Source organism: Amia ocellicauda, chromosome 14 (assembly GCF_036373705.1).
Source record: "Amia ocellicauda isolate fAmiCal2 chromosome 14, fAmiCal2.hap1, whole genome shotgun sequence".
Classification (NCBI taxonomy): Eukaryota; Metazoa; Chordata; class Actinopteri; order Amiiformes; family Amiidae; genus Amia; species Amia ocellicauda.
The window spans coordinates 9,386,775-9,510,058 of NC_089863.1; the positions used below are offsets into that span (position 1 = coordinate 9,386,775).

Genomic DNA, 123,284 nt, shown 5'->3' on the forward strand with positions numbered 1-123,284 from the left:
GTTGTGCGTGAAAATCCCAGTAACTGAGCAGATTGTGAAATACTCAGACCGGCCCGTCTGGCACCAACAACCATGCCACGCTCAAAATTGCTTAAATCACCTTTCTTTCCCATTCAGACATTCAGTTTGGAGTTCAGGAGATTGTCTTGACCAGGACCACACCCCTAAATGCATTGAAGCAACTGCCATGTGATTGGTTGGTTAGATAATTGCATTAATGAGAAATTGAACAGGTGTTCCTAATAATCCTTTAGGTGAGTGTATATGTACAGTATGTATGTATATTGAATTAATAATGAATTTACTTAATTAAAACCAACATATCAGTAGTCCTATAAAAATGAGAATCATAAAAACAAAGCAGAAAATAATAATAATGCTATATTTGTCATGGTCCCCTAGCGCTCCCCCTCTATCCCCACTAGGGGCCACCATTTCCCTGCCTTCTCCCTGCTCTCGTCACTCTGTCAATTAACATTCTGGTCACCCATGTGCACTCCTATTCTATCCCACTGTTCCTATTCATCCTGCACCTCCCAAGCCTGGTTCCTGCTTCCCTTTAATATCCCCTCACTTCCCTCAGTCGGTGCGAAGTTTCGCCTGTGACCACGACCACGTCTCTGCGTAGCCTCCATTGTACTGATCCGCCGGTACCCAACCCACGCCTGTGCGACCATCCTGCGATCCAGCACTGCACTTGGGTCCCCTGTTCCTGAGCCCCCGAGGTTATACGTGACAATATTGGTTATTAACCATATTTAATTATATTCTGTGCATATTGCACTGTTATAATGAAATTACTGTTTTTGATAAAAGCGTATTTCATATAATTTCAGCAGGTAATGAAATTATTATTTAAAAATTGTTTTAAAAAGAAAAATACACTAACACTTGCATGTGTGTTGTATATTGTGATTAGAGATGCTCGGGAAAAAACAATGCCTCTTTCACAATTTGCTAAAGTTACCTTGGCTCACAAGCTGGGAATCCCAAATACCGAGGAAGACTGGGCGAGCTCTTCAGTCAAGATTCAAGTACGCACAGATCGACTATTATCAATAATAATAATAATAATAATAATAATAATAATAATAATAATAATAATAACAGGACATCCAAATATGCACAGAATGTAATAGCAATGGTTCAGTAAAACTAAATAAAAACTACATAAATGATCCATTAGCTTTGTCAGAAGGAGGAGCTGTTTCAAATTAATGTTACTTATTGTTCTTAGATGTTGTCTATCATTACCCTGTCTTCTTCTCTTCTGTTTATGAACTGTATCATATAAGATTATTTTGTATAATGTTTTTCATGTAGCCTATATAAATTTGATTGAATAGCTTACTCACATAGATCGTATAAATCAATGCAAAATCGACCAATCAGCACATAATATGTGAAAGCTTGCAATTTTCTCCAATCCCCAGAGTTTTAGGTAATAAATGTGTCCAATCAAAAGCGGGCCCCTAATTTTGACCAATTACCGTGTTTTAAAATCACTGTAAAACATAATAGGGATCATAAAAGCAATGGTAATACTGTTTTCATGGGTCTCAAGTTTTCAAAATGTCAATGCATGAAATTTTGTCACATTAAATAAATGTGGTGGCAGATATCGCCCCCGCTAGCAAAAGCAGGGGCCTGAGGGGGTGCGCATGTATTTGTTGAGCACATGTTCAGAAAAAGAACTTTGTTTGTTAAAATAAACTGCCCAAAAAGAGCACTTTGTCTCTATTTGTTTATATGGAAGATTTTGTATCATGCCACCGCACTGTAAGGGTAATTATGTGTATGTGTTTATGTAACTGTGTTTGGTTATTTCTGGGGGTCAGGCGTTGGCCCCGTGCGAGAACATGGGGCGCGACATGATTGGGGGAGACAGTCATGGGGTGCGAACTAATAAAGAGGGGTGCCCGGTTCCCGCGTGGCTGAAGTGGTAGTGAGAGTTGTAGTAGTGTGATGGTGTGTGCAGGGCGCATTAACTGTGATAATTTATTAAAATAAAAGGGACTTGTGTTGCATCCTGAGATATGAGTCGGGCTCATCTCTGGCAAACCCCCCCGAGTGCTACAATATGCTTTAGTTGAAGATTGGACACCAGAGGGCTGTACTCTACGAAGCAAGGTAACTGGCTTATCCAGGTAAGTTCAGGAGTAACTTCGCGAGGTCGGGTGTAACTTCCCGGTTAACCCGCACTACGAAGGTGGATAAGTTTTACCCGAGGTATGTTGTCATGGCAATATATGCGACATCTCTACACTGCTCAAAGCAGGGTATCTGCTACTTAACTCGGTGTTACCCTATATAGTGATGCCCTCACTGTTGAGCAGACAGTGTGTCTTGCTGTGCGGTATTTTGCCAGCAGACACTTCATGTGTCCCATCAGTGATGCTGCACCTCTGAGCAGGAATACAGTCTGCCGTGCAGCTCGCAAGGTGGCACTTGCTCTCACTAAACTGCTGGATGCATGTGTTGTGTCCCTGGCCGTTTAAGCCTTCTAACGATCAGAGAGGCTTTTTATGTGATCGCAAGTAATTCGCAATATAAAAATACGGTAACACTTTATAATAAGGTGCTGCTTATCAATGTGTTATTAATGATTTATAAATGTTTAATGTATGAGTAATATATACTTTATACAGCATTGGTAATATATTATAAATTAGTTATAACTCAGTTATAGTAATACATGGAATGGCCACAGTCTAACAGGTAGCTAAAAAGTGTCTCTCCTATAAAAAAGTATGATCCAAAACTGAAAAACTATTGATTACGAATGTGTCAAAGCAGTAGTGAAAAGGGTCACTTTTAGCTACCTATTAAACATTGTGACCATTCCATAGAGTGCTATAACTGCAGTATAACTAATTCATAGTGCATTATTCATGCTATCTGTTAATCATTTAATAATATTTTATAAATAACGAATAACACATTAATAAGCAGCACCTTAATCTAAAGTGTAACCAAAAATACTAGGAATCCCGAGGGTGATTGGTGTGATTGACTGTACGCACATCCCCATTAGAGCACCCCTGGGAGAACATGAGGGGGATTATGTGACTAGGAAGTAATTTCACAGCATTAGTGTTCAGGTATTTGATCATATCATATTTGATCTGACATGTAGGCTAGCCTACATTATTTTGTCCTTAAAACATCTACTTATATTCAAGACAATTAAAGACACATTAGGTTGTGAGCCACGACGAAGAGTGGATTCCGGAAATATGCGTGAATCATGCCCTCCTCCAGTTTTCACTATCTCTACCTTTTTCTGTTTGCTGTGAACACATGAATAGGGTATTATAAGTGTAGGCTACACACCACATCTGTACTGTGTATTAATAATGAGTATTATTAATACACAACACTTTATAGAATATTTTTATATTTCATCCAGACTTGTTGCAGGTGCTCTTTCCACTGGGGCTGCAGCTGAAATGATTGTTAGAATTAAGTTATTAACACAATAGCATTGAATTCATACAGGCAGCCCCACAGCCCAGGTGCTTTAGGAAGTATCTCTTAATTAATTAACTTAGATATTAATGAATACCAAACAAGCACGATGGGTCGAATGGCCTCCTCTCGTTTGTAAACTTTCTTATGTTCTTATGTTCTTAAATAACAGTGAGTAATGGGTCAATTTCAGAGATGTTGCCCATGTATAGGCTATAATTGAAGTATCCTAATTGTTTTCACATATTTTACGTGTCCTTACATCTCAATCATATTATAAATAAAAGAAGAATCCGTGAGACAAAATGGAGAACATATGACAAGAATACTGCTCTTACAAATTTACTCTATACCCTCCCTGGCTTTGTTGGCGTCACGGTGTTACATTTATCCGCTAACCTTTCTTTAAACCCTCATATCTGACATTATCAGCTGCATTATTCCGGGGACAGTCCGGAGCACAGACACTGCGCACAAACTGAGCCTGCGCTGCTCAACATGCCCCTTTTACATGAACGCGCACTAACTCCAGTTAAGTTAACACCAAGCCAACTCACCGACATATTAACCACCGTCGTAGTACCGGTTAACACCAGTTTAGGGAATCAGAGTGTGTCAACCCTGACTATCCTTCATAACCCCGAGTTAAATCTGAGTAGGTTAAACACCCTTCGTAGTACACCCCTCAGGTGTTTTTCTTTTGTTTTTATGAATATATTGTCCTAGTTTAATCTTTTTCTAGTACCTACAGATTATGAGTGCATGCATTTTTTATGTTGGAACTCTGAGCTAGTCTTAGTGTTCAGAAAAAGAAAATAACCCAAATTGAGCACTTTAAATGTTTCTAATTGTTCTGTATTGTGTATTCTACTTCAGATCAGCCTAGAACTGAGCATATACTACTTTTTATTGCAAATTTTATTGCAGAATTTCAAAAATAGTGTTGAAATTTAAAATGTTTTGAATATTTAATACTTGTAAGCCTACTGCTATATATTAAAATAATTAGTTTATTCATTTAATCGTTTATGTATGTTTGTAGCCTGTGTATGTATGTAGGCTACATATGTATACTAAATAAACTGGTATGGTTAGAGATGTAAATAATAGTAATTTAACTGTAATACACATTTATTTGTGTGGTCTTCCCCCACAGTGTTCACTCTTATTTCTTATTTAATATACAATGCCATTACTGCTTAACACATGTAAAATAACTAACAGCTCGATTCAGATATCTCAAGTTATATAGGTATATTTCCCCTGTTTCTACACTGCAAAGAAATATCTCTTGCAGCTACACTTCTTCTTCCTGTGTTTACTGCTGTATGGGTTTGTGGGGAAAAAAGCGTATTCCATCTATCTTTCTAGTAATGTAATATTTATTTTGTCTGTATTTCATTTGCAGTGATCAATATACACTCACCTAAAGGATTATTAGGAACACCATACTAATACTGTGTTTGACCCCCTTTCGCCTTCAGAACTGCCTTAATTCTACGTGGCATTGATTCAACAAGGTGCTGAAAGCATTCTTTAGAAATGTTGGCCTATATTGATAGCATAGCATCTTGCAGTTGATGGAGATTTGTGGGATGCACATCCAGGGCACGAAGCTCCCGTTCCACCACATCCCAAAGATGCTCTATTGGGTTGAGATCTGGTGACTGTGGGGGCCAGTTTAGTACAGTGAACGCATTGTCATGTTCAAGAAACCAATTTGAAATGATTCGACCTTTGTGACATGGTGCATTATCCTGCTGGAAGTAGCCATCAGAGGATGGGTACATGGTGGTCATAAAGGGATGGACATGGTCAGAAACAATGCTCAGGTAGGCCGTGGCATTTAAACGATGCCCAATTGGCACTATAAGGGGCCTAAAGTGTGCCAAGAAAACATCCCCCACACCATTACACCACCACCACCAGCCTGCACAGTGGTAACAAGGCATGATGGATCCATGTTCTCATTCTGTTTACGCCAAATTCTGACTTGGGTCCTTTTCTCTAACAGCTTTACGGTCCTCCCATGAGGTAACTGTGACACATTTGATGTGTTCCATGTAAACGGTGAAGTGATTTTTGAAGTCATAGAGATTGTAATCGTTTCTTTAAAACATCATTGTTTTAGAGTTGTGCTGCTTCCTCGTTGGCTGTACTGTAGGAGTCCGAGAACAAGCAGCTGCAATCAAAGCTGCCTGTTAGACATCGCTGTCAATGAAGCTGCTACTCGTGTTATAAACACACTGATACAATGTTGCATCACTGACCAATTCTATGACATTTTCAAAACTATAGTGTATTATTTGTGACCTATTGATCGTGAAGCCAAGGTAAGGCAATGTAACGAGCTCATCAGGTACATATATCGTATTGGGCTTATCGCTCTGCTGGGGGCCGCTGGGGGGAATGCACCAGCTACAGCAACATAGCCTATACTTTGCCATATCTAAATGCATCTAATATGTTTGAAAACCTATAAGAAGCTATAGCCTAAAATTTAGAGAGATGTTTTACTCTAACAATGCAGTGTTTTTTACCAATGCTTCATCATGACACCTCCCTGTGTGCGCTGACTTTATTGATATTTCTGTATGTTGATTTGTCTCTTAGTGAGTTTGTTCACTTCTACAATAGAAACACAAGCAGGAAGCAACAATGAAAAACCGACCAAAAGAATTATGATTTTCTCATTGCATTTTTCTCACTTTCTGAAGTTCAGCCTCGTATCATTTCTAAATATTTAAAAACGTCTCTGGCAACGCTGCTGTTAGCACAAACTGGATCACTAGAAACTCATTCCATAACTCACTCAGCAGTGTTTAATATCAGCCCCTTATGGGCTCTGCTTTCTCTCAGTCATTGTCCAGGTCTCTGCAGCAGAGCAGACAAACACCAGGCAACACCAGACTGACCATGAACAACTCAAACAGCATAGGACACAGACAATCAGGACAATTTAGAATACTCACACAATACATTTATAGCTATAATAGTAGTAGAAAGTTTAATCGTGCTCATCGGGCTTCCTGCCAACTGCCTGGCCATCTGCAGCCTGTACCGTATGATCAGAGCTGACATGGTGGTGCCCATCTACATCATCAACCTGCTCATCTCCGACCTCCTGCAGATCAGCGTGAGAGTTATCATGTTAATCATAATATTTATACTTACACACAGAGAGGGATTATTGATTGCTTGGGCTATTTTGGAAAGTATCTTTTTCATGAGCCTGAGTGCCAGCATTGGGTTGATGCTGTGCATCGCCCTGGAGAGATACCTGGTGGTCGCCCATCCTCTGTGGTACCGGTACCACCGCAATGTCAGGCATGCCACACTGGTCTCTGTGGGAGTGTGGGTGTCGGTTGAGATACTTACTGCAGTTGTGAAGCCACTATATTTTATCCTTCACCTGCACAAACAAATAATGATAACAATCTTTGTACTCAGCCTCCTGCTGTTCCCTCTTCTCTTGTTCTTCTTCTTCTTTGATACATGGAGAGCCATCGCCGGCGCCATCTCTGTACGAGACGCAGAGAAGAGTAGGATTGTGTGCATGCTGGCCCTCGTCCTGGGCACCTACACTGTGCTCTTCCTCCCATACTGCATAGTGAATTTAATGATATGCTATAATAAAAATAGAAGTATTGACATTGCTGAAACCATTAAAATTGCAATGGTGAATCTCAGTGTCCTTGTGGACCCAGTGCTGTACATCCTCCTCAGGTCTGATGTCAGGAGCACACTGGTCTTTATCCCCTGCTGTCAGAGGCTGTTCACGCTGACCAACTGCTGGACACCCAGAGCTGAGCAGGAGACAGAGGATACAGCCACTGTGTCCTCTACTGTCACCAGTGTCTGAGAGACACAGAGGTTTGGCAATGTGTTATAATCCCTGGTGTCCATCTCAGACAGACAGACAGACAGACAGACCCACAATGCAACACATCCAGTATATATTAATCCAGACAGCTGAGGGTGACTCTCTCTGTCCCAGAGTGTCTCCTCAAACATCACCCTCCCAGTCTAACCTGACTAACAGAAACCTGTATTGCAGTTTCCTGCTGTCTGAAGAATGAGAAAGAAGCACCAAATTACGAGTAACTCTGATTGATACTGTTACTGAAGGATCTTTCCTTCTGCATCATAAAGGGTTCAAAAGAATAAAGGGAATGTCATATTTCTATTAATTTAATAACTTGTATTGTCTGTGGTACATTATTATTGATCTGAGACGAGTGCTGGAATGTTTCAGAAACAGAGAAAACAAAAATATTTTGTTTTGGAAATTAAGATTTCTGTATACTGTTTAAAGTTATAAATGCTTAAATGATTGAGTCAACACCTCCGCTCATCAGCCAATCACAGACTCCGACACTGACACATCCTGTGGCCAGAGTCTCCTCCAGCTGTCCAATGGAAGAACAGCATGGCGTACTGGGAGTGTGTGATTGGCCGATGGAGGGGGAGGGTTTACAGTGTTGATTCAGTCTGGCTCTGGGTTTATTCTGCGTCAGTCTTGTTCACCTCCTCTCATTGTGAGGTTCAGTGACTGATGAAGGGGCTCCAACTCCCTGTGAGAAGGAGCCCCACTGTCTGGAGAAGCACAAATCAGTTTCCCTTGAACATATTAAAAGAACTGTGCTCTGCTCTGTGCTGAAATGACACGCACGTGTATAACACTGTAAATAAACTGAGAACGCTCTGATCTGCTGGTCTGTCCTGCTCATCTGTCCTCCGACTCAGACACACATCCCAGGTGCCAATAGAGTCAGACCAGCTACCCAGAGGATATCACATCTTAGGCTCTGCCCTCCTCAACCTGGGTGAGATCCTGCTGAGGACCAGAACCTCAGCTCTTGTGGGCAGTCTCCTGATGGCTTCAGAGATAGTAAGGGTGCAGTGTGACCAGCTGGCTCAGTTTAATTGGCTGTCTGTCCCAGGTCAAATAATCACAGTCAGTGTGTGGGTGATGCACACCCGTTTAGTAACAACAACTCAATATAAGGAATATGCAGCCACAGCGGATTTTAACAGAAGAAATGATCTCAAACTTCTGCCTTTAATCACCCTGGGTCATTATTGGGTCAACAATTCTCACAAAGCACATGGGGAGGCGATTCTTAACAAGAAGTGTTGGTTTATGCTGTCATGAGTCATCTATTAATCTCCATGAAAGATCTATTCCAAAGAATGCAGGACTGTGACCCAGCAATTGTGTCTCGCAAGAGTACATCGTGTGTGTGTGTGTGTGTGTGTGTGTGTGATTAAGTGAGTGATTGAGTAAGTGTTGTAGCATTGCTGTGAGCTGGTCGAGGCGGAGCTGATGTATTTATCTAATGATCAGGTGAAGCTCTGGCTCTGAGGATGTTGCTGATCACAACATACACACTGACAGTTCACTGGCTGATTGTGGTAATTTGAACTGGGACAGACAGCCAATGAAAGTGAGCCAGCTGGTCACACTGGACCCTTATACCCCATTTCCACTGTCTACACTTAGGTGCACTAAAGTGACGTTATGCACCTGGGTATGCAAGTTATTAAAATATAATACAAATACATAGTCTATGCACATGTGTACACATCGGCACAGTGGGCTGACATGTGGGGTGTTATTGTGTTGGGCTCGGGAGGGATCAGGGATGTTCGTGGGTTAATTGTGTGTTGTGTAGCTCCCCCCGTCTCCGGGTGGTATAGCCAGAGAGCGGTGGTTGCGCGGGTGGGTGTCACCTGAGAGGGGGATATATAAGGGCGTGGTGATGCGCCACTCGGAGAGTCCAGTGGATGAGAATCTGAAGCGGGAAAGTGGAAGGTCCTCTGAGAAAGACTAATAAACAACAGCTTTGTTTTGGAAAACTCGGTCGCTACAGTATTTTATTGCAGGTAAAACAATAATGCAACCTGGGATACAGTACAGAATAATATAATTGCTTCTCTGCAGTACAAAAGAAAATACAGGCTTCCAACAATAGCTTAGCCAACTTCACAAAACAAATAGGATTTTCTCTAAATTGTTTTAATTGCACTCTTTGTCATATCTAGCTAGCCATATGTTCTCAAATTTATTAATGGATTTCACTAGCTCAGTTATAATGAAAACAGTTCAAACTACTCTGTGGTTAATGAAAATAAAGTGCATAGCTGGTAAACTTTATTTATCTTTATTTTCTTTGACTCAGAACTCATACTACGGACTACGCACTTAAAAGTGGATAGTATACTAATCGTCAAAGTCAACTGTTTGCATAGTATAGTATGGAAAAATATATATACTTAACTGTTTTGCACGTACAGCAAATTATTCATAGCACTGTGACCAACACATGTTTTTTGATTGAAGTTTGAACTTTACTGTAGTGGACAGGACTATCAGCAGACCTGCCAACCTGTACGCATTTTGAAGTACGCTGAATAGGGCTGAAGTTCTGCACACTTGCGGTTATTAACAAGATTGATAAAACATTGAGCAGAGCCAATGCAGGCTATAAATGTGGAAGAATGACAACATCACACGTCACTTTCCCTGAAGTCACGACGAGTCCGGCGATACGCATCCATGGCACGTAAATCGAGACGCGCGTTGAAGCAGAAGCGTCTCTACTCGAAACCTGTCAGAGCGCATGCGCTTTTTCCATAAGACTTCCCGGGCACCTGCCCCCCGGGCTGCACCTCGGCGGCTCACCCCCCCGGAGACCGCAAAACGACGGCTAACACGCCCCCCACCTCGGAACGCAGAATTAAGCTCTGGGGCTGATTATGCTAAAAATGCCTGGCCCCCAGGAGGCAACACCCCCTTGAAACACCCACCTGGGTTTCCCCCGTGCACCCCAAGGGGGCCTTGGTGGTCCCCATACCCCTGGCATAGGTTGTAGCGAGTTGGGCGCTCTTCAGACTTTCAGATTTATTTATCTTCACCCACTCTCATATCTGAGTGTTGGAAACAAAACTAACGCGTGTGATGCCTTCTTGCAGCCATGCATGACGTATTTATTAATTAGCAGATGCCCTTATCCAAGGCGATTTACAAAATATAAGCTCAATACAAAGTGCAAACATAATACAAAGTGCTTAAAAGTCCATTTTTCAATAAATAATTACATTTAATCTTTTATAACTTTAATTACCAAAAAATAAAACTTACTTTACAAAACAAGTATATTTTAATTGGCAGATTTGTGTTGTTTTTTTCTGAAACATTCAAGCATATAAAGATGTAAACAAATGGTCTTGGATCAATAATTATGCACCACAAGCAACACAAGGTATTACATTTCTAGAAATACACATGATTTTAACAATAATTGAATTAAGGCTGGAAGAGTTTTTAATGATAATAAAAATAATAATATTAATAACCATAATAATTATAATAATAATAATAAATAATATTTTAATAACTTATGTACACACATATAAGCCTTGATTTCCAAGATTTCCCTTTATTCTTCATAAGGGAAGATCACTCAATAACAGTCTTCATTTTATTTAATCTGTGATACAGGAAGTTAGAGACGTTAGAGATGGACAGCGCTGCACCGGGGAGCACAGTGGGGTTTGTGCCGCAGGTTAGACTGGGAGGCTGATGTGTGAGGAGACACTCTGGGACAGAGAGAATTGCCCTCAGCTGTGTGGGTTAATATATACAGGATGTGATGCATTGTGGGTCTATCTGTCTGTCTGTCTGAGATAGACATCAGGGATTATAACTCATTGCCAAACCCCTGTGTCTCTCAAACAATGTTGACAGTAGAGGACACAGTGGCCGTATCCTCTGTCTCCTGCTCAGCTCTGGGTATCCAGCAGTTGGTCAGTCTGAACAGCAGGAGCGAAAGCCCAGTGTGTTCCTGACATCAGACCTGAGGAGGATGTACAGCACTGGGTCCACAAGGGCACTGAGATTCACCATTTCAATTGTAATGATTTCGGCAATGCCAATACTATATGTGTCATTTCTCATAATGAAAGTCACTATGCAGAATGGGAGGAAGAGCACAGTGTAGGTGCCCAGGACGAGGGCCAGCATGCACACAATCCTCCTCTTCTCTGCGTCTCGTACAGAGGTGGTGCCGGCGATGGCTCTCCATGTGCCGAAGAAGAAGAACAAGAGAAGAGGGAACGGCAGGAGGCAGAGCACAGAAAAAGTTATCATTATTTTTTGTTTAAAGTATGGCAAAATATATAGTGGCATCACCACTACAGTAAGTATCACAGTCAGCACCCACACTCCCACAGAGACCAGTGTGGCGTGCCGAACACTGCGTCGGTACCGGTACCACAGAGGATGGGTGACCACCAGGTATCTCTCCAGGGCGATGCACAGCATGAACTCAATGCTGGCACTCAGGCCAAAGATAAAGAGACTCAGAGAAATATCAATCCATAACCCCTCACTGTGTAGTTGGGTATGTCTGGTCAACAGGCTGAAAAGTTAAAGGAGAAAAAAGTGAAGTCCCTTGAGTCAGATCCAGCAACATGTAGGAAGCTAACAGACGTATTGGTAGTAGTGCTGCTATGCCAGCAAAGAAGAGGAGCCACAGCCCCGGGTGGTTCAGACTAGAGAATTAGTAGCAGAAGAAGGAGAAGTGACAGAAAAGTCAGTGCTGTGGCTGCAGGTGTAGTGATGGGCAATGGGGAGCCAGGGCAGCTAATATAGTGATGTTAATATTTTACAGTTTAAATGTTACCGAATTTATAAATCTTTACTTTCTATTAAATGTTTTTTTTTCTTAATTTACATATATATAAAACTGTTGGGTAAAAAAATGTTTATTATTAATAATTAATCAATTGGAGAGGGAAGCAATTAATAATTCAGCAAATATTTAAAAGCAACAGCAACAGGATAACATCAATCTATTGAAATTGCTTATAGCGCCCCATATATATCGTTTCAGGGTATAATTTCTGTACTAAGTCAATGTACTGTTGATGTAACCAATGTCATATTGTTAAGTAAGTAAAGTAAGTAAGTTAAATCCAGGGCCGTTTTTTAGTCCCAGTTCGTCCCTGTTATACACTAACTATGAACTCTACATTATTAAGGCATGCTTTTCTCTCTGCAGTCAGCACTGAGGAGCAGGGTGGCCAATGGGCTGAGGCCTTGTCCAGCACACTGCGGTCCCAGGTGCGATAACGCGGCCTGCTCTGGCCTGTTGTTCACAGGAAGTGCTAGTTCATGTTTTCATCAGTCATATATTTATCTCCCTGAAAGATCTATTGCAAGGAAGAAAGGCCTGTGAATGAGCATTTCTGTCTCGCAAAAGAGTACAGCTCAGCAGGCCTCAGCTCCAAGTGTGCAGGGGGGGTTGTGGGACCTGTATATGAGCAGGTGTCCTTCAGTGTCTGTAAGCGCTGCAGCAGGAGCACATGCTTCAGAAAGGTGTTCCTATAGCCTGTGGGATACTGGGTTTGTACTCGATCACTTTGGCAACATCTTCTTATTAAAGATGAAAGGTTTATGGTTGTGAGTGTATGAGGGTGTGTGTGTGTGAGAGTGAGTGTTGTAGGATCTTTGTGAGCTGGTTTGCTGAAAATAAGAGCAGTTGAAACTGAGAGGACGTTTCTTTTTTTGCTGAGCTGAGTATATATACACTGATCAGCCATAACATTATGACCTCTGAATAACACTGACAATCTCATTATCATGGCACCTGTCAGTGGGTGGGATATATTAGGCAGCAAGTGAACATCAAAGTTGATGTGTTAGAAGCAGGAAAAATGGGCAAGTGTAAGGATCTGAGGGACTCTGACAAGGGCCAAATTGTGATGGCTAGACGACTGGGTCAGAGCATCTCCAAAACTGCAGCTCTTGTGGGGTGTTCCCAGTCTGCAGTGGTCAGTACCTATCAAAAGTGGTCCAAGGAAGGAGAAGCGGTGAACTAGCGACGGGGTCATGGGCGGCCAAGGCTCATTGATGCACGTGGGGTTCGATCCAACAGACGAGCTGCTGTAGCTCAAATTGCTGAAAAAGTTCATGCTGGTTGTGACAGAAAGGTGTCAGAACACATAGTGCATCGCAGTTTGTTGCATATGGGGCTGCGTAGTCAGGGTGCCCATGCTGACCCCTGTTCACTGCCGAAAGCACCTACAATGGGCACGTGAGCATCAGAACTGGACCACAGAGCAATGGAAGAAGGTGGCCTGGTCTGATGAATCACGAGTTCAAGGTGTTGACTTGGCCTCCAAATTCCCCAGATCTCAATTACATTACATTTTTTGTCATTTAGCAGACGCTCTTATCCAGGGCGACTTATAATTGAACCCATTTATACAGCTGGGCATTTTACTGGAGCAATCTAAGTGAAGTACCTTGCTCCAATTGAGCATCTGTGGTATGTGCTGGACAAGCAAGTCCGATCCATGGAGGCCCCACCTCGCAACTTACAGGACTTAAAGGATCTGCTGCTAACGTCTTGCTGCCAGATACCACAGCACACCTTCAGAGGTCTAGTGGAGTCCATGCCTTGACAGGTCAGGGCTGTTTTGGTGGCAAAAGGGGGACCTACACAATATTAGGTAGGTGGTCATAATGTCATGGCTGATCGGTGTATATGTTTGTGAAGAATGCTTTGAACCCTTTGTTTACCGTTGTTTACAATTGTTTTGAGACATGCTTACAAGCACTTTCTATAATGTTGTAAATGTTTGAGTACATTACTTTCAGTGTTGCATTTACTCACACATGATGAAGTTATCGATATTGTCAAAAGTTTCAAGGGAAAATGGCCAAAGTTACTGTATTTGTTGTAGATCATATAAATGTAGATGCAGAAATACAGTTTGTGAAGAACCCTTATATGCTGTCCCTGAGAAATGTCTGAGTAGAAATCACTAAATGTACTCCCTGCTAAAAGCCTATGTAGTGTAATTTTGTATCTTGCTGGTCCATGTCAATGTTTGTAGTATTGGATTGAAACACTACCTAGTTAGTGTAGTACTGAATACATGTTTTCTGGTATTAACTGTGACTTTTTATTAAGCTTATAAAAATAAAAACATCAAACATCTTGGCTACCAGCTCATTTCATTTTCAGACACATCTGATTTACAGTTTCTGTGTCACTCCCCGGCATTCAGAACCCAGGGGTAACCGTGCAGTCTGCTCTGGGGGGGTTTCATTTAGATGGTCACAGATCACTCAGTTTCGATCACATTTCTTTGCAAATGGGCTTGTTTTGTTTAGAGCAATCTAAGATTAATCCAATTATTTGATGTTCTATCAAACAAAGAAGTTCAGCTCCAATTATGTATCATCGTTGAACAGTTTTCCAACTTGACATTTTGAGCTCTATGCATGTGTGATGGTCCCATCTAGCACTTCCCCTGTTCCCCGCTAGATGTCGCCATCAGCCGTTCATTCTCAGTCACTTCTCCCAGCTTCCGTCAATCAGTGAATTAACATTCCAGAGGTTTCCTGTCCCCTTTATAATCCCCTCAGTTGCCTCAGTCTGGGTGAAGTTTTGCCAGTCTTATCTGCAATCCTGAGCATTCTCCTTGAGCCCTGTATAGCCTTAGCATCTACGAACCCTTGCCTGACTTCCTGACCACGACTCTGTCTCTCCCTTGTTGCTTTGTTTACCTGATCCCACGACCCTCGCCTGTGACCACGACCACATCTTCGTCTAGCCTTTATTGCCCTGTCTGCCGATATCCGACCCATGCCTGTCTGACCATCCCTCGATCACGCACCGCAACTGGGTCCCCATTTCTCGTGCCTCGAGGTATTTGTGACAGGGTGTGTGTTGTTTCTACCAAAACATGGATGGTCTTGTTTTGATCAATAGACTGTCTGGTTCCAGAATATGTCATAATTGTTAATATTTTTTGAGATTTTTTATTCTTGCTCAGACCAAGTATTTGCTGAGGGGGGGGGTTTCACATCAGAGGAAACTTCACATCGTTAGAAAGCTGAGAGTCTCAGCTTTCATGGGATACCAAAAAAACAACAACTTTTGACCAGTAGTGTATTTTTCTAATTAGATGTAATATATTAATATACAGCTCTGTCAGACCCGCAGAATGAATTCCCCAGATCACCGCTAGACATCACCCCTGTCTCAAGTTTTGCAGTTTCCCTTCTGATCGTTGAATAATCATCTTCACCTGTCTCCTGTCTCTCTGCTCATCAGCCCAGTGTATTTATACTCAGTCCAGCCATTTCTCCAACTGAAAGTCTTGTTTGCCTCCTGTGCTGCAATTCCGAGCATTATTCCCACGACTAGTCTTTTGTGTACCTGACCTCAGATTTTCCCTTTCTGTGACAACTGCCTTTCAGATTTCCCTCCTTGTTCTGCACGCCTGATCGATCGACCTTCTGCCTGTTCCCTGACAACGATTGATACGGGCGGGGCGTGACGGGCAATTTAACACTTAATTGATTTATTATAATTTATTTCACTTATTTAATTTAGATGTGTGTACTTCCGTACATTGTTGTTTACTTTTCTTTTGGTTTATTGGTTTTATTGCCAAGTGCACAGCGCTGGCTACATTCTCACCTCACATCTTCTCTTGATTGCCTTCACCTTCTGCTTTTTTCTTGACGAAGGAAATTTAAAAGAAAAGAAGTATACACGGAGTATATATCAGAGGAGGCTGGTCCATAGAGGCAGAGGCAGTTGCTCCTCCTATATTTTTGAGAGTCAAGAGGGGGATCAAAATATATAAAAAACAGTAATTGGTTGAAATAAACCATTACCAAATCTCAGTATCATTTATACAATTTCTCTCTTTGGAAAAAATCCATTATTGAAATTCTGATTAAAATGCTTCAGGCAGATGGGATGGGCAGGCTGTGTGAAGTTGTGGTGGGGGGCAGAGGAGGACGGGCTCCTGCTGTCCTCCTTAGGGCGGGATCTCTTATCAATTTAATGTACTTCATTTTTTCATGCTAATCTGTTATTGGCCGAAACACATAAAATTATGCTCCAAGGGAGGACGTCCACCCTAACCAATCAACAACCAGAATACAATATTGACATTGCGTTCTTCCAATGATAATTTCCAAATTTCATCTTCAATTCTCTACCACTGTATTGTACGTGAGTGTGATTAACTGGTGGTGAAGCGATAGATACAGTACCATATTAGAAAAGAGAAATCAGAAGTGCAAATTGCGAACCACTTTCAAATTATTCAGATTTATGTTTCCCTTTTTTTATTGAGAAGTAGCTTTTTTGTTTTTCCTTTTTAAATCCGAGGGTGTTGTGTAAAAACCCACTGTGACGTACTGGATGCTGCGTCATCCCTATTGGACTGACAGGCTTCTAGTGACGCATTACACACACGAGGCTCATTCCCATCCCCATCTTTCCCTCTCGTTCACCTGGACCCTTTTTTATATTAATCCTTTGTGTTGTAATATGATATGATAATATTGGTTCCTTATGGAAGATGGGGATAAACTTCGGATGCATTATCTTACCTTAGTTGTATAGTAAGTTTGCATTAGGTTGCTAGTTGGATTATTGCTACATTTGAACATAAGAACATAATATAACTTGAACATAAGAAAGTAGAGATAAGTAGCCAACAAGTGTAAAATAACGACACAGTGGGTTGGTTTTCCTCCTGTCCTCCCCAATTTTTTGAGTCACCAGCTGCCACTGGTATATTAAATCTTCTTTATTGAGACTTTTTGGACATTTATCCCCTCTTGCTCTTTACCTGGACGGAGAAGGGTACCTGTCCTGGGTTATGGAAACTGTTGCCGGCTTTCCCTCTCCATAGTCCCTGTGGTGTGGATCCGTGCCTGTAAATAAAAAGGAGAAAGACAGTGAACAATTACATTTGGGCCTGTGCAATCTGAGACTTAATACTTGTTTCTTACCTGCAGTCTGGTTGGGGTCCCAGTTGGCTGACGGGGTCCCAGCACGGCCGAAAGAGACTTGTTCAACATCCTCTAAGAAGAAGGGGGAATGCACTTTCCTATGAATGAATTAAGAGACTGTAAATGATTGGCAATTTTAGACTAGGTTTTATAGATTTAGCTTCCCAATTCCTTATGTATTGTGTTCCCTGCTATGGTACAGTCTTCGTGCCCTGTCCTAGCTGTATAAATAATACATTATACTGTAATTGTTGGACACTAACCTTTCTGTGTGGTGGTGTTCTGGGGTTCGGTCGAGCCTGCCCGGGGAGAGAATTAGAGTGGGTGAACAAAGTCCTCTCTCGTCAACAAAAGAGGTGTTGTGGTCGTGCAACATGTCACCCCTAATCACCCAGTAGGCGGTGACACCCTTCCTGGTTTTCTCCTCTCAACCTTGTTCTCCAGTTGCTGATTCCTCTCTCCTTCCCTCTACCTACAAAGTCCCTAACCTGGGTCCATCAGTCTCAGCATGACAGACCCAACAGGTAATAAGTAAAATATAGTTACATATTGGATTTCAAATAGAAGTTATACACCGATCAGCCATAACATTATGACCACCTGCCTAATATTGTGTAGGTCCCCCTTTTGCCGCCAAAACAGCCCTGACCCGTCGAGGCATGGACTCCACTAGACCTCTGAAGGTGTGCTGTGGTATCTGGCAGCAAGACGTCAGCAGCAGATCCTTTAAGTCCTGTAAGTTGCGAGGTGGGGCCTCCATGGATCGGACTTGCTTGTCCAGCACATCCCACAGATGCTCAATTGGAGCAAGGTACTTCACTTAGATTGCTCCAGTAAAATGCCCAGCTGTATAAATGGGTTCAATTATAAGTCGCCCTGGATAAGAGCGTCTGCTAAATGACAAAAAATGTAATGTAATTGAGATCTGGGGAATTTGGAGGCCAAGTCAACACCTTGAACTCGTGATTCATCAGACCAGGCCACCTTCTTCCATTGCTCTGTGGTCCAGTTCTGATGCTCACGTGCCCATTGTAGGTGCTTTCGGCAGTGGACAGAGGTCAGCATGGGCACCCTGACTGGTCTGCGGCTACGCAGCCCCATACGCAACAAACTGCGATGCACTGTGTGTTCTGACACCTTTCTATCTGAACCAGCATGAACTTTTTCAGCAATTTGAGCTACAGTAGCTCGTCTGTTGGATCGGACCACACGGGCCAGCCTTCGCTCCCCACGTGCATCAATGAGCCTTGGCCGCCCATGACCCTGTCACTGGTTTACCGCTTCTCCTTCCTTGGACCACTTTTGATAGGTACTGACCACTGCAGACTGGGAACACCCCATAAGAGCTGCAGTTTTGGAGATGATCTGACCCAGTCGTCTAGCCATCACAATTTGGCCCTTGTCAAAGTCACTCAGATGTTATTCATTTCACCTGTCACCTGGGTAGCTGGTCAGGATCCACTGGCATCTGGGATGTGTGTTTGTGTTGGAGGACAGATGATCAGGACAGACCTGCAAATCAGTGTGTTATGAGTTTATTAATGACGTTATACACATACGTGTCATTTTAGCACAGAGCAGAGCACAGTTGAATCAATATATTCAAAGGAAACTGATTTCGATTCAACAGGACCTGGAACTTCTCCAAACAGTGGGGCTCCTTCTCACAGTGAGCTGGAGCCCCTTCATCAGTCACTGAAGCTCACAATGAGAGGAGGTGAACAGGGCTGACCCAGAATAAACCCAGAGCCAGACTGAGTCATCACTGTAAACCAGTGGTCTCAAACTCAGTTCCTGGAAGGCCGTGTGTTTGCTGGTTTTCATTCCAACCGAATCCTCAATTACTTAATTTGTCCAATTCATTTTTCAATTTGACATATTTAAAAAAATATATTATGAGGTAGTTTACAGTTGATGATCTAAAAGTGCATTTGATTCAAGGTACAGTTGCTTATAAAATATCCCGGGGCCTGGATAGGTGTTTAAATGTATCTAGCTAATTAAACAATTTGACCATTTAATTAATTGAAGAGGCTGTTGGAATGAAAACCAGCATACACACTTAGTTTGAGAGCCCTGCTGTAAACCCTCCCCCTCCATTGGCCAACCACACAGACCCAGTACACCATGCTGTTCTTCCATTGGGCAGCTGCAGGAGACTGGCCACAGGACGTGCCAGTGTCGGAGTCTGTAATTGGCTAGTGAGCGGATGTGTTGACTCAATCTGACATCTTGGAAGTGTTTAAAATTCATTAATTTACATTTAAGCAATTATAAGTTTAAACAGCATAAAGAAACCTTACTTTCCAAAACAAGAAAATCTTAATATGTTCCAGTGTTTTGCTTTTTTCTGAAACATTAAAGTATAGAAAGATGTAAACAAATAATCTCATTATTAAAATCATTAATAATTAAACACAGGCAACACAATTTATTATATTCATAGAAATACAAATGATTATAACAATAATTTAATTTATTTTAAATTATAATAATAGTAATAATATAATAGTAATAATAATTTTAATAAGACCAATAATAATAATTAGAGGAAGAAAAGTATGAATATTATTATTATTATTATTATTATTATTATTATTATTATTAATAACTTCTGTACACATATATAAGCCTTGATTTCCAAGATGATATTTCCTTTATTCTTTCGAACCCTTTTTGATTGTTACGCCTGGGCAGGCATGGGACAGCGGAGAGGAAGACAAGGTCAGAAAACAGGCAGAGGGTCTGGGGCCAGCAAACACTATTTTAGAGGTAAGCCGTCACTCAAGGTCAAGAGACTAGCAGGAGGTCGGGTGATCAAGCAAACTAGACAAGAAAGGTAATCCAAAAAACAAGGTCAAAGATGGAAAAGCAATGGTCAAAACTAGAAGGTAAACACTGGGACTAAGGCTCAGAAATGTTGCTAAATTAGGCAGACAAGACTTTGCAAAGAAGTTGACAAACTATGGAAGGGGATGGGTACCTGGGGAAAGGTGTGAGTGAAATGATTAGGACAGATTGGGAAATTATTCAATGATGAGTTGCAGGGGAAAATTCAAAACCAGAGCAGGTGATATTAGAGTTGGAGTGTTGGAGACCCCTGGTGGTTATTTGAGGAACCGTCACGTGGACCTGACAATGATGCAGAAGGAGAGTACTGAGTAACAGTATAAATTAGAGTTACTCTGGATTCAGTGCATATGTCCCATTCTTCAGACAGCAGGAAACTGCAATATGGGTTTCTGTTAGTCAGGAGTCGTTTGAATGCAGCTTCAGTTTGTTTACTTAATCTGCCAAACAGGAAGTTAGAGACTTGGAGGGTGATGTGTGAGGAGACACTCTGGGACAGAGGGAGTCGGCCTCAGCTGTGTGGGTTAATATATACAGGATGTGTTGCATTGTGGGTCTGTCTGTCTGTCTGACTGAGAAAGACATCAGGGATTATAATGCATTTGCAACACCTGTGTCTCTCAAACAATGGTGACAGTAGAGTACACAGTGGTCGTATCCTTTGTCTCCTGCTCAGCTCTGGGTGTCCAGCAGAGCAGAGCTGCAGTTTTGGAGATGTTCTGACCCAGTAGTCTAGCCATCACAATGTGGCCCTTGTCAAAGTCGCTCAGATCCTTACGCTTGCCCATTTTTCCTGCTTCTAACACATCAACTTTGAGGACAAAATGTTCACTTGCTGCTTAATATATCCCACCCACTGACAGGTGCCATGATAACGAGATTATCAGTGTTATTCACTTCACCGGTCAGTGGTCATAATGTTATGGCTGATCAGTGTATTTTGCACCTGTATTGTAGTAAGAGCAGTGACTGTTTGTTAGTTAATTTACAGGTGAAGTATTTAACAGCCACCTGGACCTCTGCACCAGCAGTCAGTCCCAGCAGCCTTCAGTGCCCCCCTTCCAAAAGGCCCCATCTCCAAAGGGCAGGGACTCAAGCTGTGGGAGTCCAGCGAGGAGAGGACTGTGAGGAGAAGCAGCACAGCAACAGCAAGAAGCCATGACGATCTCTTCGATTCCCGTCCTGCTCTCTCCGTCTTTTCCGCGTGCACACCTTGCTTCCCTAATCCCTCTAACCTCATCTCCCTGCCTCTCCCCTTCTCCTGCCATTCCGCTTCCAACAAAGACGACTTCATCTCCACCTTCGCCTCCCACCACTCCCTGGATTTCCTCACTCTCCCCGGACAACTCAACCACCCCTGCTGCCTTATCCTCTCTCTTTGTCCTGTCCCCCTCGTCTTAACGGGCAGGGAGAAGGAACAGGGCTCCTGCTCTCCCCTTCTCTCTTCTCTGTCCCCCCTTTCTCTTCTCCATGCAGTGGAACTCACCTCTCCCTCTCACCTCTTCTGGTTCTCTACTAACCACCTGGTCCACTCACCTCCTTCCTGGATGAAATTGACTTTCTTCTATCCTCCCTCCCCTCACTGTCCTCACCTACCATCCTCCTGGGAGACTTCAACATCCACCTCTCCAACCCCTACCACTGTGCTGGATTTCTTCCTCTCCTTCACTTCTTTAACTTCTCTCTCTCCCCATCTCCCCCCACCCACAGGGCAGGCCGCCAGCTCGACCTCATCTTCTCGAGAGGCTGCTCCCCTTCAACACTCTCTGTGACACCCATGGACTTCTCAGACCACCACTTCATCTCCTTCTCCCTTTCCCTCCCCTCCCTCCCCACTCCACCTACTCCCTCTGTCACCTTGCACTGTAATCTCCGCTCTGTCTACCCATCCACCCTTGCCTCCACTGCCCTCACCCTCTTACCTTCCATTGACTGTTTTTCCCATCTATCTGTTAACTGTGCTACCTCCTCTTTGTTCTCCTCACTCACCTCCTCCCTCACTCTCTCTGTCCTCTCATGTCTCATCCTGTCTGTCCCTTCCCTCCTCAGCCTTGGATCTCTGCTGTTCTCCGCTCAATACTGAACAACTGAACAGTATTCTTGCATTTGTATTGCACTTATGTTGTAAATCACCCTGGATAAGGGCGTCTGCCAAGAAATAAAAATATTAATAATAATAATAATAATAATAATAATAATAATAATAATAATAATAATAATAATAATAAAAGTGATCCAGTTCGTACTAACAGCAGTGTTTCCAGAGACACATTTGTAAATTTAGAAAAGATACGAGACATTGATGCTTTTCTACGTATGATTTTTACTTTTCAAGTGAGCAAACTCACAGAGACAAATGAATACATTACATGATCATAATAAATGATAAATTAGTTAAAACAGTGATACTGATTCAATTGTGTCTGTTTAATTTTAATTTATTCCGTCAATATATCAAATGAGTCACACTAAGTTACAACTAAGGAGCAAATTACTTTTTTTGTATGTATTAATTAATAGCAGAGGCTAATAGAATTTCCGGTAACATTTCAAAACATGGTTACATGACAAAGCCTTATTAAAAGGTTAATAAGCTGTTAATACATGTATAGCAGTTTATATAAACATTATCAGTGCATTTATAAATTAAAGGGGAACTCAACCGCAAATCCATATTTTCTCCGGTTATTCTATAAGTAGAAACACATTCTATGTAGTGAGTTTTTCATGCACGTTTGGTATGGTGATGGGGCCATCAAACGTGCACAAAATATATATATTTTCTGATTTTCGTGACTTTTCTGATTTTCTCCATTGACTCCCGGCAAAGCAGCTCCAGAGTTAAAACCCTTGTGACGTCACGGCATATTTCTCAATCTCTGGTACATAGAATGAGCGGGACATGGAAAACTCACTCCACAGAATATGTTTCTACTTATAAAACAACCTGAGAAAATATGGATTTTCGGTGGAGTTTCCCTTTAATGTATAAAGGGGTTAATTGGCACTAAATAATTAATATACACATCCAAAAACTGCTTAGACATGTTTAATAACATATTAGCTGTGTAGTTATAACATATTAATTTAAAATGATCATTTTACCTTTATTTTGTCTACCTATCAGATATTGTGAGGAATTTCTTTTTAAAACATTCGTAATTGAATATACTGCCCAGTAATCCTATAATATCCAGAGCTGATTCATTTTGAAACATTATATGCAGGATATTTGTGGGTATGAATGCATGCTGCTGGGGTAGCAAGGTGGCATGATGCTGGGGTGGTAAGCAGTGTCTGTGAGGAACATTTTGAATAGTCCTATTACACAAGTAATTATGGTATGTTCTAAGTTCAGTTTTCTAATACTCCATTTATACGTGTAATTACAGTATGTTCAGTTTCCTATGCTATACACTTGCGCAGTGTTGTTGTTGTGGTTGTTTTGAGGGAGAGACAAAGCGGTTACTGTGTTGAGAACGAGTAATATGTGGAAACAATTAATTGCGACTCGCAAGGAAGGACTTTGGCTCCGTCACCTTTTTTTATCGCCAGTATGCGCCCCTACGATAGATGGCGCCCAAGGTGACCGCCTTATCCGCCTGTGCCAGGAGCATGCGCTGTGTGCAAGTTTCCCTTCTTAGCGGATCATTTATGTATTTAATCCACCCACTGTGCAGTGTACAAACCCCATACACTGGATGCGTTGCTTTGCAAGTTAGGCAACCATATATGCCTGTAACAACATTCCATAAATATAATCCAGACCTCGAAATATACTTTATCCATTCGTGTAAATATGTATAATTGCAATATGTTTACGCTACAGCCGCTTTGACAGCAGTGTCATTCTATGCAGTGTTCGTCTCTTAAAAGTCGCCTTCACTCCATATAGAGAGATATGCATGAATTATTGAAAACCTGAACTTCGGTTACAAAATGCAAAAAACAAAATACACATGAAATCCGTGGTGAGTGTGTGACATTACGTGCTTCTGGGGAACAGATACACTGTAAGAAGGTACACTTACATGGATTTCTAGGCGGCATCTGGATGTGAGTGGCAACAGTAAATGCTCAACTCGAGAGCTGCTGTTACACTGATATATTTTAACAACAATATGTATGTTAACCTAATATAAACAGATACTGGCCGGCATTACATTTGTCCTTCTGTTGGATATACCTGTTTGGAATAAGCTGTTTCTCATTTTAAAATTGAAAGGAACACGGACCACTTTTTCTGTTACGTGTACAATTTTAAACTATTGCCAATAGAAACATCTCCCTTATACAGGATATAGGCTGAATACACATAATGTTGTGAGTACGAGTGAGGTCTAATATTTACTCCATGACCACTACTGTCTCGAAAGAGCTGGTAGAAGGAAACATGTTTAAGACATAAAACAGTTTTCAGAGCAACGAGCAAAAGCAAAGCCGAAAACAACTAAGTAGTGAATTAAACAAATCATGAACAAATACGTAAAACACATGATCTTAGCGAACCCTGACACATTGCTTAACAAAACATAATATAAAATTACATTCAATATAAACATTTTCTCTCTGTGCACGAATAGGCAACATTTTTTTTTCTCTCCTCCGTGCCTAAATGGTTTATTTACTGAAATGTTCACTCACTTTATTATAGATCATGTCAAATGTATACAGGTCTATATTTGATTTTGTTGTATTTATGTTTTTTTATTTTGCTGTATGTTTGTTGTATGTTTACCAGTCTGTAAAGCTCTCTGTGGCTACCCTGCGAAGGGCGCTATACAAATAAAAATTGATTGATTGATTGATTGATTGATTGATGTAATTTGTTGCCCGCACTGCGCACCTGTACTGTAGTTACTGCAGCAATGAGCAGTTATTTCCACTGAACACAGAGCCGCGGAGACTGTGAATAAACCCGGAGCTGCGCCTGCGCAAACCTGTGCTGAACCGGCTTTCTTTACACGTTCTAGCGCCAAAATGAAAAACAATGCATTTGTTGAAATCGACAAATTACCGGCATTTTGCCTCTTAAGATGTTGCGAATTGTCGTGCCATAATGAAAAGCAATACACACGTTATTAATCAATACCAGCTAATTGTTGTGTCTTATCCCTGCGTCACTGTTGTGTTTTACACTCAAGAGTGCCTGCTACTTCAGACAATGACATATTCTACTTTTCAGTGCATTTCAACAGTACATTTAAGGGGAACCTCCTTGCAGCGCTTTCAAATGAAGCTGTGAACATTGTTGACAGCATCAAACATGTTTATAATGATTATTATTCATACTTATGACAGTTTAAAGCTGTATAGGTCAATGTAAACAAGTTGCATTGATATCGTATCTGTCGGCATTTAGTCGGACATGATCCACCTCGCCGACCATACTGGTGTCCAACCATGCCAACCATATGCCGACGTCGACGTCATGTGCTATCTGGGTCTAACAAAACATGTCCAGTGGCGTAGTGTTGTAGTAGCATATTACGTGCATATTTCTTCTTATGAAAACTTTGTTTGAAATACATGTACAAAGATTACAGCACCAGACCAAACTTACACATGAGTATGCCATGCACTTCATCTGATTTCTGATGTTGAGCATGTGAACCCTAACTCTACTGTGTTATACATGTGAGTAACAGCAGAACTCAGCTGAAGTGCATGGCATATCCATGTGTTCATCCTGTGGTATTCATATAGTAATTCCTGAGGAATCACACCACCTTAAAGTTTTACCATTAAATTATACATGTTTTCATGTTAAGAAATGGATGTGTGTTACGTTTGTATTAGCTTTCAAGCCACTTCTGCCACATTAGGTCCCCTATATTTTTCAGAACAAATATCAATGCCAATATCAATCTCCAGTCTAACCATTGTGAACATTAAGAGCCTGATTTTCCACTAAGGACAAATTGCCCACATACATGTACTATTTGCACACAGTAGAAAATACAGGCCTAGATGTTTACAATGTTAAGGCTGATATTGAAATCCTAGTAAACTTTCAGTTTACCATTAACTACAGGTGACTAGACATGTGATTACTTAAGGTTTACACACTACACTGTACCCAAACATAAAGTTTACATTTTGTAAACCTGATTACCTGTAAACCTGATTTACAAACGAGAGGAGGCCATTCGACCCATCGTGCTTGTTAAAATGTTTACAACTCGCCAAAGGTGATGTATACATTTGTGAACCTGAAGTTTACACCTTACATTACTCTGTAAACTTTGTGCGAAACATAACATTTACAGAATGTAAACCTGCTGTACAAATAGTGAGCTGTTAGGTAAGCAGATCTTTGTTAACACAGTGTAAACTTAATGAACTTAATTTACAAAGCAGTTTACACACTGTGTACATTTAGCAACCTTGTAGGTCAGTGAGTTTACAAAGAGTTTGCAGGTTTTGTATATCTTTAATTTCATGCTGTGCTGGACACCAAGACTGGACAGACTCCATAAGAGCAACAATATGATCCTTTACACAGCGTACATGAGAACTGTACTGACCTGGAGATCACTGCTGTCAGCTGGAGAGAGAGAGAGAGAGAGAGAGCGAGAGAGAGAGAGAGAGAGAGAGAGAGAGGGTCAGTGCAGTCACTCTGGTCAGTGACACACAGAGACAGTGGCAGAGCTGACAGTGTTTTATAACTAATAATAATAATAATAATAATAATAATAATAATAATAATAATAATAATAATAATAATAATAATAATGCCCCATGTCTCTCAGTTTCAACACTTTAGCACATGGGGTGGTGGGTGTTTCTTAAAAGGAATCACTGGTTTGTGTTGTTATCAGTCATCTATTAATCTCCATGAAAGATCTGTTCCAAGGAAGGCAGGCCTGTGACCGAGCACTTTCGCAAGAGTTCAGCCCAGCAGGCCTCAGCTCTCTGCTGCCCCTCGAGCGCTGGGGGCTCCCAATGTACAGAGGGGGTTTGGGGACCTGTATACGAGCAGGTGTCATTCAGTGTCTTTAAGCTGTGTATCAGGAGCATGTGATGCTGGAGCTCCAGTCCAGGTGCAGCTGTTTCACATGGCGGTCGAGCAGCATGGCCGTCTCTGTGTCTCATTTGAATCAGCAGAGACTAGATCCAGCTCGCATGGTATTTTACAGGTGTTATTCTGGTTCTTCCTGGTCTCATGACACAGTTACAGCTGCGCACGCAACAGCTGTGATATTAGAGCCGAGCTGTCTGTGCCGAGGGAGAGATGGGCAGCTTCTCTGCGTCTGAAACCATTTTGTTTAGCTGATTCTTCAGCCACACCATCCTAGACTCTGCTCGGCAAGTTTGTCTTGACTGTGCTTCAGAAGGCCACTCCTCTAGCCTGGGGGACACTGGCATTGTACTCGATCACTTAGGCAGCATCTTCTTATTAAAGATGAAAGGTTTGCGGTCGTGAGTTTGATACTGACCAGGACAGGCCTGTAGGGCCACAACCTCTCTGCATATTCTGTACATTTCATAAATGTTTCATTGTTTGACATTAGTCCTTGAGCCTGTGGTTAGAATACCTTCTAATCTTCTAATTTAGTTTACTCTCACACACACTTTCACACACACTCAGATACATACACACACACAGTCGGTTTTGTCTTTAAAATGTTTCCTCTTTATTCAAATTTACAAAAAAATAAAATAAATTCATTTTGTGAATCGATTGCCAGGTGAGAAATTACAGTTCAGCATCCAGACACAAGCTGAACAAACAGGCCAAGACACAGCCCAGTCCAGCACAGTCATTTCAGACATTGCAGAGACACAGTCCAGTCCAGCTTAGTCCAGCTCAGTCCAGTCCAGTGCAGTCCAAGCCAGCCCAGTCCAGTCACATTGTGGAGAAACACAGACCAGTCCAGTCCAGTCTGGGCCAGTCACACAGTGCTGAGAAACAGTCCCGTCCAGTCCAGTCTAGTCCAGTCCAGTCTGAGCCAGTCACACAGTGCTGAGACACAGTCCAGTCCAGCCCAGTCCAGTCACACAGTGATAAGAAATGGGTGAATAATTGTGATAATATTTGTATTTTTAAATTATACTGAATGAGATTCACATTGATAAGCAGTCAATTAAACATTATTATTATTAGTATCATTATTATTATTTTTATTTATAATATAAAACTTTCCTCCTAGCGAAAGGAGGTTGACCCATTAACGGCTGATGGGTAATGTTCACACGTCACGATCAAAAAAAAAGTGCTGCCAGTTATCGATGCAGTGTATGTACAGTGAACCGGCAAGGTCTCTGACTCTTTAACTAACTGCAGTGGGGTGACGCCGCTGGGGGGGCACAGTTCATTAACAAGCCTCTTACTAGGGCTAAGGACTCTCCCTTTCTCTCTTTTTCCCCTCCCTTTTTTTCTCTCTACCTCCCTCCTTCTCTTTCTCTCTCTCTCGCTCTCCCTCCCTTGTTCTCTCTCTCTCCCTTGTTTTCTCTGTCACTCTCGCTCTCTCCCTCCCTTTCTCTCTCTCTCTGCCTCCATCCCTTGCTCTCTTTCCCTCCCTCCCTACCTTTCTCTCCCTCTCCCTCTCTCTGTCTCTTCCCCTCTCTCAATCTCTCTGTGTGTCTGTCTGTCAGTACACTTATTGCTTTAAAGTAGGTCAGTAATTCTCTCACTTCCGCTTTTGACTCACTCCCTCTATTATTCTCTTTCATTGTCTCTCACTCCATCTGTCTCCATCTCTTACCCTCCCTCCCTCTCTCTCTCCTACTCCTTTTTCACTCCTTCTCTTTTTTCTCCTCTGCTGTCCTGACCTCCTTCTCCTCCCCGTCCTCTCCCCCCTTCCCCTGGTCCCCCTCGGCCTCACCCTCTTTCTCCTTTTCTCTCTCCGTCTGCCCCCTGCCCTCCCTTTCTCCCTCTGCCACCCCCTCTCCCTTCCTCTCTGCCTCCCCCTCCCCCTCTCCTTCTCTCTTTCTCTCCCTCTCTCCCTCCATCCCTGTCAGCAGCTCAACCAGTCTCTGAAACTTGTGCCCCCAGTCCTCCAGCTCCCCGCCTTCTCCTCCTCCTCTCTCTCCTCCCTCTCTCTCCCCTTCCTGCTCCCCCTCGCTGCCCAGGGAGCTGAGAGACCCCGCCCTCGAGCCCTGACCTTCGAACCCGTAGATCTGCACCGAGTCATATGGTGGCTGGGAGGGGTCAGCGGTCACCTGGGCCAGCCGCAGCCTCAGGAACTCGCCCACCCTGAATGAGAGAGAGACGCCGCCCTCTCTCTCTGCATCCCTGCCCCCTCCTCCTCTGTCCCACCCCCAGGCCACCGCCCCCTGCGGCCCCAGGGTGGCGGTCCTGCTCTGCCCTGGGTGGGGTAAGAGCTGGGGCAGAATGTCCCTTCGCCCCCATCCGTAGCCCCGGTCCAGAGCCTCCCGCCAGTCCGCCAGGAAAGTAGTCCCCTCAGGAAACAGGCAAGGTGTCCCGGTCAGAGAGATCCCTCCGCCCCCGGCTCCGCAACAGCCCACTGCCGTCGTCACGGCGACCTCCCCCACGCCCCCCCACTCCGGCTCGGGGAACGGCCCGTGACAGGGGCGGGGGGGCAGGGGGGAGGAGGAGGAGGAGGAAGAGGAGAGGAGGAGGAGAGCGGGGTTGGGGTGCCAGGGAGGGGGCCGGGAGGGCAGCGTCGCGGAAGGGTCGCCCCCCGAGAGGAGGTCAGGGTGAGGAGGTGGAGGCGGAGGTGGAGGTGGGGGAGCGGCGCTGGTGCTGGGCTGGGAGGTTCCAGATTGAGATCTGGAGGGACTGGACCCAGATTGGACCTGACTGTAGTTCTGGTTCTGAGAGAGAGAGAGAGAGAGAGAGAGAGAGAGAGAGGTGTGGGGGGTTAATATAGACACAGTCATTGTTCTCTGTGGCTTACTGAGTGTGGGGAGAGGGACAGACAGGCACTGTGTCTCACCCAGTTCTGACCCGGCTCAGAGGCTCTGGCCCGGCTCTGGCTCTGGTCATGGTTCCAGTCCCACTCTGCCTTCCCGGCTGCTGCAGTGCCGTGGGGCTGATTCTGGTCGGTCACCTTCCCCTGTGGTTCTGGACCGCCGTCATTGCAGGCCCGGACTGGTTCTGCACCGGACGGATTCTGGAAGACCAGGCAGGAGTCCATCTGCAGGGGGTACAGGTGCCCTGGCGGGGGGGGGCCGCGGGCCAGTCTCGGTGCCGGCAAGGTGTGGCTGCTGTAGGGAAGGAAGCGACCATACACAGATCCGGGCCGGGCCCAGAGCGCCGGGCTCTGCTTCAGGGTCTGGCTGTGCTGCGGGTATCGACCGTCCACTGTGCGGTACCTGAGACACAGAGCAAGTCAGTCAGTCAGTGTGTCAGTCAGTCAGTCAGTGTGTCAGTCAGTCAGTCAGTGTGTCAGTCAGTCAGTCAGTGTGTCAGTCAGTCAGTGTATCAGTCAGTCAGTCAGTCAGTGTATCAGTCAGTCAGTCAGTGTGTCAGTCAGTCAGTCAGTCAGTCAGTGTGTCAGTCAGTCAGTCGGTGTGTCAGTCAGTCAGTGTGTCAGTCAGTCAGTCAGTGTATCAGTCAGTCAGTGTGTCAGTCAGTCAGTCAGTCAGTCAGTCAGTCAGTGTGTCAGTCAGTCAGTCAGTGTATCAGTCAGTCAGTGTATCAGTCAGTCAGTCAGTGTGTCAGTCAGTCAGTCAGTCAGTCAGTGTGTCAGTGTGTCAGTCAGTCAGTCAGTCAGTGTGTCAGTCAGTCAGTCAGTCAGTGTATCAGTCAGTCAGTCAGTGTGTCAGTCAGTCAGTCAGTCAGTCAGTGTGTCAGTCAGTCAGTCGGTGTGTCAGTCAGTCAGTCAGTCAGTCAGTCAGTGTGTCAGTCAGTCAGTCAGTCAGTCAGTCAGTGTGTCAGTCAGTCAGTCAGTGTATCAGTCAGTCAGTCAGTCAGTGTATCAGTCAGTCAGTGTGTCAGTCAGTCAGTCGGTGTGTCAGTCAGTCAGTCAGTCAGTCAGTCAGTCAGTGTGTCAGTCAGTCAGTCAGTCAGTGTGTCAGTCAGTCAGTCGGTGTGTCAGTCAGTCAGTGTGTCAGTCAGTCAGTGTGTCAGTCAGTCAGTCGGTGTGTCAGTCAGTCAGTCAGTCAGTCAGTCAGTCAGTCAGTGTGTCAGTCAGTCAGTCAGTCAGTCAGTCAGTGTGTCAGTCAGTCAGTCAGTGTATCAGTCAGTCAGTCAGTCAGTGTATCAGTCAGTCAGTGTGTCAGTCAGTCAGTCGGTGTGTCAGTCAGTCAGTCAGTGTGTCAGTCAGTCAGTCAGTGTATCAGTCAGTCAGTCAGTCAGTGTATCAGTCAGTCAGTGTGTCAGTCAGTCAGTCGGTGTGTCAGTCAGTCAGTCAGTCAGTCAGTCAGTCAGTGTGTCAGTCAGTCAGTCAGTCAGTGTGTCAGTCAGTCAGTCGGTGTGTCAGTCAGTCAGTCAGTCAGTCAGTCAGTCAGTCAGTGTGTCAGTCAGTCAGTCAGTCAGTCAGTCAGTGTATCAGTCAGTCAGTGTGTCAGTCAGTCAGTCGGTGTGTCAGTCAGTCAGTCAGTCAGTCAGTCAGTCAGTGTGTCAGTCAGTGTGTCAGTCAGTGTGTCAGTCAGTCAGTCAGTCAGTCAGTCAGTCAGTCAGTCAGTCGGTGTGTCAGTCAGTCAGTCAGTCAGTCAGTGTGTCAGTCAGTGTGTCAGTCAGTGTGTCAGTCAGTCAGTCAGTCAGTCAGTCAGTCAGTCAGTCAGTCAGTGTGTCAGTCAGTCAGTCAGTCAGTGTATCAGTCAGTCAGTCAGTCAGTCAGTGTGTCAGTCAGTCAGTCAGTCAGTCAGTCAGTCGTGTGTCAGTCAGTCAGTCAGTCGTGTGTCAGTCAGTGTGTCAGTCAGTCAGTCAGTCACTCAGTGTGTCAGTGTCTCACCAGCCAGTGTGTGGGTGTGTGTTGGTGTGGGGGCCGGCGTGTGCATGGGGGCGGGGGGGGTGCTGCAGGGCGGCCATGTCGAAGGCAGCGGTGTCCTCCTCGCCCCCCCCCTCATCGTCATAGCTGATGATGTTCTCGCGCACGTCCTCCTCCTCCCCCCCAGACAGGCCATCACGCTTCTGCCCCCGCAGGGACACAGACAGAGCGCACACTGCTGAGAGAAGGTGGGGGGCAATGGAGGTTAATACAATTATTCTATAACACTACAATACAATACTGACTGACTGACTCCCCCCCCCCCCTCTCTCCCTCTCTCTCTCTCCCTCTCCTGTCCCCCAGGGTCATACCCAGCAGCGTGGCGATGCAGGCCAGTATAGCCAGCAGGGCGGCGGTACTGAGTCCAGCAGAGGGGGAGGAGGAGGGCAGGGGCAGGCAGGCCGTCTGTCCGTCCAGCTGTCCCCCACGGCTCCGCCCCCGGCCCCGCCCTACGCCCCCAATGCAGGGACACACAGACACAGTGACCGTCCCGGTGGTGGCCAGCTCGGGGGTCCCCTTGTCTCGCAGCACCACGGGGACACGCAAGGACTGGGAGGGGGGCAGTGAGGACAGCGGGGACAGCAGCACCAGAGTGGCCATTGCACCTGAGGGAGAGAGGGGGAGGAGAGAGAGAGAGAGAGGAAGATTAGCATTAGTAGCAGTAGTAGCAGTAGTAATTGCAGTAGAGTGCAGTAGAGTGCAGTACAGTGCAATACCTCCAGTCTCTCTCACACTGAAGTTCAGGGCCATGCTGGACTCGGCTGCAATGCTGAACTGCACCTGAGAGCCATTCCACCCGGAGTCCCTGTCTACTGCCCTCAGCATCTGGACAACCTGAGAGAGAGGGAGAGAGGGAGAGGGGGATTAATACAGAGCCTAAAATAGACCACAGAGAGAGTGTCAGTGTCTTAGTCGATGTGTCAATGTCTCTGTCAGTGTGTCAATGTCTCAGTCAGTGTCTCAGTCAGTGTCTCTGTGTCTTAGTCGATGTGTCAATGTCTCAGTAAGTGTCTCAGTAAATGTCTCAGTCAGTGTGTCAGTGTCTCAGTCAGTGTGTCAATGTCTCAGTCAGTGTCTCAGTCAGTGTCTCAGTAAATGTCTCAGTCAGTGTGTCAGTGTCTCAGTCAGTGTCTCAGTGTCTCAGTCAGTGTCTCAGTGTCTCAGTCAGTGTCTCAGTCAGTGTCTCAGTAAATGTCTCAGTCAGTGTGTCAGTGTCTCAGTCAGTGTCTCAGTGTCTCAGTCAGTGTCTCAGTCAGTGTCTCAGTAAATGTCTCAGTCAGTGTGTCAGTGTCTCAGTCAGTGTGTCAATGTCTCAGTCAGTGTCTCAGTGTCTCAGTCAGTGTGTCAATGTCTCAGTAAGTGTCTCAGTCAGTGTCTCAGTAAATGTCTCAGTCAGTGTGTCAGTGTCTCAGTCAGTGTGTCAATGTCTCAGTCAGTGTGTCAGTGTCTCAGTCAGTGTGTCAATGTCTCAGTCAGTGTCTCAGTCAGTGTCTCAGTAAATGTCTCAGTCAGTGTGTCAGTGTCTCAGTCAGTGTCTCAGTGTCTCAGTCAGTGTCTCAGTCAGTGTCTCAGTAAATGTCTCAGTCAGTGTGTCAGTGTCTCAGTCAGTGTCTCAGTGTCTCAGTCAGTGTGTCAGTGTCTCAGTCAGTGTGTCAATGTCTCAGTCAGTGTCTCAGTCAGTGTCTCAGTAAGTGTCTCAGTCAGTGTGTCAGTGTCTCAGTCAGTGTCTCAGTGTCTCAGTCAGTGTGTCAGTGTGTGATGCTGACCTCCCCAGGCTGGGCAGAGTCACAGAGGGCGGTGCTGTACTCAGTCTCCAGCTCGGGGGGATTGTCGTTGACGTCCAGTGTCTCTATGGCAACCAGGACACGGGACATCTGAGAGGGGCTGTCTGTCACCGAGACAACACCACGACATAAATGACAACAATAAGAATAAGAACAATAACAATGATGATGATGATAATAATAATACTGTACTGTAACTGCTATTCCTCTCAGCAGCTATAACGATATTTCTCTCGGTTGCCATGGCAGCATCTTTTTACCGGTTGCTATGAACAATACTCTCCATCACTTTCTAATGGTTGCTATAACGACAGTGCCATACCTCTCTCAGTTGCTATGACAGTGATGTTGTGCCACTCCTCCGCCTCGCGGTCCAGCTCGGCTGCAGTGGTGATGACCCCGCTGTCAGCGTCGATCCGGAACAGAATCTCGGGGTCAGACTGGGGGTCAATGGAGTACCTGAGAGAAATAGGGGGAGAGGGCGAGTCGGTTATTGATTACAGCAGGGCACTGATTGGGGTGCATGTAATGACGAGTGATTGATTACTGATTATTGGTAACTGCTCCTTGATTCATTATTACTGATGACTGATTATTCCTCATTGATTACGAATTGTTGATTGTTGATTACTGTTTATGCTTTATATTTTATACAGATTATTGATTATTGATGACTGCCGAGTGATTGTTGATCACTGATGATCGGTGCCTAGAGTCTGCAGTACCTTATCCGACTGGGTCTGGCAGAGTCGGGGTCAGTGGCGCTGACCCGGCCAGGAGAGGCAGGCGGGGGCGTGTTCTCGGGCAGCGCCAGGCGGTACCGGGCCCGGGAGAAGCGGGGCGGCTCGGGGGCGTCCAGAACCAGCACTCGCACGCTGGCCCGGTCCTTGAAGGGCCCACGGCGCAGGTACAGAGGGTCAACCCAGGAGTTCAGAACTTCGACCCAGAAGGAGTACGAGCTGCGAGACTCATAATCCAGCTCCTAGAGAAAGAGAGAGAGAGAGAGAGAGAGAGAGAGAGAGAGAGAGAGAGACAGAGATTAATGTGTATCTCAGTGTTAGTGACAGACACTCCCTCCCTCTCTCCCTCCCTCCCTCTCTCTCTCTCTCTCTCTCTCTCTCTCTCTCTCTCTCAATGTGATGGGAACAGCTGATCGCATCACTGGAACACACGGCACACCTCCGTCTCGCTCCCTCGCTCTGCCTCTCTGTGTTGCTCTGTCACTCTGTCATTTCCACTGAGATCAAACACACATCAACACCACCACCCCCCCTCACAGCACAGTGTTATAATACAGCTGGCCCTCCTCCAAGGAATTTAATACTTTGTGGGATTAATAGGGATACGCGAAATCTCCCGTAATTACTTAGATATATCGATTTCTTGATCCACTCATGAATAGAAAATCCCACCTATATTCTACATGAATTAAACATGTGAAATCATAAACATAATGACATTCACATACAATACCCTGCACCTGCATTATGATGTGACTGCGTTTTACTGTATCACTCAAAGTGACAAGAATACAGAGACTGTACAGCACCGCGAGTAACACGGTCACAGCGTCCGCAAGACTGAGGGAGAGGAAGATCAGAGGGGGAGAAAGGGAGTGAAAGATGAGAGGGGGAGACGTGGCAGAGCTGCAGAGATGGAGATTGCTTGTGAGGTTCGAGAGCGAACATGCGGCAGCATGTTGGGTGAGCCGCGCATATTTGAATTTTCCGCTCCCGGAATTGGATAATTTGGTCGCATTTCATCTTGAGCGTATAACCGAATCTGCGCTGGAAGATCACAGATTGGAGGAGAGTTTACTGTAATGTATATAATTCAGTGTGTCAGTCAGTCAGTCAGTGTGTCAGTCAGCTAGTCAGCTAACTCCAAAATCTCTCTCTCTCTCTCTCTCACTCGGGTCAGGGTGATGACAGCCTCCTCTTGGTTCAGTCCGGTGATGTTGAACGGGCCGCCCCCCTCGCCCTCGGCGATGACGTATTCCAGGCGGGCGTTGTCCCCAATGTCAGCATCAGTTGCCGAGAGACGGCCAATCTCTGCCCCCGGCCTGGCCAGCTCTGATACTGAGAATGACCACACACCTGAGAGAGAGAGACAGAGAGGAAAAGAGAGAGAGAGAGTGTTATTATGGAGTTAATATAGAGAGACTAACTGACTGTCTGCCTGGACACTATGGCATTTGACCACTGCACTGAGAGAGAGAGACAGAGACAGAGAGGGAGACAGAGAGAGGGAGAGACAGACAAGGGGGAGACAGAGAGAGGTAGGAAAGGAGAGGGAGACAGAGAGGGAGGGACAGAGACAGAGAGAGGTAGGTACAGAGAGGGAGACAGAGCGGGAGGGACAGAAAGGGAGACAGCAAGAGGAAGGGACAGAGACAGAGAGAGAGGGACAGAGAGAGGGAGACAGAGAGAGGTAGGGCCAGAGGGAGACAGAGAGAGGGAGGGACAGAGAGAGAGGTTGACAGAGAAAGGTAGGGACAGAGAGGGAGGGACAGAGAGGGAGGGAGAGAGGGGTGCAGGGAGATGCCTGGTGTAGCTGAGAGCGATTTCTCCAGCACTGATTTTACTGCCTATCCAAGCAGAAAGGACTGAACTTTAGATGAAATATTAATAAAGAGAGAGAGGGGGAGAGAGAGAGAGAGAGAGAGAGAAATAGGAAAGTATTAAACGCTAGTATGTCCAGTGTTCCATGAATAATAATAATAATAGTTATTAACATTATAATTATAATTATAATTATTATTATAATAACAGCCATGGTATATGTTATTTACAGTTGTTTATTACTGGTCAGAGACGTGGAGGGAGGGAGGGAGGGGTAAACAGCCACAGGGCTTTACGGAGAGAGAGAGAGAGCGAGGGAAGGAACAAGGGATAAACAGAGAGACGGAGAAAAAAATAAGTGACAGAGAGAGAGAGATTCAGTTGAGCCTCAGGACAATATTAGAGACAGGGAGGACAGGAGAGAGGAAGGAAGGAAGGAAGAGAGAGAGGGGGAGAAGAGAGGGAGAAGAGAGGGAGGGATGGGCACCAAGGGGAAGCAAGAAAGGCAGCAGGGAGGGAGGAAGACAGTGGGGAATACTGCTGTCACTTCTTTCTGAGACACTCGTTTAACAGCATATTTTGCTCTCCCTCGCTTCCTCTTGCACACTCTCTCTGATTCTCTCCCCATTCTGTTATCTCTCTCTCTCTCAGGGCAGATTAAGCATCCTCTATCAGTCCCCTTCTCTCCTCTCTCTGTTTCTCTCAGAGGACACGATGCCCCCCTCCCTCTGTTTCTCCCTCTATATTCCCTGTACCTCTCTGACAGGCACTTTTTCTCTCACACACACGTGCACGTAGACACACTAACACACTCTCACTCACGAACACACAACACACAACACACACACCCACACCACTGCACTGACTCTGAGTGAAGCGTGGGGGATTGTCGTTGACGTCACTCAGGGACACTGTGACCGTGGTTGTCCCTGACAGCCCCCCCAGGTGCCCCCCCATGTCCTTGGCCTGCAGAACGAGCAGATAGCGGTCCTGTGTCTCCCGATCCATGCTGGGCACTGCAGTCCGCACCACTCCTGTGGGAGAAAGAGAGAGAGAGGGAGAGGGAGAGAGGTTAGAATAGACAGACAAGGAGGGAAGGACAGACACACAGTCAGTCAGTGTGTCAGTCAGTCAGTGTCTCAGTGTGCCAGTCAGTCAGTCAGTGTGCCTGTCAGTGTCTCAGTGTGCCAGTCAGTCAGTCAGTGTGCCTGTCAGTGTGCCTGTCAGTCAGTGTGGCAGTCAGTCAGTGTGTCTGTCAGTGTCTCAGTGTGCCAGTCAGTCAGTGTGTCAGTCAGTCAGTGTCTCAGTGTGCCAGTCAGTCAGTCAGTCAGTGTGTCATCAGTGTGTCAGTCAATCAGTGTCTCAGTGTGCCAGTCAGTCAGTCAGTGTGTCATCAGTGTGTCAGTCAGTCAGTCAGTGTGCCTGTCAGTGTCTCAGTGTGCCAGTCAGTCAGTCAGTGTGCCTGTCAGTGTGCCTGTCAGTCAGTGTGGCAGTCAGTCAGTGTGTCTGTCAGTGTCTCAGTCAATCAGTGTCTCAGTGTGCCAGTCAGTCAGTCAGTGTGCCTGTCAGTCAGTCTGTCTGTCAGTGTGGCAGTCAGTGTGCCTGTCAGTCAGTGTGCCAGTCAGTCAGTCAGTCAGTGTGCCTGTCAGTCAGTCTGTCTGTCAGTGTGGCAGTCAGTGTGCCTGTCAGTCAGTGTGCCAGTCAGTCAGTCAGTCAGTGTGTCATCAGTGTGTCAGTCAATCAGTGTCTCAGTGTGCCAGTCAGTCAGTCAGTGTTCCTGTCAGTCAGTCTGTCTGTCAGTGTGGCAGTCAGTGTGCCTGTCAGTCAGTGTGCCAGTCAGTCAGTCAGTCAGTGTGTCATCAGTGTGTCAGTCAATCAGTGTCTCAGTGTGCCAGTCAGTCAGTCTGTCTGTCAGTGTGGCAGTCAGTGTGCCTGTCAGTCAGTGTGGCAGTCAGTCAGTGTGTCTGTCAGTGTGTCAGTCAGTGCATCAGTGAGGCTAAACAGGGATGGAGGGATGGACAAACCGGTCTGCGGGTCAACAGAGAAGTATGGCTGGCCCTGCAGCAGGGTGTAGACGAGCCGTGCGCTGTTCCCATAAGCCGGGTCATCAGCGTCCGTTGCAGTCACCTGGATTATAGATGTACCTGAGAGAGAGAGAGGAGAGAGAGGGAGAGAGAGTTATTATGGATTTTATCGACGGAAATACTGACTGACTGACTGTCTCTCTCTCACTCTTCTGTCCGCATCTCATTTCTTCCTCCCTCTCTCTACCTCCCTCCCTCCCTCTCTCTCTCTGTCAGCTTTGTCTGCGGTATCACAGCCCTAGTCTAGAGGAAGATGTTTATCTGATTACTCTCATGAATTAGTCAGAACGGCAACATTTAGCCTAAAAACACAGGAATTCCAGGAACCAAAGGGAAAATGTTGAGGTTAAAAAATAAATGAAAAAAAACTACATTTCCCATGGGGCACTGCCTGTCAGCTCGGCTGGGCAGGGGATTGTGGGAGCAGCTGTTGCGGCTTCTGACATCAAAGTGTTGACGAAGAGAGGCAAAGAGGGACATGGGGAGGGAGGGAGGGAGGGAGCGAGAAAGAGGGACACCAAACGAAATATTTAGATACACAGTGATTCATATTTATAATCTCTTTTTTTGCAGTACCCACAGTTGCCACCATGCAGGATGGTGGTGCTGGAGAGCCCAGTTTTAGATACAGAGAGAGAGGAGCACAGACAGACAGACAGACACAGGCAGACAGACACACAGACACACAGGCAGGCAGACACACAGACAGACAGAGGGCTCAGCATGAGCAGCAGCATTCTCAATAGCAGTGCTGATCTTCCACAAAGAGCACAACGCAGCACCAGAGCCAGAGCGGCCTCCTGCCCAGCCACAGCCACACCCCACTGGACAGGGACTGACCACTGAACCCTGACACACCCTACTGGACAGGCACTGACCACTGACCACTGAACCCAACCACACCTTGCTGGACAGGCACTGACCACTGACTACAGCCACACTGTGCTGGACAGGCACTGACCACTGACACAGCCATACTGTGCTGGACAGGTACTGACCACTGACACAGCCACACCTTGCTGGACAGGTACTGACCACTGACACAGCCACACTGTGCTGGACAGGTACTGACCACTGACACAGCCACACCTTGCTGGACAGGCACTGACCACTGACCACTGACCCCAACCACACCCTACTGGACAGGCACTGACCACTGACCCGAACCACACCTTGCTGGACAGGCACTGACCACTGACACAGCCACACTGTGCTGGACAGGTACTGACCACTGACCACTGAACCCAACCACACCTTGCTGGACAGGCACTGACCACTGACTACAGCCACACTGTGCTGGACAGGTACTGACCACTGACCCGAACCACACCTTGCTGGACAGGCACTGACCACTGACACAGCCACACTGTGCTGGACAGGTACTGACCACTGACCACTGAACCCAACCACACCTTGCTGGACAGGCACTGACCACTGACTACAGCCACATTGTGCTGGACAGGTACTGACCACTGACCACTGAACCCAACCACACCTTGCTGGACAGGCACTGACCACTGACTACAGCCACACTGTGCTGGACAGGCACTGACCACTGACACAGCCACACTGTGCTGGACAGGTACTGACCACTGACACAGCCACACCTTGCTGGACAGGTACTGACCACTGACACAGCCACACTGTGCTGGACAGGTACTGACCACTGACACAGCCACACCTTGCTGGACAGGCACTGACCACTGACCACTGACCCCAACCACACCCTACTGGACAGGCACTGACCACTGACCCGAACCACACCTTGCTGGACAAGCACTGACCACTGACACAGCCACACTGTGCTGGACAGGTACTGACCACTGACACAGCCACACCTTGCTGGACAGGCACTGACCACTGACACAGCCACACCTTGCTGGACAGGCACTGACCGCTGACTACAGCCACACCTTGCCTGACAGGCACTAAGCACAGACACCTTGCTGGACAGGCACGGACCACTGAGCACTGAGCACAGACCAGAGACAGACCCTGCTGTAAAGACACTGACCACTGACCACAGATACATCTTGCTGGACAGGAACTAACCACTGACAAAGCCACACCTTGCTGGACATGACACTATGTCTACTGTGCGTACAATAATGTTAGCACTGGACGGGCCTGGCAATGCTTTGGCAACACTGATACCAATAAAGCTTTTGGAAATTTGAATCTGACACAGACAGACACAGACACAGACACAGGTACAGACACACACACAGACACAGACACAGACACATAAAGATAGACAGGGACAGAGACAAGCCTAAAGAGATAGCCCTTTCCCTGCATTACCAATGTTGGCCATCTCGGGGACGGTGGCGCTGTAGGGCCCATCGGGGAAGACCGGCGCGTTGTCGTTGATGTCCTGCACGCGCACAACGAAGGTCGAGGCGGGCTCCAGGGCACGGCCGGTCTGCCTGTCCGTGGCTGTGGCAACCAACCGGTACTCCCCTTTCTCCTCGCGGTCCAGCGGCTTGGTCAGGTGGATGTTGCCCGAGCGCTCGTCAATCACAAACACAGAGCCCGCCCCCTCCCCACCCAGCACGTAGCGCGTCCGCCCGTCCCCCCGGTCCATGTCGGTGTGCAGCTGAGAGAGAGAGAGGGGGAGAGGAAGAGAGGGAGAGAGACAGAGTTTTGACGACTTATTGACACTCAGTATCTGTTATACAGTGCAATATGTAGTAACTCTGTAGCACTGAGAAGCATTTGTCTCAATGAATACAGCACCTCCGCCCCCCCATAATTCTGTGCGGAGACGTGTTTGAATTTCATCTCCATAGGGGACTGATAGTGAAATGGTATTTAATCACTCTCTCGCTCTTTCTCTCGCTCTCCTTCTCCAGCTATCTCTCCTTGTCTCTCTCTCTCTCTCTCTCTCTCTCTCTCTCTATCTCTATTACGGGAGCATTAAGGGAATTTCATTTTCCAGCAGTAAAATAATGACATCTTTTTCTCTCTCCCCCTCTCTTTTCCTCCCTCTCCCTCACTCTCTCGCTCGCTCTCTCCAGCTCAACGATTTTTGGTGAGAGAAAAAAGGGAGCAAAATCCATAAAAACAACATGAATGGAAAAATGATTATAAATTATTACAGATGATTCTCCCAGTTCCCTCATTCCCTCATCTCTTTCTCCCCCGCTCCCACTCCTCCGTCTCCTGCGCTCTGGGCCAGTGTGCTGGTGCTTCATCCTGTCAGTGCCTCTTACCCTGCCGATGAGGACGGGTTCTGGGCCGGTGTATTCCTCAATCACAAAGAACTGGTTCCAGATCCAGCTCCTTCGGTTCCTGGAGCGCGACGGGCCCCGTCCCCCCACTGAGATAGGCTCCGCCTCCTGGAACAGCAGACCCGGTCCACCCCCCGGCCTGGACTCCAGCGTGACCCCAGTACTGTGCTGGTGGGCCAATGTCTGGGCAGGCAGCTTGGGAAGGGGCTGGGGGCGAAGCCTAATGAAGTGGCCTGGGCTGCTGTCGAACTGGACTTGGCTGTCCCCGGAATCCGGAATCACTGCGCTTCTGTTCCCTGGCACAGTGTGAACGGCCCCGTCAGGACCTGGTGCGAGATTCTCAAAGCTGTCGGTCTGAACACTCACAGGGAAATCCAGAGTCAGACCTGTGCGGCCCAACGTGGTAGGCACGCGACGGTATGGGTGAGGGTCCGGCCTCACCGTGACACCCTCCCCTCCGCCACGGCCCCCCTCAGGATGGATAGTCCTGGACTGCAGAGTGGCCGTACTGCCTCCCTGCTGGCCTGCGCTTGGCTCTGCCTGCGTCTGCCTGAGTCCTGAACCCACAGCAACCTCTGCCCGGTGTGGCGCTGCACGGTGGCCTGAGGATGCGGACCGGCTGGCATTGGCCTCAGTGTTGGTAACAAGGGAATCTGGAGTCACTCCATTTCCCTGGGCTGCCACAGTGGGAATGGTTCCCTCTGGCCTCAGTCTGTTTCCCCTCCTCCTCCCCCCCTTTCCATCCCTCTCTATCTCCTTCACTCTCTCTTTCTCCCTCTCCCCTTCACTCTCCTTCTCTTCCTCACCCTCTCTCTCCATCTCTGTCAGACCCAGTTCTGTCAGTGCTGTCAGTGTGTGTGGTTCAGGGTCCACTGGTCCTGGTGTGACTGAACCCACCCATCCGATTCCACTGCTCTGTCCAGAACCAGAACCAGGATCAGGACTGGCCCCAGGACTTGAATCTCTGTGATGCCCTTTCCTGGGCTGTCTGTCGGACTCTGCGCTTTTCTGGCCTAGGCCAGCATCCCATTGGCTGAGCAGGCTCCCCTTCCCTCCTGCGATTGGTGCATCGGATCCCGCTCCTCCTGTAGGTCCCACCCACCAGCAGCAGCACAGGACCAACGAGTGCAGAGTTGCGGCCTTCATGACTCCACGATTGGCTGCAGCCCGGGCAATTGTTTATGATTGGCGTGTGGGCGGGGCTGGGGTTGCGAGTGCTCTCCTGTCTGTGTTGCTCCCTCCTTCATTCTCTCCCCTCTTTGTTCCATTCCATCTCCTCTTACTGCTCTCTCTCTTTCTCTCTGTCCTTCCTTCACTGTGTGGCAGGACCTGTTTCCATGCCTCTCTCTTATTCTCTTTCTCTAGCTCTCTCTCAGTTATATTTTTCCATGTTGAAGAATCTGTAAGAAAAAATAGAGAGTTTAAGTGAGTGTAGGGAGAGGGGGAGCAAGAAAAAAGAGAGGAAAGGAGCAGAGGAAAGGAGGAATAGAGGAGAGGAGGCAAGGAGGCGAGGAGGGGAGGAAGGGAGAGGAGGAGAGGCAGGAAGGAGGAGAGGAGTAGTGAGCCAGTTAGGAATGTTGAGCAGGGCTGCGAGTCACCAGATGTGGAAAATCGTTAATTCATTAAATAAAATATAAAGGTATTAATTAGGGAATGTCACAGTGGAATGACTTAATTAGGGCTGCGAACGTGTCGTCTGCTGCCTCCTGTACCGGCTCTAACGACCCGCGCACTCGTTAGGGCTGCCAGCGAGCACTAATTACCCATCCCCACCAGAGAGAGGGAGAGAGCTGTGGAGTATCACTCTCTCTCTCTCTCTCTCTCTCTCTCTCTCGTTCCCTTGCTCCTCCTCACTATCTTTCTAATCTTTTCTAATCTTATCCGCCCAGGGAAAAGTGAGAATTAGTTTCTCGCTCTCCCATCAATCTTGCTCCTTCTCTCCTTCTCTCTCTCTCTCAGTGCAGTGTTCATGTCAGTCACTCAGCCAGTCAGTGTATCAGTCAATCAGTTAGTGTATCAGTCAATCAGTTAGTGTATCAGTCACTCAGTATATCAGTCACTCAGTCAGTCAGTCAGTGTGGCAGTCAGTCAGTGTGTCAGTCAGTCACTCAGTCAGTCAGTCAGTGTGTCAGTCAGTGTGTCAGTCACTCAGTCAGTCAGTCAGTCAGTCAGTCAGTCCGTGTGTCCTTCAGTCAGTTAGTCATTCAGTCTGCCAACCAGTTAGTCAGTGTGTCAGTCAGTCAGTCAATGTATTGTGTCTGTATTTACCCCCCTGTCTGTCGGTCTCTCTCTCTCTCACTGTGTCTCTTTATGCTTACACTAAATCTGTTAAAAAGAGACAGAGCGAAAGGGGGGGTGATGGGCAGAGTGAGGGGGGGAGAGGGAGAAAGAGAGAGTGAGAAACAGATTAAGATAAAAGCAAGAAATTACATTAATGCAGAGATAGATAGAGAGGGGGAGATGTAGAGATTAAGAGCAGAGGGAACTGAGGGAGGGAGGGTGAGAGAGGGAGCCCACCAAGACACAGCCAGTTAAATGGAGAGAGGGATGAGTGGAGAGATTGCTGGGGGATAAGAGATAATCCTCCCATCAGAGAATAGGAGGAGGGATAGGGAGAGTGGGGTGGAAAGAGAGAGAGGGAGGGAGAGGGGGCAGAAGAGGTAGAGGAAGAGGGAGAGTTAGTAGAGACAAACTCACTGCACACTACAGTACATTAGCACTGCACTGAAAGAGAGAGAGAGAGAGGTGGGGGTCAATACACAGTGCTGTCGTTCTCGGTGACCCATTTCTCTCCTGAACACAGAGTATAAACTGTGAATGTAATCTCAATACAGTGTGATCACAATATTGACACTGAGACACCAACTGAGTGACACACTGTGCTGAATGTAAGAGGGTGAGAGAGAGAGGAAAATGGAGAGTGAGAAAGTGAGAGATGGAAAGAGAGACAGACAGAGGAGGAGAGAGGGTCTCAGAGCGATGGGAGTTTGCAGAAGTTTTCTTTCTTCTTCTAAAAACCAATTTAAAGACAAAAACCAGAAGCTCCTCTTCAGTGCTCTGTGTAAATAGTTTAGCTTTTGTTGAAATCACTCCAGTAATTAACCAGGGTCGCTAGGGGACTGACGAGGCGTCGCCGGGGAGCACAGGCAGAGGCGGGGGGGGGGGGGCTGTCTTAATTACAGTTTATTGTTCATTTCCCATTGCGTTTTAATTAAAGTGTAACGGAAGTAAATGTAATAGTTCATGTGACAGACTCCCTGTGTATTAATAATGGAGGAGAGAGGGCTGCAGCTTAAAGTATAATTTAAATTACAAACATAAAATAACATGAAATGGAATGAGAGAAGAGAGGGAGCGAGAGGGAGAGGAAGAGATGAATTTTCTGTACCCCATGTCTCTCTCCCTCTCTGCCTTTCTCTCCATCTCCAGCAGTGCAAACTCTCCATCTCCCTCTCCCTCTCACTCACTCACACACTTTCTCTCCCTCCGCCTCTCTCCACCCTTTCTCTCTCCTTGTCCAACACTTCACACACTTTCTTTCCTTCCGTCTCCAGCACACTCTCTCTCTATCTGTCAGCCTTCTTCACACACTTCTGTTTTCATTTATTATTCATCCCTTGTTCAGATAGTGCATTACTATTTAATTATTGTTAGTTTCCATTATTACTGCTATATTATTATTATTATTATTATTATTATTATTATTATTATTAATTCATTACTGAGGGGAGGGAGAGAGGGAGGGGGAGGGAGAGGGGGACAGAGAGGGAGAGTGAGGGAAAGTAAGACAGGGAGAGGGCGAAGGAGAGGGAGAAGGGAGGGAAGGACTGAGAATGAGGGAGCGGAGAACGGAGGTTGGAAGAGGGTACAGAGACAGAGGGACAGAGAGATAGATAGGGAGGAAGCACAGGATTGCAGTGAGAGACACAATCTGTAATTGGAAATCTCTGTGGTTATCACATTGATGCACTGATAATAACACACACACTCAAATACACACACACATCACATACACACACACACGCACTCACACACACACTCACTGACACACACACACACACACACACACTCACACGCAGACTCACTCACACACACACACTCGCCCACTCAAATACACAAACACACACACTCATGCAGTCATACACACACACCCATTCACTTATAAAAGCCTGTGAACTAACAGTGTTTGAAGAGACAACCAAAGAGAGCGAGACACAGAGACAGAAAGAGAGCAGGAAAGAGGGACGGAGAGATGAAGAAGATGTAGAGAGGGAGAGAGGGAGAAAGAGAGGGAGTTATGTAAGAGACAGGAGTCATGGTTGCAGTCTGAGCTTTAATGATTGAGTTTACGAAGAAGTTAATAACACATCATTGGAGAAAGAGAGAGAGGGATGAGGGGAGAGAGGGAGAAAGAGAGAGAGTGAAAACTGTGTGTGTAAAGTACGCACACTCTGCGACTGACACACAGTGTAGTCAGACAGCCAGGCTGTGTGCTGCCGTGCGCAGTGTAGGGGCATGGTGTCGCCCTCGCTGCCCCCCCAGCTCCAGTCAGCCCAATCATCTGGAATCCCCACATCCTTCTCCTTACACTGAATCAGTGTTCAACAAACACTATAAATACATCTCTCTCTCTCTCTCTCTCTCTCTCACACACACACACACACACACTCAATTACCGGACTGGACTGCTGCAGACTCACTGACCAGACTGGACTGGACTGGACTGCTGCAGAGTCACTGACTGGACTGGACTGGGAAACTGCTGGAGAGTCATGGACTGGACTGGATTGCTGTAGAGTCACTGACTGGACTGGATTAATGCAGACTAACTGACTGGACTGGACTGGACTAATGCAGAGCTACTGACTGGGCTTTACTTGACTGCACCACTGCAGAATAATGGACCAGACTGAACTGGACTGCTGAAGAGTCACTGACTGGACTGGACTAAGTGCGCTGACATCTGCATTAAAAACTCCCATATTAAGAGGTAGTTTATTGCATATATGAATCAGTATTATTGCCCCAGAATGATTTACAGAATACAGAACTGGAGCTGAACACAGCAAACAAGAATAGAGTACTGACAGATTATTAATTCTAAATAATAATAATAATAATAATAATAATAATAATAATAATTAAAAAATATATATTATTATTATTATTATTATTATTATTATTATTATTATTATTATTATTCACACACAGACACACAGACAGACACAGAAACAGGCAGACAGATTGACAGGCAGACAGACATGTTGTAAACAGGCGCTCTCCAAGTACTGGAACTCCGGCGCTTCCCCGACAGCAACAAACCATCTAATTCCTATAGCAACGAGCGATTGCTACAAGTAGAGAAAAACTAAGACATAGTCACACACTGACACACACGGCTGCACAGACACTGAGACACACACAGTGATACACACGGCTGCACAGACACTGACACACACACACACACACACACACCCACAAACATCGATACACACTGATGCACAGACAATGACACACACTGATGCTCAGACACCGAGACACACACACACGTAGACATACACAGATTGGCAAACCTTCTCAAATAAACCTTCTCTTGCACTCTCTCTCTCTCTCTCTCTCTCTCTCTCTCTCTCTCTCTCTCTCTCTCTCTCTCTCTCTCACACACACACACACACACACACACACACACACAATCGCAAGTCTACGCGCCGCCGTCTCTGCATCGGTATTTCATTTCTCCTGCCACCGTCGCCCCCCGACCGTTATCCGACGCGCAGCCCACAAACCCCCCAGAGCGCCGCCGAAAATTCGTGCTGAAGAAACATCTTACCTCGGGCTGCTGAGGGAGAGGACGCTGGCAGCCCCTGTCGCCCTCGGTCTGTCTGCTGCCTGCCTATCTGTGTGTCAGTGTCTCTTTCTTCCCCCTTTCTACCGTATCTCTCTATTTGTCTTCTCTCTTTGTGGCTCTCCCCTTTTCTGGCTGGCTTTGTCTTTGTCTATTTCTCTCTCATGCTTTCTTTCTCTCTCTCTGGCTGAGACTGAACGGAACACTGACAGCGGAGACGATGTTATATCTGTCTACTCTCTCTCTCTCTCTCTCTCTCTCTCTCTCTCTCTCTCTCTCCAATAAACCGAGACTGTCTTCAAATCTCACATCACGTACAACTAACATTCTCCCCTCTCTCTCTCTCTCTCTCTCTATCTCTCTCTCTCTCTCTCTTTGTAAGTGCATTTCTTTAATGTGTCACTGGCTAACCGACACACACCCGTATCTCCGCAGCTGTACTTACTAAAATGATTATTATAATTATTATTGTTGTTGTTGATGATGATGTTTTAGACCATTCTCTTATAATTGTGTGTACTGGAAATCCACCTGTCTGTGTGTAAATTGTTACCATTGTTGTAAATTTCTGTACACACTCTCTCTCTCTCTCTCTCTCTCTCTCTCTCTCTCTCTCTCTCTCTCTCTCTCTCTCTCACACACACACACACATTCACTCACGCAGTCACTCTCTCACACACTCACACATTCTCTTTCATACATACATACAAACACACATTCACAGAAACTCTCTCTCTTCTTTTGCGTGACTAAATTAGGAGAATTGACAGACTGATCACACACTGAGCACAATAACACACCACATTACCCCCTTCATCCTCTCCATCTCTCTATCTATCTCTATTCTTCCATCCCCCCTTTCCCATAGCTCTCTGTGTATCCCTCCCTCCCTCTCACCATCCTTCTCTTTCTCCTTCCCTTTGGACTTTTCCTGTAGCTCCCTCTCTCTCTCTCCCTCCAGCTCCCTCTCTCTATCCCTGTCTCAGTGTATTAGCAGTGTGCTGGTCAGTAACAGAGCCAGTCTTGTGCCCCTGGCAATGTCATTCTGACTCTGCGTGTGTGTGTGTGAGGGTGTGTGAGTGTGTGAGTATGTGTGTGTTGGGTGCATTGGGGGGAGCCCTGTGTGGGAGTGACTGTATGTTGTGTGAGAACTTGTGTGTGTGAGGGTGCGTGAGTGAGTGTGTGTGTATGCGTGTTTGTGACTGTGAGTTTGTGTAAGTGTGTGTGTGTGTGTGTGTGTCTGTGTGTGTGTGTGTGTGTCTTCGTCAGAGTGTGTAAGTGAGTGAGGTGTGTTGGGGGGAGTGCTGTACAGACACATACTGTTTACTGTTGTGTATCTTATGACAGTATCTATATACACCTGGAGTACACACACTGTACTGTAGATATACACCTGGAGTACACACTGTACTGTATATATACACCTGTACTACACACACTGTACTGTATATATACACCTGGAGTCCACACACTGTACTGTATATATACACACCTGGGGTACACACACTGTACTGTATATATACACCTGGAGTACACACACTGTACTGTAAATATACACCTGGAGTACACACTGTACTGTACATATGCACCTGGAGTCCACACACTGTACTGTATATATACACCTGTACTACACACACTGTACTGTATATATACACCTGGAGTCCACACACTGTACTGCATATATACACCTGGAGTCCACACACTGTACTGTACATATACACCTGGAGTACACACTGTACTGTATATATACACCTGGAGTACACACACTGTACTGTATATATACACCTGGAGTACACACACTGTACTGTATATATACACCTGGAGTACACACACTGTACTGTATATATACACCTGGAGTCCACACACTGTACTGTACATATACACCTGGAGTCCACACACTGTACTGTATATATACACCTGGAGTCCACACACTGTACTGTATATATACACCTGGAGAACACACACTGTACTGTAGATATACACCTGGAGTCCACACACTGTACTGTATATATACACCTGGAGTACACACACTGTACTGTATATATACACCTGGACTACACACACTGTACTGTATATATACACCTGGAGTACACACACTGTACTGTACATATACACCTGGAGTACACACTGTACTGTATATATACACCTGGAGTACACACACCATACTGTATATATAAACCTGGAGAACACACTGTACTGTATATATACACCTGGAGTCCACACACTGTACTGTATATATACACCTGGAGTACACACACTGTACTGTACATATACACCTGTACTACACACACTGTACTGTATATATAAACCTGGAGAACACACTGTATTGTATATATACACCTGGAGTCCACACACTGTACTGTAGATATACACCTGGAGTACACACACTGTACTGTATATATACACCTGGAGTACACACACCATACTGTATATATAAACCTGGAGAACACACTGTACTGTACATATACACCTGGAGTACACATACCGTACTGTATATATACACCTGGAGTACACACTGTACTGTATATATACACCTGGAGTACACACACCATACTGTATATATAAACCTGGAGAACACACTGTACTGTATATATACACCTGGAGTACACACACTGTACTGTATATATACACCTGGAGTACACACACTGTACTGTACATATACACCTGTACTACACACACTGTACTGTATATATAAACCTGGAGAACACACTGTATTGTATATATACACCTGGAGTACACACACTGTACTGTATATATACACCTGGAGTACACACTGTACTGTACATATACACCTGTACTACACACACTGTACTGTATGTATACACCTGGAGTACACACACTATACTGTATATATACACCTGGAGAACACACTGTACTGTATATATACACCTGGAGTATACACTAGACTATACAGTGTGTGTATAGACCCACACATCGCAACAAGTGCACTCCATCCTCTTCTCTCTCTCTTCCTCACAGTACCCAGTACCAGATGGCTGACCCATCTGTTCTTTCTTTTCCTCCCTCTCGCTCTGTCTCACTCCATCCTTCTGTCTCAGTTCTTGAAAGCACTCATCTAAATCCTTCTAAAATTATCTTTTCTCTCTCGCTCCCTCTCTCTCTCAGGGCAGTGTTAATGTACTGTAATGTCCAGTCAGTCAACGCTCAGATCAACTCCCTGGCCTCGCTCTCCTTCTCACTCTTGGATTGTCTCTCCATCCCTCTCAGGGCAATATTAATGCACTATACTGTCAGGTCAGTCAATCACTCACTCTTTTTTATTCACAACCCCTTCCCCTTCAGTGCAGTGTTAATGTGCTTTAGTGTTCAGTCAGTGTGTCTGTATTAACCCTCTCTCTCAGTGCAGTGTTAATGTGCTGTAGTGTTCAGTCAGTGTCTGTATTAACCCTCTCTCTCTCAGTGCAGTGTTAATGTGCTGTAGTGTTCAGTCAGTCAGTGTCTGTATTAACCCTCTCTCTCTCAGTGCAGTGTTAATGTGCTGTAGTGTCCAGTCAGTGTCTGTATTAACCCTCTCTCTCTCAGTGCAGTGTTAATGTGCTGTAGTGTTCAGTCAGTCAGTGTGTCTGTATTAACCCTCTCTCTCTCAGTGCAGTGTTAATGTGCTGTAGTGTTCAGTGTGTCTGTATTAACCCTCTCTCTCTCAGTGCAGTGTTAATGTGCTGTAGTGTTCAGTCAGTGTGTCTGTATTAACCCTCTCTCTCTCAGTGCAGTGTTAATGTGCTGTAGTGTTCAGTGTGTCTGTATTAACCCTCTCTCTCAGTGCAGTGTTAATGTGCTGTAGTGTCCAGTCAGTGTGTCTGTATTAACCCTCTCTCTCTCAGTGCAGTGTTAATGTGCTGTAGTGTTCAGTCAGTCAGTGTCTGTATTAACCCTCTCTCTCAGTGCAGTATTAATGTGCTGTAGTGTTCAGTCAGTGTGTCTGTATTAACCCTCTCTCTCAGTGCAGTGTTAATGTGCTGTAGTGTTCAGTCAGTGTGTCTGTATTAACCCTCTCTCTCTCAGTGCAGTGTTAATGTGCTGTAGTGTTCAGTCAGTGTGTCTGTATTAACCCTCTCTCTCTCAGTGCAGTGTTAATGTGCTGTAGTGTTCAGTCAGTCAGTGTGTCTGTATTAACCCTCTCTCTCAGTGCAGTGTTAATGTGCTGTAGTGTTCAGTCAGTGTGTCTGTATTAACCCTCTCTCTCTCAGTGCAGTGTTAATGTGCTGTAGTGTTCAGTCAGTCAGTGTCTGTATTAACCCTCTCTCTCTCAGTGCAGTGTTAATGTGCTGTAGTGTCCAGTCAGTCAGTGTGTCTGTATTAACCCTCTCTCTCTCAGTGCAGTGTTAATGTGCTGTAGTGTTCAGTCAGTGTCTGTATTAACCCTCTCTCTCTCAGTGCAGTGTTAATGTGCTGTAGTGTTCAGTGTGTCTGTATTAACCCTCTCTCTCTCAGTGCAGTGTTAATGTGCTGTAGTGTTCAGTCAGTGTGTCTGTATTAACCCTCTCTCTCTCAGTGCAGTGTTAATGTGCTGTAGTGTTCAGTCAGTGTGTCTGTATTAACCCTCTCTCTCTCAGTGCAGTGTTAATGTGCTGTAGTGTTCAGTGTCTGTATTAACCCTCTCTCTCTCAGTGCAGTGTTAATGTGCTGTAGTGTCCAGTCAGTGTGTCTGTATTAACCCTCTCTCTCTCAGTGCAGTGTTAATGTGCTGTAGTGTTCAGTCAGTGTGTCTGTATTAACCCTCTCTCTCAGTGCAGTGTTAATGTGCTGTAGTGTTCAGTCAGTGTGTCTGTATTAACCCTCTCTCTCTCAGTGCAGTGTTAATGTGCTGTAGTGTTCAGTCAGCGTGTCTGTATTAACCCTCTCTCTCTCAGTGCAGTGTTAATGTGCTGTAGTGTTCAGTCAGTCAGTGTCTGTATTAACCCTCTCTCTCTCAGTGCAGTGTTAATGTGCTGTAGTGTTCAGTCAGTCAGTGTGTCTGTATTAACCCTCTCTCTCTCAGTGCAGTGTTAATGTGCTGTAGTGTTCAGTCAGTGTGTCTGTATTAACCCTCTCTCTCTCAGTGCAGTGTTAATGTGCTGTAGTGTTCAGTCAGTGTGTCTGTATTAACCCTCTCTCTCTCAGTGCAGTGTTAATGTGCTGTAGTGTTCAGTCAGTCAGTGTCTGTATTAACCCTCTCTCTCTCAGTGCAGTGTTAATGTGCTGTAGTGTTCAGTCAGTCAGTGTCTGTATTAACCCTCACTCTCAGTGCAGTGTTAATGTGCTGTAGTGTTCAGTCAGTCAGTGTCTGTATTAACCCTCTCTCTCTCAGTGCAGTGTTAATGTGCTGTAGTGTTCAGTCAGTCAGTGTCTGTATTAACCCTCACTCTCAGTGCAGTGTTAATGTGCTGTAGTGTTCAGTCAGTCAGTGTCTGTATTAACCCTCTCTCTCTCAGTGCAGTGTTAATGTGCTGTAGTGTTCAGTCAGTGTGTCTGTATTAACCCTCTCTCTCTCAGTGCAGTGTTAATGTGCTGTAGTGTTCAGTCAGCGTGTCTGTATTAACCCTCTCTCTCAGTGCAGTGTTAATGTGCTGTAGTGTTCAGTCAGTGTGTCTGTATTAACCCTCTCTCTCTCAGTGCAGTGTTAATGTGCTGTAGTGTTCAGTCAGTCAGTGTCTGTATTAACCCTCTCTCTCTCAGTGCAGTGTTAATGTGCTGTAGTGTTCAGTCAGTGTGTCTGTATTAACCCTCTCTCTCTCAGTGCAGTGTTAATGTGCTGTAGTGTTCAGTGTGTCTGTATTAACCCTCTCTCTCTCAGTGCAGTGTTAATGTGCTGTAGTGTTCAGTCAGTCAGTGTGTCTGTATTAACCCTCTCTCTCTCAGTGCAGTGTTAATGTGCTGTAGTGTTCAGTCAGTGTGTCTGTATTAACCCTCTCTCTCTCAGTGCAGTGTTAATGTGCTGTAGTGTCCAGTCAGTCAGTGTGTCTGTATTAACCCTCTCTCTCTCAGTGCAGTGTTAATGTGCTGTAGTGTTCAGTCAGCGTGTCTGTATTAACCCTCTCTCTCAGTGCAGTGTTAATGTGCTGTAGTGTTCAGTCAGTGTCTGTATTAACCCTCTCTCTCAGTGCAGTGTTAATGTGCTGTAGTGTTCAGTGTGTCTGTATTAACCCTCTCTCTCTCAGTGCAGTGTTAATGTGCTGTAGTGTTCAGTCAGTGTGTCTGTATTAACCCTCTCTCTCTCAGTGCAGTGTTAATGTGCTGTAGTGTTCAGTCAGTCAGTGTCTGTATTAACCCTCTCTCTCTCAGTGCAGTGTTAATGTGCTGTAGTGTTCAGTCAGTGTGTCTGTATTAACCCTCTCTCTCTCAGTGCAGTGTTAATGTGCTGTAGTGTTCAGTGTGTCTGTATTAACCCTCTCTCTCTCAGTGCAGTGTTAATGTGCTGTAGTGTTCAGTCAGTCAGTGTCTGTATTAACCCTCTCTCTCAGTGCAGTGTTAATGTGCTGTAGTGTTCAGTGTGTCTGTATTAACCCTCTCTCTCTCAGTGCAGTGTTAATGTGCTGTAGTGTTCAGTCAGTGTGTCTGTATTAACCCTCTCTCTCTCAGTGCAGTGTTAATGTGCTGTAGTGTTCAGTCAGTCAGTGTCTGTATTAACCCTCTCTCTCTCAGTGCAGTGTTAATGTGCTGTAGTGTTCAGTCAGTCAGTGTCTGTATTAACCCTCACTCTCAGTGCAACCTGAAGCCCAACCTCAGGCAGCACCACAGGGTCAATTGCAACAAACTTGCAGAGTTAGTACGAAGCTCTGTACTAAGTACCTTCTAGTACGGTACTACCTCGGGATCATCCCCAGCTGCGTACTAAAGTTAGTGCCCATTGCAACGACAAAAGAGGCGGAGCAAAGTAGGATTAAATTTGTCATTATGCTACCAAACTGGAAGTGAAGTCAGTGAAGAGGCCGGGCACAGATCTAGAATGACTAGATCCTATATGTATGGGGCATATAGAACATATAGAACATTAAAGTGATTGTTTGCAGCGTTTTTACAGAATGCCAGCAGTGACATGCTAATACGCATTGGCAAAGCAAATGGGTTTAAAATGCAAATGCAATTTAACAATAACAGTTGTTGCATTTCAATTCCTGCTGAGTAATAATTCCTGTAAAGCTCTCAATACTCTATATTCCTCAGCGATTTCATAATATGTAATAAAACCTTTCAACCAACAATTTGTGTACTGGTTATTTTTATTTAGGTGTGGTGTCAAATGTATCCATGTACACCAGAGCATTTTCTGTTATTCATAAATTACATATACATTGTCAATGTCAAACACAATGTATTTTTTTTGTATTTCCTCCCCACATTTTGTTCCCCTTTGTACGGTACTACACATAGTTAGTCCGTAGCTGGAGTAGGACTAAGTTAGTACCGTACTTAGTCTCCTCTAGAGGGCAGCAGCAGTGATTTGGGGTTCACTGCAATGGAGATCTTTCTTAGTCCAGAGCTGCGTACTAACTACGCAGCTTTCAGTTCGTTGCAAGTGACCCACAGTGTCCAACCAGGCTCACACCCTCATCGACAACAACACACACTCTCAAATGACAAAGCACACACACTCTCTTCAAGGCAAAAATCAAACATCTTTTTATTGGTTTTGGAAAAAAGAAATCCCCACTGGTGCTGCAGGTCAGTGTCCGGCACGGATGGGGGCCGCGCTCACGGGGGGACAGAGACACAGAAGAAAACTGTGGCAATAAGAATAATGTTTAAAATAATAATAATGAAAATATTATAATGCAGTGTGAAAGAGCACCCGCCACCAATAACAGCAGGGGAACTGCAGCTCACTGGAATGAACAGCACAACATCAGTGTCTGATCATTCTGAGATAGTGCAAACTGTAACAGGTGTGTAAGTGTGTGTGTGTGTGAGAGAGAGAGAGAGAGAGAGAGAGAGAGAGAGAGAGACAGACAGACAGACAGACAGACGAAGGGGACAAAGTCACCGTGTGTGTACATGCTGCCCCCCATCCCTCTCCCTCTCCATCCCTCTCTTCCTGGTCGGTGTCTAAATGCTCTTCTCACCCCCGAATTTGTAGTGAAAAATGATCTCTCTCCTCCTCCCTACCCCCTTTCTCTCTCTGCCTCAGTCTACCCCTCTCCCCTCGCCGGCTTTCTACTCCTTGTCTCTGTAGGTGTGGTGCAGGGTGAGCACGTCGTCCTGGGACACCCGCTCCCAGCCCTCGCTGTGCACCCGGTACAGGTTGACGGTGCCACCGCTGTAGGCGTCGCGGTAGGTGGCCTGGTAGATGGCACGCCGGCCCAGCTCGCAGGCCTCCTCCACGCTCAGGTCGGGCCGCAGCCCCCGGTCCAGCACGCCGTACGCATACATGGAGCCTGAGCCCACGGCGAAGCAGTCCCCGCACACGCGGTTGCCCTCCGAGTCCACGTAGTACAGCCCTGAGAGAGAGGGAAAGGGGGGTTAGCGTCACAACTGAATCGAGGCTTGCCATTGCGTGGGATATTTCCTCCTCTCCTATAACAATTTACCCATCATGCAAACGTGCCCCTGTATCTCCGCCATAACAGAGAAATTTGTTAATAGGAAAATTGGTTTAAATCGAGAGGATTATGGGAGAACAACGATATTGGTTTTCGGTTATCAGTACTACTCATGTATTGGAGCTACAAATACAATGAATTCGACTCATTGAGCATTCATATAATCGTCTCATGTTTTTAATCTCCGCTGATGTTCATTTTATTAACAATTGTGTGTGGAATAATAATAATAATAATAAAAAAAAAAAAAAAGTCTTGTTCATTTTAAAAGTTAAGCACATATTGGTGGAAGAGATTAATCTGTGTTCCTGAACTCAAACCTGTACATTAATATTTCCAAATACTTTGTGCAAGAGCGTGACTGTTTTCCCGTGTTTCCGAGTGGCTCTCGGCTGTATTATGATTTTGCTGTACTGTAGTCTAAACACACACACACTGCACTGCACTAGTCTAAACACACACTGCACTGCACTATAGCCTAAATACACACACACACTGCCCTATAGTCTAAACACACACTGCACTGCACTATAGCCTAAATACACACACACACTGCCCTATAGTCTAAACACACACTGCACTGCACTATAGCCTAAATACACACACACACTGCCCTATAGTCTAAACACACACTGCACTGCACTATAGCCTAAATACACACACACACTGCCCTATAGTCTAAACACACACTGCACTGCACTATAGCCTAAATACACACACACACTGCCCTATAGTCTAAACACACACTGCACTGCACTATAGCCTAAATACACACACACACTGCCCTATAGTCTAAACACACACTGCACTGCACTATAGCCTAAATACACACACACACTGCCCTATAGTCTAAACACACACTGCACTGTACTATAGCCTAAATACACACACACACTGCCCTATAGTCTAAACACACACTGCACTGCACTATAGCCTAAATACACACACACACTGCCCTATAGTCTAAACACACACTGCACTGTACTATAGTCTAAACACACACACACTGCATGGCACTAGTCTAAACACACACAGCACTGCACTATAGTCTAAACACACACTGCACTGCACTGTACTGTAGTCTAAACACACACACTGTACTGTAGTCTAAACACACACACACTGTACTGTACCTGGCCCCCTCTTGTCCCAGCCGCACACCATCGTGCCCATGGACAGGCCCATGCCCTTGTACTGGTACACCATGTTGGCCAGCAGCTTGGAGGCGGCCGCCACAGAGATGCGCTCCTTGTTGCGGAGCTGGTAGATGCGACACTGCCGCGCCAGCAGACGCTCCCAGAAGCTGCAGTCGGCCGCCCCGCCCGCCATGGTGCCCAGCAGGTAGGGGTTGATCTCGATCACCTTCTTAACTGTCTGGGACGCGATGTAGGAGCCCGCCGTCGCCCGAGAGTCCACGGCCACGATCACGCCATGGTCAAACTGTTGGGGCGGGGGGGGAGAGAGAAAGACTTAGTACAGACAGTGACTGAATTACTCGATTGTGCACTGGTCCTACTGGGGGGGGGGGTGGGGGGAAGAGAGAGAGTCTCTATTAAGAAGGGGGTGTTGGTGTTTGTATTATGAAAGTTACATGAGGTTATGTGTCATTGTATAGATTAAACAGCAGAGTCCTTGACCTCCTTCCGGCGCTTACTCAAGACACATCTTTTCAGACAGTACTTGTAATATTAATCCTTTTAATCCCTGTTAGACAGCACTTCACAGATTGTTATTATGCTTCTTGCGTTTTTGATTGTTTTCCTCCTTGCTCCCTTTCCCGTAGCCCTTGACTGTGAACCTACATCTTGACAGCACTTAGCTTTGACTGTCCAGGATGTATGACCGCACTTACTGTACTTGCCTGTGTAAATTGGAAGTTGTAAAATGTATTATATTTTTGAATTGCTATGTTTTATGTAAATTGAATTTGTAATGTTTGAAGCCTTACTTAACTGTATTTTTGCACTTTGTTTTGCACTTATGTTGTAAGTCGCCCTGGATAAGGGCATCTGCCAAGAAATAAAAATAATAATAATTGATGTTGTCTGTTATTGACAGTTGCTTACATGCTTTGGCAACACTCGATCACTCCTGTCACAGCAATAAAGCAATAATGAATTGGAATTTTGCACACACACAGACAGAGGGGGGACACCCACAGACACACACAGACAGAGATGTAAACTGTACACATGTACAATCTGTAAAGCTATTGAACTTGTTTACTTTATTGTTGCATGTATTCTGGTCCATTTGCTGTATGTGCAAATGCTTTTGGAAACACTTGTGTAAACATGTCAAGCCAATAAAGCTCGTTTTGAACTTGACAGAGATTGAAAATAGACACTGGCAATATCTGGACACTCAAGTGTATGAACGGTGCACTGAGACAGCGATATTTGTACCGGTTACTACATAATAATAGTTCCCAGCATCACACTGGGTTACACCACCAATCAAACAGTCACTCGCAGTCCACAATCTACATGTACACTGTCTGCACTGCAGTAATACGCGGATTATTCATTCAATTACTGCACATTAATTGCAAGTTAAATCTAGTGTACGACACTTACGTAGGACAGCCAGTAGTATGTATGGATACATGCATGTATGTACCACAGCTATGACAATGCAAGTTCGCACACATTGCCTGACAGTGGGACACAAGGACCGATCATCCGTCACTCTTACATCCGGACCACTGTCGCAGGGACTAATTAATATCTTGAACTGGGTTCGCTTCCTTTTAAATATTAACCATGCCGATGTAAATAAACAATACAACGCTTACCTTGAAAGCCAGGGTGGTAGTTCCGTGAAGAAACTCGATCTTCTCCTCAGGCCCGATCGCATCCCCGGGGTAGAGTGGAGCCTTCACGGAGAAACTGAGTCCGTCTCCCGAGGTGGACCCGAAGCCCAGCTCGGTCTGGTCCATGCCCGAGCCGAAAGTAAAGGGCCGTTCGGCAAAGTTGCAGAAATCCGCCGACTCACCGCGTAACACACTAGCCAGCGCCATCTTTCAGTGAACCTTTCTACTTCCGCCGCTTTTAAAATCTCCCGAACAACAGCGAGGCCTCACCGCTGCCAGGAGGCGGGGCATTGACAGGAAATGCGTCATTGGCGTTGTGTTGAGGGCAAGGTGTGATCATTCCCTTATCACTACAGGGATCTATCATCTTTACTGAGGGCAACGTCATTGTCCGGCCTGAACTGACAGTTCGGCTTCACCCGCATGTATAAAAAGGGAAATCCTCCGCCATCTTGGTTGAGGGTAAGGGCAAGGGAATGACAAGTTAAAAAGCTAGAGCACTTGGAAGTATATGTAAAAAGTCCGAGATTATTATTATTATTATTATTATTATTATTATTATTATTATTATTAAACAGTGAAGATTATTGAAATCTATAGAATATAACATCAGTCTAGTTAGTCTATCAGTCAGGCAGTCTGTGTATCAGTCACTCCCTCTCTCTCCCTCTTCCTCTCTTTCTCTCTCTTTTTCTCTCTTCCTCTCTCTCCCCCAGCCCCACAGCCTCTCTCTCTCCCTGTAGTACTCCTCCCTCAGGTTCTCTCTTTCCCTGTGTCTCCAGCCCCGGGGGGTCAGCAGGTACAGGTCGACGTTGTTGCCCGAGTAGGCATCCCTGTGGGAGGAGTGGTACACTGCCCTCCGGGCCAGGCTGACCGCATCACCAGGCCCCCTGATGGCCCCCTCCGGCCCCCCGAGGGTCCTGTCCAGTATGGAGAGGGCGTAGGGGGAGCCGGAGCCCACGGAGAAGAGCTCCCCCTTGAGGAGGTTGCCATCACTGCACACGTAGCACAGCGCCGGCCCTCCCCTCTTGCGTCTCCCTGTCTCTGTGGGTGGGGGGCTTCCTCTCTCCTCCTCCTCTGCCTCTCCACTAGTCCTCCTCATCTCCACCTTCCTTCCCTGCTCCTGCTCCCCCTCTTCCTCCTCTTCCTCCTCCTCCTCTTCGTCCCCCTGGTCCCAGCCGCACAGAGTGAGCGCCACACACAGCTCAGTGCCCTTGAATGGCTGCAGCATGCGGCTCAGCATGCGAGCAGCAGCCCCTACTGGCAGCCTCTGACGCTGCACCAGCCGGAACAGCGCCGCCTCGCGGGCCAGGATGCGCTTCCACAGCTGGCAGTCTGCCCCCGTTCCCGAGCCCGATGCCACCATGTGGGAGTGGATCGGTGCCATCTTCTGGGTCTCGGGGCAGGCCACCAGCCCCCCACAGCTGGAGCGCGTGTCCGCCGCCATCACCGCCCCCCCGGGGAAGGAGAAGGCCAGGGTGGTGGTGCCGTGGGAGAGGGAGAAGGGGAGAGGGAGGGAAGGGGAGGAAGGGAGGCAGTTGGGGAGGTAGTGGGGGCGGTGGGGAGCAGGGAAGGGAGGAGAGGAGGTGGAGGAGGAGGAGGGAGAGAGAGAATGATGCAGAGCTGTGCCCTGGCACACGGCCCTCAGAGCAGAAGGCTGCAGGAATTCAGGACAGGGCACGTAGAGAAAGAGAGGACAGCCGCCCCCACCCCCTCCCACACCACCGCCGCCACCACCGCCACGACCGCCACGACCGAATCCCCCGTCTCCACCACCCAGCCACAGCGTGGTATGCTCCGTGGCCAAGGAGAGGGAGGCCGGGGTATTCCACCGTGGGTAGGTGGGGGTGTCCTTGAACCCACACACCTCTTGCAAAGCCATTCCAGGTCTAGGATATAATAATAATAATAATAATAATAATAATAATAATAATAATAATAATAATAATACAGCAATTGGTTTAATTAATGCAGCATAACCTCGTTCAGTCACCAGTCAGGGTCCGAGCCAGAGCAGGTCCACAAGATCCCTCAATGACGACCACTTGGATTCCATGCCAACTAATTAATTGATTCAAGAAATTGAGATATTGATCCCAAGACTATCTGAGAGGACAGGGCACCGGCTGGGGTGTGCGGCTCTCCCTTTCTCTCTGTCTCCGTCTCTCTCCCTCTCTCTGTCTCTCCCTCTGTGTCTCTGTCTCTCTCTCCCTCTCGCTGTATGTGTATGTCTGTGGTTGAGGGTGAGTGGGAGCTTATATACAGCCAGGACAGCGTGAGCTTCACATTACCTCAGAATAGCCCTTCTCTCTCGGCGTCGGTACTCAGATACTGTTCAGTGAAGCGCCGCTGTAATTCTCTGACTCTGCGACATTCAATCCTTTGCTTTGTTTTCCACTCCCTTTTCCTCCCTTCAATTCTCTTTCACCCTGTCTGTAATTTCTCAGTTCCAATGTGGGCTAGTCAATGTGTCAGTCAGTCAGTCAGTGTATCAGTCAGTCAGAGTGTCAGTCAGTCAGTGTGTCAGACAGTCAGTGTATTTCCTCTCTTTCTCGTTTCTTGATTTTTCTCATCGTTTCTCTCTGTACCTCACGTCTCTCTGTTTCTGTCACCCCCCCTAACAGTCTCTTGATTACATCTGATCTGATAAACATACAGCACAACTCAATAATATTCATGAGTGCTTCATCAATATTTATAACCATGAAATATGCATATTCATAAGGGAATGGGGGGGCCTGTACAGGGCAGACCGGACCTTATCTTACATAATAAAGTGCATAGTATATACATGATACATATATAAAACATACATAGGACACATACACAACACAGACACACACAACACAAACTACACACACACGACACAGGGGACAGAGAGAAAGAGAGAACAGACAACATACACACAGACTACACACACACACACACAACACAGATTACATGCCATGACAGACTACACACACAAAAATCACAGACTAAACACACACAACACAGATTACACACACCCAACACAGACTCCACACATACACAACAGACTGCACACACACAAAACACAGACCCCCCCCTTCCTCTCCCTCTGTTTTCTCTCGGGCTGTCCTTTGTTCAGCGGCTCGTTTGAAGTGTGAAATTAAATCTTCATCAGGATCCTAATTAACCTCCGCTCAGCTCACAGCACAGCCCCACCTCCCTGCATCCCTCTTTCTTCTTCTCTCTTGCTCCCTCTCTCCCTCTATCTGTATCTCTCACCCCGTCAGTCTCCCTGTCCCCCTTTCTCTCTGTACCCTGAGAGAGATGGAGAGATATGTGCTAAAATGAGAGGGAATGAATCCGACAGAATGATGATGAGAGAGAAAGAGAGAAAGAGAGAAAGAGAGAGAGAGAGAGAGAGAGAGAGAGAGAGAGAGAGATCATGGAGAGGTAAGGTGAAAAGTGTGCCACTGAAACTCCCTGGGGAGGGGATTTGCAGCCTCTAGTGGAAGCTCATAGTACTGCACTCTAAACAAGTGTCAGACCATTCCTAGCTTCATCTAGTTAGAGCTCATCTGGATAATGTGTACAGTTCTGGAGAGGAATGGGAATGTCCTACTGAGAGACTGAGGAACTGAACCTTTTCACCCTGGAACAGAGGAGACTACGTGGGGACTTGATCCAAGTCTTCAAAATCATGAAGGACATCGACCACATCAAACCAGAGGAGCTTTTCCAGATCAGCAGGGACACACGCACCTGGGGACACAAATGGAAATTGGGCTTCAAGGCATTCGAGACAGAAAACAGGAGACACTTCTTCACACAGAGAGTCGTCACAATCTGGAACAAACTCCCCAGCGATGTGATAGAAGCTGAAAATTTGGGGACATTTAATAAAAGACTGGATAGGATCCTTGGATCACTCAGTTATTAATGGACACCAAACGAGCACGATAGGTCGAATGGCCTCCTCTCGTCTGTAAACTTTCTTATGTTTTTATCTGTCTCTCTAATTAAAATTAACCATTGACAATTTTTCTAGGTGTGAGGTTTTTAAATTTCCCAACACCAATTTGTTCACACGCTTTATTCTGTACTGTGAGGGTCACAGGCACACGCACACCAGACTGACTTGGGGTTTAACCCAGTCTCTGTCTCCCATGTGTGGCGGGAAAGCAAAACTGCAGCATTCAACATCCCAGCACTCAGCCACCAACCACCAGCCACTCTGTCCTCTGACCACAGAAACCGGTGGATAGGTAGAGAGAGGCAATAAGAGACACATCCACATCACATTGGATACAAATATATACAGTACTTATTTTATTTATAATGCTGACAATTATTTAGAGTGAGAGAGAGAGAGAAGAGAGACAGCACCCCCACAGGCACAGCAGGGGAACTGCAGTGCACTGACATCCTAATAATAATTATAATAATAATAATAATGATGATGATGATGATGGCAGTGGTGATGATGATGATGGAGTAGGAGTGAACGACTCCTCTGGTCACCTTGGACGACGGTGAGAGAATTTAACGAGCTCCTCGTTAACTATCTTCCTTGTTAATCCACGAGGAACCAGAACACAGTGCACACCTGAGAGAGAGAGAGAGAGAGAAACACTAAGAAACAGTCAGCCAGTCAGTCAGTGTGTCAGTGTGTCCATCAGTGTGTCAGTCAGTGTGTCAGTGTCAGTCAGTGTATCAGTCAGTCTGTCACTGTGTCCTTCAGTGTGTCAGTCCGTCACTGTGTCACTGTGTCCATCAGTGTGTCAGTCAGTGTATCAGTCAGTCTGTCAGTGTCCTTCAGTGTGTCAGTCCGTCACTGTGTCACTGTGTCCATCAGTGTGTCAGTGTCAGTCAGTGTATCAGTCAGTCTGTCACTGTGTCCTTCAGTGTGTCAGTCCGTCACTGTGTCACTGTGTCCATCAGTGTGTCAGTCAGTGTGTCAGTGTCAGTCAGTGTATCAGTCAGTGTGTCACTGTGTCCTTCAGTGTGTCAGTCCGTCACTGTGTCACTGTGTCCATCAGTGTGTCAGTCAGTGTATCAGTCAGTCTGTCAGTGTCCTTCAGTGTGTCAGTCCGTCACTGTGTCACTGTGTCCATCAGTGTGTCAGTGTCAGTCAGTGTATCAGTCAGTCTGTCACTGTGTCCTTCAGTGTGTCAGTCCGTCACTGTGTCACTGTGTCCATCAGTGTGTCAGTCAGTCTGTCAGTGTGTCAGTCAGTGTATCAGTCAGTCTGTCAGTGTCCTTCAGTGTGTCAGTCCGTCACTGTGTCACTGTGTCCATCAGTGTGTCATTCAGTCTGTCAGTGTGTCAGTCAGTGTATCAGTCAGTCTGTCACTGTGTCCTTCAGTGTGTCAGTCCGTCACTGTGTCACTGTGTCCATCAGTGTGTCAGTCAGTCTGTCAGTTTGTCAGTCAGTGTATCAGTCAGTCTGTCACTGTGTCCTTCAGTGTGTCAGTCCGTCACTGTGTCACTGTGTCCATCAGTGTGTCAGTCAGTCAGTCAGTGTGTCCATCAGTCAGTGTATATTAATATACTTGTTACCCAGTCTGCTGACATCGGTGATGTTTCTTTGCTCATCGTCGAAGAACATCATCTCACTGTACTGAGCCCCACTGCACTGCTGCAGCCTGAACAACAACAATGGGTATAATAATAAGAACAATTACCAACAACTATAATAATGATGATGATGATGAAGAAAGTGTGTGACACAGTGCAGCTGCCGTCTGTTTCCCAAGTTGATTAAACAGATTAAAAATCGGCGTCGCTACCTTTTGAAGTGCGTGACCTTCGACCCTGGGTAGATCTCCTTGAAGGACAGGTATTGGTCGAGGTCAAAGAGAGAGAGAAGCTGATTGGCTCCTGCGACCTCCCCAGTGCTGAGAGAGAGAGAGAGAGAGAGTTAACACAGACAGACACAACTACGTCCACTGCTGCCAGTAAGAACAACAGTGAAGAGCAGGACACACAGACAGACAAAGTAACAATGGCACTATGAGAGAGACACCAGTCACAGTGGCGATCAAAACAGCAACCCCCGGCCCCCCGTGCCCCCCAGCACACCCTCACCGTGAGGCTGCGGCCAGTGTGTGCCCCCCCTCGTGCAGAGAGCGCAGAGTGTCCACCGTGTCGGGGTACAGAGACACCGGCTGACCAAACTTGTCCACCACACCCCGTCTGAGAATGAAGGTGAGAGAGAGATAATACAGGCACTGACTGACTGCTTCAGGACATCAACACTGCACTGAGAGAGAGAGAGAGAGAGAGAGAGAGAGAGACCTTAATTGGTTTATAAATGAGTTAATTACCTCTCTTTACGGAAGGGGGGGTCAACGTGAGTGTCGACCCAGAACGGCCACAGAGTGTAATCTGGGAGGGAGAGAGAGAGCAATCTAAGGTCTTACTCAGAGCCCTGATACACACAGTCACACTGAAACACATGCATTCACACACGATCATTATGAGACACAGACAGACACTTTCACTCTCTCTCTCTCTCTCTCTCTCTCTCTCTCTCTCTCTCTCAACAACAATGATCATATAAAAATAAAGACGGCGCTCTCACCGAGGTCAAAGACGATGAGCTTCGGCCTGGGCATTGTGGCAACACACAGAGCTCGGTTCTGTCGTGCAGGTCCCGGTCCGTCTCTGTGTGTGAGTGACTGTCCGGCGCTGCACAGTGCGTTAGAGAACAGGAAGCTCCGCCCCCTTCGGCTGTCCCCCGGCTGCATGACGTCACCATTGCAACAGATGGGTGGATTTAAAGTCTCTCTCTCTCTCTGTAATTATTTTCTTTCTGTCCTGCTGTCTCTGCCCTCTTTCTTCCTGTCCCTCAATTCAATTCAATATGCAGAGGTATTCAATATTAAAAAAAGCGGTTGTGATGTACACCCAGCTGTATGATCAGTTTAATGAGGTTATATTAAAGTATGAGTGTATTATAGTAAATCCTTGTTTAAATGCACGCACACAGGGAGTCTCCGACGGGACAGGCCCCCAAGGCCCGGACGTGACGCAGGGTGTCTTTAAAAAGCACAGCGAGGGCTTCAGGCGTTTGTGCTCAAAGCATTGAAACATGAGCCAGTAATACACTGCAAACGAGTGCTGCAAACCTGTAGGGTTGAATTAAATATGCGAGAAAAGCCCGGGGAAAAGCAGCGTGTTTTGCATGTGGAGCACAGATTTGACAGGGATTTAAAGAGTCGCAATATCTAGTCTGCGTTTGAAACGGGCGCATGCGTACAAGAATAAACGGGGTCAGGTGCAAAATCTGTCCTCCCTCTAATTGATATCTGTAGGTCTCCTATTGAAACCGGTGCTGATGCCCTTCAGTTTAGTTTATATATTGATTATGGTTTATTTACTTATTTAGTTGTCTGTTTATCAATCTGTAAAGCGCTCTGTGGCTACCCTGCAAAGGGCGCTATACAAATTAAAATTGATTGATTAATTCATTAATTATACCCCCTTGCCAGTTGTAAATACACATAAGTAGGTCACTTGCAGTCTAATAAGTTAATTTGTGACACGGACATGGCATGTGCTGTGCTGTCACCATCTGTTACGAGATGTTGACACCGTGTAAAATTAATATTAACAGCCGTCTATACAGTTACACGCCGGCCCTGTGTTGTAGTCACTTCCCTCCCTCCCCTACCAGACACGATATTAATAAAGTCCAATATTCTCTCCCTGTGTTTCTACTAATGTCCAGAGCTTATCCCTTTATGTAATAGCTGACAGACATGTGTCCTCCTTCTCTCACTCTGTCCATCTCTCTCTCTCTCTCTCTCTCCCCCACTCTCTGCAGCTCCCATTCCTGCCCCCCCATCTCTCTCTGTCTCCCTTGTCTGTCAGAAAGACCTGTAGTTTGTCCTCCTCCTCCATCTCTTGCTCTCTCACACACTCTCTCTGATGGTATAGAAATATGTGTAGGTTGTTGTTCCCCCTCTCCTCGACTCCCCTCCTGCCCTCCTCCTCTGCTCCTCTTCCTCCTGTCACCAATACCTCTGTTTCTCAGTCTCTCTCGTTTCCATAGTAATAGACACACTTCCCACTCAGTCTTGTTACTACCCCCCGCCCCCCCCCCCACACACACACCGACTCTCGCACACGCACTCGCACAGGCACACAAACGAACACATACACACTTACATACACATACAGACACACAATCTCTCTCTCACACACACACACAGAAACACACATGCATCAAACATGCATCAAACACACACTGACATGTGCACATATATACACACACATTGACACTACCAACTAGGTGGGAGAGAGAGAGGGAGCGAGGGAGAGAGGGAGAAGGAGTGGGAAAAAGAGAGAAGGAGAAGGAGTGGGAGAGAGAGAGAGAGAGAGAGAGAGAGAGGGAGAGAGAGAGAGAGGGAGACTGTGAGAAATAAGTGACAAATAACTTCTCAGCTTCGCCAAAGCATATTTCTCTGAAACTTGTGAAAATAGCATGTTGCTCTCACTGTATATCAATCAGTCAGTCAGTGTCTCAGTCAGTCAGACAGTCAGTCAGTGTGTCAGTCAGTCAGTCAGTGTGTCAGTCAGTCAGTGTGTCAGTCAGTCAGTCAGTGTGTCAGTCAGTCTGTCAGTCAGTCTGTCAGTCAATGTGTGTGTCATTCAGTCAGTCAATCAGTCAGTCAGTCTCTGCAGATCTCCCCTCACCCCCCTTTTCTCTCTCTCTCTCTCTCTCTCTCTCTCTCTCTCTCTCTCTCTCTCGGGGGGTGGTGTCAGCACAATGAGTCACCCTGTTTGTGTCTGAGAGTCACGACTTGAGAAAGACACATTTCAGCACAGACCGAGGCAAACAGACAGACAGACTCACACAATGAGGAGAGACAGACAGACCGGATTCTCTTAGCTTCTCTCTAATCTCCTCTGTCTCTGTCTGTCTGTTGCCCTCTCTCTCAATTCAATTAAATTCAATTAAATAAAGCTTTATTGGCCTGACTAATTGAAAGCAGTGCTGCCAAAACATTGACAGACATGTCCAGTGTTCAGGACCAGGGTGATGGGGACAATAAATACAGAAAATGTGCTTTTAGCATTCACAGACATCTCTCTCTCTCTCTCTCTCTCTCTCTCTCTCTCTCTGAGTGCCTGTCACTTCCTCTCTCTCTGTCCCTCTGTCTCTCTGTCTCTGTCCCTCTCTCCCTCCCTCTTTTTCTCTCCCCCTCACTTTCTCTCTCTCTCTCTCCCCCTCTTTATTTTTCTGAGAATCGTGGGAGATAAAATCCCAGTGTCATAGGAATCCATAATCTTATCTCCTTGACAACAGTCACCAGGCAACTGTCACCCTACTGCTTCGGCATTCCACCTGTCCTCATTTTCCTGTCCTCCTTTTCTTCCCTCCTTCCCTCTGCTTCTCTCCTCTTTCTGTGTTGGAATGTTAAGTTCACTGACTGGCTGACTGACACACTGACTGACTATCTGATTGACTGACACATTGACTGACACACTGACTGACTGACTGACACACTGACTATCTGATTGACTGACACATTGACTGACACATTGACTGACACACTGACTGACTGACTGACACACTGACTGACTATCTGATTGACTGACACACTGACTGACTGACTGACACATTAACTGACTGACTGATTGACTGACTGATTGACTCACACACTGACTGACTGACACACTGACTGACTGAATGACTGATTGACTGACTGACACACTGACTGACTGACTGATTGACTGACACACTGACTGACTGACTGATTGACTGACACTCTGACTGACTGACTGACATACTGGTAACAATTTTTACAATATGTCTCTCTAGTCACAGTGTACTAACATAGTAGGTAATCAGTAACTACATCCTAGTTACTCATAAGAACAGTGTAATTATGCATTTCTTAATACACAATAACAACACAGACACAATAAACTGAGGGAGTCCGAGTTTTTCAGAATTTCAGAAGCAGTTTAATGAGCTGACAGGTGAGTGACAGAGCGCAGCACTGGAGGACTGGACCGCACTGTGGCCAGGATGCTGTGTCCACCACTGGCCGATACCTCCTCTCGCCCTCTCTCTCCCCTCTCTGTCTCTCTTTTTCTCTCCCCTCTCTCCCTCTCTCTCTCCCCTCTCTCCCTCACTCCCCTCTCTCCCTCCTTGTCATCTCTCTCTCTCCTTATTTACATAAAAAAAACACAAATGAGAGCGAGAGACAGAGAGGGAGAGATGGAGAAGAATGGAGGAGCACTGGCGAGTCTCAGATGGACAGCAGCGTCCCGTCCTGCAGGCGTCCAGTAAAGTGCATCAAATACAAAACCATCTGATTCTCAAAGTCAGACGACACACACTCAGGGATATATACAGTAGGAGTGCCATAAATTAGGGTAGATTGTCTGTGTGGACCTCAAAGTGTCAGAAGGGTCTCTGGGTCTGTGTGAGACTCTGTGTGGATCTCTCGTCCCTCTCCCTTCCTCCCTCTCTTCCCCCTCTCCCTCTCTCCTCCCCTTTCTCAAACAGAGCTCAGGTCGTGGCAGGAGCGAGACTTCTGTCGGCAGAAGCGGCCAGAGGAGGCGCTGTGGTGCCGCGGCAGCAGGCTGGACAGGAAGCGCCTGGCCCTGCTGGTCAGGCTCTTCCTCCGGCCCCCCAGCCCGGGCCCCGTACCCCCCTCCACCCCGCCACCGGCCGTGCCCCCTGCCCCGCCCCCGGCCCCAGGTCGCCGTGGAGTCCAGCCCCGGGCGCAGCGCACGGCCCCCTGCAGGAGCTCGGTGACGCGGTGGTCCAGCGAGGCAGAGAGCTCCACGTACTGACAGTCAAAGAGCGCGGCACTGGACTGGGCCTCTGAGGGAGAGAGGGAGAGAGGGGTGTTAAAATACTGACTGACTGACTGACTGACTGACTGGGAGACACACTGATTGACTGACTGACTGACTGACACATTGATTGACACACTGTTGGACACTAACTGACTGACTGACTGACACACTGTTTGACCGCCTGACTGTGTGTCTCACCGTGGCCGCTGACTTCTCGTGACCTGACGAGGTCGCTCTTGTTGCCAGCGAGGATGATGGGTGTGTTGGGGTGTGACTCGCGGAGCTGCAGGCGGAGCTGGGCCGTGCGGTGGAAGCTTCGGCGATCTGTGACCGAGAACACGAGAACACACACGTCCACACGCAACAGAGACAGGTCCTACATGCAAAAGGGAAAGAGAGAGAAGTTAGTACACACTGACTGACACACACTGACTGACTGACTGACTGAGAGATGAAGAGGGATAATATGAGTGAGAAAATGCAGTGACAGGGAGAGAGAGGGATAGATTGACAGAGTGATAGAGAGAGTGTGAGAGGGGCAGAGCTCAGTGTGTCTACCTGTCTCCAGTTGTCATAGATGATGACGGTAACCTCCTCCTCGTCCATCATCACTGTGCTGACCATGCCATCCTCTGCAATTAAGCAATTAATCAATTAAGCAATTAAACAATCAACTAATAAAAGTATATTTAGTCCCATTCAATATAGTACACACATACACACAAAGACACATACAGACATACAGACACACACACTCAGACACAATCAGTACCTGCAATGTTATCTGAGTCCACAGACGCAGTTCTGTCGTTTCCCCCGCAGAGGGCGGTAGTGAGAGACGATTTTCCCACCCCGTTCTGCCCCAGCAGGGCGATCCGGACCGGCCCATCTGTGTTCCGGTCCAGGGTGGGCTGACAGTCTTCTCCTGCCGCCCCCTCTTGCTTCTCCTTTTCCTGCTCTCTCTCCCCCACTTTGGCCTCAGATGCCGGGGGAGTGATGGTGTCTTCCAAGGCAGGGCTGACGCTGATTGGTGGTGGGGAGGGACCAGCGACATCCAGCGTCCAATCGCTGTCTTCAGACACAGCCTCCTCCCGCCTCAGCTGGTGCTTGATTGGCAGGGGAGTGCTACCTCGGCGTAGAGGGGGGGCGCTCGAGAGAGTCATTGTGCACTGAGACAGAGTGAGATAGAGAGAGAGAAAGAGGAAGGGGGTCAATACACAAACACTGACTTAACTCATTCATTGACATGGTACAGAGACAGGGTGAACAAGTGAGTGAGATATAGGGTGAGAGAGAGGGGTAGGGTTGAGAGAGAGAGAGAGAGAGAGAGACACAGGGACCAGTACAGGCTCATTGACCACAGCCCGGCCCTTCCACTTGAGAGAGGCGGACACAGAGCTGCATTTCCTGCTGTCCTGCCCTCAATACAAACCCATCAGGGAGACCTGCTTCCCACAGTTTACAAATTAAATCCCAACATTCAGTCTCCTGCCCAATTCCTGCTGGGAGAGGAGGGTACTGCTACCATATCAACTCAGAATGTGTCCACCTGCCACAGTGTGAGGACACCGGCCTGAGGGACAATGTGTGATACCAGCCTGAGGGACAGTGTGTGGACACCAACCTGAGGGACAGTGTGTGATACCAACCTGAGGGACAATGCATGGACACTGACCTGAGGGACAGTGTGTGGACACCGACCTGAGGGACAGTGTGTGGACACTGTGATTTGGGGAGGGAGGGAAGGAACTACTGTTTGTGTTCAATTATTCAATTGTCAGATTGTATTAATTGTTAGCATAATAACACTATGATTACTATCAAATCAATGTAAAAGCTTTGGGAAAACACACCTGGTCCTGCCATTAAAGCACATTAGAGTTAAACTGAACTGAATTGAAAGAGAGAGAGGGAGGGAGAGAAGCTGGGGATGAGGGTGAGTGGGAGAGAGGGTGAAAGAGGGAGAGAGAGAGAAAAAGAGAGAGAGAAAGAGAAGGGGGTGTGGATGAAGGGAGGGAGGCATGTTGTTACATACAGACACCGTGACTGTGACAGTAAGGCAGCCCTGAGACAGATGGAGGGAGTTCAATTACACTGATTAGAAGCACATTATTAATTAATTATAGCTCCCATTGTGTGTGTTAGAGACAGAGAGAGGGAGAGAGAGAGAGAGAGAGAGAGAGTCTGTACTTTAATACATTTTATAAAGCATTGTGATTTATTTGTATGCATTTATTTTCCATACATATATGTAATATCCAATCGCTTTGACAGCACAAATTTGTTTGTCTTACCAATAAAGATCAATGGAAAAATTGAACTGAGAGATAGATAGATAGATAGATAGATAGATAGATAGATAGATAAATAGATAGATAGATATAGAGAGAGATTTTTTGATCTTTTGAGTTTGATTTTCGGATGTCTAATACAGACGTACAGTAACACATTATTATTATTATTATTATTATTATTATTATTATTATTATTATTATTACTACTACTCCAGTGAGTTGCAGTTCCACACAGAGTGAGGGGGTGGGGTCACTAGTAATAATAATACAAATAATTATATTGATTATAATAATCAACATTATAACAACATCAATAACAACAACAACAACAATAATAATAATAATAATAATAATAATAATAATAATAATAATAATAAAAATAATAATAATAATACTGCTATTGACATATTTAAAGAGACTCAGAGAGAGAGACAGAGAGAGGAGAGCCCTGTGTTGTTGACATCGGCACTTCACTGGTTTTCATCAGCCCACTTAATGACAATTAGAATCAATTAACCACTAAATTAATTACACTCTCACTGCACATTCACACACTCACACACTCTCACACAAACTCACACTCACAGATCACTTACCGCTCTGTCGCTGCAGCCGACGCGTCACGATGTAATTGTGTAATAGAAATTGACTGAAATAAACGGCTTCGTCTTCGATCACCCGCTGTGTACTGAATTCCCTCTCTCCCTCTCTCTCTCTCCCTCTCCCTCTCTCTCTCCGTCTCTCACTCCTCCTCTCTCCCTGTCTACTTCTCTCCCTGTCTGTCTGTCAGTCAGTATCTGTGTGGGTGTCTGTCAGTGCTGGAGTGTTGAGCGATGAGTCGTTTTGTAGTAACTGGAAATATGCTTTACTCTCTCTCTCTCTCTCTCTCTCTCTCTCTCTCTCTCTCTCTCTCTCTCTCTCTCTCTCTCTAGCCAATCCAATCCTAATTTAAATCTCCTTTACTGGCATGACGAGAGTACCTCCTGAGCAGTGCCAGCTACATAATATACCAGATACCCCCCGCCCCCTCTCTCTCTCTCTCTCTCTCTCTCTCTCTCTCTCTCTCTCTCTCTCTCTCTCTCTCTCTCTCTCTCTTAAGTAACATAATTCTCTCGACTCACCTGATACACGACAGAGAGCTTATATCCACTTCTGGTTCTCTCACCCTCCCTACCTCCCCCTCGTTCTCTCCTTCCCTCTCTCTCCCTCTCTCTCTCTGCATTATGAGTCATACAATGCGGACACCCAACCCAACAATATGCCACTACTTCTACCTCTAATATTATTATGACTTTTAATATTATTATTATTATTAATTATTACTATCGAACAACATGGTTATATTGTTGCGTTTCAGAGGAATCGAGCGAGCGCCGCCAAATGAATAATCAATAGTAGCTATCGGTCAATCAAGGTGTCGGGCACTTGCAGTTGCCGGTCGCCGCCAGTGGGGGGAGCCAGCAGGATGTCATAGCGATGCAGTGGCTACACAGTTTCTGGGCAACATCCGGGTCCTGCCGCCACTGACTTTATCAGCTGGAGTGGATTCAGCCCTGTTCATGGAGAACTACAGTGTGTGTGTGTGTGTGTGTGTGTGCTCATGAGTGTGTGGGTCACTCTGTGTCTCTCTGACCAGCTGACAACTAGGGGTTATTATGACCCTAATCTCCCCTTTATACTGCCAGAGAGGGAGAGGGGGGCAGGGAGCCAGAGAGAGCGAGAGCAGGAGGGGGGGGGCAGAGAGAGAGTGAGGTCATACTGGCCTGGATTCGCTGAAAGAGAGAGAGAAAGAGAAAGAGCGCTGGGGTCAAATAGCATTTCTATAGAGAGAGAAAGAAAGAGAGGGTTAAAACAGACACACTGACTGGACACTACAGCACATGAACACTGCACTGAGAGAGAGAGGGAGAAAGAGGGGGGGGGAGAGAGAGAGAGATGCACTTCAGCTTTGCAAAATATTTTTTTATTCTGTTTCTGAACCCACTACAACTATACAAAAACATCAACAACAAAAACATAATAGTAATAATAATGATAAGTATCCAGGCTACAAAACCAATGCAGGAATAAACACACCATTTAAATAAATAAATAAATAATGATAAACAGACAGACAGACAGACTGAGGGTGGGTTGGGGACAGACAGACAGACAGCCACCTGGGCTGTGTAGGAAGGGCTGTTTCCTCTGCGTTTTCACAGTGATGTCACAATTATGTCACGCTGATGTCACGCTGATGTCACGCTGATCAGCCGCCCTGGCTCCCCTTCACACGCTCCTTCACTGATTCTGTCATCGTCTTTCTGTCCTGATTGCAAGACGATCTCACGATCCCCCGCCCCCCCCATCCCTGATTCTGTGCTGATTCCAGTCTTCTGATATATCAGTTTCTCTCTTTGTGTCTCTTGTACCCCTGCTGCCGTCACACACTCCAGCTCCCACTATTCCTCATAGGAAGTAGTCCGGGGGGGAAGGGGCGCGGTTGCTGTGGGTGACGGGGCGCTCGTTAGTGGAGATCAGTTTGTCGTAACGAGCCTTGTAGGCGTCTCTCTCCCTCAGCACCCGCGACAGCTCACACTGCAACTGCTCCAGCTGAGAGAGAGATGGGTTAGTACACACTGGCTGACTAACACACTCACTGACTGACGGACACACTGACTGACTGACACACTCACTGACTGATTGACACACTGACTGTTACACTGACTGACTGACACACTGACTGATTGACACACTGACTGACTGTCCCTGTGTTTCTCAAATGCAGTGTTAGTATAGCAATACTGTCATGTTAAGTTGAGTTGATGTTGTGTTGATGTTGTTTGCTGTGTTAATATTGTGTTGTTGTATTGTTGTGTTGATGTTGCGCCGATGTTGTCTTGATGTTGTGTTGTGTACCTGTTGTGCCAGCAGGCTCTTCTCGGACTCCAGGACGTGTCTCTGCTGGACGCGCTTGTGGCGGCAGGACTGCGCGTAGCCTCGGTTCTTCAGGGTGCGTCGGCGCTGTTTGAGGCGCAGCACCTCCTCCCGGCCCACCCCCCGCAGTACCCGGTTCAGCTCCCGCACTGACAGAGCCACCAGCTGCTCGTCAGAGAACTCCCCCTGCACCCCCCCACACTGTGAGAGAGAGAGGGAGGGAGGAAGAGAGAGAGAGAGAGGGAGGGAGAAGGAGAGAGGAGGATTAATACAGACACAATGTTGTGATTGCTCTCTGTGACCCATTTCTCTCCTGAACACAGATTATAATCTGGGAGTTTAATATCAATACAGTGTGATCAAAATATTAACACTGACTGAGTGACTGTGTGTGTGAGTGTGTGAGTGTGCAGTTGTGCGTGCCCCTGGCACGTGAGTGTGTGTGTGTGTGTGTCTCATCGTTGTGCAGCTCTGACTGAGTGACAGTGACAGTGAGAGGGATTATGCTCTGCAATAATAGAAATTATAATCTCTCTCTCTCTCTCTCTCCGTCCCTGACTGACTGTGTCCCAAACTGCCGCAGTACAGCTCAGCAGACCCTCTACTCTCTCTTTCTCTCTTTCCATCTCTCAGTCTCTCTGCCCTCCCTTCTTTCTCCCCCTCTCCTGTCTCTCCCTCTGTACCTGGCTGTAGCAGAGCTGCTGTTGATGATGATGGTGGTGATGATGAAGATGATGAAGGTGATGATGATGATTACTGAGGGGGCTGGGGGGGCCCTCGGCGGTCGCCCCGAGGGACAGTAGGCTGCTGCTGTTGCTGTGGTGATGCAGAGGCAGGGGGGAGGAGAGCAGGAAAGGGGTGGAGGAGGTGGAGGAGGAGGAGGAGGAAGAGGAGGAGGAAGAGGAGGCAGAGGGAGGCTGCTGCAGCGGGGGCGAGGTGAGGAAGAGGAGGGGCCGATGACACTGCTCCGATCTGTCCAGCCCCCCTCCCGCGCTGGACACTGGACCCCCCCCAGCACCAACGCAGCTGGAGTCTGGGGTCAACAGAGAGAACTGAGGGAGAGAGAGAGAGAGAAAGAGAGAGAGAGGGTTAATACAAACATAGAGACACACAGACAGGCACACACTATCACTGTCACTCTCTCTCTCTCTCTCTCTCTCTCTCTCTCTCTCTCACTCTGTACCTGGGAGGTGACTGCAGCCACAGAGGCGGCCGAATTCAAGATGGCCTCCACCGCGTCCTCACACCCCACACATGCTCCTCCCCCTGTACCCCCGGCTCCTCCCCCTCCCGTCTCTGCCCCCAGCTGCTGCTGCAGAGCGGCCAACCACAGCAGCTCCTCCAGGGTGGGCGTGGCCGGAGCTGGGGTGCTGGTGTTGTAGTGAGTATGAGAGAGAGGGAGCGAGAGAGAGGAGGAAGAGCAGGAGGATTGAGGGAGAGTAGAGGGATAGGGAATGTGGTTGGGGCTGGGGGAGGAAGGGAGGGAGGAGGGAGGGCTGGAGTCGAGGCTGGAGGGCGGGACGGGGGTGGGGCGGCGGGCGCAGGGTGGCGGAGGGGAGGAGGCGGGTGGGACGGAGGGCGGTACGGCGATGCTGGTCATCCCGGTGTTGGGCTCAGGTTTGACCTCGAACTTGAGCAGGTCGAAGTCGTTGAGGTACTCCAGTGCCAGGGGGCTGGGCGGGAGGGGGAGGGAGGGCAGGGAAGGGTCTGACATCATCGAGGGAGGGGGAGGGGAGTGTGATTGCGTCTGTCTCTCTCACTCTGTGTTTCTCTGTGTCCCTCCCTGTCCCTCCTGTATCTGTGTCTCTCTCCCTTTCTGTGTCACTGTGTCTGTGTCTCTCTTTTTCTCTCTCTCTCTTTCTCTCTCTCTCTCTCTCTCTCTCTCTCTCTCTCTCTGTCTCTCTCTCTGTCTGTGATAAAGTCTACTCCTGAGTCTGGGAATTGCTCAGTAAATCCAATAGGTTTTCTTAGGTGTCAGTGACAGTGGGGATGGCTGAATAGCAGGGATGGAAAAATAATAAAACGACAAAAAGTCCCCTCAAATAAAGAAAACAATGAATTCCCCAAACTGGGAATGTTTCCTATGTGTGGTGTTTTCTAGTCAGGAAACAGAGGGATTATCTCTGAGCATAGTCACTAGCAACAGGGAGAAACAAAGAGAGGGAGAGAAAGAGAGAGAGAGAGGAAAGCAAAAAAAGGAAGAGAAGGAGAGAGGGAGGGAGAAAGAGGGTTAGAGAGAGAGGAGAGAGAGTTAATATACCCTTGCCAATCTGTATCAATTTACACATCGTTATAATATTATTACAACAAAAACAACAACAATAATAATATGAATTTAAATAATAATATACACAAGCCCAGGGTCAAATACACTGATACACAGTTTAACGCTGCTAAAACTACATTATCAGCCTCTCTATCTTTATTGTGCGACACTGACACGTGATGACTAAATCCACAGGATCTGCTTCGCGGAATGTATTTGAACAAGAAATAAATCACCAGTCATTTACCGGCCCGTCTGTCTGCGCTGTAGCCAGGCGTGCCGTACAGGTGTGCCGTACCTGTTGTCCCGTTGTCCTTGGCACTCTCTGTGTCCCGGGTCGGTCAGGTGCTGCACAACTCGGAGGTCCGGACGGTCACTCTCTCTGACCCTGTATAACTTCTCTCTCTCTCTCTCTCTCTCTCTCTCTCTCTCTCTGTCCGTGCAGCACTCTTCTCCGCTGTCTGCCCCTCTCGCTGCACCTCTCACTGCTGTCACTCACTGCCCGTATCTCTCTCACCATCTATCCCCCTGTCTCTCCCCCTCTCTGTCTCTCACTCACGCACACTGGATAGCACTGAGCTCCGGGGTGTCAGTCAGTCAGTCAGACAGACAGTCAGGCAGTAGAGATAGTTTCACATTCAGCTCAACTTCAGTCCCTCCATCCCAGTTTCGCACACTCCTGGTGCATGCATATTTCTCCTTGAACCTGTCTGTCTGTCTGTCTGTCAGTCCGCCCTGCAGCCTGTCTGTGTCTGTCTGCCTGTCTGTCTCTCCCAGGTATCGGCCGACTATCGCCTCGGTATCGCACACTGACCTGACCGCACACTCCTGCACTGCCTCTAATCTAGGGGGCTCCCACAGTGACGTCACCCGACGGCTCTTTAACTGCGCCGACCAATCACGGCGCGGTGGGGGGGCGTGTCTCACCTGGCTGCCGTCACACGGATGATGGCAACAACTTTGAACTGAAACTGAGATTTATTATTATTATTATTATTATTATTATTATTATTATTATTATTATTATTGTTGTAATAGTAGAAATAGCAATTCATATTAATAATTATTCATATTATTATTAGTAGTAGTGGAATTATAATTAGTATTCGTAATAGAAGTATTGGTATTATTGTGACAAGAAGCATTTTTTGATGATTTGAGACCGTGGTGCTCTCCTGACCTCTGCTGGCTATTTGTTGTTACTGCAGGCTGAATACCACAGTCTCATTGTCTTTGTGTGTCTCTCTGTGTCTGTGTGTGTCTCAGTGTGTCTGTGTTGGTCTCTCTGTGTCTGTCTCGGTGTGTCTGTGTTTGTCTCTGTGTCTGTCTCAGTGTGTCTGTGTTTGTCTCTGCGTGTGTCTCAGTGTGTCTGTGTTTGTCTCTGCGTGTGTCTCAGTGTGTCTGTGTTGGTCTCTCTGTGTCTGTCTCGGTGTGTCTGTGTTTGTCTCTGTGTCTGTCTCAGTGTGTCTGTGTTTGTCTCTGCGTGTGTCTCAGTGTGTCTGTGTTGGTCTCTCTGTCTGTCTCGGTGTGTCTGTGTTTGTCTCTGCGTGTGTCTCGGTGTGTCTGTGTTTGTCTCTGCGTGTGTCTCAGTGTGTCTGTGTTGGTCTCTCTGTGTCTGTCTCGGTGTGTCTGTGTTTGTCTCTGTGTCTGTGTTTGTCTCTGCGTGTGTCTCAGTGTGTCTGTGTTGGTCTCTCTGTCTGTCTCGGTGTGTCTGTGTTTGTCTCTGTGTCTGTCTCAGTGTGTCTGTGTTTGTCTCTGCGTGTGTCTCAGTGTGTCTGTGTTGGTCTCTCTGTGTCTGTCTCGGTGTGTCTGTGTTTGTCTCTGTGTCTGTCTCGGTGTGTCTGTGTTTGTCTCTGCGTGTGTCTCAGTGTGTCTGTGTTGGTCTCTCTGTCTGTCTCGGTGTGTCTGTGTTTGTCTCTGTGTCTGTCTCAGTGTGTCTGTGTTTGTCTCTGCGTGTGTCTCAGTGTGTCTGTGTTGGTCTCTCTGTCTGTCTCGGTGTGTCTGTGTTTGTCTCTGCGTGTGTCTCAGTGTGTCTGTGTTTGTCTCTGCGTGTGTCTCAGTGTGTCTGTGTTTGTCTCTGCGTGTGTCTCAGTGTGTCTGTGTTGGTCTCTGTGTCTGTCTCGGTGTGTCTGTGTTTGTCTCTGCGTGTGTCTCAGTGTGTCTGTGTTGGTCTCTCTGTGTCTGTCTCGGTGTGTCTGTGTTTGTCTCTGTGTCTGTCTCGGTGTGTCTGTGTTGGTCTCTCTGTGTCTCAGTGTGTCTCAGCGTGTCTGTGTTTGTCTCTGAGTGTGACTCAGTGTGTCTGTGTTGGTCTCTCTGTGTCTCAGTGTGTCTCAGTGTGTCTGTGTTTGTCTCTGCGTGTGTCTCAGTGTGTCTGTGTTGGTCTCTCTGTGTCTCAGTGTGTCTCAGTGTGTCTGTGTTTGTCTCTGCGTGTGTCTCAATGTCTGTATGTTTGTCTATGTGTGTGTGTCTGTGTTTGTCTCAGCGTGTCTGTGTTTGTCTCTGAGTGTGACTCAGTGTGTCTGTGTTGGTCTCTCTGTGTCTCAGTGTGTCTCAGTGTGTCTGTGTTTGTCTCTGCGTGTGTCTCAATGTCTGTATGTTTGTCTATGTGTGTGTGTCTGTGTTTGTCTCAGCGTGTCTGTGTTTGTCTCTGAGTGTGACTCAGTGTGTCTGTGTTGGTCTCTCTGTGTCTCAGTGTGTCTCAGTGTGTCTGTGTTTGTCTCTGCGTGTGTCTCAATGTCTGTATGTTTGTCTATGTGTGTGTGTCTGTGTTTGTCTCAGCGTGTCTGTGTTTGTCTCTGAGTGTGACTCAGTGTGTCTGTGTTGGTCTCTCTGTGTCTCAGTGTGTCTCAGTGTGTCTGTGTTTGTCTCTGCGTGTGTCTCAGTGTGTCTGTGTTGGTCTCTCTGTGTCTCAGTGTGTCTCAGTGTGTCTGTGTTTGTCTCTGCGTGTGTCTCAATGTCTGTATGTTTGTCTATGTGTGTGTGTCTGTGTTTGTCTCAGCGTGTCTGTGTTTGTCTCTGAGTGTGACTCAGTGTGTGTGTGTGTGTGGGTCGGTGTTTGTCTCAGTGTGTCTGTATTTGTCTCTATGTCTGTCTGTGTTTGTCTGTGTTTGGCTGCATTAATCAGTATTAATCAGATTTAGCCTCAGTTTCGGTATAATTGAGGGCTTAATTGCTGTTTTAATTGGCTTAAGTTGAGGAATGCGGAGTGGGCAGTATTTGTGTGTGTGTGAGGCGGGGCAGTGACTCCTTCTTTAAGCCCTTGTCTCTCTCTCTGCTAATTATGTCTTTTCAGTGTTAATTACATTGTCTCAGAGCGGATCAGAGAGATAATGTACTGTGTCTAAACTCTTAAATGTTCACAGATTAGATTTTAAATACACAGACTTACTAACTGACTGACTAACTGACCGATACACTGACTGACTGACATACTGACTGACACAGTGACTGATACACTGACTGACACACTGACTGATACACTGACTGACACAGTGACTGATACACTGACTGACACAGTGACTGATACACTGACTGACACACTGACTGATACACTGACTGATACACTGACTGACATACCGACTGACTGACTAACTGACAGACTGATTGACTGACTGAAAGACTGACTGGCTGATTGACTGACTGACTGACTGACACACTGACTGATACACTGACTGACTGACTGACACACTGACTGATACACTGACTGACTGACTAACTGACAGACTGATTGACTGACTGATTGACTGACACACTGACTGACAGACACACTGACTGACTGACTAACTGACAGACTGACAGACAGACTGACAGGATAACTAGCTGACAGACTGACTGACTGACTGACTGACAGACTGACTAACTAACTTACTGACAGACAGACTGACTAACTGACAGACTGATTGACTGACTGATTGACTGACACACTGACTGACAGACTGAGTGGCTGACTGACTGACAGACTGACTAACTAACTAACTGACAGACAGACTGACCGATAGACTAATTGATTGACTGATACACTGACTGATTGACTGACAGACTAACTAGCTGACAGACTGACTGTCTGACTGACAGACTAACTAGCTGACTGACTAACTAACTAACTGACAGACAGACTGACTAACTGACAGACTGATTGACTGACTGATTGACTGACACACTGACTGACAGACTGAGTGGCTGACTGACTGACAGACTGACTAACTAACTAACTGACAGACAGACTGACCGATAGACTAATTGATTGACTGATACACTGACTGATTGACTGACAGACTAACTAGCTGACAGACTGACTGTCTGACTGACAGACTAACTAGCTGACTGACTAACTAACTAACTGACAGACAGACTGACTAACTGACAGACTGATTGACTGACTGATTGACTGACACACTGACTGACAGACTGAGTGGCTGACTGACTGACAGACTGACTAACTAACTAACTGACAGACAGACTGACTGATAGACTAATTGATTGACTGATACACTGACTGATTGACTGACAGACTAACTAGCTGACAGACTGACTGTCTGACTGACAGACTAACTAGCTGACAGACTGACTGTCTGACTGACAGACTGACTGACTGACTGACCGATACACTAATTGATTGAATGATACACTGACTGACTGATACACTGTACAAACTTGAAAAGAGAGAGAAAGATGAAGGGAGAAGGAGATGGAGAGGCAGAGAAAGAGAGGGAGGAGAGAGGGAGGGAGGTAGAGCTGGACAGTGGGGATTTAATATGACAGTTTAAGTGACAGATTACTTCAATTATATCAGTAAGAAGGGATTAGACCCACACACGGGGGGGCAGTGTGTTGTTTGTTCAGGGCTCAGGGTTCAGGTATGTGACAGGATGGGGTGGGGGGGCAGTCTGTGGCTGTCTGGACAGACTGACACTCACACTAACCCCTGGACTGATATAGACACAGAAATGTAATAAAGTGAAGTACAGTGCAGTATAGTATAGTATATTACAGTATAGTATAGGATAGTATATAATAGTACAGTGCAGTATAACACATTGAAGTACAGTATAATACAGTGCAGTATAACGCAGTATGGTTTAATACAGTGCAGTATAGTATAGTATGATACAGTGCAGTGTATTATATTTTAGGGCTGTATTTGATTTTAAACAGTCCAATCAGATGATCAGTGTGATTAGAATGAAGGAACCAGGGCCACTTGAGCAACAAGAGGAGAGGAGAGGAAGAGAAGGGGAGGAGAGAGGAGAGTGAAGAGGAGAGGAGAGGAGAGGAAGAGGGAAGAGATACAAATCAGTAATCGTTATCCAGACATCATGCAGCCAACTATTCGCCAACGCTCAGCCGACCCCTAGCCCCTGGCTGCCCCCACAGTGAGTGCGTGGGTCGGGGGGGGGATCTCCAGGCTGGCTGTGATTAGAGTTCAGAGCGGCTGATCTGGGCTCAGATTATCACACAGCCTGGGTGACACCCCATCTGTAATATAGACTGCAGCATTAACCCAGGGGGGGACATTACCCCATTAGGGACACAGAGAGAGTCTAAGGAGTGTAGTGAGGCTGGGTGACAGGGAGACAGAAGATAGAGGGATGGAGGGATGGGGGACAGAGGGATAGAGGGATGGGGGGATTAGAGGGTCGATATTTTGGCTCAACTCCCAGACTGAAAGATGACACTAAACCTGTTAAATCCCTCCCCACACACCCCCCCCAGGAATAATCCACACCAGCACCACACTCCTCTTTAATCTCATCCCTCCATCATTAGCACACTGCCGTGCACAACAACACAACACACAGCTGAATGTTGAACACACTGTCGCGCGCACACACACACACTGACTCACACACACACACACACACACTGACGTGCACACTGACGCACACACACTGATTCACACACACGCACACTGACACACTGACTGGTGCTGCACTCCTTAAAGTTGCCAGTTGGTGGCAGCATTGCCCAGTTTGTTTGGTATTGTGGTTAACACAGACAGACACTCTGGATCAGAGTGCGTTTCAGTGGTCAGGGAGTGTTCTGTGTTGTGCAGAAGAACGTGCATCTCTGTGTCCACCTCTCCTGTCTCACAGTGACCACAGAGCCGGTCCTCTCTGGGCAGCCAGGTCTGCCTGTGTCGTCCTGTTTCTCTGCCCAGGCTGTGGTCACTGAGCCTGTAATTGGTCAGGATCTGTCTCTGCTTTTTGTCTCTGACAGTGAAGACATACTCGGCAGGTGGACTCTGTTTAGGGCCCGATGGCAATCCAGTTTGATTTGGGATTTAGTTTCTTTGTCCCAGTCTTCCAGAGAGGAGCTCTTGGTTTGCTTTATAGTTTGGTTGACTGATCTGTGGCCAGAGAGCAGTGCTGGCCTGAAGCTGGTTAGTCCTGTAGGCCTAATTCAGCTCTGCATGCAGTATTAGCAACTGCACCTGCACCCCACTCTCTCTCCCCCTGTCTCTCTCTCTTTCTCTATCTCTCTCTCGCTCCTTTGTTAATGGTGTCTATTTGCCTGCAGTGTGCTGATGAAGTGCTCCCATTACTAACTAACTGCTGATCAATTAAAGAACAATTAAGAACAGGATTCTTTTTCATCCGTTAAGAACTCTAATTGAATACCAGATGCAGGCAGCAGGCAGGGAAGGAGGGAGAGCGAGAGAGAGAGAGAAGACAAAGGAAGGGAAGAGAGTTAGGGAGAGAGAGAGAAGGAGGGAGGGCAGGACACTGTGTAGGTTTGTGTAAAGATATCAATACATCCCCTGCCCCCCTCCCTCTCAGTCTTCTATTATTAGTGTTTTCGTTACTTAGCAACACAACCAGATTGGAACCACAACATTCTATTAGATTTCCTGGAAGATACAGATATGTACAGAGAGATACATATTCAATACCGAGCCAGAGTGTGTATGTATACAGCAAAATATGGTATAGTGTGTGTCCTGCAGGTGTATGTACAGTACAGTGTGTGTAATCCAGGTGTATATATACAGTACAGTGTGTGTAGTACAGATGTATATATACAGTACAGTGTGTTCTCCAGGTGTATATATACAGTACAGTGTGTGTACTCCAGGTGTATATATACAATACAGTGTACTCCAGGTGTATATATACAGTACAGTGTGTGTAGTACAGGTGTATATATACAGTACAGTGTGTGTACTCCAGGTGTATATATACAGTACAGTGTGTGTACTCCAGGTGTATATATACAGTACAGTGTGTGTACTCCAGGTGTATATATACAGTACTGTGTGTACTCCTGGTGTATATCTACAGTACAGTGTGTACTCCAGGTGTATATATACAGTACAGTGTGTGTAGTCCAGGTGTATATATACAGTACAGTGTGTGTACTCCAGGTGTATATATACAGTACAGTGTGTGTAGTACAGGTGTATATATACAGTACAGTGTGTGTACTCCAGGTGTGTATATACAGTACAGTGTGTGTAGTACAGGTGTATATATACAGTACAGTGTGTGTTCTCCAGGTGTATATATACAGTACAGTGTGTGTAGTACAGGTGTATATATACAGTACAGTGTGTACTCCAGGTGTATATATACAGTACAGTGTGTGTAGTACAGGTGTATATATACAGTACTGTGTGTGTACTCCAGGTGTATATATACAGTACAGTGTGTGTTCTCCAGGTGTATATATACAGTACAGTGTGTGTAGTACAGGTGTATATATACAGTACAGTGTGTACTCCAGGTATAAATCTACAGAACACAGCAGTCAGTTCAGATATAAATTAATTAAACAATTTATTAATTTGGGTACCATTACAGGGTTAAAGAAACCAGAAACACAGTCTCTTCCTCTTCTTCAATGTCTTTTTCTTCTTCTTCTTCTTCTTCTTCTTCTTCTTTTTATTATTATTGCACTTTTTGAAATTAGTGGGTCAGTTAGTCATTAATTCAGTTAGTCAGTCAGTCTGTCATTCAGCTGGTGAGTGTTGGGCTGGGGGGGCTATGTGTGTGGGGTGGGTGACCGGGGCGACTCTGGGGGGACACCAGCAGGACGGCACAAGGGCTCTCAGCTGCTTGACAGCCGGCCGTGACAACAGGAAGTAGAGGGGCGGGTTCCAGCAGGGAGCCAATAGGATGAGGAGGATGGCAGTCAGAGAGCCCACCTCCCACAGCAATGAGACCTGGGGGGGTGGCGGGGATGGGGATGGGGGTGCATTGGAGGGGCTGGGCAGGGTTGAGGGAGGGGTGGCAGTGGGGTAGTTCTTGGGGGCGCCAGGGGTAGTCAGATAGGGTGGATATCTGCTGGTGGCCAGGTAGGGAGGGACAGAGGAGTGATTATTGACAGAGGGGGGGTCCGGAAGTGTGGAGACCAGGTGCGAATAATATAGGATCGTGGGGGGCGGGGGGCTGGAGGGGGACGGCGGGGCGGAGTCATCAGGGAACGGGGCGGTGGCCCAGTCGGGGGGGGGCAGGTTGACGAACTCCAGCACGTAGTAGGGCAGCCAGCTGAGCGCGAAGGCCAGTGTGGAGCCAATGAGCAGCGCCGTGGCCTTCCGATTTCGCCGCGCAGCCACGCAGGCGCCCAGTCCCCCCCGTGCCCCGCCACCGGCCCGGCCCCCTGCCCGCTGCAGGTGGGCCACGATGCGGGCGCAAGTGAGGGCGATTGTGAGCAGGGGGGCCAGGTAGTACACCAGCAGTGCTGGCACCAGAAAGCCCAGCCAGCGGCCCCGGCCCACCGCCCAGGTGCAGTCGCTGTCGAACTGCACGTAGGTGACCTTGGGCAGCGCCATGCACACGGCCACCAGCCATATCACAGACACCACGCCCACTCTGAGAGAAAGGGAGGGAGAGGAGAGAGGGAGGGAGGGAGGGGGAGCAAGGGAGAGAAGGGGAGGTTACTAAAATTACATCATGCAAAATCGACTATTGCTCTTACTGTACTTCTACTACTTTTACTGCTATGTTTACTACTACTGCTACTTTTACTGCTACTATTACTTACTACAGCTCCTTGCAAATTGTACAACCCTGCCCCCCCTCCTCAGACACAGTATACGTACAGGCGGGGGGGGGTGAGGCGGCCGCACCCCCTGGAGGATGGGGCGGGGGAGGCAGGGCAAGGGTGTGTGGGTGGGTGGCGGGGTGATGGACGGGAGGGGGCGCAACGTGTGATAACAATGCGCTGGCGGAGCAGGGCCAGGGCAGCCAGGCTGAACACCCCCGCCCCCGCGGTCAGGGAAGTGGAGAACGCCACAAACACACAGGTGCCCCCTCCGAGCCGCCAGCCGCTGGCCCCCGCCCCCAGCAGCACGGCCGGCAGCGACAGCAGCGCCCCCACGTCCGCCACGCTCAGGCTGAGCAGCAGCACCACGCTGGGCCGGGCCCAGCGCCGGCCGGGCTGCCGGGTCAGCACCAGCCACACCAGCAGATGCCCCCCACCCCCTGCCAGCAGCGCCAGCACACTGAACAGAGGCAGCACCAGCGAGAAGGAGATGGTGGTGTCAGCACTGACTGACTGGAACAGCAGGTTCACTATGGCTGGCATCCCTGGGAAAAGAAGGGGAGAGAGAGTGGAGAGAGACTGTTCCCATTGTCCTGTCCATGCTTTACAATTAGTCAATTAGACTGACTGACACACTAACTGATACACAGACTGACTGACACTGATACACTGACTAACTGATACATTGACCGACTGACTGATACACAGACTAACTGACACAGTGACTGACTGACTGACTGATACACAGACTGACTGATACACAGACTGACTGATACACAGACTGACTGACACAGTGACTGACTGACTGATACACAGACTGACTGACTGACTGATACACTGACTGACTGAATGACTGACACAGAGACTCACTGACTGACTGACTGACTGATACACAGACTGACTGACACAGTGACTGACTGACTGACTGATACACAGACTGACTGATACACAGACTGACTGACACAGTGACTGACTGACTGATACACAGACTGACTGACACTGATACACTGACTAACTGACACATTGACAGACTGACAGACACAGTGACTGACTGACTGACTGATACACTGACTGACTGATACACTGACTGACTGACTGACTGACACAGAGACTCACTGACTGACTGACTGACTGATACACAGACTGACTGACACACAGACTGACTGACACATTGACCAACTGACTGATACACAGACTGACTGACACAGTGACTGACTGACTGATACACAGACTGACTGACACAGTGACTGACTGACTGATACACAGACTGACTGACACAGTGACTGACTGACTGATACACAGACTGACTGACACAGTGACTGACTGACTGATACACAGACTGACTGACACAGTGACTGACTGACTGATACACAGACTGATTTATACACTGACACTGATATGCTGACTGACTGACTGACACTCTGACTGACACATTGACTTACTGAAACACTGACCGACTGACAGCAATTCAATACAATAAAACCACAACAATTAATACTACTACTGCTGCAAATAATAATAATAATAATAATAATAATAATAATAATAATAATAATAATAATAATAATAATATCCACTGCAGCACCCTTACCTGTCTGGTGATAAACTCGCAAAAACACAACTGCTCCTCCTTCTGCGCCTGTCTGTCTGTCTGTCTGTCTGTCTGTCTGTCTGCCTGTCTGTCTGTCCGTCTGTATGTGCGTCTTTCTATCTGTATGTCTGTCTTACTGCCTGTGCATCTGGGTACTTGTCTCTTTGTGTCTTCCTGACTGTCTCTATTTATTAATGTGTTTTTCTGAAACAGCAAGAGACAGACAATCACACAGGAGAGAGAGAGAGAGGGAGAGGGAGATCCTGCTAATTTCACTGCCCGTACCAATCACTCCCTAATCTCAGACTCCAATTACAGACCGTAATCACAGGCCTCAGTCAGTCCAATCAGTGCAAATTATCCAATTATTCCAGTCCAGGCCAGGGTGCGCTGAGTGCTCCAGTCTCCCTCAATTTGTCCTGATCATCAATTAATTAACTCCAATTAGTCAACAAAGAGAGTCCCCAGTCTGACTCTGTCCTTCGTCGTATCAGTCAGGTGTATGATTGAGGTGTCTCTTTCTCTCCTCCTCCTCCTCCTCCCCCTCTCCCTCTCTTCCATCTGTTTCCGTAACGACTGAAGAATTGCGTTACCTCAGCCACCTGTTCTCAATTTGCAAAAAGGTCAGTTAGGGAGAGAGAGAGCGTGAGAGTGAGTGAGTGAAGGTGAGGGAGAGAGAAGGAAAGAGAAAGAGAGGGAGATGGAGGGAAGGAGGCAGGAGGGCAACAAGAGAGAGGTATAGGGGAGCTGAGAAAGAGTAGAGTGAGAGAGCAAGAGAGTAGAAAGAGATGTGTAGTCTTGTAGAGCAGGGCTGCTCAATCCTGGTCCAGGAGAAACCACTATCCTGCTGGTTTTTATTCCAACTGATCTCTCAGTTACTTAATTGAACCTTAATTAAGTAACCATCTGCTTAGATTTGACTTTTTAAATTGTGTAATAAAAGAGCTGGTTCTTCAATAAGAGAGATATTAGGAGACAGAGGAAGGGACAGAGATAGAAGAATAGAGAACAAGAGCATTCTCTCTCCCAAACCCCTCCTCCCCGCTCTCTCTCTCAGCTGTACATATGATATTTTTGACCCCAATTACAGTCCAGTGATGTGGATACAGATGAGTAAACAAGCTCTCTCTCTCTCTCTCACACACACACACACACACACACTCATATACACACACATAGAGGGAGAGAAGGAGGAGAGAGACAGGGGAGATGGAGAGAGTGGAGGAGGGGGTGGGGGTTAGCTGTGCTCCAGTAAACATCTGTTTAATGAATATCATTGAGGAGAGAGGTACATATTGAACACTGACACTGTGCAGCCACAGTCCAGCCACTATAGACCAGTCCAGTCCAGACTGGAGAGACAGTGAAAGAGAGAGACTTGGATAGAGGGAGAGGGAGAGAGAGAGAGAGTGGGGGAAGGGAGAGACATGAAAGCAGAGATAGATAGAGACAGAGAGAGAGACAGAGAACAGGGGAAGTCTCAGTAATGATAAGCACAAAGCCACAGCGGTGGGTTGAAGAGGAGTCGTTTATTCAGTTCTTTATCACAGAGCTCTGCAGTCGGAGGCCGTTCACGATGACTGATTACATATGTGTATGGAAACAATGCTGTCGGGGGGCAGGAGGGGCAGACGAGCTACGATATTTTATCAAGTGCGCGGTTCTACAGCGGAGAAACAGGGAGCGAAGCAAAGCGATTGCAAACCAAGATGATGGAAGAGGCAGTGTAGCCGTAAGTGAGGAACAGTGAACATTTCAGAAAAGTAAAAAGACACAAAGCAGGCAGACATGTCCAAAAGATATATAAAGAGCCCCCTACATCTGTGAACATCTCTCTCTATCGCTCCCTCTTTCTATTGATCTATAGAGAACAGATAGACAGACATTTAGATAAGTGGATACATACATACTTCATATATAGATATTTATGAATATAGGTGTATTTGTGTGCATATCTCCTGTACCAAAAATGCATATATATATTTGTTTATTCAAGTTAATCTGATGAGAGTGATAGGGAGACAGCTCCCCCTCACTCTCTACAGGCTCAGCAGGGGAACTGCAGCTCACTGGAGTAATAATAATAATAATAATAATAATAATAATAATAATAATAATAATAATAATAATAATAATGTTGTGAGAGAGAAGGCCATAACACCCCCACAGGCTCAGCAGGGGAACCACAGCTCACTGTGACTGTGCGTCCGTGAGATCTGGACTGGTTCTGGTTCAGCGGTGTTCTGCTGGGTCGGAGTTCAGGTCGGGCTGTGGTTTAGTACAGATGTGGTTCTGCTGTGTTTGCATGTAGACTGGATCAGGGTTCAGCTGGGTCCTGGGATGTAGGTCTGTCCAGCTGTGGTTCTGGACTGGAGCCCGGTCCTGGGCCAGATCAGGGTTCTGTAGGACTGGGAGCGGGGCTCGGAGAGGGGCGGGGCAGGCCTGGGGTGATCCCCCGGCTGAGGAAGTACTGCACCAGCTGATCGGGAATCTCAGCCAGCACACACTGAGAGAGAGTGGACACTGGGGCCTGAGAGAGAGAGAGAGAGAGAGAGAGAGAGGGTTGACAGACAGATACACAGTATGACTGGCTGGACACTGCAGTACACCATCACAGCCCCCCCTCCCACACACACACAACACACACACACACACATACACTGGTACAAAGCCACACAATATAACCCCCCCTCCCCTCCAGGACACTGACGTTCTTGAAGTCCCTGAAGGGCACAAACTGGACGATGTCTCTCTGTGCGCGCCGCCCCCCCCCGGCCAGCAGCGGCCCGCCCTCGTCGCCGTCCAGCGCCCGCATCTCCCCGAAGTCCGCGAAGCCGACGCCCACGATCACCACAGAGACGGGCAGGCTGCTGGCTCGCACGATGGCCTCCCGGGTGGACGCAAGATCACTGACTGTCCCATCGGTCAGGATCAGCAGGATATAGTACTGCTGCAGAGAGGGGGTGGGGGGAGAGGGAATGAGACAGAGAACGAGAGTGAGCGATGCCAATGTTATGAAGAAATTAAGTATCTTCCCCTGCCCCTGGTCACCACCCTCCCCTCTCACCGTGGCCGTGTCGGGGCTGAGCTCCTGCTCGGCTCGCTGAGAGACCCTGTTGATGATGGGCGCCACGTTGGTGGGGCCGTACAGCTGCACCCTGGGCAGGCACTGTCTGTATGCCTCTATCACCCCCTCGATACCTGAGAAAGAGGGAGTGAGAGAGAGAGAGGGAGGAGAGGGGGATATGTTGTTAAATGTGTTTCATAATACAGGAAGAATTGTTTAACAAAAAAACAAAAAATAAAACACAGCGTGGCAGTCTGTACCTTCGCACTCTGGGTTGTCTGGGTTGAAGTTGAGTGGGAAGTCATGTGACACCTGCAAAGACAGGGCCTTGTCCATCACACTGACAACAGCAGGAACTGGAGCAGCAGTAGCAGTAGAAGCAGTAGTAACACAGTAGTATTACATTAATATCAGTAGTAATAATATGGTAATAACAATAGCAAGTGCAGCAGCAGTAGCAGCTATATTAGCAATATTAGCAGCAGTAGCAATGGTAAGCAGTAGTAATACAGTTTAGCTAGAAGTAGTATTATAGTAGTAGTAGAGATGTAATACAGTAGTAGCACAGTAGTAACACAATAGCAATAGAGTAGTAGCTGTATGCATTGTTATTACCTCATAGTTGGGGGGGATTCGAGCCCCGAACCCGAAAGCAGGGAAAGACTTGTCACTGGAATTAATTTAATTAGAGATACTAATTAAGGAGTTTAATTAGAGCAATTAGAGGTGTTAGTGAGAGGAAACAGAGACTGAGACACACGCAGAGACTGAGAGACACACCGACACACATTCACACTCACACACTAACACATACTCTCTCTCTCTCACACACACACATAGACAGGCTCCAGCCCCTCTGTGATGATAGAATAGCCTCCCACCCCCTCTCCCCAGCAGCTGGCGCAGACGGATGATGTCAGTGTACCTGTCGTAGTCCTGACAGACCTCAGCCACAGCTGACAGGGCCTTGACATACTCGTTGGGCTGTGATTGGTCGATGTAGTGGAGGGAGGAGTTACTCCGGGGGTCGCCATTCGACGCAGTGAAGTCAATTGCCACCTGAGAGAGAGAGCGAGAGAGAGAAAGGAAAACGATAGGGCAGGGAGGGGGGGAGTGAGGGAGCAAGGGAGAGAGAGAAGGGGGGAGACAGAGAGAAAGAGAAGAGAGGGAGTGAGAGAGAGACAGAGAGAGGGGGAATGGGGAATGGGGGAGAGGTAAAGCGAGAAAGGAAGAAGGAGAGGAATAAGGATGGAAGGAGGGAAGGGGGAGAGCAGAGGGCAATAATGGAGCGACAGACAGAGACAGAGAGAGAGTAGTTGAGTGGACAGTCCTGCTTCGACCCCTGATCCATTAAGCAATTAGCTAATTGTTAATTGGATAATGTGTAGGTTAATTGTCCATTAGGTCATGAATTGATCCTCAGAGACTCACAGAGAAGTGGATCTGACACCCCCCCATGATGTAGTCCAGGAACGTGTAAACCTTCTCCACCTGTGAGAGAGGGACAGAGAGAGGGAGATGGAGAAAGTCAATTATTAATGTATTCAATAATGACATCAAAGTGTTGATGCTGCTACTACTGCTGCTGCTACTGCAATTGCTACTACAACAACAACAACCACAGCCAGGCTGCTCCCTGGCGTGGAGAGGCAGGGACAAGTGCCAGGGAGTGGAGTAGTAGAGAAAAAAGAGAGAGAAAGAGCGAGACAAGGACTGAGAGACACTACAGGCTTTGGCTGTGTGTGTGGCTGTGCGTCTAGTCTGTTATTAGCTGTATTTTGAGAGAGGGATCTGTGTTCGTGTTAAAGCAGGCTCAACAAGGACTTAGGAGTCTGTGTCCATTCTGTATCTGTTTATTTGTGCGCTGTACACGGTATAGAATAAAACCACTGCGGCCTTTTCACCACATCCCTGCCAGTTTGCATGTCTTTTTCCTAGACACCGCCTACATATCGAGCCCAACTCTGTGGACGCCCCCCTAGGGCCTGGATGCTTTATATAGACACTGCCGAATAATACCAATGTGCACAAATTCACTGTGATGTGCGGTGACACAGACGTTTGAAGACAGACCCAGGTGTGGGTGCTAATGGTGGAGGATGGACTGTAGACACAAGACAAGGTAAACAGAGACTGCAATAGAGTGTGTATGAGACACAGAGATGCAGAGATGAGTTTCAATACTACTGAGGAAAACCTGTTCTGGTTCATTTTATGAGACTAGTGCTATTTTCTATAGCTCTCTTCCTTTTTCCCTTTCCCTTAGTGAAAAGGCTCACACAGGAGGTGGACAGGTCACCTTGCACTTGGAGACGATGATGCGTCCAGAGTTCTTGTAGTTTCTCTTCTTAGCTTTGTACTTCGGGTTAATACAGTCCAGCACCACCTGGCAACACACAACACACACACGGTGGTTAATACAGTCCAGCACCACCTGGCAACACACAACACACACAGACATGCACACACAGACGGACAGTGGGAGTGGACAGGGACGGGCTGACCTCCCCCTCTGTGGCGCCGCCTTGCAGGTCTTTCAGGGTAGTCAATGCCTCCCCAATGAAGTCGTGCTTCCCACTGGAGTCAAAATCACGTACCACCAGCTGCACAGAGGAGTAGGGAGTCAAAAGATAAGCAAACTTCTCTCTCACCCTCCATCTCTCTCACCCCCTCCCGCTCTCCCTCCCTCTCTCTCCAACTCTCTCCCTCTGCCTCTCGCTATCTCTCTATCTCTCTCTCTCCCTCCTTCCTCTCTCTCCCTCTCTTCCCAATCCCTCTCTCTCTTTCTCCCAACCTCTCTTTCTCTCTCCACCTCTCTCTCTCTCTCTCTCTGTACCCGCAGTGATCTCTGGGGGTCTCCACTGCACAGTGAGTGTAGAGACAGAGTGAAGGGCTGCCACTGTGGACTGAGGTCATTCTTCACCACCTGGGAGAAGGAGAGAGGGAGGAAGAGAAAGAGGAAGAAGAGGGAGAGAGGGGTGAGTGTGTCAGTCAGTCACTTGGTTAGTTAGATAGTTAGCTGGTCAGCTGGCTGCGCTCTGACCTCAGTGCGAGTGACCAGTTGCTCAGTCTTATCGCCGCTCACTTTGTAGATCTCCAGGAACGGGTCTGACTTACTGAAGAGATCCTGAGAGAGAGGGATGGGGAGAGAGGGATGGGGAGAGAGGGGGAGAGAAAGACTGCTCATTAAACACTCAAATCACAGCTCTTTAAGCAGCAGTTATTTCACTGAACTGTATGGAGACACTCTTGCCAGAAGGGACTGTTAGCACAACATTAACACTACTGTCAGTATGACCGTAACGCAACCGTAACAAAAGTGACACAGTAACACAGTAACGCAGTAATGCAGTGACACAGTACCACAATCATGCAGACACAATAACAAGTAACACAGTAACATAGTAATACAGTGACACAGCAACACAGTGACACAGTAATGCAGTGACACCATAATGTAGAAACACAATAACACGTTGACATGGTATCACAGTAACACAGCAACCCAGTAACACAGTAACACAGCAACCCAGTGACACAGTAACACAATAACACAGTGACACAGTAACACAATAACACAGTGACACAATAACACAGTGACACAATAACACAATAACACAGTGACACAGTAACACAATAACAGAGTAACAGCATAACACATGACACAACACAGAAACCTCACTGACCTTGTTGTCCAGTTTCTGAGCCCTAAACTGCAGTTCCACAAATTCACTGCTCCCCGACACCTCCTCCGATACCACCTGCAGCACAACACCACACCAACAATAATAACCACAGTGTGAAGGAGCTGAAGACACTTTGTCTGCCTGTGATATTATTGGTTATGTATTATTGTATGGTATGGTAGTGTGCATCTCCTGATGAAGATCTTGTGTAGATCGAAACGTTGTTTGTTCTAAAAACCTGCAAAGCGTGGGCTAAATAAATACTTTTATGTGTGCGTTGGAGCTGTGGTGAGTGTGTGTCTTTCTGTACACTGCACCTACTTAGCAAGTTGGATGTGCATGTGATTAACTTTTATTAATATCTTTATTTTAGTTTCCAAATAAATGGACTGTGCCAGATGTACATTTATCATAGAAAAAATATGAAATACAATATGAAAATTGTACGTTCCGACAGGATCTGTTAATAGTGGAATGCAGTACATAATAATTGTAATAATAATTACTGTATATATACATTTTATTTCACATTATTATTATTTAGTAGTAGTAGTAGTAATAGTAGTAGTAGTAGTGGTAGTAGTAGCGGAAGTATTAGTATAAGTATTGTATAGTATTAACATGGGATTTTAAATAATATATTGTTTTAGCATTTGGTGTTTGGTGTTTTCTATCGATTATGAACCATTCATTATTGATCATATCCTTACAGAAAGCACTAGCATAGTAAGTGATGTAACGACAGGAGGAATTAGTGTTCAGTCGAACGGAAGAAGAATGTTAACGATCTTGCAAGAGAACAAGACAAAGATAACAAAACTGATAATGATAATGATGACGATGATGGAGAGGATTAAGACGAAGGTGTTTCTCACAGTGATGGTTGACTTTCCGGCCTGTTTTCCATTCCGCAGTAAAAGAGGTTTAGTGACTCTGGTCTGAGAGACGATCTGAGAGAGAGAGAGAGAGAAGGACGGAGATGGGGAGAGTGAGGGGGAGGGAGAGAGAGGTGTAGGGGGTGAACATTTTTGGAAAAGCATATAAATAAGTGACAAACACGGACTGACTGACACACTGAGTGACTGATACAGACGAATACAGAGACAAACACATGCTACACCATTCTATTCCACTCTCTCTCTCTCTGTCTCTCTCTCTCTCTCAGTACCTGTCCCAGGGTGAAGTGGCAGCTGCCCAGGTGATCGTCCTCTCTGAGCTCAGGTACGGCCCCATCCCCCTGCCCACCCCGGCCACCCTCTGCCCCGCCCCCCCCCGGCACGTCGAACACTTCCAGGCACAGGGGCTGCAGCTGCTGGAACTGGAACAGCAGCCAGGGGGCGACAGAAAACTGGGGGTTCACACTGCAGCGCACAGTCTCTGTACAGCCAGCCTGAGAGAGGGGGAGAGGTTGTTTATTGTGTGGTTCAATAAAGTGTTTGGTTTAACAAAACTCTCACCTCTCTCTCTCTCTTGCTCTCTCTCTCACCTCTTTCCAGGTTCCTTCAGTCTGAACTTTGACAACCACACAGGGGTTGGGCTTGGCCAGTGTGTCTCTGGCCAATAGGCACTGACAGGATATCCTTAGCTCCACCCTCGGCCCCCCTAGGGCAGCGGATTGGCTGTCCTTGTTGTCAGTCATGCCTTCCTTTCTGTGGAAGATACAGCCAATCCAGATTGGCATTCTTCTACTTAGTGTTATGTATGTTTATATTTTTGGTGTGTGTGCGTGTTAGGGTAGGTGTGTGACACAAACACAACACACACAATTGACACATGCAAAGTCACAATAGACACACACTCAGACACACACAATAGACACACATACGCAATAAACACACTCACACACACTGACCTTGTGTGTCTTTTGAAGCTTCACTTAAACAACATAACACATCCTTTTCAGGAAAAGGAGAGACAGGAATCAGGGGTAGAGAGGGGGAGAGCTGAGGTCAAACTAAGACCAAGAGAATAAGAGAGAGAGAGAAAGAGAGAGTTAATGCAGACACTGACTGAACACTACAGCACATTAACACTGCACTGAGAGAGAGGGGTAATACAGACACACTGAACACTACAGCACATTAACACTGCACTGAGAGAGAGAGGGTTAATACAGACACACTGACTGAACACTACAGCACATTAACACTGCACTGAGAGAGAGAGGGTTAATACAGACACACTGACTGAACACTACAGCACATTAACACTGCACTGAGAGAGAGAGGGTTAATACAGACACACTGACTGACTGAACACTACAGCACATTAACACTGCACTGAGAGAGAGAGGGTTAATACAGACACACTGACTGAACACTACAGCACATTAACACTGCACTGAGAGAGAGAGGGTTAATACAGACACACTGACTGAACACTACAGCACATTAACACTGCACTGAGAGAGAGAGGGTTAATACAGACACACTGACTGAACACTACAGCACATTAACACTGCACTGAGAGAGAGAGGGTTAATACAGACACACTGAACACTACAGCACATTAACACTGCACTGAGAGAGAGAGGGTTAATACAGACACACTGACTGAACACTACAGCACATTAACACTGCACTGAGAGAGAGAGGGTTAATACAGACACACTGACTGACTGAACACTACAGCACATTAACACTGCACTGAGAGAGAGGGTTAATACAGACACTGACTGAACACTACAGCACATTAACACTGCACTGAGAGAGAGAGGGTTAATACAGACACACTGAACACTACAGCACATTAACACTGCACTGAGAGAGAGAGGGTTAATACAGACACACTGACTGAACACTACAGCACATTAACACTGCACTGAGAGAGAGAGGGTTAATACAGACACACTGACTGAACACTACAGCACATTAACACTGCACTGAGAGAGAGAGGGTTAATACAGACACACTGACTGACTGAACACTACAGCACATTAACACTGCACTGAGAGAGAGAGGGTTAATACAGACACACTGACTGAACACTACAGCACATTAACACTGCACTGAGAGAGAGAGGGTTAATACAGACACGCTGACTGAACACTACAGCACATTAACACTGCACTGAGAGAGAGAGGGTTAATACAGACACGCTGACTGAACACTACAGCACATTAACACTGCACTGAGAGAGAGAGGGTTAATACAGACACACTGACTGACTGAACACTACAGCACATTAACACTGCACTGAGAGAGAGAGGGTTAATACAGACACACTGACTGACTGAACACTACAGCACATTAACACTGCACTGAGAGAGAGAGGGTTAATACAGACACACTGAACACTACAGCACATTAAAACTGCACTGAGAGAGAGAGGGGTAATACAGACACACTGAACACTACAGCACATTAACACTGCACTGAGAGAGAGGGTTAATACAGACACACTGAACACTACAGCACATTAACACTGCACTGAGAGAGAGAGGGTTAATACAGACACACTGATTGACTGAACACTACAGCACATTAACACTGCACTGAGAGAGAGAGGGGTAATACAGACACACTGAACACTACAGCACATTAACACTGCACTGAGAGAGAGGGTTAATACAGACACACTGAACACTACAGCACATTAACACTGCACTGAGAGAGAGAGGGTTAATACAGACACACTGACTGAACACTACAGCACATTAACACTGCACTGAGAAAGAGAGGGTTAATACAGACACACTGACTGACTGAACACTACAGCACATTAACACTGCACTGAGAGAGAGAGGGGATTACAGAATGAGGAAGAGAGGAGGATGAAGATTCACCGAGCGATGGCGCAGAGAATGGGGGATGAAAGGGACAAATTCTACAAGAAAGGGATGGAATCAGGAAAGAAGAGAGTGACGAGAAAGACAGGGGTCAATAAAGAACAATCCTTTTAAGAAGAGATAATTCTGAGAACAAATAGTAAAAATATCGACTCTTACTATATAATAATAAATAACCCTCAAAAAGAAGAAGAGGAGGGGATAGAGAGGAGAGGAGAGGAGAGGAGAGAGGGATGAGAGGCAGAGAAAGAGACAGCAGCTTACCTCTCCAGCTCTGTCGTTCCCTGACGGAGGAATGAACTCACTGAGATTACTGTGGTGTGAACGGCTCTGCCTCCCTCCCTCCCTCCTTCTCAGTGGAAGATGTTCCTCCAGTGACTCTCTTAGAAGATGTTGCCAAAAAACATTTAGACACTTTTAACCCTTCTATTGTCTACGCAGCAATATGATTCTCTCCCTCTCTCTCGCTCTGTCCCTCCCTCACTGCCTCTCCTGTTCTGTCTGTTATTTTTTCCATGCAGTCTGTCAGTTGTACATTAAACCTCTCTACTCCTCTCCCTCTCTCTCTTTCTCCCTTGCCCTGTCTCTCTCGCACTGTGAGTGACACCTACTTATTAATCCCTTCAAAACAGTGCTTTTCTCCTGACAGATACTGAGAGCCGAGAGAGAGAGAAAGAGAGAGAGAGAGAGAGAGAAAGAGAGAGAGAGAGGGGGTTAATAAAGGCAATCTGACTGATTGACTCAACACTGCACTTAAAAAAGGGAGGGGAAGAGAGAGAGAGATGGGAGAGAGACTGGACACAGTGTGATACTAAATTGTGTTTATTCCTTCAGTGGATCACATTAATCCCTTCAAACTCTCTCTCTCTCTCTCTCTCTCTCTCTCTCTCTTCCCCCTCTCTCACTCTAATTTTTTATTTTTTTGTTACTTTGCTTCTCAAAGCAAAGCCAAGGCGAAATTAACATTACCGTGGTTACAAACGACCCCTGTAGTTTAACCCCTCAAATGTCAGGAGTTTATACACACTGTCTTCCACCTCACCTGCTCTCCCTCCCTCTCTCTCTCTCTCTCTCTGTCACTTGTTCCCCCTTGCTCCATCTTTCTTTCCCCAAAGGCAGGTGGAGGGAGGAAGAGAGGGATGGGTGAGAGAGAGGGATGAGAAAGAAAAGGACAGGGGGGTGTAGAGAGAAAAGGGATGGATAGCATTGAGAGAGAGAGGGGGACAGCAAAGGATGGGCGACAGACAAGAGAGACAGTGAGAGAGAGAGAGGGGGATGTGGCGATGTGTGTGTTGTCTTCTCAGTGCAGGATAGACTGACTACTGAGACAGGGAGGAATAGACTCACTGACTGACTGACTGATACACAGTCTGACTAAATGGCCCACTAATTGACTGATACACCTGATACACTGACTGGCTGATTGATACACTGACTGACTGACAGACTGACACACTGACTGACACACTGACTGACACACTGACTGACTGACTGACACACTGACTGACACACTGACTGACTGGCTGACTGATACACTGACCGAAATTACAAATACAATTGTGACAAATCTCTCTTAAGACTGTGAGATCGCTGCTCCCTTGTGGAATTAAATGAAATTGCAACCGAATTACATAGGCAAATTAATAATTTTCAACAATACTGGACTGTACATAACGTTACCTCTCCCTCCCCTCCCCAAAACTCTCTCTCTCTCTTCCTATTTCTCCTCCTTTTTCCATCTCCCTCTCAAATTCAAATGGTGCTTTTTTGTCATAACAACCACTTGTAGTTTTGCCAAAGCAATGACATACATGTATCAACAGTAACAAACATTACATCTGTACACTGTGGCCATTCCTCAACACAGGGAGGTGAGATAATGCAGTGAAAATATACTGACTATGTATTTATACACAGTACATGCATACATATTATGTTTGTACTTATGTGTATATATACATACATAAATCATACAAACACACACATGTACCCATGCCCATGTACACATATAATATTAGGGCTGTCCCGAAAGGTCAATTTTTACCTTTACCAATTTTAACACATCACTGAACCAAACTTCGAAGCTAAGTTATGCTAATTTGCATAATGTATCGATGACATCACATTAGCTATTAGTATTAGTGTATAGATTTGAATGAAAATCCTACCTTTGTATTTATTTTTTACAGGTAATCCATATAAACAAACAAACAAACAAATAAACAAACAAAATAACCCTTGTAGTTTCAAATAAGTTATCTGGGTCAAACCCAGAACGCAGGAATGCTGGAAAGCCAGAGACTTTGTAGCACAAATTACTACACATTTCAAGCACATCAGCGAATCATAGATTATTATTATTATTACTAGAACTACTAAAATCCCTTGAAACAACACATCTCCCCAATGTCCCATTATCCCTTTTAAACACCCAAACCTCCTCAAATCTTCCCCATGGTTCTGAAACTTGGATGTGGGCTGCGAGGTCCAGGATGTGCTCAGAGTTGTATGTAGGTGCAGTATTCCTTGCATATGAGGTCGGAGCAGCTGTGCTCCTCTCCTTCTCCAAGGACACCCTCGGTGGGATTTACTCTTGTGTCCTTGATTATGTGTATGGATTTATCTCATGGGAGGAGGACAGCCTCCCACCTGGCCCGTCTACTATCAGACCATGTGTAGGAGCTCGACAATTGTGTGCTGTGTGTGCAGACAAGGTAGAGTGACGGGAATCTCATAAATCATCCCATAATAATCTCATGCGGAGAAAGGCCTTTTTTTTTCGATTTGCTAACAGCCTCATTGTCATTAGGGCTTTGCACAGTTCCCGCACTGTTGTCCCAGAGAAGAGAGTGCCCCTATCGCTGGAAATTTCCCTGGGATATATCTGAGCTGTTACTGTAAGACCTGGGGAATATTTGAGCTCTTATGGAAGGTGCAGTGGCCACCTGCAATTTCCTGGAGCTTTTAACGGCACATCTCAGATCGTTTTTATCCTCCCCAATGAGGAATAAATCGATAATTTGTAGACACGATGTGTGTTTCACATAACATTAGAGATCCTCCTTATAATAGGGATCTCTCTCACATTGTACAGCAAAGGGCTATTCCTCTACCATGTTGGACTATTTCCCTGCAGTCTGCAGTTTAACCTTATCTAGTGCATTCCTGAGTTCACCTTATGACCTCCACTTGGGCACAGAAATGGGGCCCTTGTTAGGCAGATTGGTGGAAAGCAGTGTAGAAAAAGCTGTTTTACTATATGTAATGCATCATACAGTAGTTGACATCTGCACAGTTTGTAAGGTTTCCATTAGAGGAACATTTTCTTAATAATCTTACGTATGATGTATGAGAAGCACAAATGATTTTGATATAGTACTCAATTGTCGTCATATTTCCTGCGCTTACTAAACCAATTTAATAATAATTTTACTTATCAATGTAAAAATGTTTTTATGTGGAGCTATCAACCTTTCAAAGCAAAGTGCTCAGCTCTATCATCTTTCAATGCTAATTTATAAATCTCGGAGATCTTATTAATATTATAATATTCATTATACCAGCTCCTTAGACAATAGTTAGTAATAATTAGAGTAAGTATGGCAGTTATTAATCAATTATCTTTATTTGAGTTTGTTTAAAACAAACTCACATAACCATACATTTGTAATTATTTTCATAGTATCATTAGGAACAATTCTCAATATAAATGTAATCATTTTTTATTCGTCTGTATCAACATCAGTGTTATTATTATTAGTAATGCAACCATTACTATCTCTGCCACTGCCCCCTGCCATTATTTATATGAAAAGTGCTTTTATTTACACCAAGTAAATTCCTTATTTTCCTTCATATTCTCTTTCAATTACCCTTAGAAAACGGCAGCACATTATTACATTTTTTTCAAAACAAACTTTTCTTCAAAGCCTTTTCAACTCTCAGACCCTCGTTATCTTTCTCAAACCTTCTTGAGCTTCGGCTAACATCACTCTGCATCCTAACAGCTGTTCTTTTCTCCTTTCCCTAATTTCGTACTAGAAATATATTCAAGTTATATGGATCGACTTCTATTATTATCATTTATACATACATTCATTTCATTCTTTGTAATACCTATTAGATTTGTTTGGTTCTTTTCATAGCATTCTGTATAAAGTAACACTATAATTCTATCATTATTCATGATTTTTGACTCTCTTAGTCTTATTCTGGACCATTCGTCTGGGCCTGGGGTTTCTTGTGTCCGGAGCGGAGTCCTGTTTGTGACGCGAGCTGAAGACCTTTTAGGGACGAGACGGCGGATCAGGAGTTCAGGTACGAAAAGGAGACTTTATTTTGGATACACAAGCAGCTTGGGGAGAAAACCAGAGAGCGAGGCAGTCTCACTCTCCACCGCGTTCTCAAAGGGCGGCTCTCCAAGCTCACATAAAGATACAACCACAGTGTTATAGGAGAGGTGCATAGTGTCCAATCAGTGGGGGGCAGCTTCCCAACCGCTCTTGAGGGCTGGTCCGGCCCGGGTGCCCCACTTCGGCTGTCCTGCCTGGAGACGAGTTTGCCAGGCAATGGTTCGAGGTCATGGCTGTCTTATCTGAGAGAAAATTCCTGAGGAGGAGATGTAAACGACGGGACGCAGTTGCCCCAAACAGATACTGGAACAAAGAGAGTAGTGTGAGAGAGACACTTAAGCAGAGAGAGAGAGATCTGATTATGTATACATAGCAGGATATCTACTTTTATTAATATGCTAAGCTGACATACATTTTATTATATTTAAAAACTTTAGCAAGACCTCAGGGTCTTCACCCCTTGTCAGGAAAATGCAGAGACATCAGTGGCCCAAGGCGATTTAACCCGTTATTTGCTTTGCCAAATATGCGACTTGTTTAAATAGGTTGGCATATGTGGCATGTTTCCCTGCTGTTTGCCAATGGTAGCCACATTGGGCCGGGCTAAATACACTGCCCCTCGTCAAGAATCCGCAGAGGCATCAGAACCCCGAAGTGATTTAACCCGTTAATTTAATTGCTAAATATTTAACCTGTATAAATAAATGTGTGCACAGGAAGCTGCGCATATATGAAGCTGCAAATAAGACGACAACTTCTGTCTTGTGCAATACGGGGACTTTTTATGATGGTTTTGAACTATGTAATATCCAACAAGTTTTATTTCACTAATAGGCAGCATACAACTCAAATGTTTTAATGTAGATAGTCTATGAGGGACATCTGAAGTGTTTAGTAATGTAAAGCTTGTTTCTTTCGTGCAAGGAGTCGACCCAACTCATCATTGCAGGGGCAACAAGAAGTTGTTTTATGTATTATTACTGCAGCACACACAGGTCTCAGGGACTGAACTGAATACACTGACTCGTTCTTCCGCCTCCCTTCACCTTTTATGTCTGATTCTGACCGACATGTCTGGTTTGGGCTTTTCTGTTATTTTGTACAGTTTGGTACGCAGAGTTTCAATTCAGTGTTTATCCCATTTCCTGTAGTCCTGTTGATTGACTGGGCCCCGAACCTCACTCCCATTCAGTGTGATGGGCTGGATAACGCAGTCTATTATTTTGAACCTGATTTTGACAGGTATACTATTCTGTGTAGCTTCTGTTATATTGTGTTAAAAGCTCTTTGTTATTCTTCTTCCAATGAATTCACTGCCTCGTTAAAGCTCCCTGATGAGTGTGTGTCTGTGTGTGAGAGTGAAGGGCATGTGCGAATATTTAATTAAAAACTTCTCATTATCTGTTACACTTCTTTTGAGAGTTCCTCTGTATCTCTGCATCAAAACATCTGAAAAGAAGAAATAGTCCGTGCATTAACAAAGCAGGCGTCTTAAAACAAAGTGAAAGACCTTTCCCCAAATAAGGTAGTGAACCAATGTGTATGTGCACTGGGCCATGTATTAGTGATCATACCCCCCTGCTATTTGTCCCACTCAAAGTTTAGGGTATAGACTTTTGGGGAGCCACATGTCAAGGGTTTGCCAGCTTTTATACAGTTGTTAGGATTCAAAATGTCGACTAGTTTCCTGACTGTGAACTGAATATTTTTATTCATCACAATCTCCCTGTGATCTTGTGAACAGAGTAGTACTGACTGTATTATTGTTGACCGTCCACAGCAGACCCTCTGTGTCCCCCCCAGGCCCTGTGTGCATAACAGCCCAGTCTATTACATAACACTCTCCCACAACACCAGCTGCTCTGCAAAATACTTTATTTTATATCTTTTTTATACTTTTTGTGATGCAGGAGAGACAGCGGGGGTATCAGCATGAGAGACGCAGCTCTCAGGAGATTGACACAGCCAGAGTGTCACACAGCAGAGAGACAGTGTAAAGGCAGAGATAGTTAAAACCACAGAAAACTAAATCACAATAATACACGTGTGATGTTAGAATCACTGGCAGCGTCCATTCGCCCGATTGGGCCGGTTGTTGGTGGTCTGGAAGTGGTCGGGCAGGCAGAGGTTGTTGATTTTGTCGCAGGCCAGTGTGATGAATTTCCGGGCAGGAATGACACTAGTGACATGACACACATTGAGTCTGTTGCTGCTCCGCACGCTGTACACTGTGAACATGTTAGCGCTCACACACAGGTTCCCCTGGTTGTTCTGCGAGAATCTCCAGCCTCCTCCCCCGCAAACGTCGCTGACATCCGACAGAGATGAGTCAATGAAGGTCTGGTTTGGGACTCGGCCGCAGAGTCCCCTGGAACTTAAGAAGCGTCTCCATCGCTGTTTGTTGGAGCTCCTGGGGAAGCCCGACGGTACGTGCCTGTTGAGGAATGTATTGTATCGACCTATAGGTACTCGGTTGACGCAGGGCTGGCTCTGGCCGGGGCCGATCGCCAGCACAGCCAACACACACAGCACTGACATCAACATCTTCACCTGTGGAGACAAGACAGAGAGAGTGAGACAGGGAGGGATGGACAGGGATGGAGAGAAAGAGACAGACAGGGGGAAGGAGCGATGAGGAGAGAGAGAGGGTTACTGTGCCTGTGAAGTGTGCTTTAACACACTCAGAGACTAAGGAAATGGAAAGCCATACAGAGAGAGAGAGAGAAATACATGCTTTAATACAGATAAAACACATGTTCTAATAGAGACACTTCACCTGGAGAGAAACGCAGAGAGAGTTCGCTGGTCTGGTCTGAAGCGGTCGAGTGTGAGTGCAGCACTGAGGGTCTGTGTGCTTATATACTGCCCCTCTGAGCTCAGAGTAAGGACTGAGTGTGAATTTCACAACTCAACACACACACATACACACACTGACAGTCTCTCTCTCTCTCTCTCTCTCTCTCTCACTGATACTCAAATATACACATATTGTATACGTACAGACACACTCAAATTTAAAACAAGCTTTATTGGCATGACAAGTTTACACAAAGCATTTATAGATGTAGTAAAGACAATAGAATAGATACATTAACATTACATTACAAGGAAAAATGTAAAAGCTTTACTGGTTTTACAAGTGTACAGTTCTTGTACATGCATGTCCAGACGTCCACAGGGCTGCTGGGCTGTGTTGGAGCTAAAGCCACCATTGAAGAGTCAATGCTGCTGTCAGATTGCTGGCCGGCTCTCTGGCGTCTCTTCCCATTATCAATGCATTACAGAAGCACAAGGGACAGCCCTGACCCCTGCTAGTAAACCTGTATAAAGAGGTCCTGGAGACACATAGCCTCTCTCCTGCCTGTGTCTGGCACTGGGATGAAACCCGAATTACGACAGGCCAGAAACTGGCGAAAGTGTGGTTCCACTGGTGAGAGCAGGCAGGTAAAGGGAGCGGTGGTGAGCGGGGGTGACAGTTACAGGGCTCTGTGCGATGAGGCTGCAGGCGTCGACCCGCCCCCAGTGTATTATTGTCCCTGCAGACTCATGCATGGACCCCCAGTCAGTGGGGTATTCCAGCCCCAGTGGTGTGGGATTGTTGTTGAGGTGGTGCGACCCGTCCAGAGCTCACAGCCTCCACACAGAGTCGGCACATCACAGTGCTGGAGGGGCATCATGGCCACCAGACACCAGTAGCCAGGAACCTGCGCCAGTTAAGGGGCTGGAGAGTCACCTGAGAGAGAAGCAGCACGGCAGCAGCAACAGCACGATATTATCAGACTTGTCCAATAATTTACACCCTGAGAAGGGACGTGCATCTCTCAGCGTGTGGCTTGCAAGATCTTTAGAAATAGGTCTCTGTGAATGTCGATTTTGCAAGCTATTTAGAAATATGTTTTTGATAAGATCTATTTGGGTGGAGGATCTGGAATATTTTGCAAATAGATCCCCACTGTGGAATTCAATAGAATTGCACCCAAATTACTTAGTCCAGTGAAATTATACCTTTCAACAAAACTGAACTGTAAATAACATTACCTCTCGGTCTTGCTCTGCACCCCCACCCCCCCCATCTCTCACTCTCTCTTCCCATTTCCCTGTCCTTAATTACATAATGTAATGTTAGTCAGGATGAGTAGTGTTGTGCGTCATTATTGTCTCATTTTAAATGAAGTTTAAAGATACTTTGTCTGCATGTAGCACTACTTTTGGAACAATAGATTATTGGATAATACCTTATTTATATGGCAGTACACAGGTGATTGTGGTACCCCAACCAAGGTCACTATAAAATTAAGTTCTCTACGCCACCCATTCATTATGCTGGAAGTAAAGGGAACTCCGAATCCAAGTACTTTACAATCCCTGCTCAGATCCCTTCCAAAATAAATGGAAGAATAAATTAAACAAAAACATGCATAGAGTATGTTCTGCCCTGTCACAGGCAAGGGTCTTTATTATACAATACAGATAAAACAAATAAAAGGCCTTTGCTGGTTACAAGAGAAAAGAAATGTATTAATATCTGCCAATCGCTGTAGAAATTAACTCCTCCCCCGATAGCACCCAGACAGGAACACAGTCAAAGGCGTCACTGCTCCTAAATAAAACATGCTCAAAAGAAAATACAAATACATTTAAAGTGCTTCACACAAAATAGATAAGGCGTAAGAACAATCTTTAACTTATAACAAATGTAAAGTTTAAGGACAATCTTTAACTGATTGTAAATATAATAAAAAAAAAATCCACACTAAACAGACGGGGCAGTGACAGAGACTATATTCTAGCACTTGAGATATACATTTGCATCGCAAGAGTCCAAGACATTTGTACATGCAAGTGCAGATCTTATAACTCAAGGTCTCCAAGCAATATACTGTCAGTTTAAAAAGCAGTGCAAAATGATAAGACTCTAAAAAATAACAAACTAAAGTGGAAACAAATCAGTGGCCAACGCGTGTCCTATAAATTAAAGAAAAACAAGTGTGACCACCAACATAGTTCAAAGCAATACTGAAATCATTAAACAAAGTAAAACATACATTACCTCCGGTGAACCACAACAAAGTAATCAGCTGTCACACCAACCCGTTCACCCTACAAATACCCATGACAAAATAATAAAATGAATAAACAAACATTTCAAAACAAGAGGTGGAGATCAACACACACACACACACACACACACACACACACACACACACACACACACACACACACACACACACACACACACACACACACACACACACAGGGAGAATGCAACTGTCCTTACCTGTAGCAGCAAAGAGACCAACACAAACGCTGGCAGCCTTCATTGACACAATTAACTGCCATTCATTATATACAACACCCCTCCTTGCTTTAACAGATGTGATAAATTAACTAATTAAGCAATAATTCATATGGTTGGTCTCACTTACTACATTCATATCAGGGATAGTTTGTAATTTATGTAGTAATACCATAACAGTATATTTTAGGGTAGAAGTAGTATGTATCAGGAATAGTCTGTAAAAGTTAATAGGTTAGTATGTGAAATATGACAGCAGTCCTCAAAAGCCCACCCTGGACCCTATTTTTGTACCCTGGATGGGTGAAAAATAGAGCCCATCGAGTCTGACGTGGATTTAACCTCTTCGCAGCACAGATGTACACCAGGTTCTGGTGATCCTTGAGAACAAGGAAGGGATGCTTTGAACCCTCCTGTCAATGCTACCATTCGTCAAATGCCAATTTGATGTCAAGGAGCACAATTTCCAATGTCATAGTTGCACTCAGCAGTTGAAAGCTTCTTAGTAAAGAAAGCGCATGGGTGGAGCTTGGAAGGTTGACCGTGTCTTTGAGATAGGACAGTGCCCGCTCTGGTTTCTGATGCATCAACTTCTACGACGCATGGAAGAGAGGGATCAGGGTGTTTTAAGATAGGAGCAGTGGTGAATAAAGATTTGTGGTGGAGGAAAGCAAGATGACAAGCAAGGTGAGGGGGCATAGCCACTGAACGGAAATTGCAAATTAAACCCCTGCAAAAGTTATCGAAACCAATAAAGCGTTGCAATTCATTTATGGTTCAGGGCTGAGGCCAATTGGTGATGGCACTTATCTTGTTTTGGTCCACATGCACTCCATCTGCATCGACGATGTACCCCAAGAAGCCAATGCATTGACTGTGAAATACACATTTCTCTGCCTTCACTTAAAGCCTGTTCTGTAACAGACAATGAAGGACCTGCCTAACATGGAATATGTGATCAGAGAAAGTAGAAGAGTAGATTAGAATATCATCAATGTAAACAATGACAAACTGGTGTAAGACCTTGGAAGACTGAAGGGGCATTTACTAATCCGAACGTATGACAAGGTATTTGTATTGGCCATTGCTTGTAATAAAAGCCATCTTCCATTTGTCCCCTTTTCTAATCTGGATCAGATTATATGCACTGCGCAAATGGAGCTTTGTGAAAAAGCAAGCTCCTCAGAGTTGTTCTGCAGCCGGTACCAAAGGTAAAGGGTAGCGATACTTAATAGTAATTTCATTGAAGCCCCGGTAGTCAATAGATGGTCTGAGTCCCCCATCCTTCTTTGACTCAAAAAAGAAATTAGCAGCAGCTGGAGAAGTGGAGGGTCAAATGATACCAAGATCCAGGACTTCCTTCACATAATCCTCCATGGCCTGCGATTCTGGAAAGGACAGGGGGTAGATAGTCCTCTTGGGGGAGAGGTTCCTGCAGCTAGTTGATCGCACAGTCCCAGGGACAATGAGGAGGTAGTCAAGATGCTTGTGACTTACTGAATACTGCTGCCAGGTCCGTATAGTCGGAATGGATCTCAGTAAATTTGGAAAGGGTAGGGCTTTCGATATGAGTCTCTTGACAGGGGAAGGAAAGGCAGCATGAGTAGCAGTGACTTCCCCAGGACAGTATTGATTATGGAGAGCCGGGACGGACAGAACAGGCATCGTGGAAGTGACCCGCTTGGCCGCAGTATAAGTAGAAGTGTTGTTGTAGCCTACATTGTCTTTCCTGGGACCCATACCTCACTCCCATACAGAGCAATGGGCTGGATAAAGTGGCCTATTATTGTTAACCCAATTTAGTTTGTGTAAGAAGCTCCTTGTGTTTCTTCTTTTAATGCATTCACTGCCATGTTAAAGCTCCCTGACGTACACACTTTGTGTGTGTGTGTGTGTGTGTGTGTGTGTGACCTTCTCATGATCTGTCTTTCAAAATGTCACACTTCTCTTGAGAGTTTCTCTCTCAACCAAAACATCTGAAAAGAAGAAATAGTCTGTGCATTAGCAAAGCAGGAATCTTAAAACAGTGTGAAAAACCTTCCCCCAAATAAGGTAGTGAACCAACTCAAGCGACAAGAACAGGAACACATGGGAGCAGTGGCCAACTGTCGCTGGATTGTAACTGAAACGTTTTAATTAAAACAGCCCAGTGTACAGGTGGACTAGGAGATTGCCTAGGGCCCCAGAATATCAACAGGCCGCTAAAATATGACATGGATAATATTTTTAACCAAAAAAATAGAGCTTTTTTGCTGGACATTATATGCCGACTCTGAGTGGAGTGACTGAGCATTTACCCATTACAACATGCGCAATTATTTTATGTTTATATGTGGATGTTTTTTTTTTCTTCAATATTTTCCATTCGGTGCAATATTGAAATTGTGTTACTGTTATTATTTATTATTATCATTACAGTCAACTCCTTATAATTGCACAGTAGATTATCTGTTTTATTGCATAGCAAACAGCTGACCATTTTAAAATGCATAATTTTTAATGGAAACATGCTTCAGTCAAATGTATATCATTTAACGGACAATTCATATTAGTGCATAAAGCTGTGTGCTCTGTAAATCATACGACCTTATTTTGGCAAATATGTACTGAATTGCATATACCATTCTAACTGTTAAAGGACTTAAGGAGACAGCTTTGAAGCCTATTTTATGACAGGCCTGTGCTCACTAAAGGACAAAGATAACACAACCATGCTGGAGACCCCCCTCCCCACCAACTGACAAATGGGCTGCTTGATAACAAACAATAAAAGGTGACTTAAACCTAACTTAATGACAATTAAGTAATTCTACCTAACATGCTCAAGCCATGTCGGTCTTAAAAGAAATACCATTAGCTAAAACAACCATTGGACCATTTATTTTCACATTCCTCAAAGCCATCACACCCCCAATACACATTCTTTAGGAATCAAGGGAGAGTTTGGAAGGAAAGAGATTAGAATCTCTGTCTCAAATGTATAAAAACCAAATGTTTAAACTAGCAATTCGGAGTGGCACAATTGGGAGTGGAACAACCTGGGAGAAGAAACCAAGGAGACGAAATCCAGGAAGACTGAACGGAACCAGAACCAGAACTTCTCCACCAAAAACCTGAAAGCTTTGCAACCGTCCTCAAGTGGAAGCAGTTTGGAAGCAGGACAGTGAGGGTTACTGTGTCTGTGAAGTGTGTTACACTAACTCAGGAAGAGAGGGAAACTGAAAGAGTGAGATAACTACATACTCTAACAGAGATAACATACATGTTCTAATAGAGATAAAATACATGCTCTAATGGAGACACTTCACCTGGACAGAAACGCAGAGAGAATTCGCTGGCGGTGGGTCTGGTCTGAAGCGGTCGAGTGTGAGTGCAGCACTGAGGGTCTGTGTGCTTATATACTGCCCCTCTGAGCTCACACTGCCAGTAAGGACTGAGTGTGAATTTCACAACTCAACACACACACATACACACACTGACAGTCTCTCTCTCTCTCTCTCTCTCTCTCACTGATACTCAAATATACACATACTGTATACGTACAGACACACTCAAATTTAAAACAAGCTTTATTGGCATGACAAGTTTACACAAAGCATTTATAGATGTAGTAAAGACAATAGAATAGATACATTAACATTACATTACAAGTAAAAATGTAAAAGCTTTACTGGTTTTACAAGTGTACAGTTCTTGTACATGCATGTCCAGACGTCCACAGGGCTGCTGGGCTGTGTTGGAGCTAAAGCCACCATTGAAGAGTCAATGCTGCTGTCAGATTGCTGGACAAAGGCCGGCTCTCTGGCGTCTCTTGCATTACAGAAGCACAAGGGACAGCCCTGACCCCTGCTAGTAAACCTGTATAAAGAGGTCCTGGAGACTCAGAGCCTCTCTCCTGCCTGTGTTTGGCACTGGGATGAAACCGGATTTAAACTAGTCCACACATCACTGTTCTGGAGGGGCATCATGGCCACCAGACACCAGTAGCCAGGAAACTGCTACTGTCCTCACCTACCATCCTCCTGGGAGACTTCAACATCCACCTCTCCAACCCTTTCCACTATGCCGGATTTCTTCCTCTCCTTCACTCCTTTAACTTCTCTCTCTCCCCATCTCCCCCCACCCACAGGGCTGGCCGCCAGCTAGACCTCATCTTCTCTAGAGGCTGCTCCCCTTCGACACTCTCCGTGACACCCATGGACATCTCGGATTACCACTTCATTTCCTTCTCCCTTTCCCTTCCCTCCCTCCCCTCTCCACCCACTCCCTCTGTCACCTTCCACCATAATCTCCGCTCTGTCTCCCCCTCCACCCTTGCCTCCACTGCCATCACTCTCTTGCCTTCCATTGCTTGTTTTTCAAATCTATCTGTCAACTGTGCTACCTCCTCTTTGTTCTCCTCCCTCACCTCCTCCCTTGACTCTCTCTGTCCTCTCATGTCACGTCGTGCCCGTCCCTCCCCTCCTCAATCTTGGCTCTCTGCTGTCCTCCGTGCAATCTCTACCGCTCCCTACTGTCCACATTCTCGTCCTCTCTCACCTCAGCCAAGAAGTCTTACTTCCAATCTCTCTTCGAATCCACTATCAACAACCCTCACAAACTCTTCTCCACCTTCTCCTTCCTCCTTGCCCCCCCCCTCCCCCTCCTCCTCCCTCATCTCTCACTGCTGATGATTTCGCCTCCTTCTCCTCCAAGATTGCAGACATCCGCAGGCTCTTCAATACTCCACCCTCATCTATGTTTTAGCTAAGTTGAACTTGTAATGATTGATGCCTTGTACTTCTCTGTATTTTTGCACTTATGTTGTAAATTGCCCTGGATTAGGGCGTCTGCCAAAAAATAAAAATAATAATAATAATAATAATAATAATAATAATAATAATAATAATAATAATAACTGTGCCAGTGAAGGTGCTTGAGAGTCCCCTGCAAGAGAAGCAGCACAGCAGCAGCAACATCCTAAGAAGGGATGTGTGTATCAGCGTCTGGATTTCAAGATCTTAAGAAATATGTTTTTGTCAATGTCGATTTTGCTAGATATTTAGAAATATGTTTTTGATAAGATCAAGCTGTTTGGGTGGAGGAGCTGGAATATTTTGCACATAGATCCCCCATGTGGAATTCAACAGAATTGCACCCAAATTATTTTGTATGATTTCACTGGACTTCTCAACAATACTGGACTGTACATAATGTCATGAGCGGGGCGTGACGGGCCTTAATTTCACTGAATTATTTAATTGGGATCCCATTTCGTCATGCACTTTTCATCAAGCACATTTCATCACTGGCGAGAGTCCGGGTGCATTTTGTAAAGGATTTGTCATTTTAGCAAAACGTTTTAAAGTTTGGAGCGTGTGTCACAAGCTATAGGGTGTACTAACCATGACACGATTACGCCATCTTGAGTTAGACTCAAGTAACTCACTCCCCGCACAGAGCCCTCGGATCCTGGCACACCAACACAGGACAACCAGGTAAGTACAGTTATATTTATTCTTATAATACACACAGGACAAAATTGAATATAGGCAGATAACCGCTATCCTCAGGGCAATAAGTCTAAGGTAGCACCAGAAGAAAATTTCACATTTACAACAATCAAGACTGCATGTAGCAAGGATGTGGCTGTTATAATGGGGGATTTCAATTTCCCAAACATAGACTGGGAAAGCCCCGTGGGGACTACAGAAGCAGAAATAGAAATGGTTGAGATGGTAAATGATATTTTTCTAACCAAATCTGTCAGGGAACCAACCAGAGGGAGCACATGCATTGACCAAGACAGTGTCAGAGGGACACTAGTTAGAGAACCAATGGCAAACTGTGATCACAATATGGTTAGCTTTGAGGCATTCATTTAAAAAACAAGGCCCAAAACAATGGTCTACAATTTTAGAAAAGCAAACCTTGAAGGTATGAGACGGCACTTAGAAGAGGTAGACTGGAGCACACTGGATACAGAGTCAGTTGAAAATGGATGGTTATATTTTAAGAATATACTACTTGAGGCTCAGGAGAAATTTATACCAAAACATAGCAAATTAGCAAATAGGACCAAAAAACACTGGCCAAAATGGTTTAATAGAAGTATGCAAAAAAATATCAATCGAAAGAAAATGTTGTATAGCGCATACAAAAGGGATGGAGACTAAACAAAATACATAGAATATGTTGAACTGCAAAGAGATCTTAAGAAAGGGATAAGGAAAGCAAAGAGAGAAATAAAAAGAAACATAGATCTTGGAGATAAAACTAACGCAAAGAGCTTTTTTCAATATTACAACAGCAAGAGGTCAATAAAGGAGGAAGTGAAACAGATAAAGGGCAAAAATTGAAGTATCTTGGAGACAAACATTCTAAATGAGTATTTCACAGAGGTTTTTACAAAAGAAAAAACAGATAACATGCCTCAGGTTAACAACCAGTCCAGTCAAACCCTAAGAGAGATCAGGATAAATGAGGAGGAGGTACTAAAGGGACTAGCAGAATTAAAAACACAGAAATCACCTGGGCCAGATGGTATATTTCCAACAGAATTTAAAGAAATTAGGGAAATTATTTATAGGCCGCTAACTCAAATATTCCAAATTACACTTAGAACAGGAGATGTGCCAACTGACTGGAAGACAGCAAATGTCAAACCAATCCACAAGAAAGAGGACAAAACTGAGCCAGGAAATTACAGACCAATCAGTCTCATCTGCATTAAAATGTTGCAGAAAATTACACAGAAACTAGAGGAGCATCTTAATGAAAACCATATTCCTGGAGATAGTCAGCATGGGTTTGGACGAGGCAGATCATGTCTTACTAATCTATTAGAATTTTTTGAACATGCAACTGCAGCTGTAGATCACGTGAAAGCATATGATATGATATACTTAGATTTTGAACAAGCTTTTGATAAGGTTCCACACCAAAGACTGATCCTCAAATTGGAAGCTGTAGGCATTCAGGGTAATATAAGTAGATGGATTATGAACTGGTTGATGTCTAGGATACTGAGGGTGTCGATTAGAGGAGTCGCTTCTAACTGGAGTGAGGTTGTTAGTGGAGTTCCACAGGGATCAGTACTAGGGCCTTTGCTTTTTCTAATCTATATTAATGATCTGGACTCTGGGATAGTTAGCAAACTTGTCAAATTTGCAGATGATACTAAAATAGGTGGCTCAGCAGATACAATCTTGGCAGCACAGGCTATTCAAAGGGACTTAGATAATATTCAGTTGTGGTCCGACACCTGGGAGATGAAATTCAATGTGGACAAGTCATTCACACTGACTTAGCAAAATGCTGTAGAAAAAGTGTAGAATTGAGAACAAGGGCAGTGATGTTCAGACTGTACAATGCACTAGTTAGAGCTCATCTGGATACTGTGTGCAGTTCTGGGCTCCACACTTCAAGAAAGATATCGCTGCTCTAGAGGCAGTTCAGAGGAGAGCAACCAGACTTATTCCAGATCTCTGTGCAAAATATTTCAGCTCCTCCAACCAAATGGCTTGATCTTATCAAAAACATATTTCTAAATATCTTGCAAAATCGACATTCACAGTGACCCATTTCTAAAGATCTTGCAAGCCACACGCTGAGAGATGCACGTCCCTTCTCAGGGTGTAAATTATTGGACAAGTCTGATAATATCGTGCTGTTGCTGCTGCCGTGCTGCTTCTCTCTCAGGTGACTCTCCAGCCCCTTAACTGGCGCAGGTTCCTGGCTACTGGTGTCTGGTGGCCATGATGCCCCTCCAGCACTGTGATGTGCTGACTCTGTGTGGAGGCTGTGAGCTCTGGACGGGTCGCACCACCTCAACAACAATCCCACACCACTGGGGCTGGAATACCCCACTGACTGGGGGTCCATGCATGAGTCTGCAGGGACAATAATACACTGGGGGCGGGTCGACGCCTGCAGCCTCATCGCACAGAGCCCTGTAACTGTCACCCCCGCTCACCACCGCTCATCAGGGCTGCCCCTTGTGCTCTGTAATGCATTGATAATGGGAAGAGACCAGTGGCAGCTGGTGACTCAAAAAATTGGGGAGGACAGGAGGACAACCAACCCACTGCAACACGTTATTTTACACTAGTTGGCTACTTATCTCTACTTTCTTATGTTCAAGTTATGTTTTGTTCTTATGTTGAAATGTAGCAATAATCCAACTAACAACCTAATGCAAACTTACTATACAACTAAGGTAAGGTAATGCACCCAAAGTTTATCCCCATCTTCCATAAGGAACAAACATCATATTATATTACACCCTCTGATTTAAAAAGGAAAAACAAAAACTTATTTTATAAATGATACTGAGATTTGGTATTGGTTAATTTCAACCAATTACTCTTTTTTATATTTTGATCTCCCTCTTGCTTCTCAAATATACAGGAGGAGGAACCCCCTCTGCCTCTATGGACCAGCCTCCTCTGATATTTATACAGACACACAAAATATAAATCCCAACAATTCAGAGTGCAAATCATGAAATGGAAACAATTAAGAGCAATACGTTACATGACCTCATCAGTAGAGATCCATTAGCATGATAAAGCAGGACACGCTGTGATGGAAACAAACACGCCATAATACAAAACAATATCTGAAATATTAAGACTTCATGGATGAGTAAACAAAAACAAGAGGTGATTTAACAAATAATACGATTTAACAATTAGGCCATTATTTAACCCGTTACTTTCATTGTTAATTATTTAACTTGGATAGAGTTTGACATATGTGGCATGTTTACCAGATGTTGGGATGGTCTAAACATACTGGGACCTGGCAGAGAAAATGCCCCAGGTGAAGAATCCGCAGAGACATCAGTGACCCGAGGTGATTTCACCTGTTACTTTCATTGGTGTATTAATTAATGTGTGCACAAAATACAATATTTTCTATAAAAACACAAGTTTCTGAAAGCCCAGAATAAGTATTTTTCAGTTTTGGATGTCTTTGTAAATCTTTCCACTGTTCCAGCGTTCCGCCTTTCCTGGTTTTACCCAGATAACTTATTTGAAACTACAAGGGTTATTATGTTTGTTTGTTTGTTTATATGGATTACCTTTAAAAAATAAGTAAAAAGGTAGGATTTTCATTCACATCTATACACTGGAAGATAGGACTCACTCCTGTAAGATAGCACTTTACAAAATTTCACCATGCTTCTTGCGTTACTAATACTTGTATTATTGATTCCCCTTTGCTCCCTTTCCCGTAGGCCTTGACTGCGACCTAACATCTTGACAGCACTTAGCTTTTACTGTCCACGATGTAAGACCTCACTTATTGTATTCACTTGTGTAAATTGTAATTTGTAAAATGTGTAATGCTTTGAATTGTTTTGTATTATTTAAATTTGAATTTGTAATGTTTGATGCCTTGTACTGAGCTGTATTCTTACAAAATACAAGCACAATACAAAGTGTAAGTCGCCCTGGATAAGGGCATCTGCCAAGAAATAAAAATAATAAATAATAACTAATAGCGAATGTGACATCATCACATAATGTATGCATGTACTGTGTATAAATACATAATCAGTATATTTTCACTGAGGAATGGTCACAGTGTACAGCTGTAATGTTTATTGTTACTGTTGATACATGTATGTAAATGCTTTGTCAAAACTACAAGTGGTTGTTAAGAAAAAAAAGTACCATTTGAATATGGAGATGGAGAGGGAGATGGAAAAAGGAGGAGAAATAGGAAGAGAGAGAGAGAGATAGATGGGGGGGAGAGAGAGAGGAAATGTTATGTACAGTCCAGTATTGTTGAAAATTGTTAATTTTCCTGACTATATAATTCAGTTGCAATTTCATTCAATTCCAGTTCAGTTCAGTTCCACCTCACAGTCTTAAGAGAGATTTGTCACAATTGAATTTTTGATTTCGGTCAGTGTATCAGTCAGCCAGTCAGTCAGTGTGTCAGTCAGTCAGTCAGTCCCTGTGTCAGTCAGTCCGTGTTTGTCACTTATTTATATGCTTTTCCAAAAATGTTCACCCCCTACACCTCTCTCTCCCTCCCCCTCACTCTCCCCATCTCCGTCCTTCTCTCTCTCTCTCTCTCTCTCAGACCAGAGTCACTAAACCTCTTTAACTGCGGAATGGAAAACAGGCCAGGAAGTCAACCATCACTGTGAGAAACACCTTCGTCTTAATCCTCTCCATCATCGTCATCATTATCATTATCAGTTTTGTTATCTTTGTCTTGTTCTCTTGCAAGATCGTTAACATTCTTCTTCCGTTCGACTGAACACTAATTCCTCCTGTCGTTACATCACTTACTATGCTAGTGCTTTCTGTAAGGATATGATCAATAATGAATGGTTCATAATCGATAGAAAACACCAAACACCAAATGCTAAAACAATATATTATTTAAAATCCCATGTTAATACTAAACAATACTTATACTAATACTTCCGCTACTACTACCACTACTACTACTACTATTACTACTACTACTACTAAATAATAATAATGTGAAATAAAATGTATATATACAGTAATTATTATTACAATTATTATGTACTGCATTCCACTATTAACAGATCCTGTCGGAACGTACAATTTTCATATTGTATTTCATATTTTTTCTATGATAAATGTACATCTGGCACAGTCCATTTATTTGGAAACTAAAATAAAGATATTAATAAAAGTTAATCACATGCACATCCAACTTGCTAAGTAGGTGCAGTGTACAGAAAGACACACACTCACCACAGCTCCAACGCACACATAAAAGTATTTATTTAGCCCACGCTTTGCAGGTTTTTAGAACAAACAACGTTTCGATCTACACAAGATCTTCATCAGGAGATGCACACTACCATACCATACAATAATACATAACCAATAATATCACAGGCAGACAAAGTGTCTTCAGCTCCTTCACACTGTGGTTATTATTGTTGGTGTGGTGTTGTGCTGCAGGTGGTATCGGAGGAGGTGTCGGGGAGCAGTGAATTTGTGGAACTGCAGTTTAGGGCTCAGAAACTGGACAACAAGGTCAGTGAGGTTTCTGTGTTGTGTCATGTGTTATGCTGTTACTCTGTTATTGTGTTACTGTGTCACTGTGTTATTGTGTTACTGTGTCACTGTGTTATTGTGTTACTGTGTCACTGGGTTGCGGTGTTACTGTGTTACTGGGTTGCTGTGTTACTGTGATACCATGTCAACGTGTTATTGTGTTTCTACATTATGGTGTCACTGCATTACTGTGTCACTGTGTTGCTGTGTCACTGTATTACTATGTTACTGTGTTACTTGTTATTGTGTCTGCATGATTGTGGTACTGTGTCACTGCATTACGGCGTTACTGTGTTACTGTGTCACTTTTGTTACTGTATTACTGCGTCACTGCGTTACGGTCATACTGACAGTAGTGTTAATGTTGTGCTAACAGTCCCTTCTGGCAAGAGTGTCTCCATACAGTTCAGTGAAATAACTGCTGCTTAAAGAGCTGTGATTTGAGTGTTTAATGAGCAGTCTTTCTCTCCCCCTCTCTCCCCATCCCTCTCTCCCCATCCCTCTCTCTCAGGATCTCTTCAGTAAGTCAGACCCGTTCCTGGAGATCTACAAAGTGAGCGGCGATAAGACTGAGCAACTGGTCACTCGCACTGAGGTCAGAGCGCAGCCAGCTGACCAGCTAACTATCTAACTAACCAAGTGACTGACTGACACACTCACCCCTCTCTCCCTCTTCTTCCTCTTTCTCTTCCTCCCTCTCTCCTTCTCCCAGGTGGTGAAGAATGACCTCAGTCCACAGTGGCAGCCCTTCACTCTGTCTCTACACTCACTGTGCAGTGGAGACCCCCAGAGATCACTGCGGGTACAGAGAGAGAGAGAGAGAGAGGTGGAGAGAGAAAGAGAGGTTGGGAGAAAGAGAGAGAGGGATTGGGAAGAGAGGGAGAGAGAGGAAGGAGGGAGAGAGAGAGATAGAGAGATAGCAAGAGGCAGAGGGAGAGAGTTGGAGAGAGAGGGAGGGAGAGCGGGAGGGGGTGAGAGAGATGGAGGGTGAGAGAGAAGTTTGCTTATCTTTTGACTCCCTACTCCTCTGTGCAGCTGGTGGTACGTGATTTTGACTCCAGTGGGAAGCACGACTTCATTGGGGAGGCATTGACTACCCTGAAAGACCTGCAAGGCGGCGCCACAGAGGGGGAGGTCAGCCCGTCCCTGTCCACTCCCACTGTCCGTCTGTGTGTGCATGTCTGTGTGTGTTGTGTGTTGCCAGGTGGTGCTGGACTGTATTAACCACCGTGTGTGTGTTGTGTGTTGCCAGGTGGTGCTGGACTGTATTAACCCGAAGTACAAAGCTAAGAAGAGAAACTACAAGAACTCTGGACGCATCATCGTCTCCAAGTGCAAGGTGACCTGTCCACCTCCTGTGTGAGCCTTTTCACTAAGGGAAAGGGAAAAAGGAAGAGAGCTATAGAAAATAGCACTAGTCTCATAAAATGAACCAGAACAGGTTTTCCTCAGTAGTATTGAAACTCATCTCTGCATCTCTGTGTCTCATACACACTCTATTGCAGTCTCTGTTTACCTTGTCTTGTGTCTACAGTCCATCCTCCACCATTAGCACCCACACCTGGGTCTGTCTTCAAACGTCTGTGTCACCGCACATCACAGTGAATTTGTGCACATTGGTATTATTCGGCAGTGTCTATATAAAGCATCCAGGCCCTAGGGGGGCGTCCACAGAGTTGGGCTCGATATGTAGGAAAAAGACATGCAAACTGGCAGGGATGTGGTGAAAAGGCCGCAGTGGTTTTATTCTATACCGTGTACAGCGCACAAATAAACAGATACAGAATGGACACAGACTCCTAAGTCCTTGTTGAGCCTGCTTTAACACGAACACAGATCCCTCTCTCAAAATACAGCTAATAACAGACTAGACGCACAGCCACACACACAGCCAAAGCCTGTAGTGTCTCTCAGTCCTTGTCTCGCTCTTTCTCTCTCTTTTTTCTCGACTACTCCACTCCCTGGCACTTGTCCCTGCCTCTCCACGCCAGGGAGCAGCCTGGCTGTGGTTGTTGTTGTTGTAGTAGCAATTGCAGTAGCAGCAGCAGTAGTAGCAGCATCAACACTTTGATGTCATTATTGAATACATTAATAATTGACTTTCTCCCTCTACCTCTCTCTGTCCCTCTCTCACAGGTGGAGAAGGTTTACACGTTCCTGGACTACATCATGAGGATCAATTCATGACCTAATGGACAATTAACCTACACATTATCCAATTAACAATTAGCCCCTAATTGCTTAATGCATCAGTGATAAAAGCAGGACTATTCATGCTCTGGAGTACCACTCAACTACTCTCTCTCTCTGTCCGTCTTTGTCTCTCTCTCCGTTATCACCCTCTGCTCTCCCTCCTTCCGTCCTTACTACTCCCCTTCTTCCGTTTAAATGGCAATGTTTTTATCACCACTTGGTGTTCTGTATTATTGAAAATAATTATTTATCGTATGTCTTTTTTATTTACTTAATTACTTTATTATGGGTTTGTGGGTTGCACATGTGACAGTAAGTTATTTTGCCAAGCGCACACCGCGGGTCACATTCTCACCTGGACTCACCCGCATTGCTCTCCCTAATTACCTCCACCCTTGACTCCCAGCTATTGAGGCTGGGCATTTTGTTCACTTGGCCGATCAGATACTAGAGAACCATGTGCAGCGGTGAGGCGAGGCGAGGCGAGGCGTGAAGGACCAGTGCTGGAGGTGAAACTGATCTTCCTTGCAGCAGGAAGACGATAGCCTGGAAGAAGACTAGTACTGATTACAATTGATATGGAGACATTGAGACGAGACCTGTGGAGAAGGAAGGCAGTGATGGCGAAATGAGGGTTCGTGAAGCACTGAGGCTCTCCAGCCACTTGTATCGCACATTACTTGAGGTCTCATCCAACACAGTGTACACTAGTGACACCTAGTGACATTTGTGCTCACTCATACTCACGGTAGATTGATACCACTGCATTACTTTTTTCTTAAAACATAAGTGCCACACAATGTATATTAATCTACCAGTTTTAGTTATTTTACAAAATGTAAAAGCAGTAGATATAGTGAGGGAAAAAAGTATTTGATCTCCTGCTGATTTTGTACGTTTGCCCACTGACAAAAAAATGATCAGTCTATAATTTTAATGGTAGGTGTATTTTAACAGTGAGAGAGAGATTAACAACAAAGAAATCCAGAAAAATGCATTTCAAAAAAGTTATAAATTGATTTGCATGTTAATGAGGGAAATAAGTATTTGAACCCCTATCAATCAGCAAGAGTTCTGGCTCCCAGGTGTCTTTTATACAGGTAATGAGCTGAGATTAGGAGCACTCTCTTAAAGGGACTCTCCTAATCTCAGCTCGTTACCTGTATAAAAGACACCTGTCCACAGAAGCAATCAATCAATCAGATTCCAAACTCTCCACCATATCCAAGACCAAAGAGCTGTCCAAGGATGTCAGGGACAAGATTGTAGACCTACACAAGGCTGGAATGGGCTACAAGACCATCGCCAAACAGCTTGGTGAGAAGGTGACAACACTTGGTGAGATTATTCGCAAATGGAAGAAACACAAAATAACGGTCAGTCTCCCTCAGTCTGGGGCTCCATGCAAGATCTCACCTCGTGGAGTTTCAATGATCATGAGAACGGTGAGGAATCAGCCCAGAACTACACGGGAGGATCTTGTTAATGATCTCAAGGCAGCTGGGACCATAGTCACCAAGAAAACAATTGGTAACACACTACGCCGTGAAGGACTGAAATCCTGCAGCGCCCGCAAGGTCCCCCTGCTCAAGAAAGCACATGTACAGGCCCGTCTGAAGTTTGCCAATGAACATCTGAATGATTCAGAGGAGAACTGGGTGAAAGTGTTGTGGTCAGATGAGACCAAAATCGAGCTCTTTGGCATCAACTCAACTCGCCGTGTTTGGAGGAGGAGGAATGACCCCAAGAACACCATCCCCACCGTCAAACATGGAGGTGGAAACATTATGCTTTGGGGGTGTTTTTCTGCTAAGGGGACAGGACAACTGCACCGCATCAAAGGGACGATGCACAGGGCCATGTACCATCAAATCTTGGGTGAGAACCTCCTTCCCTCAGCCAGGGCATTGAAAATGGGTCGTGGATGGGTATTCCAGCATGACAATGACCCAAAACACACAGCCAAGGCAACAAAGGAGTGGCTCAAGAAGAAGCACATGAAGGTCCTGGAGTGGCCTAGCCAGTCTCCAGACCTTAATCCCATAGAAAATCTGTGGAGGGAGCTGAAGGTTCGAGTTGCCAAACGTCAGCCTCGAAACCTTAATGACTTGGAGAGGATCTGCAAAGAGGAGTGGGACAA

The 123,284-nt window shown here is 45.9% G+C and overlaps 9 protein-coding genes and 2 long non-coding RNA genes across 12 annotated transcripts; 2 read left to right on the plus strand and 9 right to left on the minus strand.

The window, feature by feature from the left end:
* The first annotated feature begins 1,766 nt into the window (after positions 1–1,766).
* On the plus strand, positions 1,767–7,330 carry LOC136768107 (G-protein coupled receptor 4-like). The gene is made up of 3 exons (XM_066722160.1): positions 1,767–1,779; positions 6,456–7,078; positions 7,238–7,330. The coding sequence occupies exons 1-3, from the start codon at positions 1,767–1,769 to the stop codon at positions 7,328–7,330; spliced, it is 729 nt and encodes a 242-aa protein (XP_066578257.1).
* A 21,558-nt stretch (positions 7,331–28,888) lies between these two features.
* cdh24b (cadherin 24, type 2b) lies at positions 28,889–42,485 on the minus strand (the record flags this gene model as incomplete). The annotated part of the gene is made up of 13 exons (XM_066722161.1): positions 28,889–29,929; positions 30,052–30,430; positions 32,014–32,227; positions 32,361–32,654; positions 32,766–32,883; positions 33,816–33,937; positions 34,156–34,292; positions 34,559–34,815; positions 35,745–35,929; positions 37,261–37,428; positions 38,419–38,538; positions 40,780–41,074; positions 41,691–42,485. Coding segments are annotated over 13 exons (4,125 nt in total), but the record flags the coding sequence as incomplete, so codon positions are not given.
* Positions 42,486–55,149: 12,664 nt separating this feature from the next.
* psmb5 (proteasome 20S subunit beta 5) lies at positions 55,150–59,164 on the minus strand. The gene is made up of 3 exons (XM_066722885.1): positions 58,885–59,164; positions 57,224–57,530; positions 55,150–55,988 (listed from the first exon to the last, which is right to left on the minus strand). Exons 1-3 carry the CDS (start codon positions 59,107–59,109, stop codon positions 55,705–55,707), a joined length of 816 nt encoding a protein of 271 aa, XP_066578982.1. The 5' UTR covers positions 59,110–59,164; the 3' UTR covers positions 55,150–55,704.
* A 384-nt stretch (positions 59,165–59,548) lies between these two features.
* Positions 59,549–60,801, minus strand: psmb11a (proteasome 20S subunit beta 11a). Its single transcript, XM_066722162.1, has one exon. It carries the CDS (start codon positions 60,782–60,784, stop codon positions 59,549–59,551), a length of 1,236 nt encoding a protein of 411 aa, XP_066578259.1. The 5' UTR covers positions 60,785–60,801.
* Positions 60,802–63,167: 2,366 nt separating this feature from the next.
* Positions 63,168–65,710, minus strand: mdp1 (magnesium dependent phosphatase 1). Of its 2 annotated transcripts, XM_066722897.1 has the most exons (6): positions 65,450–65,684; positions 65,193–65,253; positions 64,954–65,061; positions 64,656–64,763; positions 64,426–64,511; positions 63,168–63,472 (listed from the first exon to the last, which is right to left on the minus strand). In XM_066722897.1, exons 1-6 carry the CDS (start codon positions 65,613–65,615, stop codon positions 63,384–63,386), a joined length of 618 nt encoding a protein of 205 aa, XP_066578994.1. In that variant the 5' UTR covers positions 65,616–65,684; the 3' UTR covers positions 63,168–63,383. The 2 variants fall into 2 exon arrangements, with proteins under 2 accessions (XP_066578994.1, XP_066578995.1); XM_066722898.1 differs by lacking the exon at positions 64,954–65,061 and having other exon boundaries at positions 65,450–65,710.
* Positions 65,711–68,832: 3,122 nt separating this feature from the next.
* rem2 (RAS (RAD and GEM)-like GTP binding 2) lies at positions 68,833–72,961 on the minus strand. Its single transcript, XM_066722886.1, has 5 exons — positions 72,575–72,961; positions 70,457–70,853; positions 70,243–70,316; positions 69,883–70,060; positions 68,833–69,709 (listed from the first exon to the last, which is right to left on the minus strand). The coding sequence occupies exons 2-5, from the start codon at positions 70,845–70,847 to the stop codon at positions 69,381–69,383; spliced, it is 972 nt and encodes a 323-aa protein (XP_066578983.1). The 5' UTR covers positions 70,848–70,853; positions 72,575–72,961; the 3' UTR covers positions 68,833–69,380.
* Positions 72,962–73,939: 978 nt separating this feature from the next.
* Positions 73,940–76,608, minus strand: nrl (neural retina leucine zipper). Its single transcript, XM_066722163.1, has 4 exons — positions 76,078–76,608; positions 75,578–75,946; positions 74,877–75,218; positions 73,940–74,570 (listed from the first exon to the last, which is right to left on the minus strand). Exons 1-4 carry the CDS (start codon positions 76,606–76,608, stop codon positions 74,427–74,429), a joined length of 1,386 nt encoding a protein of 461 aa, XP_066578260.1. The 3' UTR covers positions 73,940–74,426.
* Positions 76,609–89,260: 12,652 nt separating this feature from the next.
* On the minus strand, positions 89,261–95,765 carry LOC136768112 (copine-6-like; the record flags this gene model as incomplete). Its single annotated transcript, XM_066722164.1, has 14 exons — positions 89,261–90,260; positions 90,441–90,680; positions 90,798–90,931; positions 91,058–91,109; positions 91,413–91,467; positions 91,723–91,856; positions 92,229–92,288; positions 93,097–93,183; positions 93,302–93,400; positions 93,634–93,723; positions 93,841–93,924; positions 94,484–94,558; positions 95,359–95,433; positions 95,652–95,765. Coding segments are annotated over 14 exons (1,437 nt in total), but the record flags the coding sequence as incomplete, so codon positions are not given.
* A 2-nt stretch (positions 95,766–95,767) lies between these two features.
* LOC136768603 (uncharacterized) lies at positions 95,768–100,451 on the minus strand. Its single transcript, XR_010821998.1, has 4 exons — positions 98,535–100,451; positions 96,336–96,437; positions 95,970–96,132; positions 95,768–95,873 (listed from the first exon to the last, which is right to left on the minus strand). It is a non-coding gene; the product is annotated as an uncharacterized LOC136768603 (long non-coding RNA).
* A 4,029-nt stretch (positions 100,452–104,480) lies between these two features.
* LOC136768604 (uncharacterized) lies at positions 104,481–111,287 on the minus strand. The gene is made up of 2 exons (XR_010821999.1): positions 111,227–111,287; positions 104,481–105,172 (listed from the first exon to the last, which is right to left on the minus strand). It is a non-coding gene; the product is annotated as an uncharacterized LOC136768604 (long non-coding RNA).
* A 5,424-nt stretch (positions 111,288–116,711) lies between these two features.
* On the plus strand, positions 116,712–121,138 carry LOC136768113 (copine-6-like). Its single transcript, XM_066722165.1, has 8 exons — positions 116,712–116,720; positions 118,790–118,930; positions 119,463–119,546; positions 119,664–119,753; positions 119,987–120,085; positions 120,204–120,310; positions 120,486–120,516; positions 121,088–121,138. Exons 1-8 carry the CDS (start codon positions 116,712–116,714, stop codon positions 121,136–121,138), a joined length of 612 nt encoding a protein of 203 aa, XP_066578262.1.
* Positions 121,139–123,284: the final 2,146 nt, after the last annotated feature.

Excerpts from the sequence above, each read along its gene's own strand:
- LOC136768107 (XM_066722160.1), top strand. Across the intron at positions 7,079-7,237 it reads TCTTCCTCCCATACTGCATA|AGGCTGTTCACGCTGACCAA; the intron begins GTGAATTTAATG and ends CCCTGCTGTCAG.
- psmb5 (XM_066722885.1), bottom strand. The coding sequence starts at position 59,109 with ATGGCGCTGGCTAGTGTGTTACGCGGTGAGTCGGCGGATTTCTGCAAC. Across the intron at positions 57,531-58,884 it reads CTACCACCCTGGCTTTCAAG|TTTGACCATGGCGTGATCGT; the intron begins GTAAGCGTTGTA and ends CCGCCCCAACAG. Across the intron at positions 55,989-57,223 it reads CTGGGACAAGAGGGGGCCAG|GGCTGTACTACGTGGACTCG; the intron begins GTACAGTACAGT and ends CCTCTCTCTCAG.
- psmb11a (XM_066722162.1), bottom strand. The coding sequence starts at position 60,784 with ATGGCTTTGCAAGAGGTGTGTGGGTTCAAGGACACCCCCACCTACCCA.
- mdp1 (XM_066722897.1), bottom strand. The coding sequence starts at position 65,615 with ATGCAGCCGGGGGACAGCCGAAGGGGGCGGAGCTTCCTGTTCTCTAAC. Across the intron at positions 64,764-64,953 it reads ACACTGGCCGCAGCCTCACG|CACTGGGGAGGTCGCAGGAG; the intron begins GTGAGGGTGTGC and ends TCTCTCTCTCAG. Across the intron at positions 63,473-64,425 it reads CACCGATGTCAGCAGACTGG|GTGTGCACTGTGTTCTGGTT; the intron begins GTAACAAGTATA and ends TCTCTCTCTCAG.
- rem2 (XM_066722886.1), bottom strand. The coding sequence starts at position 70,847 with ATGACTCTCTCGAGCGCCCCCCCTCTACGCCGAGGTAGCACTCCCCTG. Across the intron at positions 70,317-70,456 it reads GGACTCAGATAACATTGCAG|AGGATGGCATGGTCAGCACA; the intron begins GTACTGATTGTG and ends GCTTAATTGCAG. Across the intron at positions 69,710-69,882 it reads ACGAGAAGTCAGCGGCCACG|AGGCCCAGTCCAGTGCCGCG; the intron begins GTGAGACACACA and ends TCTCTCCCTCAG.
- nrl (XM_066722163.1), bottom strand. The coding sequence starts at position 76,608 with ATGTCAGACCCTTCCCTGCCCTCCCTCCCCCTCCCGCCCAGCCCCCTG. Across the intron at positions 75,947-76,077 it reads TGGCTGCAGTCACCTCCCAG|TTCTCTCTGTTGACCCCAGA; the intron begins GTACAGAGTGAG and ends TCTCTCCCTCAG. Across the intron at positions 75,219-75,577 it reads AGCAGCTCTGCTACAGCCAG|TCTGTGTTCAGGAGAGAAAT; the intron begins GTACAGAGGGAG and ends CCCAGATTATAA.
- LOC136768113 (XM_066722165.1), top strand. Across the intron at positions 119,754-119,986 it reads ACCCCCAGAGATCACTGCGG|CTGGTGGTACGTGATTTTGA; the intron begins GTACAGAGAGAG and ends TCCTCTGTGCAG. Across the intron at positions 120,086-120,203 it reads GCGGCGCCACAGAGGGGGAG|GTGGTGCTGGACTGTATTAA; the intron begins GTCAGCCCGTCC and ends GTGTGTTGCCAG.